This window comes from Micromys minutus (genome assembly GCF_963924665.1).
Source record: "Micromys minutus genome assembly, chromosome: 22".
Lineage (NCBI taxonomy): Eukaryota > Metazoa > Chordata > Mammalia > Rodentia > Muridae > Micromys > Micromys minutus.
In genome coordinates this window covers 17256604-17376243 of record NC_137957.1, presented here as the reverse complement: position 1 = coordinate 17376243, position 119640 = coordinate 17256604, and the positions used below count along the sequence as shown (strand labels likewise).

Below are 119640 nucleotides of genomic sequence, written 5' to 3'. Positions count from 1 at the left end.
GTCATTTAGATGACAAAAAGAATTCGGTTACCTGCAAATATGAACCATACAGGTCAACAAGCTGAAGGTAAATTTCATTTCAAAAGACTAAATAAATATCAGCAAATAATCTATCACGAAATTCCTGACCAGTTTCTCACAGAACAAACTTTCTGGCTGGGTCCCACCCCGGCCAGGTGCTAACTTGAAATGTAGCTACAACCTACCCAATGTTCCCTAGGTTAATGCTGAGGGCTCCTTCCTAAGTAAAGGGCCCAAGGTGGCCCCGTGAACAGCCCTGCTGACAGCTGAAGAAACAGAGAAGGACAACTGCAAATTAGTCACACCATGTATTCAGTGTATTTGTAAAGCTTGGGGTTTTTTGTGTTTTTCATGTTGAAGAAGAAATTTCACAATTTCAAATCAAAGTCAACACTGCAGTGAGGAGAGCTTTTCTACTTTATTACAAAGAGAAGAAGCCTTTATGTGGTCAGAAAATACAAGATTGATCTTTTTTCTCTTCCTATGAAACGCTGCTGTTCAAACAGCCAGAGTGAATTGTCTCAGTTCACGTCCTGAAGCCCCATCACATTCACTTGGGTATGGATGTCCTTGGCTGCTGAAAATCTGGCCCTTTAGTGCACAGGGCGACAAAGTCCCCTGACCAGCAGTTCCAGAATGTCCCATTTTCATATATTGCATCCATGCACACCTCCTAAAAATGAGGTACAGCAGGGCAAACATTTTCCAAAATAGATGTCATATATATAATATATACACATTCGTACATACATACCTTTATTCATGTGATGTCCAAAATTTAAAAAAAATGTACACATTTATTACAAAATCGTAACAAAGACTGGACAGTGTTTTGCTCATTCTGGAAAGATGAAGCTCAGTAACAACACAGCCCTGGAGCCACCAGAGACCGTGGTAACCTCTCTACACAGTCAGATTCTTGCAGTAAGCCTGGCGAAACTGCCTTTCAGAAACAGAAGGGGAAGTAAAATGAAAGAAGCAGACCTTGCTCATCTTTCCAAATGAAATACGAGAAGGATCTTCACATAAAAATGCACAAACATCTGTTCTTTTATTACCAATAGTGCTACAATGAACAATGCAAATTTTGTGGTCTAATTTTGTTGAGTCTTTGTGGGTTTTTTTTTTTTTTTTTACATTTAAGAAACTAAATGGTAACTTCTGTCAGTGTACTTGCTTGTCTTTATAGACCCAAGTCTGTCTGCTGGCAAAAAGAAAATAAATGAAAAAATTCAGACCCTGCTCAAACTAGAGAAAACAAATTACAAATTTAGTTGTTGGGCAGCACATAATTGGTAAGGCAGGACCTCAGATGGTGACCTTTACATAAGACAACTGCCAGATCCTCAAGGAGTTGAAACCAGGGTGCCTGAGCCACATCAGTTCTGCAGTGTGTCGAGTACTGTGCTGAGACAGCCATACCCCAAGAAAAGGGAAGTCTTTTTAGAAGGCTTGCTGAGCAGGGTTGTAGTTGAAGGTGGATGGCAGGTGAGGCCGCTCTTCTAATTTGTCATATTCCAGATGGAACTCCTACAAAAGAACATCAACATTGAGAACTTAAGTTACTTCATAGTTCTCTTTTTAAAAACATTTACTGCGAGTATGTATGTGCAGACAAGACAGACAGACCGACCGACCACATGTGCTCTGGGAATCAAACTTGGGTAGGTCATTAGTCTTCTTGGCAACATTAGCTGAGGCATCTCACTAGTCTAAGTACCTCTTTTAATGTGGGTTTTGTAACTTTTTTTTTTTTTGGTCCAAATATATTTTCTATATGAATAGTTAAAACAAGTCCACCTCAGAGTACACAGAGACACACATACTAGCTCTTCACCCTTTACATAAATGGTCCAGACAACAGCAGTGCCCTTTACCTATTATCTGGCAGACACACAGTAGACTTTCTGAATGTGAAGTCAGTAATTCAGAAACGTGTATTCATAAAAGTACTGTGCAAACTTTACTTAGAAACAAAACATGAAATTATTATACCTCTAAGGCAAAAGACTGAAGATTGCAGTATGTTTAAATACAGCATTTCAATAAAGTACACAAAACAAAAGTAAGAAACAACCCTGACATTTTGTTCATGTTTAAAATGAGGCACTTCCCAATATCCCTTAATGACATTGTTTTTTAAAGCCAAGTTATATTTTAACTTCACTCAAGTCTCAGGAAAATGAAGAGCAGAAAACACAAACATCTCAGGAACTCCCATTTCAAAACTAGCAGATAATTTAACAGTCATTTAAAACTAGATAGTGGTTTTGGTGTATAACTATCTGAAAGCTAACCGAATTACTGATCGTAATCAAACTTTTTAAAAAACTGGTTTGTTTGTATTGTAGATGCATGTTTGTAGGCGGGGCCACCTGACTTGGTGAACATCTGTGCCACAGAGCCAGCTTGCTGCCCCTCCCTACTCTCTGTAAGACAAGGTCTGCTGGGTAACTTAGCCTGGCTTTGAAACTTCCTACATAACCCAAACTGGCTCCAACTCATAATTCCGCCCACCCCAGGGTCCTGAATACCCGGGTTATAGGTTTGTGCCAGCCACCTGGCTTTAAGTTTTAAAATTTAAGAATACTAAGTTTTCTACAGATGCAAATGTAACTGCATACTTAAAAACAAATACCTCTGTAACCACAAAAAGGAGATACTCTAAAATTACTTACTCATTCTGTGACCTGAATCTAACTAGCACAAGCTATTCTAAAATATCACTTAAGTTTTTAGCCCTCAACATACATTATCTACTGAAGATTAAACAAGCATCATTTATTTTACTGTGTTTGGTATCAAACTGACTCCTCCATAATGGATGTTTCCACTGTTAAATTTCCTATTAAGAAAATTAGGCTCAGTGGCTAAGAGCATGGCTGCTCTTCCAGACAACTCAAGCTCAATTCTCAGCACCCACGTGGCACGTCACAACTGCCTGTAACTCCTGTTCCAGGGAACCCTACACCTCCACACAAACTTACAAGAAGGTGAAACACCAGTGTAAATCAAACTAATTAATTAAAATAATAGATACATGTTTTTTTTTTCTTTTCTCAAAAAGTTACTAAGTAGAAATGACTTTATGCACTGGGCTCAAAAGTTAGCATTTATAAAAGTAATGTTATTGTTGTTCTAAGTTTAGAAAATATCAGTTTTCTCCTAACTACAGTAAGTTCATACTTAAATCTTAGGAAGCCACAAAGTATGTTAATAGTTACTAGAAATATATGAAGAAATGTATATTAGGTTTATTAAGGCATGTAATGAAGTGTACCAGTAAAATTAATGAAAATATCATCTATATCAAGCATAGAATATATTATGCACCAGAAATCCTGCAATATCTAACAGTTTAAGTTGAGCCAAAAGAAGCCTACAATCTGAAATCTTTGAGAAAGTTATAGGTAGATAATAAGGAAGGTTCCATCACCTAAAACTTTTATTTAGTAATTACATATGCAATCTACATTAGCAAAATTACAGAGGATACCACATCTTGCTAATTATTTAGGGTCAATTTAAAAGAAAGGATGCCCCTTAACAGAGGAATAAATAAAAGAATGAGCATATGAAATGTCAATTATTATTACTTTTTTTTTTTTTTTAAAAGACAGGGTCTCACTATATAACCCTGAGTGGCCTAGAACTCACAGAGCTGCCTGGCTCTTAACTGGCACAGAATTACAGCCAGGCACCACTATGCCCTGCCACATTATTGACTAAACTTCCGGAAACAAACAATATACTACTTAGAACTGAAGGTTTTATGTCTTAGGGGATAAATATCTTAATTTCAATAATCTCTCTTACCAGTATGTATCGGTAAATACTTAAAAGTGATAACCCTCTATCACTTGCGAGTGCTGGCAGCCGCAGGGCCACACGGCACTGTGGGGCATCTTTATCTTAGTGGCTCCACACCACCTCTAAGTGCTCACAGACCCTGGCTTCTTCTGACCCAGGTGAGATCCACTCTGCCCTCCCTGGCTGCTTCTGTGGAGTGGTCCACAACCGCTTCAGTGTGTTGTTGTCACTCACTTTCCCCTGGTGTGTTGCCGCCAAGCCTTGCACACACATCCCAGCTCCATAGCGGGCTTTGTGCTTCCCGCCACTACATCCTGTTTGAACTCAATTAAGCCAGCACATCAAAGAACACACCAAAATAGTCTGATCCAATTGGTATGAGGTTAATTTGCCCTCCTAGGTAAATCGAATGGTCCTGTACAATTCCATCCCTTATAAAATATTCACTACTACACTTCTCCCACAATGTGGAGTGACTGAGAAGGCACACAGAACACAGCACTGTATCACTACCAATCACACTCATTCATACTGTATCTTCACAAACAAGATAGGTAATTAAAGTGCTAAGTGAAGAATACACTCTTTGAAACTAAGCTATAACCAATAATGACAGATACAGTCTAAAGACTGAGTACTAATCCCATTTACCATTGAGAAACCTGAAGACAAACACCTAAACCAAAACCCAAAACCAAAACAGTGTTTACCCTCTTCTGTATTTTCTATTAGACTCCTCTTTTTCCATTTCTCTAAGTTTTCTCAGGACTTCCAGAAAGACATCAACCTTTCCACTTTACACTGTCTCCTTATCACTTCAGTACACTGAAAAGATAACCTCAAAGCTACAACTGAAATTCGTGCAAATTTGCTTTTAAATTTGTTAGAAATACTTTTCTTCTGTTGAAATTTACTTTAAAAACTGCCTGGTACTTTGGTAATGCTAAAAATCACTCAGAGCAATGGAGTGGGAATTCTCTGAACCTGAATGTAGGTCGTATTTACATCACGGTCAAAGCATCAGCTACTATATGCAAATGCAAAGTTATCTACCGACACAGAAATCTATACAATTTAAAGGGGAAACTTTTCTTTGACAAGGCGGTTTTGTGAAAAAGCAAAGCTACAAACCAAAATGCAACTAAATAATCAACCTTCCTTCTGTACAGGCTCCTTTCCCTTCAATGTTTCGGGGCAGGAAGGTGAGCTTCACAACTCTCCTGCAGCCAGTGATCTCCAAACAGTCAGTGACCTTTCTGCTTTAAAAATATTCACCCGTGTACAAAAAAAAAAAAAGAAGAAAAAAAATAATATGAAAATGTCACTGGGTGAGACTGTAAGAGAGTAGCTTTGTTTAATAAATTGCCATTCATAAAATATTTCAAATATTAATAATTCTTACCCTAAGTCACAGAATTCGCTTACCAAATTTAGTAATTTTCCTATAATGAAATGAAATCTGACGTGTTATATAACAGACATACTGTTACAGATTGGTAAGCTAAGGACATTCTTTACAGTCTATATCCATACTCTCTGCACATGGGAAAACTATACCTTAGCTACTTTCCTCCAGTTGAGACAGTCAAAAAAGTAGTAGGTTCCCCGCTCATATGTGTTGGTTTTCATCGTTGGCTCCATGCCTGGTGCTCTGGTAATCCACACCCGCTCCTCCTTGTGGTATCTCCAATCACGGTTAAAACTTCAATGTTTAAAAAAAAGAAACAATTAATTTCTCCTGTGACCCACACAAAACCAGAAAAATTATATATAAAATATATGCATATGAAAGTTTCTTTATCTGGCTCTGCTATTAAATATAACCTTATTTATATATAGGTAATATCTTTTATAAAAAGATTTATTTACTTATTATTATATATAAGTACACTATAGCTGTCTTCAGAGACAATAGAAGAGGGCATCAGATCCTATTACAGATGGTTTGTAATCCACCATATGGTTGATGGGAAGTGAACTCAGGACCTCTGGACCTCTGGAAGTGCTTTTAACCACTGAGCCACCATTCCAGCCCAGTAAGATTTCTTTTGTTCCAAAAGCATATTCTTTAATACACATTAAAGTTGAATATTTTAAAAGGTATGTGAGTATTTTAAAGATATATAAACATTGGGCAGACCAAAGAAATATATAATATACTGAATAATAAAAGTTGAAAACAATCCATTGATTTTTATTGCTAGGTAAGTTATTAAGGAAAACACTGATTTGAATTGGCTAATTAAACTCAGACAACTTTATACCTATGATAATAGAATATCCATTTTGTAATGTTTAATTTTTAAATTTAAATAATAAATCATAAGAATCTAAGAGGATATCATCAGAAGCCAGGCCCATAATCTATAGAACTTATAAACTGAGGTAGCAATATCCAAAGGTACGATAACCCACAATGAACCTCCATGTAAATACAAATACATGCTTTCCTGCAAACAGTTTGGTAGTTCATAGATGTAGGTGACATGACAAAAAAAGCCAATTACAGATGAATGAGGCAATCGATACATTTATTATGACTACATTAAAAGAAAACAGATGTTAACCTCATTTCACAAAAATGAGAAAAAAGTGGGGAAAAATATTCTCAACTGAGAAATTTAAAAAACTGACAATTTAGTATCGCATAAAGGCACCAACATGAAGGGTCTTGTCTATATAGTAACCACTGGTGTATATCAAATAACAAGATTCTGTGTCTAGTCATCATAAATATCTGGTTCTACAAGAACCACAACCATGAGTCTTGGTTTATAACTCACATTCAAAAAACTCGATTCACTACACATTTCATTTCAGGTAGCTGACATCAAGTTAAAAATTCTTTGTATATTACAATAATTATAAAGCTAAAATATGCTGTCAAAGTAAACAAAATTCATTTTACTAAAAATGAAGATAATTCAAATTTGTTCCTTTGCTTTGTTGTTGTGATGATCTAGGACTGAAGTGGAGGTCTGGAGCTGCTAGCCAGGCACATTCGACCCACAACATCCCTGCTAACAACAATCTCCATTCGTGGAACGGAGAATTCTCAATAAAAAAAACCAAACCTACAACCATCATCATTTTTAAAACCTTCAGACTACCCAAGATCTGCTAGAGGAGACAGTGACATGACACAGTGACATACAGCTCTACTGCAGCTAAGAGTTGTAATACATCCCCTCCGTTCATGTAATAGAGATAGAAGAGAAGATCTTCTCCGTATCGGCCAAGTTTGATTGCAGCCAGCTACAAAAGACAAATTATGCTAAGTTGTAAAACAAACGTAAAAATTTGAAAAAACAACTGCTACCACTAAAATAAAAAATAAAAACTGGAAGGACAAACAGATTCTTTTAGCACACATAACTATCAGAGAGCCAGAGTTTTCAAGAGTTTCTCCACTTACATAAACAAGGCTATTTGTTGACTTCCCCTCCCAATGCTAACTTAAAGAATGAGTGTGTAAGAATTCCAGCTGCACAGGTCTAGAAGTGCTAGCTGAATCTACATGCAGAGTGCTTCAAACCAGTTCTTTCCAGAACATCAGAGGAGAAGCACAATAATTCAAGGCAGAGCTCACTTTGTTTAAATGAATGTCTAAAGATAACTTTTTCACATTTCCTTCCACAAGGTAGAAAAGAGTTTATAAAACTATAAACTCAGGATAGATGCGATCAAGTTCTCGTGTTCACATAAAGCCCTGAGGTTTTGTGAGGCCTACCTGACCCTACCTACAGCCAGCGCCTTGGCTTATCTGCATCACCCCAGTGAGGGCAGTTCTCTCGCCCAGTACTGTCCTCCTATTCTGGTGGCAGTTGTGAATCCAGGGCATTCTCCAGCACTTTCCACACTGGCCTAAGAAACGCTGTGGACACTTAGGCAACTATCCCTCAGTGAAAGACATGTCAATAAAAGGGTGTTTGTGGGCTGTCCTATTAAAAACATTTTATCTGAATAAAATCTCTTATGAATAAGGGCATAAAATAAGAATGTCAGGAGGAGAATCACCAAATTTTCCAAGTTCATTTATTCCATTCACTATGGTTAGTTTCAATTATTAGTTACAGGAAAATTTTATCATTCCTATCATTGTTTGGTTTTTAAAAATAAGACCTACAGCATTAATATTACTAAAAACAAATAAAACTATACACACACACACACACACACACATACATGTGTGTATGTATGAACGGCATATCCCTAAGATTACTAGTAGATCAGCATGCTGTCTGTCTGAACCAAAAGCAGTACCAAGATAGTAGATAAAATAAATACCTAAAACAGAAAAGCTATACTCACCTTATCCCTAATGTGAATGTTTGTTAAATATTCTGATGGAACATGGAAGTCTGCATAATAAAACAACAAACAAAAGTGTTATTAACTGATTCTTAGAAAATGTCTTTTAAACAATCTTGAGCACAAATAGATTCTCCTACCTATGTCTTGAGGTCGACAAGGTGAAGAAGCCCATGGTGATGCAAATTTGGGGTAGAGATTTCTGAACAAGTAAAAAAGAAGCCACTTTAAAGAACGAAGTAAAAAACCGTATTTCTAATTTAATTTCAGGAAAATGGGAGGAAGAATTGAAATAAAATGTAAGCATCCTTCCTGGTTCTCTTTCTTGAATTTACTACAACTTTATAGCAGAAAAATAACACAGGAGCGTTTCCTTTACTATCCTACCAACAGAAGATAAAGCACAGCAAATCAAAATATACTTAGGTACAAAATGTAAATGGCCTACTTTAAATTAGCTATAATTAACAATGCTTTAAGTTTATTTCTTCAATTCTATATTACTTTCCCTGTCCACCTCACTCAAGCCTGCAATGACAAGGAGCCAGATTTTGTACTCACTATACACACGTGAGTGCCTAGCATATATACCTGGAACTGTTCAAGGTGCTCTGAATGAATTAAATGGTCAAAACAAAAGCTGCTGATACTGGAAAACTCACTTTCTGTTTAAGTGTAAGGTGAATTGGACACTGGCAGATAATTAGCATAACAGGTAAATAATATTGGTTGTATAATTAAATAGGGTGGTCAGTTTAAGTCAGATTTGACAAGCTTAGGCAAACAAATATTAAAGGATATGAGAGATAATTAGCTAGTAGAACACTGTACTACTATCAAAGCAAATATTAGAACAACTGAGACAGAAACGGCCTGACATGAGAGGCAGAAGAAGGTAGCCAGAGAACAAAGAGAAAAGCTCTGAGGTGGAGTCAGAAGAAAGAGACAGGATGAGTGAACATTGCAGGGCTGCTATTCAGGGAGTTTTTAAATTAGAACAACAAATCTGTACTCGTACTGAGCACAGAAAGAATTATCTTCAGTGCTGCATAAAGCTGTACAAAAAGAGAAAGAAAACCAGCGATCCGCTGGCAGAGTATTCAGGCAACAAACCAGAGTTTGTTTAGAATATGACTGGACTCTGTATCTATTTGAGAGGATTGTGTCCGAGAGAAAAGGAAGAAGAGAACTAAGGATGATGTCAAGTTTGTGAAAGTATTAATGGAGACCAAGAAAGCTTAGACACAGTGTAGGTTTAAACCAAATCTTAAAGAGACGTTTAGCTAGTAACGGTATCTACAATGTCAAGTTCAAGGAAAAGATCTTCAGTGAAATTTGGTATTGGGATTGGAATTTTCAATCTATGTGGTCCTTAAAAAAGCACAAGTCTAGATAAGACTATCATGAGAACAAACAGAGAGAACTAATCCAAAGGTTAAGAAGTAGTGTGAGCAAGGGAAACTGAGGGATGAGCCAGTGTTACCAGGTAAGAATGAAATCTTCGATACCGAATGAAGGATGAGCACCAAGTAATTGTTTGGTAATGCTGATGAACAGTTTAGTGGAATCAAGGGAACAGAATCCTAGCAAAACTGGTTTTAATAGAATGAGAGAAGACAAATTAGAAAAATCATGATGATTCATTTGATACGATTAGCTTCAAAAAAATAAAATAAAAATGTGATAACTCAAAGATCATGTACTATGTATGATACGACTGAGAGAAAGGTTATCTTTATGTGACTAGAAATGACAAAACAGAAATGTTGTAAGTTGGAAGGAAATCATGGCATGTGCCTGTAATATCATCACTTAGACAGACAGAAGCACGAGTGCTTAGTTAAGGAGCCACCCTGGACTACACCAGCAAGACCATTTCCAAAGTCCTGGGGGCAGGGGGCAGGGGGCAGGGGTAGAGCGCCTGCTTTCTGTGCACAACACTGGTTTGGATGCCACCAGCAGGTAAAGAATAAAAAGTTAAGATCCACACTCGTGAGTTTTTACAATTCACACTTTTGAGTTTTTACAAAGTTTTAAGTAGAAAACATGGACCAAATATTTTGTGGCAAGGGCAAGTCAGATTTAGATTAGATTTGGTGGCAGGACGAGGTTAATGCTCTTTTATATTTGGATACACCCGTCTTTGCAAAGTAGAAATAGAAGCCAGGTCATTATCAGAGACATGAACGGGAAGAAACACTATCAATGGCTTGGTAAAATGTAGAACGATCACATAGGACAACAGCAGCAAAAAGCCACCCACCCACAGCCAAAAGCAAACAAAAGGTTCTGAAAGGTTTATGCCACGTAGGAAGGAGTATGCCTGCAAAATTTTGGACTCACTTTTAAGTTCCTGAGCACAAGTGCAGCAAGACCAGACAATGAAATTATGCTTTTCTGGACTCCAACCAGAAGATGGTCAAGAATGAAACAAACAGATACAACAATGAATAGAGACTCTAAGGTGCAAATACAATGAGAAGTGAGAAGGACAGACAGTCACGCTTGCCTAAGTGAACAATTATAATTGATCATAAAATTTAATGGTGAGAAGGAGTGAGCTCATCAAGGAGAAAGAGATAAGAACACCAAGGAAGACAAGCGCTAAAGACTGAGATGCTCCAATAGAATCAAATTATGTAGAAGTTGCGGCCATGAGAGACACATGGGAAACAGTGATAGTTAGAAAGCAGGCAACAAGTTAAATTTATGGTGAGCCTACAGTTCCGAATAATAACATTATAATGAAAGGAATGAATAAAGACGTGGCTTGGGGATGGATCCTTGGTATCTCTCTGTGACAGTGATCTATGGGCTAGCTAGAAGATCTATGGCCCAGGAGTAAACAGGCTGATGATAAAGATTAGCTAAGTCTAAGGCTCTCTGGGGTGGTACAGTAGACAGGGTACAGGATAATGCCTATAATCCTGCCTGGGTTACTCTGTCTTTGAAAGGAAAAGTTAACAGAATGAGACTCCATTATATGCTAGAAGATATGTATAAACGTGGAAGAAAAAAACTTACTCAGGTGAATTCAGATTGAGGCCTAATGTTGTTAAGTCACTTCCTAAAGCAAGATGTACCATTCCTGGGTCTGTCTCTGCTGCCCTGATAAATGTTAACAGGCCAATCATTCCAAATTGGTCCGTCACCATCCCTTGAGGAATGTTAGTAACTCGACCTGGTTAAGAAAAACACAATTATTTTTACTTTATATTAAGAAAAGTAGAGAAAAATGTACTTTAAAAATATCTGAAGTATTTATGGAGTCCCACCATCAGGTAACACCTGGATCCCCTTTTTCTGCTGATTATTGTTTTGTGTTGTTGAACTTTTATCTCCAGGGAATTTGGGTCCATCTGTACTTGAAGTCGTCTTCCCCGATGTACTCAAATTCTAGCATGGAAAAAGGAAAGCGGGACATCAGATGTGTTAAATATGTGAGTTTAAATTCATCAACATCTTGACAGTCATCCACTTCTGTAATTAAATCAGTAGTAATTACCTGTTTTCTACTTGAAAAGTGTGTCCCCATAACTGCCTCATGCAAAACACACAGATCCTGTGTCTACACCTGATTATTTAAAGGGCAGGAATCCTGAGAAAGTTGGTCTTTGTTGTTGTTTAAAGATCTCAGTCACAGATCACAGGAAGGAAAACATGAAAAATATCTTTCTCGGGGTTTTATGTTTTGTGGATGCACACTTCTATATAAAAGAGTAGTTACATACTACAGTACTAAAAATATTACAAAGCAACCTGAAAGATAAACTAGAAATGTATCAAATTTTAAAATTCACACTTATTTCCGTCCTTACCCAACAATCTTCTTTAAGACCATCATACATACAAAAACAAAAAACAGAAAACAAAACCAAAACCAAAAAAAAAAACCTCTTTGCCATGAATGTTGAAAGAAATAAACACACTTGTTAAATCAGAAGCTGAGTTGGCTGAATCAACACAGGTATAAAAATGTGCATAAAGATTCTTCAAGGAGAAAACTTACTCAAGAAAAACACAGCTCCTTAGAAGTCTATATTATCAAACTTCATGGGATCCAGCTGACAGGGACTACAATAAAAGTCTAAATTAACTGACAAGTTCAACAGAAATTTGCAAACCTATATGAAATAAGAAAAAATTGGCTATCTTCTAAGTTATAAAGCTTTCTACACCCTTCAGAAGTTAGAGTATTACAGTGCTCAAATAATTCTGAAGCAGCATCTAGTCAGTAGCTATTAGTATGAGGCAAGTCTAGGGGAGAAAACTATACCACTTGCATACATGGTTCTCAGCTACTTACAGATTTGCTGTCGTCATTACTTGACGTTGGATCTTTATAGCTGGAACCAGGTAATGCTGGAAAATCTTCGTTGTGTATTGAGAAGTCTTGGGATTGCTCATTTGCAGGTTTTGTTACCATTCCAACTATGGAATGAAAATAATCCAGATAACTGTCATTGAATCTATGATACTGTCTTAAAAACTATATAAGATGCTAACTTTGCTCATCACAATCTACCAAAAGCTCTTTTAAAAGCATGTGAACTGATAACTCAAAAACTGATATTCGGGATAGTGATAAAAAATGAAAATTTGATTTACTGATTTAAAAAAGCAACCTATAAAGCAACACAAGGAAAACAAGTGGTAATCCTGTAATTCTAATCTAATGCTATATAGGTGTTTTAAAATAATATCTGATATTTGTAATAATATTCAAAATGCTGGCTTACAGGCTAGCTTTAAGTATCTAACTAGATGCCGTAAACACCAGTTGGCTGTCAAATGGAAATGAGTAATAAGATTTAAAAGAACACGTCAGTACTCTACTTAAAAGTGACTTACAGAGTGAGCAAATTGCAACCAATTACAAAACAATTCCACTTTCTTTCTTTTCTTGGACTCCATGTTACAGATGTAAAACATGCAAGAACTGGGAAATACTCTTCCCACTATACTTGTCATTAGTCAGGCCCTTATTGGAGAACAAAATCCAGTTTGGGGCTCCACAATTCAAGAAGGAAATGGAGAAACTAGAGATCGTCCAAGGAGAGCAACTGGAATGTTTAAAGGGATGAAAGAAAAAACCTATGGGGAAAGGTTAACAACATTAGCGTCTCAACTGAGAAGCAAGCAGCCAGGCAAGCAACTTCAGGGCACGGCACATTCTTTTGGGAAAATAGATTTGGAAGGTTTAAGATATGACCAATAAAGCTTTTCCTCCACACATTTTATTTATATCCAGAAGTATGGAACTTGAAACCCTTGATTATGGAGAAAATATTAGCTCTATTTTAAAATAACTGATGAATAAACTCCTCTAATTATTAATCCCAGCCTCTACCAGATCTCACCCACAAGTAACAATAATCTAGCTATGTTGCTATCACAAAGTTTTTGTCTCAGTTGTTATATGGTTAACATTGTTATTTGGGCTCTACTACCCAGACTTCTTATAGAGACTGTAAAAAAAGAATAACTGGGGATATTAATCATAGCCAAGAATCTACCAAGATACAAAATCATAAGCACTGATTCTCACAGGCTTTTCAAAAGGGCATTTGCCCGTATGTAGAAATGTGTGCCACATGGCTGGCAGAATAGCTGGCACTGGCACACAAGAGTCAAAAGCTAAAAGTGTTGCTAAATGTTCTACCTAAATTAGTGCCCTCAGACTACCCTCCTGAAATGAATTTTCTAGGCCTCAATGTGAATCTAGAGAACTCTTCTCTTAGAGAGATAGCACAATGTAGTTGCTAATTACCAGGGATATAGTCTCCTAAAGGTGGGGCCAACTAACAAAAGCCAAGCCAAAAAATTAATCACATATAATAAACTAAAGCATGCAGAACAGAAAAAAAAAAAACTTCTGAATAGCAATGAAATAAGTATTTAGATTTCTGTACTAAAGTTTATTACTCAATTTTGTTATAGTGGATATATGGAAAGAAAAACCAATCTTTAAATTATGAATTCTGACAAAATAATGCTAATATGGTTTGACAACATAAATACATACAAACATGCACACACAGACATGTATGTGTGTAGGACACATGACTGTAATCTTTAATTGGACATCACTAAAAATATGAATTACCGTAAGGAGCTCTTCCAGCCAAGGGGTTTATTAATGGAGTTGGGTTGCCACTTCCTTCCCTTCTATTTCGGTCTGCTAATGCTGGGAAATCTGAAAGGTCCAATCCTGTCACATTTTCACTGCCATCTAAATGATAAGAATAACACTCGTTACTGATCCCACGAACGTCTTATTTGAAACAGCGGTGTCTTCTTTAATGGTGCAGAGTGGGTGACAGGCACACGACAGTGAGCTAGCTCTACTGTGGGTTCTGTGGACTGATTCTGTGTCATGGAATTAATTCCTTAACTGAAACACCCAAGTCTAGAGCTGTGAATAAAGAGAGGGTGTACATCACTCCCCTGCTGGAAGAGGGCAATAAGACTTGGAGCTTGCCAGGGAGCGTGCACTGGTTAGCTGTGACGGCTCCTCCCTTGAAAACTGGACAGCCAGTATCTACACTACTTGGAGCTTCAACTATAAGATACGATGATGACATTACCTCTTGCAAACGTCCAGAAAGACTTTGAAGCCAACAGACAGAGAAGCCCTAAGGACTTTTGCCGTGTGTACTTTGGTTTGAGCCAAAAATGTGTATACATGAATGTATCTGTTAGCTCCGTGCAAGGATAGGCTCCTCCTATGTATCAGGAGTAGGTGGGGAATGTAGAAATAATCAAAACCCAGAAGTTTATGTTGCCTGTTACACAGTAGGCGCTCAATAAATATACGAAATAAAGATATATTTATCTGTTTTAAATTATACTGCTAACATTAGATATAAACATTTAACCCAACTTCTCTATTTTGGCTATTTTATTTATTTTTCTCTCAACCTTTTGTGTTCTTAACCTGCACTCTAATTTTAAAAAGCTTAATTTTTTACCTATAATTTACCTACAATTATTTTTCTTTATGTTTCGCCTTGTTTTATAAGCATGTATAGTTTTAGGTCTGTTTTCCATTTAATTTTGATTTTTTTTCTGAAAAATTTCACAATTAAAAGTATCATCATTAAAACAAAAGGACTGTATTCATACACCAAGGAAGGTGATAATTTAAAATAACAAGTGAAAAGGTAAAGATAGGCCATTTCTTACAAATTATTTAAATTTACATTAAAATGCAATAGATGAAGCAAAAGAAATTAAAATCTTATTTACTGTTTTAATGTATAAGTTAGTATCTCTCAAATTATGATTAATTATAAGTTTCTTCAAGTAAAAATTAACTTTTTAATATATATCTTTAGATCTTTCCATGTCTATTAGGTGAGAATATATTTTAACCAACAATTTATAATTTTCCAACTATAAACTTATGTCTTGAAAATAATTTTTCCAGTCTAAAATCTATTTCTGAAACTTTATAGTAGCATATAAAAACATCATTCAGCTGAAATGAGAGGCAGCCAGACTTCACATACTAGGTATGAATAAGTATACTCTTTAAAGGCAATGAAGTTGACAGATTTTAATAAAGTCACACCCAAAAAACTGTAAAATTTAAATGCTTAACGTCTTCCATTTCTTTCAATGGTTTTGATCTTGGCTGGTCCACTTCAGTTGTTCAACAAACCATCAGAACACTCAGAAGCTAAAAGCCTAGGGCTACAAAAGGGCTTCCTTTAGGTCTTCTGCTGCATATGCGCGCTGTATTTCACAGCCCCTCCTTTCAGCACCACCGTCCACACATAGAGCCCAGGAGCACTAGTTCTGGTCCTACAACCATGGCAACATCCCTTACTTTCTCATCACCAAAGCACCTAGAGGCACAGCAAGCCAGCAATACCTACTACTCCCTGTTTATTTCCTGCTAAAGCAGTTGCTAAAAGAAAACAACAGACTTTAGTTTTTGCCAAAAATCAAGTTAGTTCCTAGGTAGCTCAATCTTATAGATAATACTGGATCAAAATTCTTAAGGATTAAGTGTGAAATTTTTCATTAAAGCTATTTTTAAAAATAGTTAGTGCTTCCCTACAGTTGACAGATTCTCTTCAATCTGAGTAGCTAAAATCAGAATGTCCTTCCACCCAACCTAGTCTATACTATTGTTCTCAGTGATAGGGCAAAGAACAGGAAATGTTTTGGAGAACAAAAACCCAAGATTCTGAGGCACAAATATAGTCCAAATTAGTATTTGCTCTCTTTAGATGTTACAAAATAATTCTGATGTTACAACACAAAATACTATATTGCAAGGCCAAGTCAGGGGAAAACATTTAAATTACTCTCTGCTGTTTTGTTAAACCCTATCCCTGAGTTTATCACTAAACTAAATTCTGTTTAAAACAGTAAAATCCTGCTACTATTCAGAGGTCTGAAAGTGGACTTGCCTGTATTTCAGAACTACTGTACTTTATTAGGGTACTAGCTCGAGAGTAAGCTTACCTGTTCCATTAAAAATGTTACTTGATAAGGAGTTATTCATTCCAAATGCCTGATTCCTGTTCATTCCAAATCCAGACATACTGGGTACATAGAAAATAATTTTAGATATACAGTAAGAACACTAACTTTGAGATGAAGAAAAATAAAAGTATATACTTTGGGTCTCCTCATATAAAACAATGTTTCAAAACCAGTGCTAATTTGAGAGTAAGATCTTTATTTTAATTTCAAAAATTTCTCTAAAATTCTTTAATAAACAAGAAAGAATCAAACAATTTAAACAAATTAATTTTAAAAACCAAAAAAGAAACTTAGTTATGAAGAGTAAGAGTACATCCAGTGTTGCTGGTGTGCTACCTTGCTAGGGAAATGCACCAACCTCAACAGTACGCAGGCAGGTACCTTCCTGAAGGCTTGCTTTTGTTCCTGACTTGTAAAGCTTGCTTTTCAGTGCAAGTCTTCTCTTTACAACTCATCTTTCCTAGCTATTCTTTCCCATGATGCTATGTCTTATTCATTATCTGCCCCCTGGTGTTAAGATTTCAAGGTATTCAATGTTGAATTGACCTGCATTAAACTGACCAGGTACTTAAAAAACTAAATTTAGTGTTCTAAAACTAATCATTCATCTTAAATAAACCTTAGTTTATCTACCTAACAAAAAAACTCCCTATTGTACCCCCAATTTTGAATTAATGCATATTTTGGTTTCTGCAAATAACTATAAATAACCCCCCCTTTTCATTTTGTACAAACCTAAGCAAAACAATAAAAAAAAACTGTATTCAAAAGAAGACCAGATAATTAAGGATGTCAATAAGGATTATTAACAAAGATTCTACAAAGAAACTTTATCATTAAATAGTCTTCTCATAGGTTAGTATGCCAGTGCAGAACAGGGCTAAGCATCTGAAGGTAACAATTTTAACTTTTCTGCCTAATTCAGTAGAACTATCCACCTTTTGTTAAGCTATGCAGCTAACAGACCAATATTCCAGAGCAAAGTTAAAGAATCAACAAACATTTTTTCCTATTGTACTAGGGCTGCTGGTTGTATAGGAACCCTCAAATACAAATTCAGTATTCGACTGAAGCCATTTCATAGTTAAAAACAATTTATAAGGAGTACACATAAAACAGACAGAGTTTTATTACAGTGACATCTCTGTGCAAAGTATTTTTGAATAATTAGAATGTGAAAAAATACAGGAAAGCAAAGAGAGCTGTGATAACATATTGCAAATAATTTCTTAAAAACTTAGATAAAAATTACAGAATACTGTAGAGCCCACATAAAATAACTGGAGTTTATAAGCTATAGGTTGAACAGGAAGTATGCTAAGCACCCACTGTAGTGCAGATTGACAAGAAAGTGAGGTGGACAGACAGGACAACAACAACTACATGAAGGGCCTTTCTTTCACGCCACAGTTTCCATGGAAACTTAGTATAAACATACATGACATGTGACTCAAACTTACATTGCTTTGCAAGAAAGCTTTACATTTCAGATGGAACTCTCATGGTACCCAAACAGCTTCAACATACTAGCAAAATGAATCACTGTTCTTGTTTGTACAGTACAAAATGGAAAGAAAAACACCAGCTTATTTTTTTTTGTTTTGTTTTGAATCTCTAGACATAAAATTTAAAAGAGCCCTGTTTTGGAATAGTCTACATATAATTGTGAAGTGTTTCCTTGTAAGTACCCAGAGTATTTTAGCTTGGCAGGCATCTAAACAATGCATAATGAAGGCATGGCAGTAATAATCCAAAATGTATTCCTCCAGTCATAGCCCTAAACCCAGAACTCTTAGCATACAATGGATAAACTTTACTTAATAGTAAAAAGATAAAACAATAAAAATTTGCCTGGTGATAACCCAAGAACATTCCCTTTCTAATACCAATCAATAAAAAGATTTAACATGTTATGTAAAATAAAACCATCTTTTCTAAGAGAATATATTCTGAGTCTGTGGAGTGTTAAAAATTATGATAGTTGATAACTTTGTTCACAAATATACAATTAAAACACCTATGAGACAGAAGCCACAACTCAAAAACAAAGCGTTGCACATGAAAAGGCAAGCCTGAGAATACCCCAAAAGACAATTATATGCAGTATCAATAAACATCTTACCTGTTCACAGTAAAAGGCTGTCGAGAAGGCTGTTGCTTTGGCATACATATTATGCTTGGCGAGCTTCTGTTGGGGCTACCTAACCCTGAACTGCTCATGCTATTTGTCCTGCTAGGAATTCCAATGCCCTGACCAACCTGGGAGTGGTTCATCATATTCCTAGGATTCATAGGCAAAATACCCCTGAAAAAGAAGTCCATTATACTAAATAAGCTCTCTACAATCACTCATTAAAATTCTCTATAATCAATCAATTGCTCTACCCCTAAAATTTCATATATACATTCCAGCTATAATCCTAACTTTATAGTGGAACTAAAACAGGTGCCATCATAGAAGAAAACTATTGGGACAACTATGATATAAATTATAAATGTTTTCCACATATATATTTAAAATAATCTCATTCAACGTTTGATTATTCTGCCCTCGTGATAGTAATAATATACATAATCTATGTTTTCTGTTTTCTTTTACTGTAACTAAACAAAAGATGTGTGGCGGGCAGCAAGGAATACAGTTATCTAGGAGTCATTTTAAATGGAACATCTTTTAAGGAAGTGGTATATAGCTTTTTGTAAAAGCTCCCCAGGAGTCGATTGAACCTTGATCCATTCAGATGACAACTAGCTTACCTCAAGATCAAAATGCTATCATTTTGCAATGAAATAAAATGAACATAGGTATTTTTTTCTGAGTGCAAAGCACTGAACCAGAAAATCAAGTAGCTAATGACCATATTAAAAAAATTAAAAGCTTGCTTACTCTACAAAAATACATTCTGAAAATATTCTGGTCCATTAATAAATACCTGCTTGGAGATGGAGGCGTGTGAAGTGACATTGTTGGTACCCCTGTTGTTGGCGTGACGTGGCTCGGTAACTGAGTGCCTTGTGATAAGCTGCGGTTTAACTGAGGGGTATTGTTGCTCATCCCCCTCATAGGAAGGCCTAGTGCACCTAATAAGAAAATTCAGAAGAAGGAAATTCATTGCCATCAGGAATGAAATTGGTATCCATCTTCTGGAGTTGGCAATTAAAAACATTTTAAAATGAGCTATCATTCAACTCACTGCAAATGGACTTCTTTTAAACAAAAGTTTTAGTCTGAAATTTAATATTTTGATTATCTTTTTATATTTTTCATATTTCTATTTTACAATATTATATTAAAATTATAACAAATAAAATGTTACATAATACAAATTAATCTTGCTTTCAAACTCATTAAGGGCACATTTGTGAAACTAGCAAATGCAAATATGCCATTAAGAAATTCTGCAATATTATGTGTCTTAATTTGCAATTAATGTACATAGAAAAGACAATCATTCCCATTTTGTCATAGTATCTTTAATATACTATCCTTTGTAAATGCATTTTAGAGAAATTTATTATAAATACATATTTTATAACATTACAGTTTTTACAAACCCAACATATAATATTAAGCAATTGTTAAAAAAGAAAACCCTAATCTGATATAGGTATAATTTTAAAAACTGGTATGATTTAAGTATAATGACCCTATATTTTTCAAGTACATCTGGAACCAGGTACAGGAATAGACATGTTCTATAGGTATACTTTTAAGACTACTGTGTTTTTTGCCACTTAGGTATAAAATTCAAAAATATTAATCAAACTGGACAAACTTATTTTTTAAATGTTTGGCATGTTCACTATTTTTATATGGTATAAAATGTGGATTATTTTTGAGATTCAGAATGGAGAGTTAATATTCTATACATGTTTAGCCGTTTCCTCTATCACAGGGGTTCAGCATCATTTGGGCTGCCATCCTATGTCTGTGAATGCCTCCTTCCCTCCATCTTTCTGAGCCATGTGTGTCAGTGCTTTTGTTTTCAGTGTGCTAACTATCTGATACACTAGTCAATCAAACTTATTTTAAACTAGAAGTTAAATTAAAAAGACATAACTCATCAGAAAATAATAACTTTAGTGCTGGGGATTTAAGATATTTTTTCTTATGGTTTCAGTTTTGGGTCTAAGCATTTCAAACACCTGAAGAGCCTGAATCTAAGCCTTTCACAGAAATAGAACACTACATACACTGTACCTTCTCTCGGTCTATGCCTTTCATGTAAACAGTGAGAAATATATTACGTTTGCCAAATATCTGCAGAATTTGTTTTCTGGCATCACAAAGTGCTCAGAGACTGCACTGAGAGCTGGCTGTCAACCTCACACTTTAAGGTACCTGGAACTGACACAGTGCCCATACGGTCTTGTCACTATTTTGTGTGTAGAGACACTCTACTGTTTGTGACTTTAGGAATGCTACTGCCTACTGTCATTTTCTCTAAATCTGGGACAAAAATGAGAAAGAACAGAGTTTAAAGACCATCCTATGCCCTCCTTCAAGCATCAGTTTTCCTAGAGGTGCTATGGGTACCTCCCATAATAAACCCATCAAAATGGTAATTTTCCTAACACACATTTCCTAGGTGCCCAGTACGTGGCAAACATCATACATGCTGCTAGAGAAATAGCAGTTAAACAGAAAAGGCTCCTAACGTCAGGTGCTTAATTAATCTCTATTTCTACATAGTATCCTAAAGTCAGCTCTAGATGAAAACTGCAAACAGGCATGTATTTGCCAGATGTTAAAGATCCCCTACTAGGTCCACATTTTACAGACAAGAAATCTGATCCCCAGATATATTAACTGACTTCTCTGAAGAGACACAAAGAACTAGAACTAGAATTTGTATCTCTTAACTCCTCCTGCTCTTGGGGGCAGTACTCTGAAGGCAGAACGAAGGCATTCACAGCATGAGTGCCTAATAAGACCTTTAGTCTACTTTCCCTCCAGCCTCCTTTTGGAAGTATCTGCTCTGTTGGCTATCTCCTCTCCCACTGCCCCCCCCCCACCAGCTTCATCCTTTCTTTCCTTTTCATTCTTCTTACTTTCATTACCCACTCTAAGTCATAACTTCAAATTTCACTCTTTTCTGCCCTTTAATTTCTTTAAAATTAGTAGTAGACCCCCACAAAAGACTTTCTTTGTCTACAGCAACTCTTCCTATATGTATTTTTCTGTCTGTTAGGTGTAAAAAAATGTCTAGTTTTATAACTACTTTAAATATTGTACATAATCTGAACATTGGCAAGCATTCTGGCCAAGAAAACAACAGGTAATGTGTTTTATTCAATTAAAGACTGGACAATTCAAATTAATTTATATTGATAAGTAGTGGAGGAGGACAATATGAAATAAATATGTTTGAATTTTAGCCTCCAAATTTATCTTGGTTAAACAAAAAATAAACTTAACACATTTCATTCATTTTGTTGAAATATCCATGAAAGTTGAAAATACACATTTTATAAACTGTATCACCAATTCTTAAATATTTAATAGGTTTAGCTAAAATTTGACTTAAAAACTGAAGATCATTAAAACAGTAACACTGAATGAAAGTACACAGAGAATTCATTTTAGAAGACAAAGTGTACTAAGTTATTACACTTGAGCTATTTGAGTTAAACTGGTTAGGTTCGGGGGGAAGAAAATTTAATCTTCTAATTATGAATAATGACAGAAAATCATCTCTAAGATATCAGGACAAGAACAGAGCATACCAGCTACAAAGAGAAAACCCTCACTGACTGTTGGTGGCTTATGTGAACAACAAAAGGTTGAGTGTGCACAGGAGCTTGTTGGTAAGTGCCTGGGAGAACACAGTGAAGCTCGGGACGGCCTAACCAAAATTATCTTTGCTTTTTTCCCCTACACAATTTTTATAAGAAAGACATTTAATCTTTTATCTCAGTTTTTACACATAAGAAAAGAGAAAGACAAAAATGAATGTAAAAGGTTGTAATTCTGAATCAACTTCTTTCAGGGGAACTAATGTACACATTCTGAATAGCTTCCTACCTTTTATTTGATAAGACGTTGAACAACAAATTAAATTCTTCATGGATCCTTTTTTCAGAAATCCAAAAAAAAATTGACTTAAGCATTCCAAGTGGTTGACAACATGCCCAGTGAGTAAAGCTGTCCCCAGGCCTGATCACCTGACCCAAATTCTATCCCTAGAATTCAAAGTTATACAAAGAAAGAACTGCCTTTTGCAAGCTGTTTTCCAATGTGCCCTGATACAAGAATATACACACACTAAGCTTTTGTATTTGATTAAAAAGTATGCCGTGATTTTTTTTGTTAAAAGAGCCACTTCACACTAGTATCTTAAATACTTATAGCAAGTTATACCATCTAAAGAAGTCCTTGCTAAAAATAAACTGTATTAATAACCTAAGGGGAAAGTTCAGTTACAGCATCAAATGCCTGAATACCTGGCACCTGTATGAGGCTTTTCTTTCCACTGTACCAATGATCTAGACTTGTGCAGAAACTCACTGTCATGCCCAAACTAACAAAAGACACCGTATGAAGCAGGGCCTGATCTCCTTGACTTTACCTATCGCTTTTCCTGCATTAAGTATGATTCCAGGTAAAATCATTTCATGCTGGTATTTCCGTCACAAAAATCCAAAAATAGAACAAAATAAAAAACTTCTGAGATACACCAAGTTATAAACTAAAAACTAAAGGAGCCATTAACCTGCTTAGCATCCCAGCAGAACTGGGGAGACACCTCAGGGTTGTTAGTATTGCCCTCAGCAGCCACAATCAGGTTACAACCATCTGTAACTCCAACAGACGACACCCTCTGGCTCTGCAGGCCACACATACATAAATGCACAGAAATTTACAGACACAAACAGATACATAAAAAAAACTAGTCTTTCAAAAACCAGATCGCAAGCAACAAAGCAGGAAGCCAGTTTCTGTTCTTCAAAGTACTTTCACAATTAACATTACTTGCCACATTTTTAGAGCAAGTTGCTAACTCTGCCTTCTTCTTTACAAACTGTAACTTACTCTGAGTTTGGGGAATTCATGGGTAGTAGAAGCTTTACCCTAAGACACTGGTTCCGAGCCTTCCTGGAGCTACAACCTTTAACAAAGCTCTTCAGCTCCCAACCATAAAATTATCCCTGTTTCTACTTCCTAATCGTAATTTTGTTACTGTTTGAATCATAATGTAAAACCTGATATGCAGGATATCTAATATGTGACCCCTGTAAAAAGGTCATTCAACCCATAAGGGGTCGTGACCCACAGGTTGAGAACTACTGCCCCTAAAGCATCCTGGTGGTTTTAAAAGGTGCAGAAAGGGTTTCGGGAGCCTCTACCCTACATTATTAAGTATACAACTTTAAGTCTTTACAACTTTGTAAGGACCCCCAAAGGAAAAAGTATTTCCAACTTAATTAACATTTCATTGCTCAGATACTTTATGTTTGATTCATAACCCTCCTTCATTGCCCTATCTTCTCAAATTTGTTCCTGTAACTTCACTATTTGCCATTCTCTATCTAAGAATGCCTTTCCTTCTTTACAACAGGGATCAAGATTGTTAAAGTACATACATAAATCTAAGGGTTAAGTAAGACTGTGTCTGAGGGCATGCACAATATTTCATAGGCTTGGGAGTAGAAACAGAGTCCGGGAAACTATGAATGTAATAATAACCATGATTTAAATAAATGGTGGTGGTAATGTTGCAGTATCAGGTGGCTAGAGATGGCATGACAGTTAAGTCCAAGAAGACGAGCTGTACAAACGCAGGCAGATGAGCAAGGTAAATGGTGCTGCCTGCAGTTCCTGATGGTCAGGAGGCCTTGAAAACAGGGGGAAGAAAAACAAGAGGATCAACTACAGACCTAAAGGAGAACATGCATTACCCAAACTAAGGATGTATCTGATGGGGGAAAAAGGATAAAGCAAACTGGTTTCAGAATTCAAGACTAGGAACAGAAAGAAGCTGTTGTGAACCAGAGACTGCCAGACAAAAGTAGCCCTGCAAGACCGATTCTCATGGCACAGTACCGAACATTTCCACAAGCAAACTTTGTTTACGTCCCCAACCTAAATGTCCAGTACAGATTATCAGTACCTGGTCACAAAATGATACAGGTCTCAAACCTTATAATATGCTAATTTTCTGTCCAAACTCTATATAATATGCTGTATAAACTGTATCTCCAAACTATCCCAAATCTGCCTAATTCTCAGTTAGTAGTGCAATTTCTATGTTCTTGATGAAACTAAGTCTGACTCTCATTCCTTCCCCATTCAGTCCACTTTCTACAAAGCAAAGAAATGCTTAAAAATGAGGTGGCACCATAAAACCTTTGCTATTCACACAGAACAGCGAATAAACAGTAATTAGAACATATTCAAATGACTGTTTTCTTTTACACGTGCTGACTTGCTGTGTGTAGGACTGTTCGTCCATCAAGTGCGCTCTAGTGGAGCGCGGGTATCAGGCTGGCACCAGTGGCCTTTACACAGAGCCAGCATACGGACTGAGGTCTTCTTTTAATTTATTTATGTGTACGAATGTTTTGCCTGTTCACCATATGTCTTTCTGGTTTCTGGAAGACAGAAGACAATGTCATATCCTCTGGAACCAGTTACTGATGATTGTAAACTGCAGAGTGGATGCAAGGAACAGAACCAGGAGGGTCCTCTGAAAACAACCTCTGAGCCATCTCTCCAGCCCAATCTGAATTCTTTACAAATGTTTACAAGGCTTCCTATGATCTGGACACCCATGAGATCATTCGCTGTTCTACTCTCATTCATTACATGGACCTGCCGACTGCCCCTTTATCAGTAAGTGACTTACTACATCTTCCTAGCTTTCCTGTACTCAAACACTCCTTCAAGACCATTCCAGGAACGATCAGCCTCATACTTAGGTTTCCACATTAAATTATAATTCCTGAGAGCCGGTACAGTCTTTTCATGTAAAGCACAAACTCCTCACACATCTCCTGAGCCTGACTGATAGTTCTGTCCTACTCATCACAAGAACTGCCGAATTTCCTCAGTTGTATTCATTCTGTTTCAGCCCATGATACGTAAGCTGTGAAAAACAGGAAGCTTGTTACTTGTCACACTGCTGATTAGGCCTTGGAACAGAACCGTATCCATGTCACAACGTCTTTAGTAGACAGTCGCTCAGCTTTTTGGCATCTGTAGATTCAACGCTATCACTGGGGTCATGACTTCAGTTCTTGGGTTTCAAACCCTGTTTTTTTAGCCATGTTCAGAGCACTGTTCTTACAAAGGAACGTCATTCTGGCTCCATCACCTTCCACCTACAAGAACTTACAAGTTCCTTAACACCTCATGGAGTTGTGAAGATTAATACACACTCACTACTGGGACACCAGCTTTCCCCCTTATTTTTAATGTATGCATGACAGTCGAAGGACCCGACAAATGATCTTAATAGCAAAGAAAAATGAGGCAGTTTAATTAACTGGATTTCCACAGAAAGACATTTTATGGGGTAAAATTGATGATACAACTTTGATCTCTAATCCACATGAAAGGGAAGATTATACTGTACTATTAGCTGAAACCAATTGACAATTAGGAAGTTCCCCCTTCCACAAACTGTTTCATCATTAAACTACCTAAAGGCATATACCAACGATATACGTGAGATCCTTATCTTCCTCATTATATAAAAGAAAGTATCTACAAAGTGCTTTTCATAAACAAAGTCCTAATGACACAAAGACAATCAAGACACAATAAAAAACAGCAGTGAGCTTATTACACAGTAAGCTCACACACCATCGAGGAGAAAGGTCGGTCCACATACAGCTCTCTGGTGTCTAGGATGGTGTGACATTTACAGTAGGCACACAACAAGCTCGTCAAACTCAATTTCTAAAGCAACTAGAAGTCACTTTCCCTGTGCTTCCCAATGTCAGGATCATCACTTTTAAATCACATCAGTTATGCTCTTTTGCTCTATACAGTCAACTGCAATCTGATGAGTGTCAGTCAGAATTAGGTGCTATGCCACCACTCGTCAGGACTCTAAATCCTAGGAAGACTTTCCCCCTCAACTAGCCTGGGACTTTTCAGAATCCTTCGGTCAGTCAGGACAGCTAATTGAGTAACTGCCTACACATAAGATACACATTAGATGACACTAGATAAAGTTTTCCTTTTGCACTTCCAAGATTGTAAATACTTAGCCGAGTAAGGAAAGGTTGCTCCAACTATACAACTACTTCATTTCAATGCAATGAAGATCTAAGGAAAATAAATTCCTGGTTCTTTGTCAATTTGAATCCAGTAATTTGAGAGCCTAGAAACATGTAAGGCTATAAGACTGACTCAAATCTTATTAATGCACTTAGAAAGCATCATGTAACTTGAACACAACATGCTGAGAAGTAGCTACAGACTCTTGGGTGAGGTCTCATGTTTACAATTGTGATACAACTGTATGACTCTAGGGCCTGAAATCATGCAAGCCTCTAATCCAGTATTTTCCGGATACCTCATATGCTTACTACATGATCACTTCTACTCCAATCTGCCAAAATGTAGTCCAAGCACTCCTAAGTCCATTCTAAGAAGGCTCCCACCCAGCTGGTGAATTTCACTAAGTTTTAGTTCTGGGAAGGATAGCTTTTTTTTTTTTTTTTTTTTTTTTTTTAAAACTTTCTCTGTTTTTTAACTTTAAAAAAATCAAGAATAAGTAAAAAATTGGGAGTATATAGTTAGGTGTTAAAGTGCCTGCCTAGCTGCCTAGCATGTGCAAGGCCTGAGCTCAATATACAGCATCCAAAACAAAAGCAAGCCACACTAATCCTAGCATACTGAAGGCACAGGCAGGAGGATCTGAGTTCCTGACTAGAATGTCTAATAAGACTCTGTTGCAAGAAGAAAACAAAACCACAAAGACAAACAGAAAACAACAAATACCCAGGCAGAGTGTACATTTGAATAGCATAATTCACTATTGAGTTTGTCAAACATAAATAGAGTTAACGGCAGCACTCAGTAAAACTGGGGTGAACAAGGTACTTTTAAGTTCTACAATTCTCCTGTGTAGTTATAACAAATTGCCCTAAGAATAGTTGTCCAATCCAGTCCTTTAATTCTTTCTATCCTTCACTAAAATTTGCTACTCACATTTTAACATATAAGCGAAACTTGTGTCTCAATATCGACAAAAATGTTCGTTATACATGGCTTCTTTTAAAACTAGTTAGTATCTTTAAGATTTTTTTCTAAGAAAAATAAATTGCTAACTCAACAATCTTTGTACGTCCTTCCCACATCAAACAAAGCAAATTAAAATTAGATGCCAGTCAATGTCTGTCATGCCAAGGACATTAACACCTTCCAAAACAAATCCATCCCCCAAAGCAGGATAACATTTGCAACTTAAAAAACTTAAAGGTCTGAACAGCCAGTTACAATCACCATCACAAAACAACCTCACTTTGTCAAATGTATGTTTTATCCATTTTCTACCTTCATTCTACTGTGATCAACTGTGGGCTTTAAAAAGAAAACCGGCTAATGTAGATGCTGTACTGAGACAGAAGAGAGCTTTAGACAGCTAGGTATTCCTATAGGAAGCTTCCCACAGGGGCAAAAGTCACATATACAAAAGACAACAAGAACATAATGTTGCCTAGGCAGTAGGAAAAAACATCTGTAGATAATTAAGGAACTCCACTTTTAATATTTACTAATTGTATATTAGAAAACTACCTCATAACAGAGAAAAACCATAAAAGACAAGGGGGAAAAAGATAAACAGTGTTTTTCTATACAAAATAAGGATCCCACACCCACTGCCCCAACCGTAAAATCAGTGCACAGGATGAAGTGGTAGGACACACTGCTTAGGCATACAAGGCAAGTTCACAGCTAAGGTAATTTTCACTTGAAACTGATGAGGTGATTAGATACTGTCCTCTACTGTGTGATGGTAAATACAACACTATCCCAGCTCCATTAACAACAGTAATGAGAAACCTGCACATTGTTTTACACTAAAAAGATGATAAAAACCTTAATTAACATGTAACATTTGGTAATTTAATTTGAAAAAAACATAAAAAATTTCTAATTTTACAAAACTTTAAGTGGTGGTATATACCTAACATTTATTGAGCACTTACTATGCACCAGGCACTGTGCTAAGCGCTTTAAAAGTTTTAAACTTTATAAAACAAAATCTTACATAAAGAAAAAAACTGAACTATAAGTAAAATTTAGGTGCTATAACCAGAAAGAACCAAAGCAAAATAAATAAATAAATATTTTTTCTATCACATGAAAGCTATTTCACAAACTGCTACTAAATAATGGGCTTACAGCAATAAAGTAAGTGAAGATCTAAACGATATATCAAACCAACCAAAGGAAACAATTTTTGACTTCCTCATACTAAAAGCACAAGAATGACTACTGTTAATTGTTTAGCAAATTTCTGAGAAACTATGAAAGAATGTTTAGATATACATAATGTCAAAATAAATTGTACCATATGCTATACTCAAGAGATAACAAATTGAGAATTAGTAAGTCCCAACATAATGAGGTTTACTACACAAATAAAATATAATTTTGAAAATTAACTATCTTATGTTAAGCATTTCTGTAAACCCAAAGGTAGAACTGGTTCTCCTTATTTTCCTTAAATATAAAGTATCCCAGAATAAGTACAAAATTCTTACTTTGTTGCCCGTATAAACTTGCCCCAAACTGAGACAGCTGACCTGATGTAGATGGTGATGCCAGCATCTAGAAACAAATTAATGACATTAGAGCATAAAGAAAGTCACAATACTGTAGTTACACTTACAAGTCAATACTTCATACCATAAATGTAGGACCCAACCCAAGTCTTGTCCGTCAAACATAAGCAGCGATGTAATATGTGCCACATTTCTTACAAAGACTACCACAGCAAGATGAAAGCAAACTGCTCAAATAGAAATCATAACACTGAGAGTTTTAGGTCCACGCTAAAGTGTGACAATACTATATTACCCCACTCGATATAAAGCTCAGCTCTCAAAGTCAGCTTAGTTTATGTGTGATGTTGACTTTAGTCCATGCATTTAAACAAATTCTAAATTTAGCCTGTTATAAAAATGAAGGTTTATATTTCGTAAAAATATTTGTTGATTTTTATACTGTTTCTTTTTGTAATTCTTTATAGACAGAGACACAGGGGTGCTACTTATAAAACAGATACTCAAGCTGAATACATAAGGACATGTAAGCAATATCTCATTATTTCATCTCATACAACCATCAAAACATTTCTATTAAGCAAAACATGGGCCATGGCATCAAGAGGTTTATAATCTGGTGTGGAAAGGAATATTATGCAATCATATTGCAAGTGTTACAGCAGAAGGGCAGCATCACTGGAAAAGACCGGTTCAATGATTAAGGCGTCAGACAATTTCTGTAGGTCTAACACTTGTAGCTACACAAGAAGCATCTTTTAGGCCAACAATACACAGCTAATTGTTACGTTGATGTCATAATTAAAGCACATGGTAAGAAATAGGGGTGACTAGCTAGCAGTCATTAGGAAAGAAGAGAAAGCTCAGTCCTACTGAAGAATATTAAAAGTGGGAAATAAAAGAATGTTGGGAACAAGATTCCAAAAGGTCTTCTTTAATGTCAAACAAAAATTCCTTCTTATATCCAGAGTGTGTATCCTAGACAATTATATTAACATTTAAACTATATAACCTTGAATCAATCAAATAGGTTAAAACATGACCAATTAAATTATTTGGTTTGGGCAATAGTCGCTACTGTTACCATATTAACTATAAATATTTTATACACATATTAAAAGTTCATTTCCAAGCTGTGCAAAAACAATTAAATGAATGATGAACAATTTTAATAACCCTGTAGCTGGCGACAAAAGGTCTATATATAACAGTTAAAAACCGTGAATTTGTTACCATGACTAGCTAAAAAACAAACAGGTGCTTCCAGAGGTTTCACATAAGACATTGGCCAATATGAACACATAACTTAATAATGAATAAAAATCTTCAAATGGACATCTAAAAATATATACTTACTAAATAATAATGAAATGCCAAGGAACAGACACTATAGTGTACTTTCTCACGAAGACTAGAAATACATAAATAAATGACCTGTGTGCTGAGCCTGAGCCCTGGGGAAGTATGAGAAGAGCACAGTATAAAGTAGAGGATGCTGTGGGGTGAACACTCACCACACTGCGTGACAGTGAACACCACCTTCTACGCTGATACTACAGAAGTCATTAAAAAGTGCATCTCATGGACATAACAGCTTAATGAAAATTAGAAATGAATCCTGGCAAAATGTCAATACTAAAAGACCTCAAAAAAGTTACATACTGAAATGGTAAAAGTTAATCATAAAACCAATTTCTTAGAAGAACATAAAATCTTAGACCAAGAAAGACATTACAGTGAGAATGCAGTGTAAGTAGACACCCCAGCTTTACCATCTTAAAAAGGGTAAAGAATGGAAAAAGATTGTTACACTACCTATAGAATGATGAAACTATCATGTCCCCAGTTTAAAATTATACTATGCAATGTTTACATCTCAAGGACTATACAGTGCAGCCAAACAACAGCAAAAACTTAAAAGCAGCAGCTAAAATAGTGGCTCTGGTCATTTATCTTCCTGAGTTGTTAAACGGCCCCTTTCCCCAACAGCATGGATCTTTGGATGTTATTTAATGAGACAGGATGCCACTGTGCAGTGCGGGCCGACCTCAAACTCATGGTCCTCCTTCATCTCTCCCTCGATGCAGGCTTCAAAACTCTAGCTTAAAAGTACTTAACTTACAAAACACTGAATACTGGAGATGGAATTAAAGTTTTAAAATAAAACTTCTCTAACAAATATAAAAAAATTAAAAATTATTCTCTAAAGTCTGATCTAACTTACCTAAAGGGATGGTGAGAGTTTCACTACTTAGAAAGCACGCTTGTTCATGCATTTGTGGACAAGCATACATAAACATAGAGGAATAAAAATCTGAAGAAAATTTAAGATTAAAAAGCAATGGTTTAAAAAAACGAAACCAAATAAATCTAATAAGCAGAAGCAAAAGAACAAGGAGGAGGAACAACACAAAAATAAACAAGGAGGAGGGAATGGGACAGCAGAAAACTCAAAAATAAAATGGGATAGTAAGTTACAAAAGCTGACAATTTTGAATCAGATACAGTAATATGTTTACATAAATAACTTCTAAAATGTTTAATAATGAATTCCTCGATAACAGAAAACTAAGATTAAAATGTTCTTACTAAAAAGAAAAAAGGATGCCAGTGGAGGTTTCTATATACGCTGTCTGAGGATTGGTTCTAGCAATGGCTACAATCAGAAGGTGCTTCGAGTGCATTCAGACCCAGCCTGTAGCAAGGACACTTCCACAGTCACTCGCATTACCTCTCAGAACACTGTTGTCCAACTTACACTTTCAAAGCCACACAGACACAAACACATTCACACCCACACAGACACCCCTTTGCTACTATGAATTACTCATCTTTCAGTAATCCAAGAGCCCTCCCCAATACAAACAACCCAAATGGTGTGTTAAAAGTTTAGAATCGTGCGGGCATTTGGGGATTTAGTGCTTCTTGTTTTGGATTGAGAAATACTTAATACTAATTGATGATTAAACATTTTATAACTATTTGTCTAGATAATGAAACTGGATGCTTCACAGATCTATCATTTTCTCTCCATCTTACACTTTAATTTTAAAATACGGTTTGTGAAGAGGAGATTGCTCACAAATTCTAGAAACGACTTGACCTTTAATTCCGATATTCTTACATAGTATGTGTAAGATACTATGTAAGCTAGCCGGAGGCACACAATGACCCGGTCTCTTAAACTAACCTGACATGTACACCCAGACCATATAGTTTATAAGATGATTAAAAAAATTTTAACATTCAATCTTTCAATAATTTTCAACAGTATTATTTTTCTCTCTAGCCCCTCCTCTAAAGTTTCATTAAGACAGACTAAACTGTCGTCAACACTCACTCAACCACTAACCAGCTTTCCTGTATTACAAATTATTACTTAAAAATTATGTCCTCACTTATTACATTCTCATTAAATTTTTGTATCTGAAATTTTTTCCAGAAATGACACAAGATAGCCATTATTTGCAAGGATATACATAATTACCTGAAAATCCAGAGAATCAAGTGGAATAATACTAATAATCATATTTAGAGCACCTGAAGGACATTTGTTATTTTTCTTTAAAGTTTTAATTATTCAATCAATTTTTACACTACCACAAACTGGTTATATACTACTGTTCCTATGTTTCAGACGAGGTACACACATACAAGCTGCTTACTTTGCCCTAGGCCACAGCTTGTAAATCATGGAGCTGAAATTTAAATTCATATTAGGGTATCTACAGCCCATATTCAGTCACCAAAGCAATAAAAACACTTTGCAAAAAAAAAAAAAAAAAAGAAGAAGCAGGGATTATACATAAATTCACAAAAGAACAATTCATCACTGGATGAAAACATCAATGACAAAGCCTTCCTTGATGTCAAGAGATGTCAGGTGATAAAAGTATTTGCTGCACAAAGATGCCAGCAAGCACATGAAAAGCAAGGCATGATGGGCACTGTTATCCCAGTGTGTGGTGTGTAGTGGAACAGAGTGGCTGCTGGCCAGTCAGCCTACCCTGAGCTGCATGCCCAGGTCCCAGTAAGAGACACTCAGAAAACAAGGAGATGGCACCTGAGGAAGAATAACCGAGGTTGACCTCTGACCTCTGGCCTCCCCAAGTAAACACATGAATTCAATCCCACCAGGAACACTCCCCTGACTCTGCACACACATACAAGACCCTCCTTAAGACTAGAATGAAAAGAGCAAAATTCTGCTACTGAGCTACACTCCTAGTCAAGAAAGATCCTTCTGCAATTAGTGCTAATGACAAAATTTCACATAAAGGGATATAGGAGACTTTATGCAAGTTTTTAAAATGGTCTATAGAGCCAAAGCAATTCAAACTACTGCAGCCTAGATACATACTCAGTATGATTTTAAAAACATGCCCAAGAGCATTGGAAACTTTGATATACCAAAGGGGACCATTTCACTCAGCCATTTAGTAAATATTCGAAAACTCAAAAATGAGCAAGTCATTCATTCTCTATGGTCAGAATCTAGCCCACTGCCTGTTTTGTAAGTTGCACAGCTAAGAGTGTTTTTATATTATAGTTATGTAGCATCCTTTATTCTGCCTCGTAGCCTACAAGAGTCAAGTTACTACCTGGCTTTTAAAGAATAATCTAAAATATAAATGGTATAAAGACATTTGGACAATACCACAAAAAACAAGTATCTGCCACCTTACTGTTCACACCTTAAATCAGGATACATTTCTAATGGGCATAAGTTATAAATCAGGTTATAAAATAAAATAGAAAAATATAATAAAAATTCTAAAATTTTGGCTTCTTTAAAAAACACAGAAATATCATAAGAATATGTTTTCATTTTAATGACACATGAGGGATATGGTGTTGCTTTAAACACTGTCCACAGCCACTAGCTGGGGTTTGTCTCCTGACACAGCAGGGATGGTCCCATTGTGTGACACTGGAATTCTGGGGACTTCTCAGAGAGTAGATAAATGCTAGGGCCACAAAAGGCTCTTGGTTGGTTGCTGTTAGCCACAGTTTAAGTAGTCGTACCCAAAGAAACAACAAGAAAAACTTAGATATCTTGACAAAGATCTAACATGCCCTAATCAGCAGGAAGTAGTTCTGAAGATGCCCCCTTTCTTTCTATCCTGTTCTCTCTTATATAGTGTTGGAAGGTTGAAAGATGGAAAAGGTTGGAGACAAGTGGAAGAACCCACAAGCCAACAGAAGACTGGCTTATCTAATAAAATATTAGGATTATCTAAACCAGAAAACATTTTTTAAAAATCCCTTGGCTAGGGATGCGGCCTAGTGCTAAGTTCTTGTCTAGTACCTTCCAGGCTCCATGTTCAATCCTCAGCATACATGAAAACAACAGGAAGCCAGAAAATAACAAAAGCTGTTGGCAGAAACAACTTAAGCTGATTTAACCATTACGAAATGGAAATATTATATGGTGCTCCCTTAATATGTACAACTTTTGTTTTGTGTATTAACCATGTTATTTTAAAGAGAAAATATCAAGGGATAGTTTTTAATAAAATGATTAATATTTATATAATATAAAAGAATAAACTAAAGAGGAAGTCTTGTGAAAATACTTACAATAAAAGAAGAGGTCAAGAGAAATACAAGGCACAAACATGAGTTCTACAAGAACTACATATGGCCACTAACCATTTGGGAAAGATGTCACTCACTGTATATTAGATCTGTACATTTGGAGAAACTTTAATATATGTACAATGTTTTAATGCACTGAATGTATATTGTCTGACATAGGCTCATGTATTTGGGCACTTGGTCCTTCTCAACTGATGGGGCTGTTTGGAAAGGTTGGAGAACAAAATGAAGCCTTGCTAGAAGTGACTCACTGGGAGCAGAAGGTTTTACAGCCGGGTCCCACTTTCTGTTGGTTACACTCTGCTTCCTGACTGTGGGTGTGCTGTGATCAGCTGCCAACCTCTACCCTCACACCACTGGCTCCTGATGCTACTCCTTCCCTGCCATGATAGAGTGCATCTCCTTCCACTGTGGGTCAAAGTCCTTCCTTCCTTACATTACTCCTCTTTGGTATTCTCTAACTGACACATTAAAACAATGAACTACTTTGGTCTATATATGTTATACCAAGAATTACAAGCTGGTATTCTTAAAGACACAGGGAATGTTAATGGGAGTAAAATTATTACACAGATTCTGATTAAAGATGGCACCATGTTCCAGGAATCTTCATTGTAAGAATTCTGATGGAAATGTTTGAAGTATAAAATTATAATTTTAATGTATAATTAGTCCTACCTAGATTTGAGGTCTTTTGATCTATGTATCTGTACTTTTAAAAGTTAAAGTCTGTCTGTATTGTTTTTAATTTTAAAAAGGTAACAGCAATCACAACAATCTCTGCAAAGAAACAAAGGTTTTGAGAAATCCTTGCTTTCAGGCAATGTCAGAACACAAGCATTACTTGTATTGCTTTAGAGTTCACTCTTCATCTACTTCTTAATTTAGTACCAAAATTTCCTGAGGGAAAATATTCTGTCACTTCTGTGACTGTCAACTATATTGGAATAGTATTAATTTATGTGAGCCTCTGGGTAAAATAGATATACTAATTCTGATTTTAAAATCATAATAGTCCTTGAAGCCAGACACTTTTTATTTTCTAAATATTTATTTTTACGAGTATAGGTGTTTTGTTTGCATGTGTGTCTGTGTCCACAGGCATGCAGTGACAAGGAGGTCAAAAGAGGGCATTGGATTTCCTGAAACAAGAGTTATTGATTGCTGTGAGTTGCCATTTGACTGTCAGGAACAGGAGCCGGGTCCTCAAGAGTAGCCAGTGATCTTCACTGCTGAGACATCTCTCTAGCCCTGACAGACATGTTATTCTTTGTCCACATAAGCTCAATCCTGAGTTTCAGTTTAAATCTTTACCTGTTCTTAATTACACCCTTCATTAGCATATCCATTTCACTTTCTAGCAAACGTTTTTATTACATATCCACAGTAAAATGCACAAGTTTTATAGTTTCTGCAATGAAACTATCAAATATTATGCCCAAACGTTTTTGCAACACTAATAACTTGTTCTATGGCCGAACTACATATCTAACTTTTTAATCTTCAAAATCAACTCTTAAATCAGATATATGTAAATAATACTTCAATATAATACACATCAAATAGAAATGGCTAGACAGTCAGGGACCATTAAAAACTAGGCGACATTATTCCATGTGGTATTAAAGGGCACGCTATGGATAAGCAAAGCCAATGCATAAAAAATTTGGAGGGAAAACATGGTATCGATGATTTGTTTCTAAAACAACAATTTTTTCAAATAACAATAATGAAGAAAGGCTGGGCCTGGAGAAATGGGATAGGCTACTAATGTTAACTTAGGTTGAGCTAATCTGTGGCCTTCTAAAAATTGATGAGTGAATTAGTAATAATTAGCCTTAATTTAAAACGAGCATTTGTTACATATTTTCAACATTTAAAAACAGAACTGAGAACAATGCTAAAGAAATTAGGAAATAGCAAATTTATAAAGCACTGAAAGAAAAAAAAAAAGCAGCTGAACAGATATACAGCATCAGAATATAACTTGTTTGATTAAAAGACATAATGACTTAAGTTATTTTAAAATTTAACCTTTCATGTGGAAGGAATTATTGATCTACTAGTCTTCCAAAGCAAATGTCTATACTATTAATCCACACAGTACCGAAGACTTCTGACTGTAGTCTCTGTGGCTGTGGAGAAGGGTATTCCTTACTTGCAAAGTAGAGTTACAGCCAGGATGTACAAATGTGCTCGCTTAACTTTGTAAGTACACTTGCTTTATTATAAAACATACTTCTCAAAAACCCAGATTACCTCAAAGTTAGTCTTTAGTCTATGTCTTTGAGTACTTCCTATAACATTACTATTGCTTAAGAATCATAGGACACTAATGTTCCCCATGACAAACCAGATCTTTCTGTCCCCAGGACCTACACCTATGCTTAGCACAGACAACCCCCCAGAGTTCACATGCTCCTCTTTGGGGAACTAGACACAGGTACGTGCTGAGGAAACCCAGAGTGACTTACATCTTTCTCTGACCGATGTGGGAACACAGAAGACTGGCTGTAGTACATGTTTTCATCATGGTAGTCGCTGTCCACCCCCTCTACAAACTTCTTTCTTGAAGCACCAAACATGCTGTTTGTCACCTAAACAAAAACATTACTTTTATCAAGAGTAGTATTTTGGAAAAGTCTGGCTTTACTTTACTCCTATGGAAACAAAATGCCCACTGCTACGATCCTGAGATAGATTAACTGAGTGGCGGGACTCAGACACAGATGCAAACCTGACTATACAGTACAGTCTTACTGCCCACCCTGCTCCAAGAGAAGAAGCAAACAATCTTGCTGACCTTTACAGAACTAAATCACTAACTGCTGAATAATTATAGCTCCAAATACAATTTTTCCAAACACAGTTTTTTCTTTTTAAATTTCAAAGTCCTCGCATACATTACAAACACCGCTGCTGTATCTACTTTAGAACTGTTGAAGAACATGAAGATTTATGGTGGTACAGTATGTTTTTAATCACCATGGAAAGGCACTCTGAAATTTTATGTCAAGTCACAACTATCTAGACATAAAACAAAATTAACTTATGTTGGTATGAATTTATGATATTTTGTTTACTGCTTATTCTTTTGCATCTAAAGTTTTTATAAAAACAATTATAAGCTTACACCCAAACCTATGAAATATGCTAATTTTTAAGTTTCCAAAACTATCAGCTGACCAACATGAGCTTTCTGTTTCTGTGTCATTTCTATTGGCTCTCACTATACAGCCCAGACTGGCCTTCAATTCCCAATCTTCTCACCTCAGAGCTCTGAGATTACAAGAAGGTATCATTTAGTCTAACCACATGAGGAAATTGAGGCAAGTCTGTCTTCTCACTCCTGCCAATATATTCAAGTTTAGAGACTTGAATAACATAATTATATTTTCTGAGTATAGTCGAATCAAATTTAATGTCTTAGTTACTCACTATACCTAAGATTATTAAGAGCTCAATATTTTCAGAGAAGCACCCTACATGCCTGTGATGGTTTGGGTAGGCTTGGCCCAGGGAGTGGCACTATTAGGTATGGCCTTGTTGGAGTAGGTGTGTCACTGTGGGTGTGGGCTTTAATACCCTATCTTAGCTGCCTAGAAGCCAGTATTCCTCTAGCAGCCTTCAGATGAAGATTTAGAACTCTCAGCTTCTCCTGTACTATGCCACCCTGGATGCTGTCCTGCTCCCACCCTGATGATAATGGACTGAACCTCTGAATCTGTAAGTCAGTTCCAGTGAAATGTTGTCCTGTTAAGAGTTTCCTTGGTCATGGTGTCTGTTTACATCAGTAAAACCTTAACTAAGACAATGCCAATCCATCGAGCTTTCTAAGTGCTTTTTCTTATACTGAGGCAAAAAAAAAAAAGAGCCATCCTTTCCTGAGTTTAATTTCAGAAAATGAACAGTTACAAAAAATTTAGATCCAGTACATATGCTATTTTTAATTTGTTTTGCAAACATTACAAATATAGTTCAAATTTTCTTTATAGTATCTTTGCTAATGAGCTCTACTTCTAAAAAAGAACATGGATAAAAGCATGTAATATACATAGTACAATATCCAGGCATCCTCCAATAAGTTTACACACATGAATAAATTCAAAATAACACAAAGTAAACTTTTCTTTAAAAATTTTTTACATAGCAATATCATTAAGACCAGTTCTAAATTCCTAAAACCCCCAAACTGAAATTAATTATATAGAATAAATCAACCTAATACCACGTAAATAAAGTATGTCCCATAAAACACAGAAATGCGTATCCCCTACCAACACTGCCTGTTCTCAAATAGTACAGGGGTTGGGCATAAAGGGAGACAAGTGGGCGAGAGGGAAAAGAGAAGAGAAAATTGCATGCCACTGAGAATGCTGATCATTCTGACATGACTTCAATAACAGCAAAATACTAACAGTGTCCATGCCCCAAAGGCGAACCCTGACAAGTTAGGTACAAGAATGACATCCTTCCGACCTATGGCAGGGCAGAAATGGGGGAGGGGGTGTTACTACTTTTCTTAAAGCCAGATTAATTTTAAAGAGCCTTCATTCTACACATGAGGAACCAGGAGAGCAGGATGTTTTAGAATTAGTAAATAGTAAGGACAGAAAGAAAAAAGGGGGTGAGGGGATAAGAGCCACGGGGCAATGCTTATAGGAAGAGCCCTCAATACAGAGACAAATCCCTCCGGGATATGACTGATGTATTACAGACTGCACTCCACACTGTGTGGGGAGATTTAAGTAACATAACCAGTAAGGGCTACTATATATCAAATAGAACTTTGTGAGCCTGCGGGAGTTACCACACCTATAACTGATCCTGAGTCATGTGTGAAAATGGACCGTGTAAGGATGGAAACTCAGGAGGCGGGGTTCGGAAAGTGATGATACAGGATGACTGTAAAGGCTACAAAGGGGACAGATGTGGTGAGAGGTGACTGGATATGCTCTGAAGAAGAGGAGGTAAGGATGAGTGGTTGGTTATGTGTGGCATTAAAAAATATATATTTAATTTTCTTTCTGCAAAGAATAAAGGGAATTAGAAACCACATTCTATCAGTGAGAAAGTGTGTGCCAATGTTACAATGAAACGCCTCACTACATCATATAAATGACAGTAGATCTTGTAAATAATTTTTTGAAACGTAGTTTAAATTAAGTAACATTTCCTCTTTATATCAGAAACAAGGATTTCTACATTCTTTGATCAGGGGCTTACATTGTAAACTAACTCTTCTTGACTCTCAGACCAGACTATTTGAAGAAAGACAAACATTCCCCTAGGAATGCTGTTATATACCAAAATGTAACGTTTTCTTATATGGGAAACATTTAATCATAACATTTTCATCATTCCTTTGACTCAATAAGTTTTATTTATATGTGTGTGTGTGTGTGTGTGTGTGTGTATGTATATATATATTGAAGGCACAGATAGGTTAGCTTTTACTGATTTTCTCTACCAATCTCATTCAAAGAGAATTAGTTTTGTCTTAGAAAGTACAGAGAACTATGCTGGGACAGAATGGAAATGCTGAGCTGGCTTGGATACCAAACTGTACTATTTTATTACTTAGGAAGGCACAGGACCCATGTCAAATTCCTGGGATAGTCTTTTTTTTTAAAGATTAATTTCATTTATAAAAGTACACTGTTGCTGTCTTCAGACACACCAGAAGAGAGCATCAGATCCCATTACAGACAGTTGTGAGTCACCATGTGGTTGCTGGGATTTGAACTCAGTACCTCTGGAAGACCAGCAGCCAGTGCTCTTAACCTCCGAGCCATCTCTCCAGCCCCCTCCCTGTGGTATTCTTAGTATTTAACTGTACCGATTCAAAGCCAACTTCTGTAAGCCTGAATAATTAAAGAAAAAAAAAAAACTTCAAAACTCTCAAGTTTAGATAATCTAACCAGCAATTTCAGAAAGGACTAAGGAAGACCACAATGGAGAGGGGGTGGCGGCAAGGCTGTAAGTTGTTTAAGTGGTCAGGGAAATAAAGTGAGAGTGTTGTGAAATTTTAACTTGAAAATACATGAGTGGCTTTATACAAAATAATAAGCAAGAGCAGGGAAAAGAGAAAAGTAGGACAGACGACATGTATCTATATCCAAAGAACAGTAATACTTAACTATACCGTGCCCTCATAAACATCTCCAGAGAGCAATCTTCCCTGAAACCTGGACTGCTAGCACTGAACCCTGAAGAAAGATCCTTCTGTGACTCAGGGATTCTTTCCTGGTCACAAAGACACGATTTAAACCCTTTCTCAAATCTTAACTGAAAGGCCTAGCAGCACGTTCAAAGTGCCAAGCATTTGTATTCCCAATGCAGACACACTTAAAACAGATGCACCAACTCATGATCTTCCATTTTCTCTACACACCCAGCAAGTGCTACTTTTAGGGCGCCAGGACTTTTCTAACTGACTGCTTTTTTTCTTTCTTACATGTACCTTAGTTTATGTTCAAGAAGGTTCACTGCATGCATTGTGAAGAAACCGCACTGAATAATGAGAAAGCTTGACCTGCAGTCTTCAACAAGCTGACAATCTGGTTGACAGATTTGTGAATGAATTTAGAAATTCACTTACAAGGTCATGAGTGTGTCTAAGGAAAAGTGAGTGTGGTGTCTGAACAAGCCCTTAAACAATCAAACAAAGTGGGAAAAGAACAAATCCTGAAAGACAAAACACCTGAAAAGGGGCTCAGCAAGGAGAGAAACCTGGAAAAATGAACTTTCAATTGATCCAGGTGTTGCAGCACACAGAATCCCAGCACTTGGGAGATAGAAGCAGGAAGTTCTGGGGACTGCAACTAGGCCCACTTTGGTTACATGAAGCTTGACTAAAAAACAACAAACCCCCGCCCCCGCCAAAAAACAAATTCTATGCCAATCACAACCCTTTCTATATGGCAAGCACAACAGGTTCTAGAGGAAAGTGCTGGGTGAGAAAAGCAGGATCTTCAGTGCTGGGTCAACAGGGCAGAGTACACAGGCACTTCTGCCCACTTTCCAGTAGCCTATGTGATCTCAGCAATTAGTCCAAGCTACTCCAACTCCAAACACTTACTCCAAGTATCTACAGCTCTCTATCTATCTCTGCTGTAGTTTACGAGCACTCCAACAGAATCCAAACAGGTATTTATTGTTCTTCATTTTCCTTAAATCTACTTTCCTCCATCTAAGCAATTTAAGTGAAAATTTATGTTCACGGATCTGATCAAATTTTTTCAACAAATGAAAAGCTCGAAGGTCCTCTGTAATCAATCTCTCTGACCTCTCTTCAAAAAAGCTTCTCTCCCACCATTAAACTATGGGCAAACTTTCAGCTGCTCAAATTTCTTTCTACCCCAGAGCCTTTGTACCCTGGCTATCTCTAAAGTGTTCTTGCTCACTGCTCACTCTTCTTAGAAACTTTAATGCTAAATTACAAGGCCTGCTCTCCTTAATCAGTGAAAAGAAAGCACTTTATCATAACTAATTGATCAGCTCTGGTTCAGGCAAAGTCAAGTGGTGCCAGCATTTTAGAGACAGAGGCAGCTGGATCTCTGACTTTGAGCAGCCTGGGTCATATGGCAAGTTCCTGGACAACTGAGCTGGGGCTACATGGTGACCTGTCTCAAACAAGCGAAGCTTATTCGCACCATCATTACGATGGTGAAAAGCTAGCAAACAATTAGTATCCTCTATTTTGTATCTAGAAAAACTCTGGACCTGTTAAGTAACCTGCTGCAGGCTATGCATTCGATACGTACACTGACAGGCTTTGATCTAATCGATTAACCGTTTCCCCTTTAGCCACCATAGTAGACCCATAATCAAACATAAATACAACTTCTCCTTTATAGTGTCTTCATAAAATATGAATAGTGTTAAGAGTCAACATAATCATCAACAAAAAGGTCCTTATTTTGTGATGAGCAACAAAGACAGTAAGGTAGCAGCTACAATCACATATTACTACAAAAAAACCACTGTACAAAATGATGGGCTGATTATACACCAGAGACAACAGTCTATAAAACACCAATCATATCAATTTTTTAAAAATTCACATTAATTTTGGCATTAAAATTAAACAAACAGTACTACATTAATTTAAAATAACCGCTGCTGGGCATAGACTTCAGGAGGCAGAAAAAAGAGAGGCCTGAATTTGACCCCCCCAAAAAAAATTTTTTAAACTGAGTCTGATTCTCAGCACTGTGAGACTAAGGAGATGGGGAGGGGGTGGGGGAGAGAGACTGAGGGAGATGACAGAAGAGAGGATGGGGTGAGGATGTGAGGAAAAAGTAAGAGAAAATTACCCAAGGAGAACTTCAAGTAGAAATGAATACAAAAATTAACAAATACTGATTTTCTAAATTCCAAATAAACTATAGTATTACTTTCTAGAGTTGGTTGAATTTAATCCTTCAAGAAATTAAGATGACTGTAACTAAACACTAAATTTCAATATGAAGCTAATAATCCAAACAAGTAAGACATATCTAGAAAGTGGAGACGATCTACTATGGCTTCTTTTTGTTGTCATAAAACCAGTTGTCCTATCACAGTAATCAGAGACAGCTGAGTTCACTGTGTGGATGCTTCTGCAGCCCCTATCCTCAAGTTTTTGGCATGCCTAACAAAAAATGGCCTTGTCTCAAAACAGACAAAAACCCAGAAAAGAACAAAAACGTCTAGACAAACAGCACCACAGACAGACAGACATACCCACCAAGCCCAAATTTGCACTAGCATGTTTCTCTGTTTCCGGGGCACACATGTGTTTCTCCTGCTGTGGAATTTGCACTGGGAGTGCTCAGGGTGTGGAGAGAATGGCAAACCTCTCTCTTATGTTTATGGGGTACGTTGGCAAGTCAATCTGATTGCTGATACAGATTTTAACTTGCTTGGACAGCTCAATAGACTCCACAAACACACAGGTTCTCTCCTGTCTACCAACTAAGAAAAAGGTATACAAACAACAAATTTATCCAGCTTTACCAAGAAGAATAGCACTGGAAACTATTCATGAGGAGCCTGTCAGATTAAATCTTACTGCACAGGTGCCTAAATTCCAGGTCATTAAAACTATGTGAAATACTGTACTGTTGAGATTTTCAACCAGCTATCTTGATTCTCAACTATTACAAATAATTCTATTAATTTGAGAACCCCCTCCCAAATTTCAGCCAAAAACTAGTTCTAATTTCTGAGGCAAATTACTAGCCTAGAAATCACAGTAAACAATGTCATTGTTTTAGTAAATGTAAAACAGTCAATAAATAGGTAACAATGGGGAAAGAAATGCTGAAGGTGGGCTGGAGAGATGACTCAGTGGTTAAGAGCACTGGTTGTTCTTCCAGAGGTCCTGAGTTCAAGTCCCAACAACCACATGTAGCTCACAACCATCTGTAATGAGATCTGATGCGCTCTTCTGGTGTCTCTGGAGACAGCTACAGTGTACTTATATAAATAAGTAAATCTAAAAGAGAGAGAGACAGACAGACAGAGAGAGAGACAGAGAGAGATGCTGAAGATGGCAAGGGAGGAAATACAGGAAACTTCACGGAAAGGTGCTCTGCTGGAAACCTAGAACCTTGGCAAACACCAGTGCTTTATAATTTTAGAGAATGCATGTCTTAATAGTCTTTTCCAAGGGTTTCAGAAATAGCATGTATATTTTAGAATAAAAAATATAAATGGAAAATTTGTCCAAGGTCTGAAAGCAAAGGTAAAAAGAGACAATGTTCTGAATCTGAAACTTGGCATCTGGTGACTGGATGGCATTTCAAACAGATATGCCATAGAAGTTCGTGTACTCAGGAAAGCATTAACCAAAATGCCTCTTCCTAAAATCTGGTCATGATTCAAAGTAAATAAACTCACTTTGTGGGTTTTTTTTTTTAATGTTTCACATTTTCTTAATTTTTACTTATCAATAAGCCTTATACAGGTCCAAATCATAAACACATTGAAAGAAAAATGTAATAATGTTAATCTGTGGGAGAAAGGGTGTGGTCCGTCTATCCACTAAAGAATCAACTCTAACTACTATTGTAAGAAGCTGATTGGAAACCTTATAGGACAGCCTTACTTACTCAGTACTTTCTCCTTAAATACAGAGTATAAAACTAGAAAACAAAAATGAAAGGACAAGTAATCAGCAAAAAAGCTTCTAAATTTAGAATACAAAACAAGCCCTCTAAGCAACAAAAAGATACTGTTTCAAGTATTTTAAGGCATTTCTTAAAGGGAGTGGGGAAACTGTTCTGATACTTTGCTGAAGTGTTTCCACATGGCTCTCAGAAAAAGTAAAGCTTTAGAACTTAAAGGAGATAAACCATTAAAAAAATTGTGTTTTAAAGATCGTAACAGGAAGAAAATACTTCAACTATCCTAGGTCTTAGGAAAAATACAATTGTTTTCTTGGTTTTAATTTCAAATAAATGTCTTTGTGTGCTCAAGAATCTGCAGGTCACAAGATATGAAATACAGGAAACAAACACTCTTCCAAAGCATTTGCTGAACTGTGATGGCATGCCTTAACTGCACCCTTCTTACTTTTGTTACTGTTTCAAACCCAGAATGGCAGAATGGCCCAGGCCTCCTGTCATGATTGCAAAGGAAAACACATTTGGAATTTCTCTTGTGGGGAGTCAAACCACAACTACCTGTTCAACACCCCAGGAAAGACAGCACACACTTAAAGCTGGTAGAAGCTTTAAGAAACTTTAAGAGACGTGTCACCTCATGAGACTAGTAGGCCAAACTAGTGGCCTATGAATTTGTCTTTCCTGTTTTCTTAGCTTCTTTTCTGAACATGAAACTTTTATATAATAATTTACACAATAGCTTTATGAAGAAAACACACACACACAAAAGCCATTTCTAAACAAAATGACTCACTGACAAGACGGCCCCACCCACCCTCAAAATACCAATGAATAATATAACACTGTTAACCCCAGCTTTCCCCGCCACATACTTACCTGTGCAACTTCTTTCAACATTTGCTACTCTGGGGATGGGAAAGCTCAGAGCTGGAGGCTGAAGTGAAGAAGGAAAGGTTGGAGGGTGAGCCATGGCACCAGCCCCACACTAGGAGCTCCCCTGAGATATTACAGCAGGGTTGACACCATAGCTCTGAAGTTCAAACTCCAGCAAACGATAAGAAAGGAGTCCAACCAGAACATGATAAACGATGGGATTCTTCTGCTCTTTGAAAAATAAGGAAATCACGCTATAAAGATCTGAATGTCCAGTTTTAACATTATGACTCCCTGTTTATCTTTTTATATTACCCAACCCCAGAACCATCTTTCAGACTGCTTCAAAATACTAATTAAAACAATCAAAAAAGGGTAAAGCTCTGAACACTTTCCCAAAATATGAAGGATAGGGCTTACCTGGCCTTCGGGAAATCATGCTAGTAAAGTATGTTCAAGTATGCTGCCTAGCCGCTCCTTACATACTCCTGTTCTGAGCATTCAACATTAACTCTATGCTCTCATTATGTTAACAACATCAGTCAACACAATGAGAGGTGGGTTACATAGACAGAACCAGTGAACTCTTAAAAATGAGAGACCTTTTGGTTTAATTATATTCCCTGGGAAAAAATTAATTCCTTAAGTGTTTCTATGTTGACAGAAAAACAAATACGGACCTGTCCACCAGAGAGTCACTTTAATCAAATAATATTAAAATACTTTAAGCACTGCAGAGGCTGAGGTAGGAGGGTCACTGTAAATTTGACACCAGCATTTTAAAACAATCTGATGACAGAGATGAGATTTTTTTAAATAAAATATTAAATTTACTCACATTGGGGGAAAGAGTGCTAGAGACTGAACCCAGGGCTGTGCACATGCTAGGCAAGTGTTTCATCACTGAACTATATCCCACCCTAGTGAAAATTTACATTTTCCCCCACATGTGTTTAATAATATAGAAGCTAAATGATTAAGAAATAAATGCATTTTATTATACATGTGCTATTTCAAAATGAGAATCAATAACATGGCTATCACTGAAGATCAGGTTATTCAAAAATTTTTGTATTTAATCCTGAATTGGGTGTAGTGCAGTTAAAAATGCAGACTATTCCTTCAATGAAGGAAGACATTTTAAAACTCATCTAAATATTTGGTCACATAAATGAATTTAGCGAATGTTTATTCAGCATCTGCTATGTCAAGTTCTAGATGATGCATACCACACTTCAGAATGTTCTCTACAGAGCAGAGAGCACTGCAAATAAAGGCAGTAGAGACAATTTAAAGTGCCTGTCTGCACCAGTACAGGCTCCTCCCCTGTGGCCTACCCTCTGTTACCTCAATTCCCTTTGCTCTACTACTCCCCCCTCCTTTTCCTATGCTCCTGTTACACTGTCCTCCTCCTTTGGCAGCTCAGATACAGGACACCCCAGTGTAAAGACTTGGTACTTACTGACTCCCCCAGAAAGACCCAGCTTCACCTATTTCAGTTGTTCAATCCCTTGCCTGCCTACTTACATTAAGTCATACTACTTGGTTTTTGTTGCTGTTATTTTGTGTTTTACCTAGTTCTTATGTCTTTAATAACACCAATGTCATGTCACATACACTAGGGAATGTCTCCTGATTTTGGCTTGAATGTTTTCTATAACCAGACTGAAATACGCATTTGAATGCTTCATCATCACGAAAGTGTTATGCCATTCTTGTGTTTCCAATATGCTAATGTATATGATACAGGTGGTGTTAGCCTGACCTTGGTTAAGTTGGTACATTGACCGGTAAACTACTACAGCATAAAAAATAGTGTCTGCATATTGGAAGAGCCAGGGAAATTATTACACTGATAAGAGCTTTATTTGTATGTGATGCTGCTTTTACTAAAAGCAAACAAACCTTGAGGTGTAATTACAGGGTAAACTGCAATTTATTGCAATAAACAAGAAAAGAAGTACTTAATCTCCTGTAAGTTTTTACCTTTTACCTTTGAATTAGAACTTCAAAACATTTAAGGCATACAGGATAACACCATGGTGACAACCAACAGTGACTGGGGAAGGATGGCATCCACCATACATACTGCAACACTGCTACTTACTGCCCTCCCTGCTACAGCTGTTCATGCAAGTGCTTCTGTGGAGTAAACCAGTAGAAGCCCTCATGAATGGGAACAGTGTCAATGGCTGCACAACAGCCAGCGCACACCTGCAGAGATGAGAGCAATGTCTCACTTCTTATTCTGCTATCGCATTGTTAAAGAATTACCTCAGTGCTGTTAAACAGGCAGAAAGGATCTAAACCTCCCTATGCCAAATTCCAGACCTTAGCATTTCTTATCTTAATGGGAAGTAGGAAAATGCAAAGAAAATGGCTTGTTGGGTTTTTGTTTGTTTGTTTGTTTTGTTTTTTTTGTTTTTTTTTTTTGCTTTAAGTTAAAGAGACAGGACATGACAACTTGGATTTTATTTATCAATCTGTAGTATGTTTCTTTCCAAATAATATTTTTAAGTGCACAGATCTGGTGTGACAATTTTGAATTGTGTATTATATAGTGTCTTTTACAACAGAAAACATCTGAGCCAAAATCGTTAACACAAAATCTTATTCCTACTGTTCAGAAAGATTCATCTAGCTTCTCAACTAATTTGTCATGTCAAAGAATGAAATATTAAGACTTTCAGTCCAACCAGGATGGACTAACAGGAAAAATCTCTTCTCCCAAACAGTTTAAAAATGGACAAAATACAGAAGCAAAAAGATTGGTAGGTCTTACTCTCTTTAAAAAAGCAAAACAGAAAATATACTAGCGATAGTTCTCAGACATGGGGCAACAACTGACCTTCCTAGCTGACTCAATGATTTTTCAGACTGTTAATGAGAAGGAGGGAGCCTGGTGGGTAAAGTACCCAAACCAGAAAATTAGAGCTCAGTCAGTCAGGGTAGTCCAAGGCATTTGAAGTATGCAAGCTGAAACGCTACACAGGATGAGGAGCACAGAGACAGCTCAGAGAACTGAAGAAGGAAGATTCAAGTTTTCGGTGCAGGAGAGATCAGCAAGCATGGAAAGAAGCCACGCAAGCGGGAGAGCCACCAGAAAGAAAAAGAAGCCCATCCTAAAGGCTGCCACTGGAGTACACACTACGTCTGTTCCCAGAAGCCAGAGCAGAGAAGCACTAATTCAGGGGACAAAAAATACTAGCTTAGTAGTTGAAAAAAACCAGCCCTACCTAAAATCTGTTGTTTCTCTTTAATGATTTTTTAAAAGGGCAGAGGTAGAGAAAGAGAAGGGTCTCACAAGGATCAGATGTTCCTAAGTAATGTAACTCCATCCCTAGTAAGCCTCAAGAATTTTAACACAAATACTAAAAAATATATAAGACAACAAAACTCTGGGGAAGGCACAACTATGCTAAGGAGTAGTGATATCCGTCAGAGCGGAGAACAGGTAGGAAAACCTTCAAACACCGACAGAAACATTCTACGGATTCCAATGACTCAGATGTCACAATCCATGGACAGTGAATCAAATGCTATGTGCAAAAGAAGGCAGAAGACCGACTAGCACACTAAGTCAGAGCATGAAGGTGCAGGGCTCAAAGAGCCACTTAAGAAAACATGCAAGGGTAAGGAGTAGTGAACTGGGAAATGGAGGGAGACACAGAACAAAGCATAAAAAACATTCGAGGAAGGAACAAAATGAACGAACAAACAAAACAAAAAAACCAAAGAAACACACACAAAAAAAATCTTTGATAAAAACGATAAACAAAAGAAATTCCAAGCTTTGGAGTCATGAAGAAAATTATGTCAGAACCAAAACCATACATTAAAAAATTTTCATAATAAAACAGAATGTTCTTAATCCTTAACAGTATCCACAGAAAAAGATATATACCAACAACATTTTTTTCACTAGAAATAAGTCAGAAAGCAGTGCAGTGTCGTCTCGAATACTGTCTGGTTGGCAGACTGACTGGGTCCTACAGCACAGGCATGGCATCCCCATCTGCCTGCTTCAATCCCGAGTACTGGGGTTACAGGTCTGCACCGCCATGCCTGGTTGGCATCCGATTTTTAAGGTGTTAAAAGAGAAACTACCAATTTTCAATTTCTTACTGAGCAAAAATATTTTTTAAATGAGGGTAAAATAAATTTTGACACACAGGATGAATCCCAACATAATTCATCACTATCACAAGTGCATTTAAAAGAAAACTATTTTTAGTCTAAAAAAAGAAAAAAGGTTACCCAGGGGGCTGGAGAGATGGCTCAATGGTTAAGAGCACTGACTGCTCTTCCAGAGGTCCTGAGTTCAATTCCCAGCAATCACACAGTGGCTCACAATTATCTGTAATAAGATCTGATGCCCTCTTCTGGTGTCTGAAGATAGCTACAGTGTATATATAACATATACATATATAATATATATACATATATACATATACATATATAATAATTTTTTTCAGAAAGAAAAGGGTACCGCAAGCAAAACATTAAAAGGGTTAAGAAGAGAAAGAAATGGGGGAGAAAAAATAGGAAAGAAAAAGAATAGACAGGAAAGGTAGAAAATTAAGGGGAAAAAGAAGTTAAAGTATTAAATTATGGATATTGAAAAGCAGAAAACCAAAGTTACTCCTCAAGCAATAAATAATGAAAGTATGTAACAGAGATGTAATGGCAAAGTGTTTCCTTAAAAGTGAGCTTCTAGTCAGAGCCAGAATACAAACATATCCAATAGCATTCTCGGACGGAAATACATGAGTGAAGCAGTCAAAAGTAATAAGCATGAACATTTCCAGAATTAATGGACTGCTGAACACAGAAGGGAAAACAGGAAAATACAGAACCCCAAAACATTTTGAACACAAACAAATAACTGGCCTCATACTAACTATATGTTCTAGCCACAAAGAGATTACAGGAAAACTCAACAGAAAATAACATGAAAAGCTTGATGCATATCTGGGTCAGCTGGGTTATACAGTGATAACTTGTCTCAAAGTCAACTTATGATCAAGAAGTGGGAAACCAATGAAATACCCTTGCAACGATTCTTTGCCACATAAATATATGTCTATATAAATAAAGGACCACATCAACATCCCAAAAATAGTGACTACCTAAAGCTTTCCCTTAAGGTAAGTAACTAAAGATTCTCAACAATTTCTTTTCAATGATTTATCAGAAATACTGGTCAATTTAGAAATGCTAGTCATGGGCTGGAGAGATGGCTTTGAGGCTAAAAGCACTGGTTGCTCTTCCAGAGGACCTGAGTTCCATTCCCAGCAACCACACAGTGGCTCACAACCATCTGTAATACAATCCGATGCCCTCTTGTGGTGTGTCTGTAGACAGCAACAGTGTACTCACATACAATAAATAAATCCTTAAGAAAAAGAAATGCTAGTCACAAAATGAAACTATTTTTTTCCAAATGACTTCTACGAAAACACAAAACTACTGACAAATTTTAAGAACAAGCTTTGCAACAGTGATAGATATAAAGCCCAATTTTTAAAAACTAGCTATTTTGATTTAACAGTAGCATCTACACAATGTACTCTTTTGGTGTACCATTTACAACCACAAATCAAAGTATCTAACTGTAAATATGAATGAATTTAAAGGTATGTTTAAAAAGTAAGAATTTGAGAAAAATATAGATAGGAAGAAAAAGATCACCCTCTCCAGAGTCAAAACAATTTCATTCATAAACTTGAGGAATTTTTAGTTGAGAATGTCTTTAAAAATAGTCAAAATGTGTCACAGAGTGAATTATCAAAGTTAAGACTAAGACCAAGGTTAATGATATAAATACAACAATTTGAAAACAGTACCATTTACAAGCATTCACATAACCAAACCCAACATGTGCTTCTGACAGAAGGCAGGTAACAGTTACAGCAGGACTGACTGGATGGAAAGGATGCTGGATTCCTACCTCACACAGTCCATTTCAGATAGATTAAAGTTAACATGAAGGGGAGAATTTAACATGTGTAAAAGGCTATGTGAAAGTATGTCTATTCTCAACATAGGGAAACATGTCTCAGATCCTAGCTCAATGGACTTTGACATTCAGTGTCTGACAAACACTAATCATGTGGACGAACTCAAACTAGTATCCTCTCAAACATACTCTTAAAAGTCCTCTTGGGAATTGACTATTCGAGAAATTTGAAGTATTAACTTATCAGATAACTTCCCAGTTTCATAAAGTCTGTCTTTTATTATTTTCATTCAATGTCTGAAAACATAGCTTGTCTTCTGAGACACTGCTGGCTCTATTCACCCTCCCAGTTCTGAGAGCCTCTCTTCCCAAGCTGCTGTCCACATATTGCACTATTTGAATTCCAGTCTTTAAAGGTAGGGAGCACTTTTAGAGTCTTCTCACATTCGGTAACAGAGCTAGGCTGCACCATTTACTTTAACCTTCCCTGGATCTCTTAAGAGTTATGGAACAGATTTGACAAAAGAAACCTATTCTGATGTCACAGTATCTACTCACACTGAAGAGTGAGCATCTGTAGGCACTCTGTGTGCCTCTATCCTACCACTGACAATGAGTTGCATCTAGGGCAGCTTTTTTTTAAACTCCAAATAAATAAATGGATGGATGGATGGATGGATGGACGGACGGACGGACGGACAGATGCCCATGGGGAATTTTGTTTGTTTTCATCTAATTTCATCCTGGGGTTCCCAAAGATGCCATCACACCAATTTTATTTGAAACATTTTAATGGGATTTGGTATGGCTATTTAGCAAAGCCTAGGGTCTAAATTCCCAAAAGGAAGCCAATCACAAAATAAATACAATGTGTGCCATCCGATACTTTTTATCTTTGGAAACAAAATAGTATGATACCATTTACACTATCACTGTAAGACATTTGGCCTAAAGACATACTTAGCAGACTTTTTGATCCTGGGGAGCTATTACACATACACACATACCAAGACACTAAGGGTGGGCCACAAACCATGCATTTTATTACAAACAAACATGTTTTCTAGAAAATAAATGCCATGGGGCATTTGAGATGGCTCAGTGGGTAAAGACACTTGCCACAGAGCCTGAATTCAATAGCCAAGAGAATGTTAGTATTAAAGAATCAACTCTGGCAAGCTGTCGCCTGACCTCAACAACACATGCATTATGTTATGTGTAAGCACACATGCAGCAAGCATGCAGGATTAAGCAAATACGATAAAAATAATTTTAAAAAACACCCTTGATGTCATTTTATGATTTCAGAAGGAAACATGTTTGCATTGAATACAAAGAAAGGCTACCAAGAGAACCCTGAGGAACTTGGGAATTCATTTAACCTGCTGTTACATTTAGCCAGAGAAACATGGGAAAGGAGGTAGGTAGCCAAAAAATACCAAGGTGTACTTTGCAATCTAGGTTATAAATTCCAAGTGACTTCTGATATGGAAACAGTGTCTGTGGCAGGAACAGCAAACAGCCTTACACTACGCCACTACTATTACTATTATTCTGCACCACCCCATTAGCAGCTCAATAATTATGTGCAAAGGAACCAAATATAAAATTCTTCATTTTTATCCCACTCTATTGCTCTGTATCTCTGACCAGGGACAATACTTAGGGCCCACTGTTAGCAAGATTTACAAGAGCTAAGAGGAGAATACTATGAAGAAGTTCACTAGATTTAGTCTTGTGTGATTCATTTTTTTATCTCCTCACTCTTACTTACCTTCATTCTACACCAAACAGCAACAAGGACTAAAGCCTACCTCTATTATTATTCTAGGCACCAGTACTGTTAAGTACTCATTAAAAAAAAAAATGTGTACAGATTTTTTTTCTACCAAGTGGTCTCTGATATTTACTGCTTATCAATATCTTACATATTCAAAGATGCACAGATGTTCGTGTTTCTAAACACATTAAAAGTACCCAAAGGAAGCCCCAAAAACTAGTACAGCTAAGACTCTAAGACATCATCAACTAGCCAAAGTTGTATGTGGCCTGCAGACAGACTTCATGCTGACATAAAAATTAAACCACGCTTCCATGGCTTATACTTACATTTCATGCAGTATAAAATGTTAGTCTGTATACAGTAATGCTTAAAATTACCAAGTAGAAACACTCCTTCCTAACCACTTATGTGTTTACTAATTAGATTAATTTTTACTTCATAGTGCACTGTCAAGTGTTACGTGTTTACCTTGGGAAAGTGTCTGAAGGTTAAGTGGGCTAAAAGCTCGTTTTTCCTACTCAAAAGAGTAGAATGGAAGGGATAGCTTGTCAAAATACTGCCATAAAGCAGCATGTGTATATAAATACCAAAGCCTACATACACAATAAAAAACACATATAAAAAGGAGTGAAATGCCAACCTCAAATTAATGATTACTTCTGAAAAAGAAATGAGATATAACACTATCTCCATAATATAAGAAACTGAAGATACACAGTCAAGAAAAAAACAAAACACACAGGATCTGCATCTGCATTCCTCCTCGTCAGAAAAGATCACAAAGCCACCACCGCCGTGAACATTCATACTGGACTTAGTGGTTTTTTTCTTAAACATTTTTATGAGGAAAATTAATTTTTATTGCTAAAAGACAAATGAAAGGAAGGTTGCATTCAGTGAACAGTCTTGGAAATCTCACTAGGAGACAGCCAGCACATTTCCCTGTTTCCTCCTCAGTTTTTCTACTGTAATTTTATTCAAATAATATTCAGTGAACATCTACCTGTATAGCAGGTACCATGTTAGGTACTGGTGGTGCCAAAACAAACGGATGCGGCTGTGGCTTTCAACAGGCTGACTCCATCCACACAGAATCACTTGCTATCCTGCAGTTCTCTATGATGATGGAAAGGTCTAATGTGCACTGGTCAGCACAGCAGTCACTAGCAGAAGTATGCACTATGTATTTAAAATGTGCCTTGCATGGTTGGCAAACTAAAAATGTAACATCATTTAACTTAAATGAGTTTAAGTAGCCATTTGTAGTTCCTGTCTATGGAACAGAGCAGCAGTGTAAGTGTATAGGAAACTGAAAGAAAATAGATGGCTGTTAGGAGCTAAGGCCAACACTAATGTACAAGTATATAGGATTTGAGAGCAATAGGAAAAAAAGCCCTGAGTCCATTACAGGGAAGCTTCTGAAAAAATAAAAATCAAATTATTGAGTCATGAAGAAAGGATACTATTCCTTAAGAGATCCAAATTATTAAAAGCTTGGGGTACAAGGCACGTGAAACGTTAAAGCAGCTTTTAATTACTAAATAGTCAAACCCAGCAAAGGCAGTTAAAGAAGAAGTATTAAGGGCATAAATACAGATAAAAATCATGTGGAGGAATACAACCCAAAAAAATCAAATTAGGTGCCATGTTTCAAGCTCGAGTATCAGAGAAAACCACCACTGAGTCAAAGTGGTAATTAAGATGATTTAAATGTACACATGCTCATCACTGTGGCAGAATGTGTAAATTATAGAAAGAATAAATATAGAAAAAAGGTAAAACTGACATAATGTCCACTTTCTTATAGAAGCTTGATAACTATTCAAAAAGGACAGCTTTCCTACACTAGTTATCTACTTCGTTCAAATGCCTAAGTGAGCTTACTGACAGACAAGACATACAAAGTCAATACTGCCACAAAAAAAATCAGTATTTCAACTCCTGTGTAACTCAAAGTCTATGAGGTCTATATGCAAATGAGAATTGGAGAAATATTTTTTGTTAATCTCAAACAGTAGGCAATAATCAGGCTGCTTAAAGAAACAAATTCCAGAACCAAAAGCCCTCAAATAAATGAAGTTATATAGACACAAAGAAAGTCTGCTTTAACAATGAAAACAACAAAATTCCTAGAAAGTAAAAATTTATAAATTCCAAATTAATTTCATCTTAGAATATACAAGTTACTAAGAGTTACTAAAACATACATTTTTTTACTTTTGGTGATCAACATTATGTGACTACCCCATACACTCTCAATAAAATCATCTTAAGGCTAGATATGAAACCAGCCTTCTATGCATGTTCTTTTCAGAGGAGGCTTCACAAATGAAAGAATTTTACAATCCAGACCTATTTCCGAAGATGTTTAAATACACGTTGGATACCACTATATAACAGTAAAAGGCAAATGAAAAATATTTCAGCTAGCAAAAGTCTAATAAAAAATGCATCTTCATGCAAGCTCAAAAACTTGTATTATTTGCATATTGATACTAAAATAAAGCACTTTTAGAGTAGTATAAGCAGAAATAAGGAACTCTTTATTGGCAAAATATAACTGCTTTATTCCTTTTGTGAGTATAAATTGTAGAAATGTACATGAATATTGTTTCATGACACAAATTAGCTACAATGTATAAATCAAACAAAAGTTCTATACTCACACTCTGCAAATAGTTATGAAACTGAAATATCACATAACCCATAATCATAATATTCTTGTAGTGACTTAGCAAAACCTAACAAAGATGCAAAAGCCCAAAAAGTGTAACCAAAGTCTTACAAGTACAAGCTGTTGGAAATGGTTCTGAGGTAAAAAGAGCTATATAGCAAGCACAAACAATAATTAGCAGAGGCTAGTCCAGTTTGACAACAAATCGGGAGTTATAGGAACAGTTGATTCAGCACAATCCCATTTTACTCTGGCTTATTATTCATCCATCAAGTTAGGCAAAAGCTCTGGGAAGGTCAGATAGAGAAGCATCTTCTACTGGGGATGGTGCTCCAAGACAGAACCCAAGTCTTATAACCAAAGACTCTTTGCTGACACATAGCATAGAACTCACTTTCAGTCCTCTCCACTGTTTGTGCCTTAGTATGCAGAAAGAATGGATTAATTGCACTCCATCAAATGCTGAGTGTGTGAGTAGCTTACCAAAGCTGGTGTGTCACATTAGCTGTCTTAGTCTCAAAGGACAAACTCCTGGGGTGAGAGGGAGCCATGTCTGCATAGGAAGCCTAACAACTCACTTCTGTATGAATGTACTCAGTATTTAATAGTACCTCACAACTTCATACTGGTTTCACTACCAAATGAAATGAAGTAAGTTTCCATTTAAAACTTAACTTCAAATACTATCTGTTCTTTTCTTAAAAATCACTTCAATAACACTATCTTTAACGTTCACCTTCTTTTGAAAGCTCGGGAAGAAAGAGAAATGCTAACACTTCCAGTATCTTTTGAGCATCCCTACATAATTATATTTTTTTTTAAAAAATGGATAGTTATGTAAGTAATGAAACAGGAATCTGATGTTGTAAGGACAGCATATTAATGACAAATTAAACAGAATCTGGGTCATCATATAGCCTATCAAATGCTATCTATATTTCTCTAACACTCTATTATACAAACTATAATGCCAAACTTAACATTTCATTCTTTCAGGAATATGCATAAAATACTTTACAAACTGCCTTTGAAACCAGCCAAAAATCATATATGTCAGATAATCCTAAATTTTGGCATATATGTCAGAAAAGTGTTCTGGTACTAAAATTATACATCATAAACAGGTATCATTTTGTAAAACATTCACAATTATTTCAAGCTGTTAATTTTATTATGTAATATTTAAACTTATACCACAAACTTTCAGGAGATAATATTCATTGTAATCTGTTTGTTCCAATCTATATTACGTTAAAACGGTTCGATGTATTTATGATAAATGGAGAAAAGGGAAGGAAAAGGAATCTTACCTGGTAGTTTCTTTTCTCAGATAATGTATGTCCATCAGTCCTCACCATAGAGTCGTGTCCTTTCCTCACAGTACTGGAGGCAATCAAATAGAACTGTCACTCAAGGGTCGTGTCACAGGAAGGACCGCCCACCAGTTCTCCCTCTAGAGTGGAATTATCCAAAAGCCATCAAAATTACTAACATGTAAAAATATACATAACATTAACAAAAATATTCAACATAGCACACAAAATTCAAAGAGAACAAACCCAAAAAGCAATTGTCTTAGACTCTGTCCCATCCTCCCCACTAGGTATTGAGAGCAGGCAACTAGCCCTAGGCTTTGAGGGAGATATTATCTAATATGAAAACTGTCTGTCCACAACTGCTTCCACTAGGCACAGTGCCAGACATTACACAACAGGAAGAAACATAGAACAAAAACAAAGCTAACTGAAAAACAACAACAAAACACCTTACCCCAAACTTTTTTGTGTCTTAAATATTCTCTGGTTGTTTTCCAAATAAACAATTAATTCAGATTCAGTCATTTAACTAGCTGTCCCCGCCCCACTGCCTGTACTCACAGGAATGCAAGCTATCAATGTACCCATTGACAAAGCTTGTCCCCATGTTATAAGATGGTATTTTTAAAACAATTATTAGATTAAAAATCCAATTCAGAGTTCCATCAGCATAACTGCAACAAACTGCTTTTCAGCACAGGAACTTCATACACATTACAATGGGATTAACTTTTTGGCGGGGGTGGGGAGGTAAATGATGCTCATTTTTTAACCTAGGTAAATATGCACAAAGTAAAACTGTACTGTACATGTCAGGTTAAAAATGAAGCTGAGGTAAGAATTATCAAGCTTTTTCGAAACTATATAATAAAATTCAAAAAGTTCAGAGTTAAAGATAGTTCTACAAAGAATGTATCAGATACATTTCAGTACAAATAGCCTTAATAGTATAAAACATTGACTCTTAGAAAAGTAGTATATATAGCTACTAAATAATTTTGCTATCCATTATAATTTTGCATTCAAGTTTTTTAGATATATATTTTCTATCATATGAAATGTACATTAGGACGAGACACTAAAAACATCTCATTTATAATTCATAGGTTAGATAAGGACTATGGAGATTGTTCAGTAGTTCAGAGCCTGCCTTGCAAGCCTCAGGACCATGAAGGGGCATGAAGGAGCCTTGGGTGGAAGAGGGGCAGACAATCCCTGAAGCTTACTGACCTGCCAACCAGCACAGCCCAATCAATGACCTTCCAGTTCAGTGACAGCAACTCTAATTGAGGAAGCTTCATGTGGCTCCGAAAGACACCTTCCACATCCACACTAAATCACACATTAACCCCACACACAAACTCTTTATTTTCATGTATGTTTAAAATTATGTATAAGCATGTATGTATGTGAATAGGTTTGTGATCATGGGAACAGAATATCAGGTTCCCTAGGGCTGGAGTTACAGGTGATATGAGCCATGTGACAGGGGTGCCAGGAACCAAACCCAAGTCCTCTGCAAAAGTAGTTAAGTACTGGCAGGTAACCAGTAAGGCTGGCAATTTAAAACATACAATAAAAATCTCAAACCAGTATTACTAAAAAGGACAAATACAAAGGTTTACAAATACAAATATATATCTCATAACACACACACACACACACACACACACACAATCCACTAAGAAAATAATTTTTAAATGAAAAACTAACATGTGGAGAGCTTTTGTGCAGGAATTTGACATTGGGCCAGGACAGGGAAGTAAGCTCAGGCAGGAATCTGATTTTGGGTTAGAACAAAGTAGGCTTCAGGCAGACTGGGAAAAAAAATAAACCCTCCTCAGCCTGAGAACTGGCTGGGGTCAGGTTATACAGTGTTGTCTAATTGTCTTTTCTCTTTTTAATCCTTGTTTCTGCCCTGGAGACCTGCTGACTGACTGAACTGGCTTGGTCAGCAACATCAAGAGCAAAGTATTACAAAGAATCCATATAATAAAATTACCAAGTTGCTAAAGCGATGGTTTTACTCAGTTTGACCATGCATGGTACATATGGACTGAAATACTTCAAGATGCCCAACTCTAGAGCAAAACTGTAACTGCACATTAAAAAATGTTTATGTCTCTTAAAAATAAGGGTTTACTTAACCACTAGTATATTTACTACTATAAATGTCGTCATTTAAACCGTTTGCATTTATTATTTAGTTTATGCTGTGTTTCACAGCGAACACAGAACCTTGCAAATGCTGGTCTACCACAGACCTATATCCTTGAATCAGTAATTAGGGTATTTTAAAGACAAAATTATGAAATGAACTGCTTGTCCCATAACAATAGTATAATACATATTTGGCTCGGCTGTCACAATTTTTTTTTCATTATATAGCTCCTAACCAGTAATACTGTTTGTAATGTTAGTGTGTAATGGTATTTAAAAAGTTTTAAGAGAACTAGAGAGATGGCTCAGCCGTTAAGAGCACTGACTGCTCTTCCAGAGGTCCTGAGTTCAATTCCCAGCAACCACATGGTGGCTCATAACCACCTATAATGAGCATCCGATGTCCTATTCTGGTGTGACTGAAGACAGCGACATTGTACCCACATACATGAAATAAATAAATAAATCTTTTTTTAAAAACTGGGGGGTGGGGGGCAGTGGCTACTGCCTGTTCTTCCAGGGTTCTAAGTTCAATTCCCAGCAACCACACGGTGGCTCACAACCATCTATAATGGGATCTGATGCCCTCTTCTGGTGTGTCTGAAGACAGTGACAGTGTACTCATATACATAAAATAAATAAGTCTTAAAAAAAAAGTTTTAAGATGGGCTCTATCTTACTTTAATGCTAACTGAATCCAGTGGACAATAAAAGTTGAGTCACTGGTTACAGAATAAGAATGCTTTCTCCTTAAAAATACTTCGTTTGGGTAAAATTCCTTATAATAGGACACTCTTGTATTGCGCAAATTTTATCAAAAGATACATCTAAAATCTAAAATTAAGCAAGGTAACTTTTAATACCTTTGTGCTACACAACTTTAACAGCACATCTTAATTATGCAAAAAGGACAATTAGGAATAAAATGTGTTAAGTAATACTTTAATAATATTCTTAGCAAGTATAAAAAAGAAACAGTTGTCACCACTATCTTCATTGGATGTTGTACTGAATAATGTACTGTGACAACTGACATTCAGGGAATGAAGTGACTCACAATACACATTACACATATACCCTAAGACTGTCTGGAAAAAGGGACAACTGGAGCAAGAATGTCATTGCTCCCAAAGCAGGTGTATATACTGTTCTCCCACAATGTAAAAATAAAGTAATAAAAGTATGTGTTTGCCAAATCACAAAGAAATTTTCTATTAAGCAGAAATATCTTCCATAAAAGAAAAGAAAAACTAAAAGACTAGCTTTATTCATCTACTTTAACCGGACAAAATATATGAAACAGCCATTTTGACATGTAAGCACCAGCCATTTCAGGATATGAAGAGAGCAGAACCAATGAAGTGAGCTCTATCAATGCTCCCAGGTCATTGTAAGAAGGGCAGAGTGGAAGCCAACTAGAGTTCAAGGTTCTTAAGAGGCTACACAAGTTCCAAGTTAAGACAGAGGAAACAGGCCAACTAGAATCTGCAGGGTGAATATAGACCAAGGCTTCAGCAATAAAAAAAACCCAAGGACCTCAACAGAGAATTCCTTTAATAGGAATTTAATGGATTTAAACTGACTGATGATTTGTGTCTACATATGAAAAAGCCTCAGTCTAGAGAAAAGTCTTCTGAAAACATGAACAGTAGAAACCATCCTTGAAGCTCGTGGTTTCAAGTTCAGAATGTAATGAAGGAAAGACTCAACTATCAAATCAAGTAAGGCTTTAGAAAAAATACTCTGGAGGGACCCAATTCAAACAAGATTAGCCAGATTCTAAGTAAGATACCTGCATCCTCAAGCGGTTCATCAACAGTACACAAACGAATACCACAGACTATCATAAAAGAACCCAACAATAAGTATATAGCACTCAAGAATCAGGAACCTGTAACTCATAATAAGTTGAAATTTAACAAGTGAAAATAAATTTAGCAATTAAACAAATGATGAAATTACTAGACAGGTATCACTAAATATATTCTAGATTGTCAAATAAGCATGTCAGTGCAAAGTCCGTGTGGTACTGTGACAAAAATTCCTGACAGAAAGAAACGCCACCATCTCATCTGCTTCAGTGCGGGAGCACAGATGAGAACTGGAGCAAAGCCCAGGGCCAGAGTAGAACAGACTGGCCCCCACAGACTTAAAATGGCAGCATCTTAAGAACAGAAAAGAATTACCATCAAAGTTCTCTAAAATTCAACTAAGACACCTTTTAAAAACAAAAGTAGCCATTTTAGAAGATAGCTTTAGCAATAAAAAACTAAGCATTGGCTTACTATAACTATATAATTCAATCTCCTACTTATATATCAGTTTGCAATTTATGTTCACATCAAAACCAGTACATGAATGCTCATATTAATAAAGGTATATAATTCTTAGTAAATGACTAAAATGATTATTTCAATGGTAAAATGTTATTCAACAATAAAACAGAACTACTTAGTAATTTAGGCAACATGGACAAATCATCAATGCATCGTTCTACGAGAATGAATTCAGACTGAAACTCCTTGAGAACCCACAGGCCATGCTAACCAGAAAACTGGTAGAATCTCCTCAAATCTCATCTTCAGCTCTACAGAAAACACCTCCGCATCCTCCCTGCTAGAGTCCTAGACCCACAACCCCCATCCCAAGCCCATTTCCGGTGGATCACACAGGTCTTCTCTTAAGTTCCTTCGTCCTACTCATGGCTTTATCCCAGCCCCAAACTCCAATAGGCATTTCCTGGGAACCTGCAGGCTCTAAGCAGACACTTCTCACTCCACTCTCTACATCCAATCCCCATTCTCAGCCCAGCTCTGTAGCAGACCTTCTGTTGTGGCCTCTTCTCATTCTCTGCCCTCAATCCCAGGGGACTAAGTAGATCATGATGGAACACCCTGCTTTGCCCCCTCAACATCCCTCTCCACCTCCCAGTTGATTCCCATTCCTAAATGACAGTTCCCAACATCTAGAAATACATTTTACCTGGTGGCCACAACTAGCAGGATCCTATAAAAATATCTGGAAACATACAGTCTACACATTCTCCTAAGAACAAGTGGGTTGTGGGGAGGGAAACCAAAGAACAAAGCACCCAACTAACAAAGTTCGGATTAGCACCTAGTATTACAACCTCCAAGACCCCAGATGCCATCCTAAAAGCACAATCAACAGCCAAGACAGTAGGTCTCCACTACAGCCCAGCAAGCCTACCACAGCAGGCCCTGAATACCAACACAGATGCAGCACAAGACAAATACCTTAAAAGAGCCTTTATGAATATGATAGAGGTCCTGACAAAGGAAAATAATAAATCCCTTTTTAAAAAATCTGTGAAAGCACAAACAGTGGAAGGAAACGACTAAAACAGTCTAGGAACTGAAAATAGAAAACCAGGCACAAAATGTCCAGGATATATGGGACGCCACGAAAAAACCAAATCAAAAAACTGTAGGAATATAGGAAGAAACCCAGATCAAAAGCAGAGAAAATATTTTCAGAAAAATCATAGAAAAAAACTCCCCTAACTCAAAGGAGCTATATATCAAAATATGAGAAGCATGCGGAACACAAAGTAGAATGAACCAGAAAAGAAATTCTTAAAATTCAAAAACAAACAAACAAAACCCTAAACAAACAAAAAAAATAGTAAAAGCTGCAAGAAAAAAGGCCAAGTAAAATATAAAATTCTAATAGACAGACCTATTAGAATTAGCACCTGACATCTCAATAAAGACTCTAAAATCCAGAAGGGCCTGCCTAGACAGATGGTTTACAGACTCAAAGACCCAAAGCTTTTAATTTTTGATTACAGTAGATGAAGAAACATTCCAGGATAAAACCAAATTTAAGGAATATCTCTACACATTTGGCTTACAAAGGATGCTAGAAGGAAATTTACAACTGAAAGAACTTATCCACACACACACACACAAAAAAAGAATAGCCCCAAACAAAACTAAAGAGAAGAAACTCACACTTCATGAAGACATAATCACCAATCACTGCTTACTGATCTCTCAACACTGATGCTCTCAATTCTCCAGTAAAAGGACACAGACGAATCAAAAAGACATAAAAACATGATTCATTCCTCTGCTGCATTCAAGAAACATACTTTAACATCAAAAATAGACCTTACCTTGTTGCTAAGAATCTGACAAAAAGCAACCAAAAAGACAAAAGGTCATTTGGCTCACAATTCTAGGTTATTCTTCTCTGCAGGGAAGTCATCATAGCTTAAGAGAGTTGGTCACATTACATCCACAATCAACAGCAGATAACCCTGCTGGGGAAGGTGTCACCAGTGTGAGGGTTCACCTCAATTAACTTAATTAAAACATGAGTGTACTCAGAGGAAGCTGGAGAGACAGGCCTGTGGTTAAGTTCTTTCAGGACTCCAGTTTGATTCACACTACCCACATGGTGCTTCACAAATGCGCTATCTCCCAGGGTATGCTACATTTTGTCAAATGACAGCTGAAGCTAGCCATATACAGTTAACACGGGTATATGTCTAGAACTTTCTAGAGAAGTCAAGTTTCCTTGCTTTCTTATTGTCACAACTAATTTACAGTTTGATTACACAGATAAATATTTTCAAAATCCAAGCTGATGACTAAGTAGTACATACAAAAACATTAGACAAAAAGAAAAGCTGAATTCTAGTTGCAGCATATTGAGTCTAGCAAAACTGCCACATTGAAAATATTTTCTGAATATCTTAATAATTCAGATTCAAAGGCCAATTATTAATATGTAAAATGAAGGATTGTTTTTACTAATAAAGAAAAGCAAAAGTTAACCAACAGCAGTCCCTTTAAATCAAATTATTGTCTGGTTATCATAATTTAATATTTCATAAATTTAGTGTCTGTATTTCTGCAGTGGTACTTTTCTGATATCCTTTTAATCTGACTATATAGTTCTATCACAAATAATTTAAGAAATTTTGGTCAACTAACATTCAGATTTATGTATTTAACAGGTTCACCATTTCAAGATACTCAAATTGTGACTCAAATAAAATGAAGCACAACAAAGATGTCCTACTGAACTTAAATGACAAAATGCCAACACTTTCTGAACCTCATGCTTGCAAATGAATGCACTGGAATGTAAGGCTAGGGAGAAGTCCCTCTGGAGCCTCCCTACTTCTTAGAGCTGCTTTAAATTTAAACAACCTGCACAGCCTGGGTGTGATTTGTTTCCTCGTGTTATAGGACAAAACCCATGTGCTCTGGCTCCAGGCAACAATAAATAAAGACAGTTGTGTAGGCATTCTTAAAATTGAGGTAACCAGTTCAAAAAAAAGCAACTGTTTCAAAATTCTTCATTAAAAATAAGTAAAATCAGTATTAATCTATATATTTAACTGCACAGAAGTCATTTGATGGCCACTTCACAGCAACATTTTTGGTTGAACAATAGACCTAAAACAGCACTACAGAGCAGTTTCACAAGGAAGTAGGACCAGAGTAACCGGGGATAAAAGCAGAGACATCTCTTACACGGAGTCTTACAAGGAGCAAAAGGAATAAGGAATGGCTGAAGGAATAGCTAAAGTGGAGTTTGTAAGACACAAAAGTAGGCTCTAAATCTGATCAGTTGGTTCCCAGTTAGTGGCATTGTTTATGGAAATATCAAAGGTGTGGCCTTAGTGGAGGAAGTATGTCCCTGCAGCCAGGCTTTGAGAGTTTAAAGGTTCCTGTCATTTCCAATTCACTCTCTGCTTTGTGCCTATAATAAAGGATGTGAGCTCTGAGCATCCAGCTCTAGCCCCCACACCTGCTGTTTTTTGCCCTGCCTCCCTGACAACCGATAGACTCTTATCCCTTGGCCATGGTGTTTTATCACAGCAACAGTAAAATAACCATAAAAAAACCGATGGTGGGATAGAATCCAGACAATTTTTTGGAAATGTGGGTGGAATGTTTAAGAGACTAGACTTAGACACAGGGTATATTGCTACAAGAAAGTTAAGCAAGAGTAAATTTAAGTAAGTAGACATTATTGGAAGTATACTGATCTCTAGTCACTAAATTACCAAACAAAGCCATCAGCTCAAAGCACAGATATGAAAGATGTCAGAGGTTTAAGGCAGCAAAAGAGATAGAAAATGTCTTCAGAGTGAAGAGAGGCGAGGCAATAAATAGCAGAAATGTCATCAGTGGTAAGAAAGCACTGGAGGCTGGGATCCCTCAGACACAGCTCAGGGATTAAAGAACAGTGTAGACAGAGGTCTACTAAACCAAAGTAAGTGTAGTGGCACACGAGAGGACTAAGAGTGCAAGCAGAGATAATGATCTGTGGAAGAAAAGTGGGGAAAGAGTGAAGAAAAGAAGAGAAGGGAGAAGGGAAGGAGGAAGAGGGAGAGGAGCGTCAACTTCCTCTAAGGCATTTTTTAACTAAAGGTCTTTGTATTTGTTTCGGTTCTCCAAAGATCTTGGCTCAGTTTTTCAATGCCAAGCACCTTTCTTAACCTGCCCTTTTTCTTTAATTGTCTTCGAAGAAGCCTTCGCTGGCCATCCAATATCTGAGTTTTGTCCAGTTGTTTTGTCTGCACAACCCTTAGTATCTAAGTCCTTCACGACGGCTCTGTCTATTGCGCTTACTGCTCTTATCTCAGTACCTAAAACATCACACATTATAAACATACTTTACTAAATTAATGAGCCACAAAGTTACCCCGAATGCTTTACTGACTTCAACTGCATGAAACACTATTTTCCTTAAAAGGAATGCAACATTAACATTTTGTATGGCAAGAATACGAACAACAACAGTCAGAAGGTTAATTCTGAAAACTGGTTACTAAAAATCATTTTTTAAAAACTCTTTTTACTGCCCTTGATATATCTGACACAGGACCAGGCTTTTTACTGTCATTGATATCCTGATGTAGTGCCAGGCTTTCTGAGATGGCCAGATTTTCTATGACTGACATTCTTTTAAGTTTTCTAATTTTAATTCACTTAAAAGATTAAACACCAGACTCCACCTTTTTTCCTCCATATTTTAACAGCCGCCTGGCCATAACAGATTCTCCTGTTGACTCTCCCCAATCTCTTTGACCATGTGAATGCTATGGTTCCTTTTTCTACTTTTCCCATATCATTTAAGAATAAACAACCAATAAAATCCAAGAGTAATCCTACCTTCCTTGTTAGTAACTGACTTATTATAGAAGGGGCAAAGGAGAAATTCCACCTTTATTTTCCTAACACACTAACTGAACTGTGGTATTTACTGAACTGAAGCACAGGAAAGGAGCCCACAGTCCTAACGGCTGTCTCCACCTCTCATGTTCTCCACCACTGAAACTTAGATAGCTCCATTCAGTTCAGCTGCTTCAAATCTCGAACTATCACTTACACCAGTATTACTATAAGCACACTACAATGTTTCATTCGACTTTGTAGTAATAAGCACACCACTGAATATACAATCACTACTTTTAAATCAATATTCTAATATAACTTTCAGAAGCATATTTATCTTGCATATACGAAAAGAGTCTGTATGTTTTACCCAAGACCCATTCAAAAACCAAAAAGGTTTAAAATCTTTACAATAAGACAACTTGGGGAATAACTCTTAGAACACAATTAGTTTAAACATCCTGTTTTAAAGATCTAAAGAAATAATATATAACTAATTAGTGGCAGCAGGTAAAATAGAATCTGAGATTTCTGGCTCAAAATTCAGACCATAACATCTTTGATGTAACCTGGCTATAAGAAAGCAAAAAAGAAAATACTTTCCTGCTTAGGAGGAACAAGGTCTCTAGAAGCCAGAACTCGGGGGAGGCAGGCTAGAGCTAGGCTAGCTGACCAACTAGCAGCCCCAGAAATGCACTGAGATTACAAATCTGCAGCACTGCACCTAGCTTTAAAAAAAACAAATCATTGTGGGTTTTAGGAACCAAATTCAGGTCAAGACATACAATCTTCTATGTAACTAAGAGAGCTTCAAGCTAACTAAAATAGTAACCCTGAAAGTAGAAACTAACACAACTTTCTGATTGATTATCCAATACTTCTCACAGTTACAATAGGCCACACAAACAGAAATCAGAAATAGGAGAAAAAAGCCATACACCATCGTGCATGAGATAAATATTTAAAGTACAATATAAATTACAAAAAAGGGGGGGGGGTTGTCTGAGTGTGTGTCATGATTGTTTGCTTGCTGAGGATTTTATCAAGTGTTCTACCACCACTCTACTAAACTAAGAGCCAAGGTCATGTCAGGTGGCTAGTTAAACATTGGCTGGCGTGAAGGCTATAGGGGATAGGCCGTACCTCATAAGCATCATCTAGTAAAACCAAGGACTGAACTGCAAACTCTCAGTACTGCATAAGAGTGAAATCTGAGTCATACCTCTGACCCAGAAGTGACATTCTAAACTGCCCTTAAGGTCACTAGATATCAATCAAAACCTTAAAATTACTTACAGCCGGAGGCTTTCTGATAAATAACAAATCCAAATAAGACTGTCAACCATGTGGACTGAACAAAGTTCCTGGGGAAAGCTGCACTGGGGAAATGTATTCGAGCTACCACAATGAAGACGTGGGTCAGTGTCCACTCTCATGCTGTTCCGTGCAGGCTCCTCACTGGTCTAGGCAGCTATGTGTCATCTGCAATTCTTTCCACAATGATCACAATGACTAGAAAGCTGGGAGGAGGGGACACCAGAAATTCTGATCACATTAATCAATATTATTTTTAATGATACATTTTAAAGAACTGAAATAAATTGTACAAAGGATGTTTTCTGATGAATGCACAGCTGTAGTAAACTAACTTCTAAAAACAAAGTAATTCCTAGAGCAATCTCTAAAAACCAAAGAAATATACCTAGGACAGAAAGGACTGTCATAATGAAAGGCAGAAAAAAACATATCAATGATTAAAAACACACACAAAAAAAAGTGAAATGCAGGTAAACAAGTACTTTGTGGAAATGTACAACTTTAAGTGCTTATATTAAAAAGACAGATCAAGCCAACCATCAAAGATTACACCTCCCAAAACTACTACAACAGCAAAATGCATCCAAAGCAAGTAAAGAGAAAATGATGAAGATAAAGGGAAACATTAAATTATAACAAATTAGACTATGAAGAAAACAGCATCTAGAGCTTAGCTGTAAACAGACAAAAATGCACCTTAGGCAGACTAACAAATCAGAATTATCAATATCAGGAATGCAGAAAATGCATGACTCCTGAGCCCCCAGGCACCAAAACAAATTGACAATTAAAGTGAAATAACTGTCCTTTAAATTCATCGATAAGAGTCTGAACAGCCTTGCATCTGCTAGAATTATTTAACTGACTAAAAAACCAACCTCTACCATCCTAGACTCAAGTAGTTTCACTAGTGTATATAGTACATTTAAAGATATAATGTATTCCAGAAAACAAATCAGGAAGTAATACCTCATTTTTAATCACTCTTAACACTAAACACTAAATGATGAAAAATTCAAATACAAATAAATACGCCAAAAAAAGAAAACAAATAAATATACCTATAGAACATACACACAAAAAAGATCAATAAAATATCCGCATATAAAATTAAACAAAATGTCTAAGAGGCCTTCCGAGAAGATACTCATTTAATATTTAAATTTCAATTAATGAAAAATTATTATTCAAGCGTTTTTAAAGAAAAAAGGTTCCCTCAGGATCATTCTAATAAATATAGGAAAGAAACTAGACACATAACTACTGCACACCACCTACTAAATCTTTTATATGTTAAGACTCTTAGTTTGGACCACCACACCCCCACCACCCACCCCCTGTAGAAAGAGATATAGGGTTCTCTCCCCAGTCTACAAAGTACTTCCCCATAGGAGGTTGCTATGGTGCTGCTGTGTATTCAAATGCTAAAGCCGTACCCCAAGATCTAGTGGCTGCAAGACAAGCTTTTGTTGTGCAAACACAAGCTTTTGTTGTGCAAACCTTGCTTCCAACTTTAAAACTATAGGTTAAATAAAAAAGACTACAGCCAGATTACTGAGAATAGAGGTGGGTGGGTTTTCAGTTTCCAGGCTAGCGGGTCTCAAGTAGGGCCACAGGTGAGAAGGACAGAGAAGAGTGAAAGAAGCCAGTCTTGACTGTCCAATATCACGTGCCAGAGTGAAATTAGTCCCCAGAACACCAGACTGCTGGAGAAGAAATAACCTAAGATTCAAACACAAGTATTTGGGGAGCACAGTTGGGGAGGTAGCCAGACTAGTAGATTGGGATAATCCCCCAGTGACTGTGCAAAGCCTAATAAGTAAACCATAGTTTTGAGTCTCATTCATTTGGGATAAGCATAATAATTCTTCTATTTTACACTTCCCAGGAAAGGTGGACAGAATTTCTTATACCTGCTTCTCCACCATTTTTAATGGCTTTGACATGTATGAAGAAGCTTGTTTTTACATACACACCACCTGCCTTCAACCCAGCCCACTCACAACACAGAGGTTTCACATACATAAGCCAGATAGGCAGAAGCTTGTATAGTGATTCAGATTCTAGAAAGGCAGAGAGCTTTGAAACTCCCCTCAAAGGAATTAAACTCATCTGGAAAGAAGTGTGGGGAAGTCCAGCCTACAGCACACTCAAAAACAGAGCATGGTGGTAACTAAAAGGGCAGAACTCAAGGTCAGTTGGTTTACTATAAAGAAAATTGAGGGAAAAGAAAGAGCCTTGTTGGGTGCAGAATAAGCACCAAAGACTAGACAAGGGTATTTTAAAAAAATAAAATTAAAAAAAAAAAAAAAAAAAGCCCATCCCAGGGGCCAAATGTCAATCAGACAGACAGATACCTCCTGAGAACCTCAAAACCAACAGAATAATTAGCACAGCAGTGACAATAAATACATGGGTGTGGTACCAAGAAATTTAGCAGACCTACAATTGAAAGATAGAGATTACACAGTCATTTTAGGATATCTCCAAGGATTTATCCTCCAGAGTATGACATCAAATTCTTCCCAATGCAGAGTATATAAAATTTCATTGAAATAGCACAGCAAAGCCAATAAACCAGGAAGAATCCCAGAAAGAGGGAGGAGTAGTGTGTCCCACATACTAAATACCTGGCCCCCACAAAGCACAGCGAATATTACACAAAGTAAAAAGTAGCCCAGTGTCAGAGACTTCAAGTAACCATCATAAATATGGTCAGTAATTCAGGGGACTCACTGAAGACTTAGGAATGATGACAACACCCCAGCAAATAATCTTTCAAAAAGATCTTAAACCAGGCCTAGTGGTTGACTTTTAATCCCAGCTTTGCCTTACTTTGTTTTCTGGATAGAAAAAGAGTCCTTATTTTTCTTATTTTTGTCAAATTGTTAAACACACACACACACACACACACACACAGAGAGAGAGGGGGGCGGGGAGGGAGAAAGAAAGAGAGAGAGAGAGAGAGAGAGAGAGAGAGAGAGAGAGATGATAAAAAGATTGGACTTTCAGAAATCTAATTGCCATATCTATATGTGTATATGAATAAAATAAGCAAACCTAAAGTGAAACACCCCAAAATAAAGGAAATAAAACATGACTGGAAAAAAATAAGAAATAGCCAACAACAACAGCAGGACAATCTTAATAACCCATTTCAAATAATGGCTGTAGTAACTTGGACAACAGTATCACCTCATCAACAAGAGACTAACAATGATATGGAACATCCAGCGCTGACAAGCCTCTATAAAACAGCCAATAAACAGCAAAATATACATTCTTCAGAATAATTGCAGACAAGACATTAAATAAGTTTTAAACCAAAAAAGAAGGCAACACAAGTGCAGTAGTGCAGTAGAATAAAATTAAAATAACAAAAGGAAATTTGCAAAAATCCCCGAGTTTCTACAAGTTAAACACCACCATTCTAAATACTAGCCATTAAAGGATATGAGGACATAAAGCAAAATAGAGAATATTTTTGAAGAAATACAAAAGAAGCCACAAGATACCAAAATTTACATGATATAAAGTGGTACTTGTACAAAATTTTTGGGTTGCAAATACCTACGTTTTTAAAAAGATGTCCAAAGGCTTAAACTATATTTAGTTCAGTGGTAAAATACCAGGAGCATGAGGAGGGAAGAAAGGATAAGAGACAGAGAGGAAGAAAAGAAGGGGAGGAGGGAAAAAGAAAAGAGGAAGGATGAGTGCACTGATCTCCAATTAATTATTAAATTTCTATCCCAAGTAACTAGAAAAAGGAGAGCAAATTATACCAAACAGAAAAGAATAAAGCTAAGAGCAGAAATAAGAAAAAAAGAAAACAAGTAACTTTTAAGTTGGTTATTAGGGGGAAAATCAAAATTAACAAACTTTGAGCTAAACTAACCAAGAACAAGAAAGAACTGACAAAGAAATAAGACATAGTAACAGCATGATTACACACTAAGAGAAGGGTTAAGAAGGAGGCTCATACTAGCACATTAAGAAACCTGAGGAAATGGACAAATTCCTAAAACATTAGGCCATCAAAATTGACAGAAGAAATAAGACAGTCAAAACTAGACCCATCACAAGTAAAGAGACTGAATTAACAACAAAAAAATTTTCAACAAGGCACACACCCAGAAGGCTTGAGTGATAGAAGAAAAGAATTAGTATCACTTCACAAACTATACAAAACAAATGACTACCCAGATTTCTCACTAACATTAACTACCCAGGTAAAGACCAAGGCTAACATTAGGAAACTACAACTAAGAATATAAACAATAAACTAGATGGGGTTATCCCAGAAACAACTTGCTTAACATACAAATATTAAGCAATTTAATGTACATTTTTTTCAAAAGGACAAAACTCATACAATCAAAGGATATAGAACTGTAATCCTACCACTTGTGAAGCAAAGGCAGTAGGAGAGACAGGTAAAGGGACACCCTGGGTATATCCAGTTTTAAAATTGAAACCAGATCTAAAACCAACAACAAAAAAATTCCCATCCAAAAGGGACATCCTCAAATTAGTAAAAAGTATTTATGAAAGAAAGACATAGATGGGGGGGGGGGTGCTTAATGGATTCCTCCAAGTAATCCTCTAATCTGCACAAGAGTTTGAAGGCATAAATGTACCCACAAAAACATGCAAATGCAGTGCGCTTCTTTAGAGTTATGGCTTAAAAAAGCATAGTCAGAAGCATGATGAATGGTAAAATACTAAATGTTTTCCTTCTAAGAACAGAACTGAGAGAGAGGGATAAGGCTGTCCACTCTAGCCACTTACATTCAACCCTCTACTGAAGCGCCTAGACAGAATCATTAGGCAACAAAATGAAATAATAAGTTGCTTAGTCTGGAGGAGGTGATAGCCTCTAATTGCAGATGACAATATTGGATCTACCAAAAAAGAAAAAAAATCCTAAGGCACTCACTAGAATGAGTTTATAGTGGTTTCATAGCAGTGTGGATTTTCATAATCTTTAACTTATCAAATGGTTTAAATGAGGAAGTTCAATGGGGTACAAGGCATATAAATCTATACATAAGAATCACATTTTCATGAAGCAATAATGAACCCAAAAAAATTTAAAAAGCAATTCCATTTCCCAATCAGAAAGTAAAATACTGAAATTTAATGCACAAAAATTATACTCTGAAAGGTGCAAAAAAATAATGAAAAGAAATTGAAAAACTGTATGGACACAGTCATTTAAGTCTAGAGAAGAGAAGTAGCAATACACCCCAATGATCTACAAATTACACAACATCCTTCCAGCTGGCTTCTCAGCAAAAGTAGACATGTTAATCTTAAGAGTCAAATGAAGACTCAAAAGACATACACGGATCAAAACAATCTTGAAAAAGAATGAAGTTGGAGAATTTTCATTTTCAGTTTTCAAGCTTATAGCATGTAATTAAAACATACTAGCATAAGATTACGGTAAATTAAAATTGATGGTTAATATAAACCTTCACATTTATATTCATTTCAGAAGACTATGCCAAAAGAATCTAGTAGGAGGAAAAAATTATCTTTGCGTGAATAGACTATGCTCTAAACCTTGTACGTTTTTGACTAATGGATCCCCTTCTCATAACTTATCCATAACTACAAAGCTCAGGTAGTTTAACATACCGACTTTATTTTTAAAAAGAAGCTCAGCCATTAAAACTAGAGGGTATTTACTATTCCAAACAGAAACTCATTTGAGAGGCATTTCAGAGACCACTTAAAGCAGTGCTAACAAAATGCAATCCAACATTAAGTCAGTAAGTAAAACACAGAGTACTATTAATTTAAAAAAGGTTTGCTAAGCAAAAAGTCAGACTACATCAGCTACAATTTCATCTGTTTGAATCACTCATTTTTAAAAAAACTAATTCTCACCAACAGGAAGCAAATTAGTAATTTCCTAGGTTATAAATGAATACTGACTAGAATCACTCAAAAGGTCATAGAAATAAATGTTCAGTATTTGAGCCACAGTGATATAAATGTGTAAGAACACAGAAAAGATCATTTAAATAGTGTTTGATATATGTAAACTCCCTTAAGAAATTTAATATAAAACTAAAAACATCAGTTCCTATGGATTATGAGTTAGAAGCAATGACATCTTACTAAAATCCTTATATAACATTAACTTCCTTTTTGAAAAGCTTTAGAATGACAACTTTTACAGAAATCAGCACTCAATTGCTTTGTCTTAATTACTTGGTACTCTTAACCTAAATTTTAATTTAATCATTTAGTTTCTTTACTAACCTGTAATTTCTCGGTATGGGATTTAAGTCAGGTATGGACTCTGAAATGTTACACACACACACATACACACACACAAACACTACAATTTCTTAATCACATTGTATCTAGCTTCTCAACTTGAGCCATTTCTATTGTACAGGTATTTTTTTTTTTTTAACTTCACAATGGTCTAAAAGTGATACACATTAAAGCAAAAGACATGCTCCAAAATCTGAATTTTAATCTTTTCCCAGACAACATGTTGTGCTACAGTGTTCTCTGGCAGCAGCAGCCCACGGGCAGTTCTCAACCAGTCATGGCATCACAGTGCTAAAAGCTAATCTGTGGCAGAGAACCAGACTACAGTAAAGGATGCTCAGTAGATAAAGTGTCTAAAATACATTTTTGACTTAACATTTCCAAGTTAAATTTGCTGATACAAGACCCCATTAAAAGTTGAAGAATATTTCTGCTGGTTCCAGTAGAATCCTTAGCTAACTGTGAAAGTGAGATTCAGCTTTGTAAAGCAACTATAGGGAAGGAGGGTAAGATTATTTTACCCATAGAGAGAAGTTAAGGTTTTATGGTGGCTTACAGGTCTTCCACCTGCCAGTCCCCCAGTTTCCCAAGACTACCTAATCACTCTTCCTTCTTTACCAGACTTCAGTCAGTCTTGAGATTTTTTAAATCATATGTTCTTTGTTGCTGTCCCTTCCTAAAAAATCTTTCACTTGGATAAATACAGAACTACTTCTTCAGGCTTCCCCAGTCATCCTCTGTCTGAGAGAAAGACTCTGACTAGTCTTTCTAGTCATATATCCTCCATATACCTTTGATTTCTTTTGCTTCATAACTTGATCACCAACCACCAGTCTATGCTGGGCACACTTATATTCTGTTAAAATACCTGACACAGAAAATGAGCTAAAATATTTATCAAATGAATTAATGAACTAGTAACACAAAGTTAAGTCACTTGGCTTTGCCCTATCCCTACAAAGCAACCCATTCATTCCTAATACAAGCAGGTACCAAACTGGCTTTGAAGCCCTCCAAAAACCCTAAACTTAATAATGAAAATTGGATTCTGATTTTTAGCATCTAGTGTCTTCACTACATTTTGCATTAATAATTGATACAGAAAACTACTCAAAAATTTTCTCAAAACTTCTATAAAGTTTTCCCATTAAAACCACTTGACCAATGTTGGAATAGTCTGTATATTAACTTTACTACAGATCTGTGTGATATTAATTATTTAACTCCCTCTCCTGAAACATAATGGTCCTCAGTAGTAGCAGGGCTAGGATTATAGCTTAGTATCATTATTCTATATTCTTATTGGTGAGGCTGAAGAACACAAGCAGGAAAAAAACTATAATTTGTTTAACAGATTATAAAATTTTTTAAAAATTAAAAAAATTCAAAAATGTGAATTTAAAAATTATTTTTTATAATTTAGAATAAATTTATACAACCATATTCAGTAGACAATTCATACATAATTGATAAGATATGAATTGACAGAACTGATGTAAGAAAAAAAGTCATCGGGATATATTAAAAACTTTGTTGAAAAACCTTTCATACATTAAACTTTTAGGCCCTTACGAGGTTTCAAATATATACATTAAGTATACAGGAATGCTTTAGGGCTGTGGTATATGGCTCCACAGAAGAAAGTTCCTGCCTAGCATGTGGAAAGCCCTTGATTTGATCCACAGCACTGCAAATACCTATACTAAACAAACTGCTTGGTTCCTAAGCCTATGATCCAGTGGTATACTGAGAGGCAAAAACAAGGTAATGACTAACTTGCATGTTATGTTTTTCCAATAAAAGATGCTCAACTGCTCGAGTCTATGTCAGTATTCCAAAACATAAATCACAAGCACTTCAGAACCCCAGGCACTCTGGATAAGGGAAACTCACTACACAGGTGAGTGCTAAAGGGAAAGCTCTCTTGGGAAAATGTTAGCTATAGTTCTTAAGGTATAATACACACATGCACACTTCAGACTGTGTTCAATGCTACATACACATTATTTACTCCTCTTAACTAATCTTCAACTTGTCTATATCACCCTATATTAATTGATCAGGCAGGAAAATAAGACCACAGTACCCATACACACTTGGTAGCAAACAGTGCTTGCCCCACTAAATAGCTAACTATGTTGACACTTGGAGTGATTTTACTTCCCCTCTTTTCCTAATCCTTACCTCTACCTCCTGTATGAGAAACCCTGCCATTATTACTTTTTACTCTATGTCTTCTTCAGCACTGACCTCAGTTTATTTACAGCATGTAAACATTTTTAAAAAATTAATGCATAATAGCTATCAATTCATAATGAAGGAATAATACATCTCTCTGCCCACACCAAAAAGAAAAAAAACAACCCTCTAAAGTTATCAAACATTTAAATTACAAACTTCTCTTTAAAAGTAAATCATACAACTCCAAGAGAATATATATAAGAAAACTTCAAATTGTCAACTTGAAAGCTTGAAATTAGGAAATTTATTCTTTTCCTGACTCACCTAAAACAATTATCAGAAAAATACAATTTTTAAAATAGCATTTAAAGTTGTCAGAAAAGCAAAAATGTTCATATATTCACTACATTATTTAATGTCTTGACACTTTAACATAGAGATTATTTGTCCTAGACTGGCGTCCTGAACTGGCATATACAATTAAAAAAACTGAACATCATTAATATACTGTTGGTCTTAAACTATCCAAAGAATTAATTCCTAGTTGATATCCATAAATTAAACAAAAAGCCTATTAACCTTTTTTCTTTAATGTGTGCAATAATCCTTCCTTATACTAACTAGTATCTACATAAACAGATGACATTTGGGACACTGCTATGCCTGACAGTCATTAACAAAACTATCAAAATTATAAAAAGGTGCATCTTGACCAGGATTTACAGGTAAAATTATGCTAAGTTTTATAAATATCTTACAAATAAATTTAGATGTGTTCTCTTTTATATTCTCTCTCTCTAGGCAAAAAAAATTGATTTTTCAGTTTCTGATGTTTTAGTATTTCTTATAACACTGAAACAAATCAGAGATCCTAATGAGCATGTAAAACTAGTTTCTCACCGAGATGAGAGAAAGCAGTGCCTTTTTCTCTCAACTCACAGCCTCATTTTCCAGACCCTGGGATTCAGTTTCCTACTTTGCTACTACAGCTATTTGCTACTATTCTGTTTTCCTTATATGGTATTTATTTGTAATACTCCAAAACTCTCAGCACCCAAATGAAGTCTTCAAGATTTAAAAATAAAAGCCAGCATAAATTATTCATATATATTACATATACACGGAAAGAATGTACACAGTAGTTCCAAACCACTGCACTGAGAGGTTCAATGCTCTATTTGTAAAAGATGGCTTTTGTGAGGTGCGGTTTAAAAAAAAACAAGCACAAGGAAATTCGTGGCCAACAATAAGATACACAAATACAGTTACCAAAAAAAAAAAAAAAAAAAAAAAAAAAAAAATAGAAGAACCCAATAGTTAGGATGTGTATTCCTCAAGAAGGAAAGCTTATGTCAAATAACATTCAAATACAAAGTGCCAGCACTTTAGCATGCAAAACCACACAGTCAAGTGGCTTACTAAGATGAATACTTCTAAATAGCTTTGCCTCTCCAATAATCTCTAAACTTCCCTCTCCCAAAGTCCATCAGCTGGATATTTAAATAACAGAACTCTTGAACGGTAAACTAAATACAACAGCATCAGAGTGGTAACCCACTCACATGAGAAAATCAGTCTCAGTAAACTCACTCAGGAATCATCAACACATGTTTTAAGTTAACCAAATTCCCTTCCTTTCCCAGTAGCCATCAGCAATACCCAGCTGATACACTGGCTCTTCAATACTAACAGATCTGCTCTAATCCATAGCTAATGAAACTCAGAGCCAAAACTAGAAGTGTGGAATCTTTCCTAACAGTATTCCTTCATTTCAAATGGGAATATACAAACTCCTGACACACAAGATGCACTCAAGCCAACAACAATTAGAAACTTTTTTTACATTTTTTATGTGCCCTGAACTGTGCAAAATGTTTCAGAGTGAGCAATGCTAAAGATGTATTTCCTCAAATTCTACACATCTCCATCATCCAGAGTCATCTTAACAAAATTCCTAGCAGGAAAAAAATTATGTCCAGAGCATGAAAGTAAGACTGTATTCTTCTTGTTTACTACTGACTCCTCAATACAGTTTAGTTACAATCTGAAGTAATTGTAGCTAGATCTCATTTGTTTCAGAAGATTCTTCAATGTAACAAGTACTTCAAAAGAACCAGACAAACAGCACAGGAACTTTCAGTCCTTTTGTTCAACTCTATGAGGTTACTAACTACTGTTGCTTACCTTCATTTGAGAACTTAGAAAACTGAAATTCGGAGAGGCTAAGTCACACAATGATAGAGTCAGAATAGTGACTACTTCTAGACATTTTTGAAACCCCATTTAAAGTGTTATGTCAAATAACACTGCCCCCCAAACTTAAGTGTGCTCTTTCCATGTATATAAAAAGTTTGAGTTGTATCTTTGCTTTATATGTACCACAGTAAGTTCTCCGAAAGATAGCTACCAAATATAAAACTCAACAAAACCTTTACTAACATTAGCACAAAATGATTTGTCCAACAGAGATAATATAATCCTTCAAGTCTGACAAACATACTACAGATTTTGTAATTTTAATTATCAAATGTAGAAGCTAAAATTGCTTGAAACAGAGATTTAATCACTCCCACTGTTTAAGGAGGACTGTTTAAAAATTGGTGTGTTAGCCCAAAGCTCTTAGGTAAAGATTTTAAAAAGAAAAAGCTTCTAACATCATACCTTCAGCTAACTTGTATGTGATCCCAAAATTCCTTTAAGAACTACTAATGATAGGATTTACCCTATCATTCTCCCCCATGTTATGAAAGCCAACTCACCCTTCAGAACCCAGTCAAGCAATGGCCCTGAAACCAACTTAATAAACAAGGTTGTTCTCTCCATTCTACAGTGTTTCTAAAGCTTGCACCACAAAACCTGTAAATGCTGAGAAATTATTCAGTGCAAGCATAATAGTGTGGGGCCCACAGTAACAACTGAACTACTACACAAGGGGGTCTTATTAAACATGAAAACACCACTAAGTTCTAAGAAACACCAGTGACCTAATACCACAAAATTAAAACCCTATATATAATAATAAATGTTTTCATTACTCTTAGGAGTTGCAAATCAGGTCATTTTATATTTGTCCTCCAATATAATTTTTTCTAATATAGAATGATGCCAATTCTGTCAGATCTAGACATTTTTTTCAAGGCCTCTTCATGAAAAACATTACCCACGCCTCACACATCCTGCTAAAACGTATTAAAGTGTAAAAAGGATCTTACTCTTACATCTCTTAAGACAGGATCATGTGTTGGGCACTCTTTCCTGGTGAGAATTCACCTCATTTATGCAAAAAGCATGACTGTTCTTTAACTTTACTGTTCTCTTCAAAGCATGGGCAACTTAATGTCAAGGAGGGCACTCTACTCTTCCTTGAGCATCTTTCCCCTGTGTTTTAGATTGTTCTCTCCTTTTATACCTCTGTTTAAATGATCACACACAACACAGGCCAGGAGCCAGGTCCTCTTAGCACCGCTTAATCTAATTTCACTAACCCAGTCAAACACTGTTCCCTAGCCTCCTTTATTTTCAAAAGTTCTAACTTTCTGAAATTACTTGTTTTATTTTTTTCTTCTAATGCTAATCAGAACATTAGCTTAAAAGCAGATACTTATATAAGCCTCAAACTTCTAAGACAATACATATCAAAATGGTTATAGCTTAGTTTCTCACCATACATGCTTACTCATACAAAAATGATAAAAACTACATCCTCAAAGCACTACTTTGTGAATACAAAATTATGGCCAAGCTCAAGGCCTAGCTACCCAGTGTATCATCTCTCAGAACTGCACACTAGGGAAATGTGTAAAATGTGCCATCGAAGACTGATTACTGCCTAGTCTTATTGTAATATTATTACTTAATAAGTCTTCATGCATGTTTATAATTTTTTAAAACATAAGCAGCTGCTGAATATTATCAGGACATCCAACTGGAGACAGAAATTTGCTGCCACTCTCAAACTTCTTACCATAAATTTACAAGATGACCACATAAAACCTAAACTGTCTACTTATATGTACATAAATTGATAGGCCATACTTTTAAGTAATACTAAAAAGGGAAAAAATGAGATTTTTGAGTCCAAACTGATGAAAAAGACCTTTGTATTTCCTTATTTCTATACTAGTCTAAATAGCCTAACTGTTCTTTCTCTAAAAATTCCAATGTTAAAATTTAAACTACTTTTAATCTTAACACCAAGGTGACAACCATACAAAACTAAGATACTATAAAAAAAAAAAAAAGCTTTGCAAACTGTTATTTTTAAAATATGCTGTTTTATGATACTGATCCATGAAATGTAAACTTAAAAAAAACCTAAAATCTGTATGCAGGAGAATTAACATTTACAATGTAAAAGAAGAGATAAAAGCTCTTTCCTGGCAGACATGACACAAAACTAAATGTTCCCCTCCCAAGCACACCATTACATAATCACTTCATTTTGTCCAGATGCATATACACAATGGAGCTGTATTTCTAAATGGTATTTCAGAAATGGTATATGAGGAAAAGACAAGTCTATTCAATGCTACCCAAACTGCTGAAATACACAACAAAGCTTGCTTCATTCCTTGGCACAGCGAAAAATTGAGTAGAAACTTACTTTTTCTTTTCCCCTTTGAGACATGGTCTCAATCCTGGCTGGTCTGGAACTTGCTATGAAGACTAGACTGTCCTCAAACTTACAGAGATCTGCCTGCCTCAAAGGTGTTATGACCACACCCAGCTAAGTGGAGAACTATTTTTACATTATTATTCTTCAATCTAGCAAAAACAGAAAGAGCATCCTGAGTACTGGATTAATTTTTTTTCATGAATTCATCTATATAGACATATATATAAAGGAGATAAGATATATTTATCTTTAGTAACTCAAGTCTCTGAAAGACACTAAGCAAAAGAAGGATTTCTATAAGTTATTTCCACTAAATGCCTAAGGGTAAGCCTGGAATTTCTAAAATATAGATCAGAACAGTGATAGCTTATTTAGTTTCTCACCAGACATGCACACTTATACAAAAATCATAAAAACTACATCCTCAAAGCACTAGTTTGTGAATACAAAACTAAGGCAAAGTTCGGAGCCTATCTACCTAGCATATCATCTCTCAGAACTGCCCTGGAAACCATTTCTCCTGTTCTTGTTTTCTGAATCTCTAAAATAGACACAAAAACAGCTGGCTCACAAGCTTTAAGGGTCTCACTCAGACCCAGGAAGGCTAAATTAGTTCTCAAAATTTTAGCCTCTCAACAGTACATGGTGGTACATGCCTGTAATCCCAAAGTTACGAGACAACCAGGGTCACATAGTGAGACCTTGTATCAAAAATGAACAACATATGTTAATTTTTCTAACATCCAGGTATAAAAAAATTCCAGTGAGATGCTGTTTGGTCAAGAGAACAATTCTAGCTGAAATGTACCAGTTATATTTTTAAAACCAGATTAAAAATGTACTAAAGCATCTCACCTAACTTCCTAAGAACTATGATGTTCAAGATAGATGATTATATGATCAATGTAGCTCAGAAACAGAACCGGCCAAGGTCCTAGGTTTGATTCTCAGCATATCAAAAGCAAAACAAACACTAGAGAATTCCTCCTCTGTAGGTAGAAGAGAAATAAAAAGGATGTAATAATATCAAGTAGCTTAAATCTAGTAGGTCAGGGCTAAGTACTGTAAATACAATTACCTTCGGAGTACTGCAAGTGGCCTTCTACTAATGCCTGTGGCCATGTAAAATATGGCTAGAAATGCAGATCCAAATACCCATTCAAAAGCAAAACAGTATTAATACTGTATTACTAATTTTCTTCCTAAGGCTTCAGACTCTACAGACAGTTCTCAAATAGCTAGTTACCTTTTTCCAAAAGGTAAAGCAGTAAATTAAGAATAAAAAAGTAGGGCTGGAGAGATGGCTCAGTGGTTAAGAGCACTGGCTGTTCTTCCAGAGGTCCTTAGTTCAAATCCCAGCAACCACATGGTGACTCACAACCATCTGTAATGGGATTCGATGCCCTTTTCTGGAGTGTCTTAAGACCGTGACCGTATACGCACATACATTCAATAAATAAATAAATAAATAAATAAATAAATAAATAAATAAATATTTAACAAAAAGAATAAGAAAGTAAAACTCTAAAGAGGGATTCAAGAAATAAGCCAGCAACTGTTTTGCTTGAAGCATATTTCTTGAGAATATCTACTATACATTACAGAAAGTATGTAAATGTATCCAAGACAAGAGTCCTGTCTTGCTCATGCTAAACCTGTCATGGTGGAAGAGAGGTGAAATGTAAACTAAGATCCATGGCGACATGCTCAGTAATGATCAGGCAGAGGATTGAGGGAGTCAGGAAAGATTTCATATAGAAGATGACAAGAATCCAGTTCTGAATAAGTCTACACCCAGAGCCACACATGCATACACAGGCTTATGAGTGAAAAGACAAATGTTCAGAGTTAAGAAGCAAATGAATTCCAAACAGTTAACTCAATCTAAAGGGACTTAGACCCTGAATTTGATCATATATATAAAAATGTGTCTTGCAAAGGAAAACTTCGTAATTTTTCTACACAGTCAGTTTTTTTCATTTGCATGTTGTATAAGCCATGCACCCGTCCCAAAGGTCAGACGTGGGCCATTTTATCACTTCATAATGCAGCATTCCTCCCTGAAGCTATATACCAAGTGTCTACAGCTTCATTTCAGAGAAAACTGTCAGAAAACATAGTAAGAATTCTATTTCTAGAACATCCTTGATGATATTGATGAATAATCTACACCAACATGATTTGTCCTAAAAGTTAAATTTTTAAGTATAAATCAAAGGACACCACATAGAGTAACTACAGAAACAAGAAAAAAATAGTACTACTACTTAAGAGTTCTATAAAGTGATACAAGGTAAAGGCTTTAAAATAATTTTTAGAACATTAAGCCCAAATTTTCCTTATAGTTCCTTAAATGTAAATTTCCACAATAGATATCAACTTGAGCACAGCTTTTTTCCCATATTGAAAATGTTACAATGAAATTCAATTCCTTCAAATATCAAAGGTAGAAATCATTCTTGGTCAGGAAGAACAGTCACCTGAACCAACAAGAGCTACTTCTATCTTAACACTAGATCTTTTGATCCATCAGTATATGCAAATCCACTCAAATTACAGTACAACTCTGATTAATTCTGCCTCTAAAACTGCCCAACCTCTGTGTATTGTGTTACAAAATCCACTAGAAGGGCTGAGATGATGGCTCAGCAGTTAAGAGCACTTGCTGCTCTTCCAGGGGGCCTGAGTTCAGCTTCAAGCTTCCCCTAGCCTCCACTAGCCCCCACTAACCCCACGCCAGATGGCTCAGGACTGCAATGCCAGCTTCAGAGCCTCTGAACGAATGCTCAGAATTGTGAGCACACACCTACACATAATTTACACATAATTCTTAAAAATGCCACTAAAGTCCAGGTAAGAAAACAATGCTTAAAATAGAATCTCTTCCTAAAGCTCTACCATTCATATAACCTTTCCTCCAATGTCTGCTCAAGCAAACATATGGATCTACAGCCTGCTTTTAAATGTGTGATACCAAAATGAACTCTATAGTACATTTTTTTGTTATATGTGGCTATTTATTTGTGTGGATACCAACAGAAAACAATTCAGGGGAGTTGATTCTCTTGTTCCACCATGTGGGTCTCTCAGATCAAATTTCTGTCATCAGGCTTGGTGACAAATGCCTTTATCCAATCAGCTATGTCACTCAACTGACAGTTATAACTTTAATCAAAAGCTACTACTACTTAATATCACTTCAAAAGACCACAAAATTGTACACTGCTATTTTTACTGGTTAAATACTACCTACTCAAACTCTTATACAGAAATCAAACTTTCTTACCAAACATGTCCATTAAAAAAAAAAAAATACTATCCCATGAAATGTAAAAAAAAATTCTATAATGATTCATTAAAGTTTAAGTTTTGTTAATATTAGCACTTACTTAAGAAATAAACAGAACAAGATAACTAGTATTTCTAACTTAATAGCAGTATAAAATATTTATTTTTGAAATTTTAAATAAACCTAAGGCATCTCTGAAAAAACAAAAAGCACCCACATTTATATGGGGAAAATAAAGGTAATTATTATTTTAGAGAACATATCCTTTGGAGTTTGATTTCGTTTTCAAATCAAATAGTTCTCAGATGGCTAGGGTAAAAACCACTCAGACATCAATCGGCTTCATTTTCCACCATACACATTTATTTTTAAGCACTTTAGAAACAAATTTCCAAAGGCTGTATTTACTGGTATGTTAATGTGCAGATGACTCTCAGCCTGTAGCATTTGGTAAGGTTACAGGTGTCTCTAGACTGTAGCTTAGAAGCAAAGTGCTCTGCCAACACAAGCACTGCCTTGACTTCTGTGTATTCAAAAAGCATTAACAAGAATGCAAAAAAAAAAGTCAAAAAGTTTTTATTTCTGATCTAGAGTTAAAAACTACTTTTTAAAAACGTCACTTTTTAAAAAAATGAAAAGGTTCCACTTTGAAAAGAAGGATCTGGCAAAGTCAGCAATCGTAAAAAGTGGAAGAAATTATGCATTCTGAACTTGTCCTTTAGCTTTAAGATAACAACAGACTAAAAAGGAGAGCACAAGGGTCCTTATTAATGTCTTGAACCATTAAGAAAACATATCAAGGACACAAAACCTGAAGACAAGTATTTGAATGTAGACAGTTATTTCAGTATACTGGATTTTTAAACAACACTTCCAACTTGGAATAAAATTACCTTACAAAACTACAAAGTTGACTTTTGGGAAGGAACTGTTGTTGAATATACCAAGCATTTCCATACATAAACTGTTGTGAAAGTTTAAATTTCTATCCCACTCTCTCCATATAAATTACCCCCACTTGTTTGGAAAGGAAATCTATGGGAACACAATTCCATCCCCCTAAAATTTCTCACTATGGAGAATAGAAAATGTACTCAGTTTTGAACATTAAATGCCTCCCTTGTGAACAGATTTGGTTAACTCAGTATCATACTTTCTACCATTTGCCAAGAATCTACAGATCATGTTGTTGTATTTTACTAGGAACTGTCCAGATGATTAAAAAGAAATCTTTGACTAAGAATTTAATGAAAATGAAGCAAAACACTCTTTAACACTTGTTTTTCCACATGTTGAAAAGTGGAGATGTCCCCTAGGATTTCCAATAAAGTGGTATCCATATGTAAGATTTGGGGGGGGGGGGAATAAACGTACAAATGGAGCCTAAAGTAAATGCAAATAACAAAACCTTAGAAATAATTTTACAAAAAGAAAATTACAATTAGATTTCCCTAAGGACCTACAGATAACATTAATCTTTCTCCTAAGCAAACAGTACCTCAATTAAGAACTACCGGGTTTCTCTTAACCCAACTTATTTCTTCTATGTAACTTTGAAGTGAAGACCTAAAACAGCAAAAGGTAGAGAGGGCCCGGCGGAAGTAGAAACCAGGGCTTGCTTGCAACTTCAGAGTGTCTCGGGTTCCTCCTCCGCCGCCCCAGGACCATCCGAACGCAGTCTACACTAGAGAAGCTTCCCTCTCCGGGTACGGTGGCAGAAGCAGCATCTTAGTTGCTCTCCTCCCTCCACCTTGAAAGGGCCTTCGGTCTCTCAGAGCCTGGAGGCTCCTGAGGCCCGTTAGCCAGTGCGATATCCCCATCTTACACAAACAAAAACACACAAGTGGCGGAGGATGCGCGAGTATTGCCAGAATGGGAAGATTTAAGGACCAGCAGCTGCTGGGAACGTGGCAGAGCCGTCTAAGGCGCCCGGGGCTCCTCGGATGCTGCCGCTGCCGCCTTCTCTCCTACCCCAGGAAGCAGCACGACGGCAGTGGCTGCTCCGCGCTGGCGGGAGCCGGGGAAGCGGAGTGCGGGGAAAGCCCCGCCGCGGGCAGCCAGGACCGGGCCTAGGCTCCGGAGCTGCTGCTGCGGCGGCGGCGGCCCGAGCACGGCGACGCTTTACGTCTTGTCCACCCCGCCACACACCCCCTCCCTCCTCCAGCGCCGCCACCCCCCTCCCCGCCCGCTCCGCTCTCCCTCTCTCGATTGGAGCCCAGACAAAAGCAACGGGAAGCGGCGGGCCGGGACGCTACCCGCGGACCCCGGGCGCGACCGGACCAGCCCCGAGGCATTCCCCCGCCTTGAGGGGGCCCTCAATCCGCCTCCCCCGCCGCGCGCCCCGCTGCCAGACTTCCGAAAATTTGCCAAAAACTCACCGCATGAATTTTCTTGTCCCGCGGATCCAAGATGGCGACGTATCCACCGCGGAGGCTGCTGGGAGCAAGACCTTTACCCTCTGACCCCCGCCGTGACCCCCGTCGCTCCGGCTTCGCTCTAAGGCGGCGGCAGAAGGTGACGAGCGATATTCGCCGAATGGACAGAGTGCTTTTCCCCCCAAGCCGGTCGACGGTGAGAAGCGCGGCGCTCCTCTAGAGCCTTCCCGGGCTTCCGCCGCGCCTCCTGCGGCCTCCCGCGGAGGTGCGGCGCTGCCTTGTGGCTGTTCCGGAGAGCGGGGCCTCCGCGGCCTCGCCGGGCTTCCTAAGCCAGACCGCCACGCCGGGCGCTGAGGCCTGAGGTCCGAGCGCGGCCTCGGGGGCGGGGGCGGGGAAAGGCTGAGGCGGCGTGGGTCCGCCCACCTGGGGACGCACAGCGTGTTTGTGTTTGTGTTTTCGTCGGACACCCCGCCCCCGAGCACCTCCTGCAGTCTGTCCCCGGGCTGTTACTACTACTACCTGCCGGCGCGGTGACTGCGGTGCTCCGGTCCGCACGCCTGCGCTACCCGGGTGCGCACCCCCCAAGTCCCCGCCGCACGCCGCCCGCACCCCCTGAGCAGTGAGTTCCCCTCCGCTGAAACCTGGGCGATCGCTGCCTCCCCGCCTCCCCATCTAAACCTGGTGAAAGAAAGTAAGGGGCGCACGTTTTTAAAGCACTACCGGGAATACTTAATCAAACCGAACCTTGTTCGTGGCACTTGGTTTAGTTCCCGCCGGCGCGCCTTTTGTAAACCTTAGTGGTCAGTTGGCTCATCTACCAGACCTTTGAAAATACGGTGGCCTTGGTGAAAACTTCAGGGTTTTGCTCTCCAAAGCAGTACTGCCCCTGCAAGTGAAATTCGTTGAACATCCATAAACTTCAGGTTTTATGGTTACTTTTTAAATTTTGCTTTAAAAAAAAAATAAGTCTCTGTGTTTTGAAGTTACTAGTTTCATAACGTATTGTTATTCCTGTTTTTTATTAATGTGGATTACTACTGATTTGAAGTAAATAAAATGTCTTCCGTTTTGTTTTATAAAATTTTTTTCTTCCAGCCCTCCCTCCCCCAATCAATCAATATAGGTATCGCTTCGGTTTATCATAGAAAGCTAAAGGCAGGAAGTAGGAAAATATTTTTAAAAAATCTAAGGTGAAATAAAAAGTATCTTTGTCATGGTTTTGAAGGTATTTTGACTTCTCAGCAGATATGCATATCAGCAGATATGTAGATCTGTTTGAATGCCTACAGGAATTGGTGTAGCCCGTAAAAAAGTTTTATTTTACAGGGTTGTTCATTTCATTAAATACTCCATTTCACTTTTTTGTGTTTTGTTGTTTTTTTACTTCAGGGAAATTCAAGAAACAACTCACTCCTATATGGCCCCTCCCCCAACAGTGCCTTCCTGTCTCTTCTGCTTTCTCTTCCTCTCATGTTAACATCTACTGCCATAAGGTAGTGTGTTCAAAGACTGGATATAATCCTCTAGACGTATGCATTTCCTGTGTATGAATGCATGTAATACAGATCACCTTAATCTGGCTACTAATTATTTGGGACCCTTAATGTGTATATAGTAGCATTATCACATTAAGTAACATTAAATATTCTAATTCATTAGTCTTCTTACCTTTATTAACTTAAAAACACATTTTTGTCAAATTTTAAAAAAATTGTCTTCAGTGGGGAAGGCCTAGAGTTTTACTGTGCTTAGGTTTTACTAGGTGAGATAAAAACATTTCCTTAATGTGTGGAATGGGGATGCTAGGGAAATATCCAATGAATGACCTAGCATTTGCTAGGGGCTTGTATTGATGGCTCAACATGATGATGTATGCACTCAATAAAAAAATGTTAAATCGTCCTCTTGCATCAAAACTTCTCTTCAGGGCGTAATGTCCCAGGCCTTTCTATCTAGCACAAGGGAAGCTGAGGCAGGCTGATCTCTGTGTTCCAGGCCAGCTCAATCTGCATTGCTAGCTGCAGGTGAGGTGGGGCTATACAGTGAGACCTTGTCAAAACCAAAGCACTTCCTTCATCTCCAAAGCCAGGCCTGGTGACATTTGCCATACTCCTATTACTGTGGACACTGAGGCATGAGAGTCAACCAGAGTTTGAGGCTAGCCCGGGCAACATATTCTTTAGATCTGCCTTCATAACAGTTGTTGATAATGATCATGTGTAAACAATTTGCTTTTTTAATATTTTTGGTATTGAGCAGGTTTGATAATTTTGTTACTTTTGCTTAAAAGATAGATCATACTGATGAGTATATTTATGTGTTTTTGAAATATGTTAAATTTTTTTTTTTGTGTTCCTCACAGAAAATTTTCTCAATTGGATTGAGGGGGGAAGTGCTTAATAAGGGGGAAAAATTCGGATAAATACTAGCTAGCGTGTCTGCCATGACAAGGAGTAAAAGGACAAGCATCTCAAACGTAACTGCCTGAAAAGGAGCGGTGGCTTCTCCCTCACCCCTGATTTTCATCGATAGTAGCACCGTTGACCGACTTAGGCATAGCGTTAGAAAGCCACTGTGTCGTCTCTGTACCAGCAACTCTACAAATGTTCTGAACCCCGCCCCTTCTCAGCAGCTCACTCCTAGTCCTCTGAGTTACCACCTTCCCTCTCTAGAATGTAGTAATGCCTATGCTATATGTTCCCCAGAACTGACAACTGTTCCTGTGTACCAGCCAGAAGCATCATTTGGATACTGTTATTCAGTTACATTCCTTGGTGTTTTAAACCCTCCTCTGGCTTTCATATGTATATATGCAGTAAACCCAAATGGCCAGTCAAGCTGACATAATCTAGCTCTGCCTTCTCCGTACTGTTTCCATCCTTCATGCCTCCTTTCTGTCCTGTTGCACACTCTACAGTCTGTAGCACAGACTGTTAGTTCCCCCACCCCCTAGATTCCTCTCTTTCAGAGTAGTAAATGTGGGCAAATGGCTCCCTGGGGTAAAGAACTTTTCCCGCCCACTTCATAGCCACATAATAGCGCTCACTGGCTGCCCCGTTGATTGCAATCTCTCCATCTTTCTCCAATTCTCATCAGACCATACTCCTCCAGAACAACCCTAGAATGAAAGCAAGTGTCTCTCATCCCTTTGCTCCTGTTTTGTGCCCTGCCTGCCAGTTTAACATACACATAGAGGAATTGGGACTGTAGGTCCACACGTGGTATCTGCACCACATTCCTTTTAAGTTCCCATCTGAGGGAAAATTGGTTTGTTTTGTTTTTGTAAGTATCAAAACCACTATTTAGTGTTAATGTTGAACCACATGCCTCTAATCTCAACACCTGGGAAGCTGAATCAAAGGGATGACTACATGTTTAAGGGTGACCTAGACTATGGAAGAAAGGTCATCCTGGGTTCCATTGTCTCTGGCAGGCCTTCCTTGGCCAACTCCTTCAGATAGCTCCCTCCATGTTTATCCTCTACTAGTGTCTTCCATAGGAGTAATTGCAAAATGAATAAAATCCAAGCTAGGAAAAAATAGTGCTAAACTGATGAGATATCTGGAATGTACAGACCGACCTGGTAATGAAGACAGATCCCCCATTCCCAGGAAACCTTTAAGGTTACTGCAGAAAGGAAAGGGAACAAGATAAATGACACAGCATACTATAGTGAATCAAACCCCAGCACTGCTGTGCTTAGAGCAGAGATTGTCACTGAGGCCGGTTGATTGGAGAAATTACTGAACTTAAGTTGCTGCACTGAGTGTCCCGTACATTGGGTTAACAGTAAGCCTCAGTCTCAGTCTTTGGATGCTAACACATTACAGTAGTGCTGAAGACGATTGAGAGAAAGGGGCTTCTGGCTGCTGCGAGTATAAACTGGCATCACCTTTATAGAGGGGACTATTAAAGCCTTGAGCCCTTGATCAGTTCCTCTTCCAAAAGTGCATTGTAAGGGAATAAGAATGTGTCTCCAGAACGCTTGCTTGAGGATGTATTAGCAATGTCCATATAATCAACAGCACTCAGCCATCAAAAATGATGGTGACCTGTCCTCTTGGCTCATAAATGGTTGTTTCAAGTGTCTACACATGTTTTTCCCTCTCTGCTTAACTCCACTAACTCTTACAAAGACACCAGGTGCTTGGGATTATGATTCACCCTTGTGACCTCATTTGACCTGATTGCATCTTTACAAACTGATTTCCAATAGTCCCTTTCTGAGGTCATGGAGATTTGAGTGTTCAGGGGTAGCAAGGTTTGACCCATAATACACAGGAGGGCAGTAAAGACCAGTGACCGGAGTCGGACTAGTGAAAGTTTGGAGTGCTGCAAATGCCAAGCAAAATTTGATACAAATGTTTTAAGTCAGTCCTGCTCTCCCTTGGCTTAATTAGTAACAAAAGGGTGGAAAGGACAATGCAGTTAGATGAACCCTGATTCAATTTTGGCATTACCTGTTGCTGTAAATATTAAAATAATTCTGTTGCTATCAGCCCCATGGTCTCACTGCAGGAGCCGCTCTAATGTGGAGCCAAGCGCACGGACTCTGTCACGCGGTCCCACAAGCCACCCTCTCCATGTGTTTCCCTTCCTAGGCAGTTCCCATGTTGCTTCTGTCCTGGGTGGATATGACCACCCCATCGTGTTCCTTTCCTCTACCACCCAGATCAAACATGATTCCAAAGCCCAGTAGCTTATCAAGCAGGTTTATATATTAAATTCTCAATCCACAAACCCTCTACACAATAAGCTTTCATCCAATGGACAAAGATAAAAACTGCCCTTCTATATGAGATTAAAAAAAAGAACTATAGAAACCCTTAAAATATTCATATCTACCTATTGCCAGTTAAGACCACGTGGATCTAGATCCTCTTCCAGCTCCATCTTGATTCCTCTTGGAATCTCTCCTCTTCCATTTTCCTAGCCTTTTCTCCGCCTACCTCTCCACTGTCCAATCATATATCACCTCAACATCAACCCACAATTACCTACGTGGAGATAGCATCCAATCCCATGGGTCAGGACTTATTCTACAGACTGCTGCTCCTCACTTCAGATGCCAGTTGCAAGTTAGCAGTTGTCACCACCCTTTCTTACTGATACTCTATAAATCAAGAGTTCTTGGCTCCTCCCTCAGGTTCAATTAATTTACTCTAATTGATTGTAAAACTCAAGGAAACACTTAGCTTACATTCATTGATTTATTATAAAAAAAATACTAAAATGGATGTTGATGACTAGTCAGAAGTGATACGTAGGGTGAGATGCAGGGAGAGACCTGGAGATTTCATACCCTTTCCAGGTGTGCCACCCTCCTGGAACTTGATTATGTTTGGCGGGCTGGAAGCTCTCTGAACCCAGCCCTTACAGGTTTTTATGGAAGCTTCAAAATATGAACACGATAACATTGTTGAATAATAAACTCAACCTTTTGCCTGTCTACTTCCCAGAAGCAGCAGCATCCATTCTGAAGCTAATGAGAAACTCACCAAGAGTCACCTTAGAACAAAACATTGCACTGTCTCCCAGGAAATTATAAGGGATTTAGGAGCTTTTTGCCATGGACCAGAAACCCAGACCAAACTCTGTCCAAACTGTGTGTGTGTGTATATGTGTGTGTGTGTACATTACATATATATGTAATTACATCTGCTACATAGAAATATGTAAATAGTAGTGTGTGATTTATATGTATACAAATGGGTTTTTCTGAGATTCTGGTAGTAATGTACCACCACCGTTTGGTTTTCTGCAGAGACACCAAAAAATACACATTGGAGAAAAGATAGCTTCTTCAACAAATGGTACAGAAGACTGGATATTCATGTGCTGTAGAAGGAAACTAGATTCCTATTTGTGATGGTTTGGATAAGTTTGACCCCCATAGTCTGAATGCTTGACACATGGGAGTGGCACTGTTAGGTGCCTTGTTAGAGGAAGTGTGTCACTGTGGAGGTGAGCTTTGAGGCTAGCTACGCTTAAGCTGCTCAGTGAAACCAATCTAGGCTCCTGGCTGCCTTCATTTCAACATGGAGAACTTTAAGCCCCTCCAGTGCCATGTCTGCCTGCACAGTGCCGTGGTCCCAGCCATAATGTTAATAGACTAAACCTCTGGACTGTACATAAGCCAGTCCCAGTTAAATGTTTGCCTTATAAGAGTTGCCTTAGTCACATACAGTGTATCTTCACACCAATAAAACCCTAACACTGCTTCTCACCCTAACACAGAAATTAAAATGAATCAAATACCTTATAACTCCTAGAGGGAACACTTGAAAGTACAGGCCAGGGCTTTCTAAAAAGGACTGCAGTAGTATAGGACAGAAAAACAGCAAGAATCGACAAGGTCAGTTGTGGAAAATTAAGAGCTGCACAGCAAAGCAAACATTGGAGAGGCAGAAAATCCTGTGATAAGGTCATTCCTGTATAGTTAAGTCAGAATTAGACAAAGTTGAAGTGAAGGTGCTTTAAGCTCAAAGTGATTTCCATGATTTTTTAAACCTAAATGATTAGAAATTTTAAGAGCTGCTGTGTGTAGTGGCACAAAGGTTTAATCCCAACATGCAAATGGCAAAGGCAGGTGGGTCTCCGAGTCCCAGAACAACCAGGTCTTTAGTGATTTCCAAGACAGAGTTGAACAGAGAGACCCTGTCTCAAAGCGGGTGGGAGGGGTCTTTAAGGGCGGTGATTAGGTCTGAGGTTTACTTGAATCAGAATATCCATATTGCTGATTTCTCAGCTTTCCCACCAGGTTTATTATTATTCAGACTTTAATCCAGACACAAGCAGTGACAGTACCGCAACTGTCCGTTCAGCGTGTCATTGTATAGCTCTCCAGCTGATGAGACACAGAGCCATGAGTGTTCACATCGGCAGAAACACTAATTCACATACTGGTCTTCCTTGTGATTCGTAATTGATCTTTTTTTTTTTTAAGATACATCCATTATATATCAGTACACTGTAGCTGTCAGACACACCGGATTCGACATCAGATCTCACTACAGATGGCTGTGAGCCACCATGTGGTTGCTGGGAATTGAACTCAGGACCTCTGGAAGAGCAGCCAGTGCTCTTAACCACTGAGCCATCTCTCCAGCCCCGCATAATTGATCTTTTAATGACTTTTATTAAAAATTTTTGAAAAAAATCACAAATACTAAAGAATACCTTAGCATATCAGCAGAGCTGTGGAAACAAAGATGAAAACCTTAAGCTGAAACATGGGTGATGATCACCCCCCAGGGGCGGGGTTGCCTAGCCTCCAGAGCTTCCATTTTGCTATGTGAAGAGGTAAAATAAAAATAGTACTGTGGTTTTTGAGTTGTAAAAATGTTCCGTGGCTTATGTAGATTGGGAAGCAAAGTAAATATTCAACAAAGAATGGTTAAAATAGCAATATAATGTTTTAAAAGACTGCACATCATCTTAACTAAATAAAGGAACGACAGTAACTAATGAGACATCAGAAAAGGTAGTGCAATGAGGTAATACTCCTAAAATAGTCACTAAATAAACAACAGATGTAAAGGCTCTCATTCTACTTCCTGTGGGTACATAAACATCATTAGGAAAATGAAGTAAATGCTTGACTGACTGGGTCTGACTGTGTCAGTAGCGATCATGTAATATTGCTACTGTGATACCTTAATATATGTGTTAAGCCAGCTTTTCAGATTATGAGATGGTATCACATCTGCAGTTACTAGCAGGGTTTTAAAAGACCTAGCACTGTGGGGGTAAGGTGTACTTGTGTGGTGAATGCCATTTGTCCACATTCGTCTATGGGCTGTTGTGCCTGTGCGGATGTGGTGAAGCCAGAGAAGGATGTCAGATGTCCTGCTCTGCCACCCTCAGCCTTATTCTCTTGCGCTAGGGTTTTTTACTGAACCTGGAGCCATCATCTTTGTACGAGCTGGTCAGCAAACCGCATATAACTATTTGTCTGCCCTACCTCTAGTCCCCGGTCTGAGACTACAGGCATTCACGTGCACTCACGTGTGGCTTTGTATGCAGGTAGACAGTAGGGATTCGGAATTCTGTTCCTCAAGCTTGCTCGGCCAGCACTCTTGCTGGGTCAGTCCACCCCCACCACACACACCCGTAATCACTTAGACACTACAGCTAAAAGGATTTGCAGCAATATTTAAGTAACTTTATATTTTCAACGTGGTAGTTCATGTCAAATGAAGTAAACCTGTAGCTGCCCTGAACGTGTTTTAAAAGCACTGCCTACAAAATAATTAACTACCGTATTTCAAAGAGTAGATTTTAACCACACCCAAAAAAACGGAAAAGAAAAAAGAAAAGGATTTGGCAAACACTACATTGATAAAAGATTAGTTTCTATTAACTTCTGTGTACAGTTTTTGCTGAGCCTACCACACACTTTGATTGACAGGCAAAGATGGTCCTTAAGAAACATCCCAAGCCTTTTCTTTTCAATGAAGTAGCCTACAACTAGGAAATGGTTTTTTGTAAGCATCCATGTGCTGGTCTCTTTTCTGTTGCTATGACAAAAAAAAAGGTCCCTAAATCTGGGTAATACTAAAGAAAGGAACTTTATTCTGCCACAGTTCTGAAGTCCTCGGCATGGTTTTACAGCAGCTGGCATGGCAGTGAAGATAGCAGCGTAGTGGCCAGCATTCCTGTGACCTAACCCCCAGGATGCTCCACCTCCTAAACGTTCTGTCGCCTACCAACATCACCATGAGGACAGTGAATTTCCCAGCCCATGAACCCTTGACGGGACACACTCAGACCATATCCAAACAACCCCAGAGAGTGGTTAATCGGGCACAAGCCTGGCAAGTGCTCCAGGTGTTTGATAGACATAAGAACTCATAAAACAGAACTACTAAACGTGAGGACCTGATGTCCAGCCCCATGGTGAAATCTGTCTGCTGAAAGGAAAAACTCAACAGAAGTGCTTTCCTAGCTCTAATGCAGTGCAGCAGGAAGAGGCTGGTCCTGTTACAGTGGACAAGTAGCACACCTATTACACTAACTTGAAAAACTTGTGACTCTGAGGTTCCTTGTAGAACAGAGAGAGGTAACAGTAGATAACAGGGTTTAAACTGAATCCCTCAGACCCTCGGGACATTGGTTCATAAGCTACTGGCTAAGTCTCATTACAAAGCTATATAATATATTTAATATGTGTGTCCCTTAATGTGTTAATATTTTATTGAAAACCCAATTAATCATAAAGCCATAGGCTATCTTTATTTGTTGAAGATACTATACTTAAAAGGTTTAATTCTGGGTTCCTGTGCATCAAGATTGAGAATTTTCTACCATTAACTTTAGTATGAGGTGTGAATTATATCACAGAAGACACTTTGAACAGGATTAGATGAGGTGTTTGTCTATCCCTCGTGGAGTGAGAGGTTTTCTAATACCTCCAAAAAGATGGTATGCCAGCATTACCACCAGCCTGTAGGTACAGCTTCCTTCTCTGCATAAATGGCTACTGTAATGCTGGCTGCGAAATCTGGAAGTGTAAGTCTAATAAGCCCTTCCTGCCCACGTTCCTTTCGGGCAGTGTTTTTAAGCCATTCCTTCACTTATTCATTTAAGTATTTGGTGCATGGCCCGTACTGTTACAGACTGTCATCCATAATTTTTTTACATTTTTCTTAATTGGATATTCTTGTATTTACATTTTAGATGTTATCCCCCATGAAGGTGCTCCCTCTCCCAGCCACCCTCTCCCACCTCAGCGCCTTGGCATTCCTAAACACTGGGAAAATGAGCCTTCGCTGGACCAAAGGCCTCTCCTGGGCAGAGTGTTTTATCACAGCCATGGGTGAGACAACTTCACCACAGCCATGCTGTCTCCATCAAAGACGCATCCTCAGAGACACTCAGAAAATATCAGTGTGTACAGTTGGCAAATACGAGATCCTCATCTAGTTAAGGGCAAGTATTTGCCCTATTTTTTTCCTTATACCACAAACAAGAGAATTGGCATCTGAAAGCCAGATTTCTCCCACACGGCTTCCATATGACTGGAATGTCCCTTGCACTCAGTATGTAGAAAGAAAGGATCCCAAGAGCTTCCAGTTGAGCTGCAGACTTAAATCTTTTAGGTTAATGCTAATTTGATTCAATACAATAACATCCAACATATGAAGTCAAACCCACCTTATAGGACTATGAAAAGAAGCATGAAAACTGAATGAATAAAGCAAGTGATTGCTTTCCAACTTCAGATGGGGATATAGACAATTGGACCATCCTTTTATATGATGGACAACATGAATGTATACAAATTCCCAGTGCATTCAAGCTGACAGATTTGTACCATGTGCCTGGCACTCGTACAAGCACAGGAATAGGGAGGCAGATATGAGCCCTGTTTTGTGAAGAATGAAAACCGTAAACAGATATTTAACATTCAGCAAAAAGAAACAAGAAGTGAGCTGGGGAGCATCAAGAAGGAAAGTTGCTTTTGTAATGTTACAGTGTTAATGACAACCCTGAGGAGGTGCCGTGTGAGCTAAAGATCTGCAAAAATCAAGAACATGCTGATGTATATGAAGCTTAGGTGCAGGTGACTAATTCGATAAAGAATTAACACGGTTAATTTTGGCTTTACAAAAAATAGCATAGTGTATATTTAAATCTCCATAGAAGTTGTTTGGTTGTTTTTAATATCATTCAACAGATTCTGTATTTCAGGCTTTATTCTTGGCTGTTGCCATATAACACTGATTGAAATATACAAATTCTTGGCCGTGATATGATTAAACTCTAGCAGGTAAATAGAGTTGATGAAATATATACAGTGTTATGCTATTATTTGTTTTCAGGGACAGAGGTAGACAACCAAACTGTCCTGGTTGGGTTTCTATAGCTGTGGTAAATACCATAACCAAAAGCTACTTTGGGACAAAGGGCTTGTTTCAGGTTACAGTTGTAGTCCATCATAAAGGGAAGTCAGGGAGGCAAGAACAAAGACACAAAATGCTTTTTACTGGCCTGTTTCTCGTGGCATACTTAATCTGCTTTCTTCTATAGTCCAGGACCACCTGCCCAGGGTGGCATCATTCACAGTGGGCTGGAACCCCCACATCAGTCATCAACCAAAACAGTGCCCGACAGACTTGCCCACAGTCCAATGTGATGGAGGTATTTTCTCTATTGAGCGTCCTCTTTTAGCTCTTACCATATTGACATAAAAACTAGCCAGCACACAGACTTTAAAAAATGATAATTACTAAGAGCCTATACCTGAACAGGTATACTGAACCAGTGCTTTCTGTAAGGAAACAGGCTTTGTGCATATATGGTGCATACTTAAAAAAATATTTAAGTATGCTTGAAAATACTTGAAATAGCATATTTAAGCATACTTGAATGTTAAAGTGACACAGCAAATACACTACACTCTTACTAGAAAATAAAATAATTGGGATTTGGAAAGATACCTCAGTGGGTTTAGTGGGTTTAGTGGGTTTTCACTTTTGTAGAGGGCCTGGTTCTGGTCCCAGCACCCACACGGCAGTGTAGACTATGTCTATGATACCAGTTTCAACAGATCTGGTGTCCTCCTTTTGGCCTCTCCAGGTTTCTGCATGCAGCATAAACTCAAACGGGCACACACAAATGCACATGAATATAAGTCTGTGAAGGGGTGCTCCTTGTCATCATCACTGTTGCGTGAGACAAGATCTAGACTCACATAGGCTGCTTTGTCGGCCTCAGTCCCTGGCTGGCCTCAAACAACAGTCTTCTGCCTCAGCTTCCTAAGAGCTTGGTTACACTCAGGAGACACCATGGCAGACAGTAATGCTATTCTTCAACTTATGTTAAATAACAAATTAAGATGGGTTGGGAAAAACAGTGTATAGAGGAATATCTGATCCAGCGTCATATCTGCTCTGGCAAGAGATCACATCGGAAGACCTAGGGGCTATGATTTGTCTAAAGTACAGACACCACACACACCTTTGCTCTCTCTTGGTGGAATACAGACGCCTGTAGTACACATCTTTAAGGTAACGTTAGTTTGTAGAAGGAGGCAGCCATGTTTGAAGGTGATGTCTAACGGAGAGGCAGACCGTGATGAATCAGAGAGATTTGTCAGAATGGGTCAGATAGGAGAAGGATCAGGAAAGAGTCACTAAGTTGAGTGTCAAAGCAGTGAGTGCAGTGCAGTGGACAGTGTCCATCCCAGTTCTGCTAGGAACATAACCACACCATGAGCTCTGCGCAGAACTAAAACTTCATCGGAACTTTAGTTTCAAATTGTAGCTGTGGGGAGATGGAGCAGTTCATACTAATTTCCAGCTTCCCTAAACAATCTGCTGCCAAATTGCTTTTCATTCCCTACATACTCTTCATGAAAATGGTTCTGTACATGAGCTTCTTAAAGTCACGTCATCACTGTCTGAAAAATCATCAAATAGATCTGGTTCTGTGGTTGACGGGAGCACAGCGGCCGACCTCAGTACTGCACAGCATGTGCATTCATGGAAGGATCCACTGTCTGAGAAGAGTAAGGTTATAACCCCAGAGGTCTGTTACCTCCACTTCCACAGCTCCTCATTTTGTCTCTTTAAAGAGCTCTAACAGTGTTTACTGGGATTATAATGTTTATTATTATAAAACTACTTGCATGTCTTCTTAAAATTATATTGCTGTGTTAAAAATTCAGAGGTCACCATCTGTTGCATCCTAATAGTTGATAAACAATAGATCCAAATTCAGAATTCCCAAGGAGAAAAGGTCATTTCAGTTCTATTTAAGGACTGAGGGTCTAAGGGTTTATTTTCTGTAAGTCTGGCATTAGCTTGACTTTGTCATGCTTTCGATAGAACATTCTTTTGGCCTCATTAATAGAAAATTATGTTTTAGTGAAGGAACTCTAGTTCTATATCAAAGAATTGCTTTATTAGCCTTGTTAATACTCATTAGGTAACTAAAAATTTACATTTGTCATACAAGCTTATGACTTTAGAATTAATAAGTTCAGCAGTTAAATTGCAATGTGCTTAACCAAGCTTGTAGAGTTAACTTTATACTGTGGAAAGTGGGATTTAACCAGACCCTTTCAGTCCAATCTGTTATAGCAGATTAATAGTTTTTTCCTTCTTTAAAAAAGACTAAGAACATTTAGTAAAGCCAGACTCAGTTATTAGATCAGTAAACACTCTTATAAGGCTCAGGAGAAGAAGCAGGTGCAGAAGCTAGAGAAGCATTTCTCACAGTGGGTCCTGAGTAGTCAGTGTTAGGCTTTACATTTTGAAGCACAGATAAACTTTAAAACCTGGGGGTGGAGGAATGCCAAATTAACTTAGTTTTTAGACACCTTCCGGTTTAAATTTTTAGTCTGCTATCTAATGGGTAACATGAACAAATAGGTATTGCAAATATCTACATATTGTAAATATAGAACTTGTGGGAGAGGTGGTCGTTTGAATAGAAATGGCCCCCAGTGGCTAATATATCTGAATGCTTAGTCATCAAGGAGCAGAGCTGTTTGAAAGGATTACAAGTATTGGGAGGCATGGTGTTGTTGAAGGAAGTATGTCACTGGGTGTATTAGTCAGGGTTCACTAGAGTCACAGAACTTATGAATAGTCTCTATATAGCGAGGTATTTGTTGGTGACTTACAGTCTGTAGTCCAATCCCTTAATAGACGGCAGCAGCTGTGAAGTCCAAGGATCTAGCAGACGCTCAGTCCCACAGGGCAAGCAGGAAGGCAGGCAAAGTCCCAGAAGGCAGGCAGGCAGGTAAAGAGAGAGAAACAGAGAGGGAGGGAGGGAGGAAGGGATGGAGGGAGGGAAGGAGGAAAGGAGGGAGGGAAGAGGGGGAGAGAGAGAGCCTTCCTTGTTCCAATGTCCTTAAGTCTCCAATTGAAGGTGTGTCCCAGATTGTCCCAGGCGCCACCACACCTGGATCTGGGACTTGCTTGTCCAAGATGACCTTGAGCTCAGTGACCTCCTTGCCTTAGTTTCCTAAAATTCTTAGCCTCTATGCCTCAAGATCAAGATCAAATACGGGCCTCCCAATTCTGGATTGTGGTTCATTCCAGATATGGTCAAGTTGACAATCAGAAATAGCTACTACACTGGGGTGGCCTCTGAGGGTTTCAAAAGCCCATGCCAGGGCCACCCTCTACCCACCCTTCTCCCTTCCCCTCCCACATATGAAGATTATCTGCTCCAGCACTATGCATGCTGCCGTGCTCCTCTCCACGGTGACAGTGGACTGAGCCTCTGACATAGTAAGCACGCCCCCAATTAAGTAAGAACTGCCTTGGTCATGGTGTCTTCACAGCAATGGAACCGTGACTAAGACGGTTTCCAACACACCTAAATTGCTCTAGTGTATTTTACAACTCACTGCGGACCTAGAGAAACTGGATCACTGAATCAGATTTTATATGCTCCTCACTCTAGTAATATACTGTGAAACTGAGGAGCTGTGGGCTGAAAAGACCTTGCCTTGTGGACTTAAACTCTGCAGACACTAAGGCAGGCAAAAGCAAAGAAAAAAAGAGTAAGCAGAGTTCTGGTACATTAGATGTCCCTCATCACCAGCAAAAGGGTAAGGCAGAGAAGGGTATACAGAGTCCAAGTGGAAATGAGAGTGTGGCATGTTTAATACTAAAGACAAAGGAGAGCCTTCTGTGGCATGGTGATTAACTAGAGGCCCAAAGGAACAAAGAGTGTGAGTCACTGCGTATCTCTTGAGCATTCCAGGAAGCAAGAACCAGCCCTGTGTGCTTGGGACCTAGCACAAGAACATTATTTGGAAATCCCTGCCTATTTTGAGTTCTGAATTTGACCTCAAGAGAAGAAACTAGAGGACAGAACCAATACTGTAATCCAACATCTTAGAGTTGCTTTTCATCAGTAACTTTTCTTTTGTCAGTGCTGGGGATAAAACCTGTGCCTTGTGCAAGCTAGGCAAACATTCGCTGAGCTACAGCCACAGCCCCTTAGCTGCAGTATGAGGGGTGCTTCTCAGCCTGTGCATAGGGATTGGTTTTAAAAGATACCCAGACTGTTTGAACATAGAGATTTTATAAATCCCTGATGAAGACAGGTAAACACAGGTCTCAGGATTCGCTTTCTGTTTTTAATACACGTAATTGCTGGAGGAACAGATAACCCGTAGCGAGACCCCGCTACTGTAACATGCTACACCTCCTTGTCTTGGCCTCAGTTTAAACACCCATCTGTTTATCGGGCATTTGGCCCATTGTTTAGATCCATGCCAATTTCAAAAGGTCATATTTAAATCAAATGGGCAATAGATTCTTTGACATATAAACATATATTTATTGTAACTTTTTGGAATTATGTTTGTAGAAAGACCTCTCTTAACCTAGAATAACTCCTGTTAAGTGTGTTTAGAAAGCAAAATACCAACAGACTCCTTAAGTTTACTAAACAGTCAATTGGCTCAACCTGATGTTAAAATTTAATATGTTATTTGGGGGGAAGAATAGCATTTTGTACCTACTGTGAGTGAAATGCTTTTACACAGTTTGTATATGCAGTTCTCATAAGAGCATAAATATATCATCTTTTGTTAAGAGATACTAAGAAAAATAACTTAGCTAGTACCACATACACAATAACCAACAAGACCATACCACTTAAGTAGTTGGGGTCCAAACACTGGAGCAACATTGAGTTGAAGAGGTTTTCAGAAATATAAAACTAGGAATATAAATTTCAAAAGCCGAATGATTCCCATTCTGCAGTGGACAACACAAACTGGACTTAGAAGCTTATCAAGACATGAACTTTGGGGGGGGGGATGTGTTGGGGACATGGAGTTGGAGAGGGAAGCGGGAGGTGATTGATGTGACCGTGTTTCCCTGTATACCTGTATGAAATATTTACATTAAAAACCCGGATTTGTTTGCTTGTTTTTATGGTTTTCTTTTTCCCCAAACAAAACTACATAAATGAGGATGTTCAAAGTGAGGGATGTGGGTGGGAGACAGGTGGTTGTAATTCTCTCGCTTCCGGCCCAGTTCCATCCTGAATTGTCTGTTTAATCTTTGCAGAAATACCTACAAATCACAGGAGTCAAAATGGGATTTTAAGAGCCTGTATTGTAGCTGGATTAGTTGGTTGACAGTATACTTTTTAAATATTAAACTGTGTTTTGCTTATTTACTGGCGCTGTTTGGGGAGACTTAGGAGGTGTGGCCTTGCTAGAGGAAGTGTATCACCTGGGGGTGAGCTCTGAGAGCAAAATTTTCTTGCCACTTCCAGTTTGCTCTCCACTTTGTATTTGTGTTTCAAGATGTAAGCTCTTACTGGGTATGGTGGTGTGAGCCTTTAATCCCAGCACTCAGGAGGTGGAGACAGGTGAGTCCTTGTCAGTTCCAGGCCATCCAGAGCTATGCAGTGAGAGCTGTGTCTATACATAAATAAATAAGCTGTGAGCTTCCTAGCATCCCACCCCAGGTGGCATGCCTGTCTGATGTCTGGTCCTGCTATCAAGGACTCTGACCTCCAGAACTGTCAATCAAAGTAAACTCTGTCTTCTATAACTTGTTATCAACGAAACAGAGAAGTAGTTGTGAAAGTCATAATATTTTCTTTCTCCAAGCCCTTTGTAAAAACATAAATGAAGTAAACATTAGTATTTCCTCTTACCATATATAATTAAAAAAAACCTGGCCAGTGTCACATACTTAGTGTCAGACCCTATATTTAAATATAGACACTCTAAATTCAGGAACCTATACTTTTTTTTTTCCATTTTAAGACACTTTCACTCTGAAGCTCAGGCTGGCCTCCAAATCATGATCCTCCTGTCTCAGCCTCCCTAGGCCTGGCATTATGGGTGTGAGTCACCATTCCCCATAGTGAACATGTACTTCTAAGTACTACGTTATGAACAGTAAGGGTTCATTCTGCCCACAAACTTAGTGATATCCCACTGACGCCAGTCCTATCTGTAAAATACAGCTCTTCTTTTGTCCCCGTGTGTTCTCTTTTACAGCGACAGTAGCATGGGTAATGGTGATTGCTGTTGAACTTATCAAGTGCCAACCCATTGGAGTGGGCTAGAGTTCCAGTTACAATAATACTAAAGAGTGATTGTCACGGTTTGAATATGCTCCGCCCAGGGAGGGGCCCTATTTGAAAGTGTGGCCTTGTTGGAGTAGGTGTGTCACTGTGGGTGTGGGCTTTAAGACCCTCATCCTAGCTGCCTAGAAGCCAATATTCTGCTAGCAGCCTTCAGATGAAGATGTAGAGCTCTCAGCTCCTCCTGTACCATGTCTGCCTGGATACTGCCATGTTCCAGCCTTGATGATAATGGACTGAACCTCTGATCCTGTAAGCCAGCCCCAATTAAATGTTGTCCTTATAAGAGTTGCCTTGGTCATGGTGTCTCCTCATAGCAGTAAAACCCTAACTAACACAGTGATGGAATTTGAGTTAATCAGATATGTGTGGCTTGAAAATTTTCTGAGTCTGGCTGGTTTTAGTTAACATAATGACCTTCATCCATGTACCTGCAAAGGTCATGATTTTATTTTCCTTTACATCTGGAAAAAATTTGATTTTGTTTTTTACTCATCTGTTGATGAACATCCAGCTAGCTTCCATTTATTAGCTATTCCTAATAGATCATAAATGCACTGTGTTTAATATGTAGGTTAGGTTTATTCCTGGGTATTTTAATAAATATTTTGAGACTATTATGAGTAGAACCTTTTTTTACCTTTTTGTTCTCAAGTTTATTATTAGAATATACGAAGTCCTTTAGGTGCTGTGACAACTATTCTGGTTGTCAACTTGACTACATCTGAAATGAACTAAAACACCAACAGCTGGACAACTATGAGGGATTTTTTTTTTAATCATTTGAAGTGGAAAGAGCCAGTTCTAATCTGGTTCTTTGAGGTAGGAAGATCCCCCATTAATCTGGGCCACACCTTTTGCTGTCAGCCTATATAGAGGACACAGAAGGAGGAAGCTTGTTCTTTCTGCCTGCTTACTCTGGCTGGCAAATCCATTTCTTCACTGACATTAGATCCTAATCCTTCTGGATTCCAGTGTATAATGAAGACCAGCTGAGACCATGCAGCCTTGAGAACTGAACTACTCCAGATTTCTGGACCTTCTGTTGATGAGCAGCCATTGTTGGACCATCAAGACCACAGCCTGTATGCCAGTCTAATATCCAACAGATAGATACAGATTAAAGAGATAGATGCATGAGCTCTAAACATAACCAATCCATTGATTTTAGCAGCTTCCCTTATTTTTGAAGAAAAAATAAGTTTTGTTAACTATCATTTGTCCCTTTTCACTTTGCTAGCATAAATTTCTTTATGGCATTTTTTAAAATATGTCATTAATACTTTATTCTTACCCATCCCCCTCTGCTTCTCTCCCCTTACTCTCTGCCCCCCCCCCTTTAAAAATGGTATAGATTCATACTATAAGTTCTGTCCCTCAGAGAACCCTGACTAGTACAACTGGTTCATATACTAGCTGCTACTTCTGGCATTCAGGAAACCTTCATATATCAATATGGTTATCCATCGTAGCTTCATTAATTTATATCTCACTGGCAGTGTAGAAGAGATCCTCTTTCCCCACATTCATTTGCCCCCATAACATTTTTTAAGGTGGTGTCTCACTTTGTAGCCCTGGCTGGCCTGGTACTTACTCTGAGGACAGCTTCACAAAGGCTCTTCTGCCACTCTGTAATGAGATAGATGGACTCAGATTAATTTTAATTTGCATTCATAATGGCTAAGGATGTTAAACACTTTTTCAGAAATTGGTCATTGTTTCACTTTGTTTGAAAAACGTCTATTTAGTTTGTTAACTCATTAACTGCAATATTTATTTCTGTGTGCATTTCTATATTCTAGTTGTTAACCTCCCAATGTATAAAAAAAGACATTTTTACATTCTGTAGGATGACTTTTTACTCTGGTGATTGTTTCCTTGGGAACTTTTAATGTCATGTAATCCCATTTACCAAAGAAGTGTTAGTTCCTGTATAATCAAAGTTCTTTGTAGACAGTTCTTCTGTATGTCTATATCATGAAGTGAGCTGCTTTTCCCTTTGTTTTGTTTTTTTGTTTTGTTTGTTTTTGTTTTTTTAAACCAGTTTCAAAGTTTCAGGTCATGCATTAGAGTATTTGATCCATTTTAATTGAGTGTGGGGGGAGGGTGTTGGGAGAGGTGAATCCATTTTCATCCTCTACGTCTACATGTGATACCCAGTTTCCTCCATATCATTTGTTAAAATGCCTTTGTCCTATGATTCTTTCAGGTACCTTTCTCAAAAGTTATGTAACTGTGGTGGCAGTGTGTATTTATTTGGGGGTGTTTGCACTCCATTTCTCTTTCTGGGCCAGTGCCAGGAGATTTTTATCACCATGGCTCTGTGGTAGTTCAAAGTCATAGTGAAGCCTACAGCATTGATCTTCCTGATTAGAAATATTTCATTTACTTGGGGTCTTTCTGCTCCAATGTCATCTTTAAAGTTGTGTTTTTCTAGTTCTATAAATAATGTCATTGCACTTTTGATGAGAGGTTGCATTGAATCTGTAGATCAAAAATGACCCTTTGGGGCGAGAGAGATGGCTCGGCAGTTAAGAACACTGACTGTTCTTACAGAGTTTCTGAGTTCAATTCCTAGCAACTACATGGTGGCTCACAACCGTCTGTAATGGGATCTGATGACCTCTTCTGGTGTGTCTGAAGACAGCGACAATGTACTCACATACATAAAATAAATAAATCTTAAAAAAAAAAAAAAAGACCCTTTGCTTTTTAAAGTTGTATTTTCTATTAACTATGACTTGTTTGGGGGAATGCACATGCCACTGTGCATATGTAGAGGTCAGATAAGAACTCTGTAGAGTCAGTTTTCTCTATTTCTTCCTCTATTTTTTTCTAGATCTAATCTTTTTCAATATAAAAATTCAAATATTTGCTAATTATATTTTAGGTTTCTTTGGAATATAATGGAACAACCCATCCCCAACCCAGCCCAAGGAGGGAGCAAGGATTTGATACAGTTTCTTTGTGTAGTTCTGTAGTAGTCCGGGCTGGTCTTGAACTCAGAGATCTGCCTGCCTCTCTACCATTCCCCCATACCAGCTCCCCACGCTGGGATTAAAGGAAGTGCCACCATGCTTGGCTGAACATCTCCCTAACCATCTGCAATTTTATTAACTTGGGCTAGGTCAAGGTGTACCTCCCTCCCCGTTGCAGGCCACCAATGACATACTCCTAATGAGCTACATTCCCTGCCTGTGCTACCTTTAGTAATGCTATCATAGCCTGCATCCGTTAAGGGATTAATCCAGTCCTTATGTCAGAGATGGAGTTGTCTCCAGAGATACCATCAGACACATCCATGGGTGTGCTTTTCTAATCTCAGGTGTTGCTTAATCCAACTAAAGAGTCAGAACTCTCCTTTCATAAGGGCCAATCCCTCAGGACTTAGTCATCTCTGTAATTCTCTGTCAAACTGTGGCACTGGGAATTCAGCTTCATCATGAGTTTTGAAGTAAACGCCACATTCAGACCAAAACATTGTGTGCTGTAAATATTGTGTCTATGCCGTAATTAAAATACAACACAGTAAGCGACGGTTGAGCAGTTTAAATGATCAGCACGGTGGAGAACCATGAGCATCGGGGGCGACTGTCTCAGCGATCTGCTAGCCAGCGACTGAGTGCCACCTAAACCACCCAAGCTTGTGGAGTCAACTTCTGTAGACTGGGAAATGTTTGACATGGTGACTGTCAAGATCAAATACAAGATAAGGCTATGTAGAGTTACAGAGGAGGCTAGAATAAGGTCTCGGGTCCCCTGTCACTAGAGTTACAGATGGTTGTGAGCTGCTATGTAGATGCTGGGAATCAAACCTGGGTCTTCTGGAAAAACAGCAAGTGCTCTAAACCACTGAATCATTTCTGGCTAACCTATAGCCCCTGGGGGAAGTGGGGTGAAGGTGGGTACTCATAATATGGTCGACTTAACTTTGGAGTGCCACCTGCTGGTAAATTAACTCAAATATTTGACAAATGAAATAAAAATTAAGTTGCTAGTTTAGAATATTTAAATTGTTGGAGACTGACATCAGCAAGTTGGTGCAGTAAGAGTTTACAGCTCATCTCCTCAAAGAACCATCCGTTCAAACAACTATCCGAACTCCAAACTGCTTTCACAAGGTCAAAATAAACCTGGGGGAGAATTCATGAATACAGCGCAGAAGTAAGAAGAGGTGCATTGGAAGGAATGGGAAGAACAATCTGTATCACAGGCGGACTATGATTTAAATGTGTCTATACAAAACTTCAGTGTGGCTAATGTAAAAATATTTAGATGTAGAGTGTAAAATGCAGAAATAACTTAGTTGGTAAAGTACTTTCTTTCTTACAAGCACATGGACCCAACTTGAGCCCCAGAACCCATATGAACCCCAAGTGTGGCGGTGTGCACCTGTAGTCCCAGCACTGGGGAGGCAGACACAGGTAGATGCCTAGGGGTCACTACCCTGCCAGCCGAAGATGCTTAGTGAGTTCCAAGCCAGTGAGAGACTCTCTCAAACAAAAGGTAGGTGGTACCTGAAAAATGTAACTAAGTTTTTCAAAACCTATCTTAAACACTTTAGCCTCCCATTTAGCCCACCACAGGTAGTAAGAAAGAAAGGATATGGGGAAGTGGAACTATTTAGAAAGGCTCTTTGGAGCAACTCCTGTCTGTGTTGCCTGGAAATCTGCAGTTCAGTTCATAGGTCAGCAGCTCAATCCATTCGCACACCTTCATGGATACACCAGCAGTCCAGTTCAGTAGAGTTGGGGTAGCAGACAGGAGTCAGCAACAGTGGTACTACGTAGCAGACACAGCTAGGCCTTAGCCTCAGCACGAGTCAGCAGGAGGGACCAGGAGGAGAAGTTCTCAGCTGGGCCTCTCTAAGGGAGGCAAAGATCAGTGAAGATGTGAGAGCCACACGCGTTGCACAGCTAACTTTATAAACGAGCCAAACTCAGCCCCTGCCACTGTCCATGGAGTCCTTTTATACTCTCTGCAAACATCAGACGTCCTCCACAGGGCTTGTCTCAGTACGTGCATCTGTCTCAGCTGACATCATCTCGAGTCTGCTGAAGCAGCAAGAAATTGCAGCACACCACCAGAAGTTTTTTGGTGCGTTTCTCTCTATGGAGTCCTGACAAATGGAGCTCAACTACTTAGTGTAAGGCGAACCAATACATGGGTGTTGTTAGCAAAAAGTCCTTCATCACTTATACTTTCAAGAGCTTGCATTATCGGAACATCCTTTCACCTGTGTCTGCTTCAGCTAAACATTCTTCACACATTTGCTCCAGCAAAACACCCCAACCGACTTTCCAAAGATCCCTTAACTTTCCACTTCAGAGAAATGACATTTAAGGTTGTCGCCTGACTTTCACATGCATGCGTGCACAATATGCATGTGCACCCACACATGTGCACACAAACACAAAGAGGCATTTAGGAGGTGGGTAGGTCTCAAGAGCTCTCCATTTGATAGCAGGGCTCCTAGAGGTCCCGTGCAGGGATCATCTGCTTCCTTCCATCCCTCCCTGGCTCCAGAAAGTGCAGTCGTAACATGCTACCTTGGAAGCAAAGGACAACACTCAACATTACCAGACTACTGGTGCTACACTCATCTTGGACTTATCAACCACCAGAGATGTAAGAAAATAAATATTTGTTCTTCATAAAATACTCAGGCTGGGACATTTCATTATCCTTTCCACGCGTCAAGCCTGCCCTAATGCAAGCTGGAGCCTGCAAACTTAGGATGCAGCAACTTAGACCACATACCAGCCCCAGTAGACCTAGTATTGAACCAATTCATATACATCTAGACTTCAGGTTATACCCCAAATCCCCAAGGCTAAGTAAGACCTTCCTCTGATGATTCAGACAACCCTGCTCCCACAGAATTGGGACCAGTTTTATCCCATGAACTTAAATGTGCTGACTAGCTTTATGTCAATTTGACAAAAACTAGAGTCATCAAAGAGGAGGATTCCTCAGTTGAGAAATTTTCTCCCTAAGATCAAGCTGTATTCAAGCCTAGAGGAAATTTTCTGAAGTAATGATCAATTTGGGAGGGCCTAAGCTCCCTCATTTCGGGAGGGTCCAAGTCTGGGCTGGTGGTCCTAGATTCTACAAGGGAACAAGTTGAGCATGCTGTGAGAAGCAGGCCAGTAAGCAGCGCCCCTCCATGGCTACTGCATCAGCTCCTGCCTCCAGGTTCCTGCCCTGCTTGAGTTCTTGCCTTTCCAGTTTGATGATGAACTGTTACATGGAATTATGAGTGAAATAAACCCTCCCTCCCTACGTTGCTTTTGGTTGTGTGTTCATCACAGCAATAGTAACCCTCATTAACACTCTAAACAACAGTCCTTCCAGGATTTGTCTTAACAGACAAGCTTCATGCTGGTTCCTTTGTCTGTAAGTCCCAGGCATCCTTAAGAAGTGTCTATGACTAGGGTCATCTCAGTGGACTTCTGGACCAAGCTGTTATGCCTGCTCCGATGGTGTCATGCCAGATCCATCCAAGCCAACCTGGTCACTTGGGTCAGTCCTGAGGATTCTAAAACCATAATTGCTAGCAGTTTTTTGTTTGTTTGTTTGTTTGTTTTTTTTGGACAATCTTAGTTTCTGGGCAGTCTAACTGGCAAGAGATTTGCCCTCCCAAAGTCACTCTTAATGTTGTGAGGGTAGTTCCTAATGCAAGGTCACAAGGACCACAAATAATCAGGGAAATGTAACTCCATCAAAGGAACCAAGGAAGTTGCCAGTGACAAACCATGTTAAAATGGACACCGATAAAGTTGCTGCTAAAAGAAATCAGAACCAGCCATCTTTGAGATCAATGAGGTTCAAGAGCAAACAGAAAACTAAAAAGTACCAGAAAAACAGTACGTGAACAAAAAGAAATCAATATGCTAGAAACCATGTAATTTTTTTCTGTAGCTGAATAACACATGCAAAAAAAAAAAAAAAATCCATACATCGATTCAATAGCATACTTGATCAAGCACCACAAAGGATCATTGAGATTGAAGGCCAGCTGTGTGAAATTACTCAAAAGAGAATCAAAATGCAAAGAATGAAGAAAGCCAGTAACAAATGACAAAAAAGGTTCCGAAGTCTGCAGAAGAAAACAAATGCCCAGATCAATAAATCTTAGAGGACCCTGAGTCGAATGCAGAAACATCCTCAACACAATGTCTTGTAATCAAACTCTCAGAAGCCAAAGCAACTAAAAAGACTTGTTATATACAGCGAAATCCACAAAGATGGCCAATGGATGACTCAACAGGGATGCAGGCTGGGCACAGTGGATGATGTATTCAAAGTACTGGACTACATAGTGAGATCTTCAAAAGGAAACAAGAAATAAACAAACCAAAACTGTAGCCATGGCAATTTATTGATAGATACAAAATATGCAAAAGATATAAATTATGATATGGATACGGCAAAGGGATAGGGATATTGTTTGGTTTGGCTTCTTTATCTTTGGATTTTTAAGCATACGTCCAAATAAGCTTACTTTTTTTTAAGCATATGGCAAATGAAGATAAAATTAAAAAAAAAAAGGAAGTAGCAGATAAATAACATTATCTTATGCATTTACAAGATCAAGTAGAAATAACTGGAAAAGCCCTAGTAAGCCAGACAGCTAGAGTTCCTGATTGACAATCCAGGGCAGAACAGAGCATCTCCCCTGGGGTGGGGCTCTGAACGACCAGAACAAATGGCAAGCAGCAGATAGAAAACAATCAGAAGAGGCTTTTACAACATCCAACTGGAACAACTGGGCTTCCCAGCTAAAAACAGCCCAGCTGGACCCTCTCTAGTTGGGAGCTCCAAACAGAGAGCTTGCTCTCCACGGAGAAGCGTCTGGCCTCCCTTTCCCACCACAGGTACCTATGTGGTGGGACAAACAGTAATGGCCTCTGCTGGAAATGGTTTACAATCGAGCTATTCTTCAAGGGCACAGGGTTTAAATACATTAGCTGTTGTTCTTCCTCCCAGTTAAGGAGCCCAGCCTGCAGCAGGGAGAGTCTTGGAAGACACTTGAGACAAACATGCTCCAATCTGAGACAAGGGACCCATTGATTATTGTCTAAATCAGTTCTCAATAACTGCACATGACAATTTAACAATACAAATTGTCTACAAACAGAATTTGATTGTATTCTTTCAGTGCATGTGTGTGTGTGTGTATGTATGTGTGTGTATGTGTGTGTGTGTGTGTGACTGGGGGGGAGGCTAGAGAGCAGGATGTAAAGTAAATAAGTAAAAAATACAAATAAAAAAAGATGGAATTTAATATTTTTAAATATTCGGGACATTAACAACCAGCTTTTAAAATTATATAACTTGTATCAGATAAAGTGTTCATTCAGATAAGAATGTTTTTAATTACAGGAAAATTACAGTTAGTACATGTATGCTGTGTGACATAGGTAGGACATGTGACCATGAAGTCAGAAAGCCCTGAATTCTTATTCAGTTTTCCAGTTACTGTGACCTGAACACTGACTTCACTGCAACTGTTTCCTGCTGTAACATATGGAAAACAATATCAGACATATGTCTGTGTGTGAAATAAATTTATAAGGTTGCTTAGAATATAGTAAATTCTCAATAAGCATTATTATTATTATTATTATTATTATTATTATTATTATTATTATTATTATTACAAAAAGTGCACAGTGTCTATGATGAGCCTAGACTAATACTATAGAAAATTTTATCTTGACTATATGTAAAAGACAATTTGCATCCTCAGTGTTCAGACAAATTTCTTCACTAGAGCTGAGAAATAATACCTTCTTGTGGCCATATTTGGGGTTGTTGCTTGTGAATCTGTAGTTCATTTTATTGGAAAACTAAGTTGTGCATTATCTTAATTTAAATAAATTGTGAAAAAAAAACTCTTTAAGCCATAAAAATGTATTTTTTAAAAAGGAGGGAAATGATAAAAATCTGACTGAATTGAAAAGGAAAAAAACATGAAAAAGATCAACAGATGTAAAACTTGGCTTTTTAAAATATAAACAAAATAAGCAAACTCAGCTAAAGTAAGGGGAAAAGACTGAAAACATTTACAACTCAAAAAGAAGACATTGTAACTGCTACCGCATATGTAAGGAGGAGAAGTGGGTGAGACTATAGTTAGTTCTCCCAAAAAGTTGTATAATCTAGAAGAAATTAATTCCAAGAAATATTCAGTTTATCAAGACTAAATTATGATTACATTTAAATCCGACAGTCTTGATAATGGCCTCGCCTATTCCACCCCACCAAAAGAGAAAAATATAAGATCTGATGGTTTTACAGGAGAGTTTTATCTAATATTTAATGAAGAACCCATGCTAATTGTTTTTAACTATTCCAAAAATTAGAGGACTTTAAAAGCTAATTTTATGAGGCCATTAGTACCCAATACCTAAAAGTAGACTGTTGAGTAGGAAGATACTTATAATGAACACTTTTTATGTTTAATAATGCTAACAGATTTAATTCAAACATTCATTAAAAGGACCAACCACCATGATCCACTAGGATTTGTCTATGGAACACAACACCATATTTTTTCTACTAATTTTGTAGTGTTCAATCCTACAGTCCAGTATTTAATTCCTTTTGACTTGATGTTTTATACAGTGTGTTTCAAGGGGCCATTTTCAGTCATCTACATAGGGATATAAAGATTTAAAAACCTCTGTTCCTTGAAGAGACTGTCTTGTCTCCATTTACTTCAACTGTACAAATCAATAAATGTGGTACACAGCATTTCCATCTCAGCAGATGCAGAGCAGACATTTGACAAAACCCATCATTCTTTTGATGAGAACTCCTGACGTAACTAGGTATAAGGGTGCACCTCGGCAGAACCAGGACCACATGTCACAAGCCTACAGCTAACAACACACTACATGGAGGGAACATAACAGTGTCTCCTCAAGAATAGAAACATGTTGGTGTTTGTGACTTGTAATCACATAATGCTGAAAATAGCCACAGTCGTCTAGCTAGAAAAATCCATATAATCTAGACTGGAAAGGATGAAGTAAAACCCATTTTGGCTGTAGATTACATGACATTATCTGTACAAAGCCCTGAAGATTCTTGCATTAGATAATTTTCTCATCAGTGTAACAAAATGCTTAAAGAACAAGGCAAGGTAAGAGAGGAAAAATTTACTTTGGCTCACAGTTTCTGGGATCTCAGTCTGACCAAGCCAGCTCTGTCAGTCAACCAGGTCTCAAGGGCGGGAGCAAGGATTGCAAAGAAAAAGACAGACAAAACTATAACATGACTCCAGTCAGTGCTGAGGCTGAAGTAGGTTCATTTTCCTCCAGCCTGCTTTTATTCCATTTTAAGTACATGCAAAGAACAAGGTCAGTTTTAGGTCAAGGAACAAACAAGGCAATAAACAAAGTCCCAGGATCACAGATTGTAGGGGCTTGTCAGGTCTTCCAGGATAAAAGGAATTCACATTCCTCAGCTGAGTTTACTTGTGCTTTGTGTTAACACAAATGTAAACATTCTTATCTGAGCCTACTTCCTTATCCTAGCCCAAAGTCAGATTTCTGCCTGAGCCTGAGCCATGTCCTGGCCCAATGTCAAATTCCTGCCAAGTTTCTAGAAGTGGCCCCCAAAGCTCTCCATCAGTCCATCAGGACAGGGAAAGCCTGGCTGCAGGAGCAGCCTAGTCTCATAGGCAGGAGTCTGTGGTAGTGAGCACTCACATAACGCTGATAGAAAGTAGCTAAACTGGATCAGGTCTGGGCTATCAAGTCAAAGGTGAAACCCACAGTCCTCCTAAACAAAGCCACCAGCTAGCCAAAAAGCACAGAAAACATCAACCCGTGAGGGACATCCCTGACTCAAATCATAAGGACTCTCAAACAAAAACTGTCAGAACCAATAAACTCAATAAAGTTGCATTTTGATACAAAAGTGGGTTGTGTTTCTGAATAGTATCAAAGAACTGTTGCTGAAGGAATTTAAGGAAACAATCTTATTTATAACAGCCTAAATGGCATCAAAACAAATCTCAGCAGAAGACAGATGTGTACTTTAAAAACACCAATGGAAGGATTTTTAAAAAGGCACACAAATAAAAAGGTACTCTATGTTCAATGACTGGGAGAATGAATAATGTTAAGTTGCCCACATTATTTAAGTCACACATTCAGTACAAGCTCTGTTACAGTCACAATGATATTTTTCTCAGAGACAAAGACAAATTCTAAAATTTAGAAGGAACCACCAACATCAGACAACCAAAGAAATCTTGAACAAGTACAAAATTGGAAATACCATGCTACCTTCTCTCAAAAAACAAGACAAAACAATAATAATAACAAATCATGGCTCAGCCCAGATATGCTGAACAGTGGAGTAGAAGAGACCCCAAAGATGAATACATACATTAACAGCTTTTTTCCCTTTGGCAAAGTTCCCAAGAGTCACGTAATGGAAAAAAAGACTTTCTCTTAAAAGACAAGAAAGTTTATTCCAAACTTCACATCTGTATAAATAAAACTAGACCTTTCTATCACACTCTATATGACATTAACTCAAATGGATTAAAGACTCATTTGTGTGCACTGACACTATAGAAATACTAGAAAAATGGTGAAAACTTTGGAGAATATTGACATAGGTTGTGAGTTTTTACTGTGATCACAAGACTACTCCAGTAAAAACATTGGAAACAAACGAAAAGAGGCAAATGGGAGTTCCGTAAGCTAAAAAGGTTGTGTGTACCAAAGGAAGTAAGAAGACAATTTGTCAAATAGGAAAAATACTTGCAAACTATGCATCTGATAAATGGTTGATATCTAATTTACATCAGAATGTCCAACAATAGCAGTAGTAATTATAATAATTTTAAAATGGGGGCAGGTCAGATCAAAGGTATTTACCACACAAGTTCAATGACTTAAATTTTATACATAGAATATACATAAATGTGAAAGGAGAAAACCAGCTTTACAAAGTTGTCTTCTGACCTCTGCACATGTTCCATAGCATGTGTATGCTCACAGATATGCACAACACACACATGTGCACGGGCACACACACACCACATGCAGATGATTTTTTTTTTTTTTTTTTTTTTTTGGTGGTCAAGGCTGGGGAGGTGACTTGGGTAATAAAGTGAATTCAGTCTCCAGCGTTTATGTAATAAAAGCCATGCTCACTAACCAGCTACCCTACCTTACCTGATGAGTTTAAGTCTATTGAGGGATCATCTCTTTTATAACAAAGGAGTGGGGGTGGTGACTAACAGCCCATAACTGATGAGCCTAGAGAACCCAACACCATCACGTTCCTAAAACAGTATCATTTCTAACTGCAGTCCAAGCACTTACCCTTCTGTTCCCAGCGACTATCCTGATGCTCCCAGCTCTCCATCAAAGAAACGTCTTTTTCCAGATTACAGAAACCCACAACTAGTCCAAATGCAGAGAACTTCCGACTGAGCCATGCCCAGCTCCAAATAACACACCTACAACATAATCCCTACACCTTAGGCTCCAGGAAGCCCATAGAAGAGGGGGCCGGAAGACTGTAAGATCCAGAGTATAAGGAGACCTGCTGAGAGTCTGTTATTATGTGGAAGATATGAATATTTGAGGTGTTGGCTTAGAGACCCATCCATATGGTAACACCTAGAGCCAGACAGTCAGCTAAGATTTCTTCTGCACTCCTGTGAGCACATTTGGTATCCCAGTAGCCCAGAACCATCATGGTTCAAATTGTCTCACCTTTTTGTAATTCCAAGGTTGTTCTTCCTTTTGTAAGTAATGACATGATGAAGTTGGGCAACTATGTTAGAAATTGCACATTACTGGGTGAGACTGACCCCCATCTGTCTCAAGTGGATAGAGTGATTGAGATGCCCCCGCAGCAGACATTACAATTTCATAGTAACCCACTAAGAATTTCAAGTCACTTAAACTGAAGGCTGCTTAATATGGAAAGCTCCAAATGCACAGGCTCCAACCAGATCAAAGGTAGGTTGTGTTTACTAAATGTTTGGCAGCATATAGCAGAAAAAAAAAAAAAAATGCAACGGATGCTAAGTGGAAGGAAACCAAAACGGTAGGAGAAAAAAAAAACACTTCAGTATGGCTTTTAGCAAACATCCTCCTTACTGTAAGCCACTTTTCAGGGATGCTTTGCCGTGCAACAAAGCAGTGCTTGTCAGGTGCTTTCCTGAAAGCCTTAGTGCAACATCGTTAGATGGTATCCCAGGAGAGGCTTTAGGAATGACCTGGATACAGATTTTTTTTTTCTTCCTCCCTTCTAAAATGTCTGACTGTTTAAAAATCAAGTGGTACGGCCATCTGGACTCTGCACTGTTCCCTCCGTCACATATGCTGCCTGTGACCGTTTTAGTCAGGCAGCAGGCTGTTGTGACAGAGGGCACCATGTCAGCATTCATTTACTTCACTCTGTCCTTTTATGAACCAAACCAGGGACATCTCGAACCACATCTTCTTCCTTCTGCCCACTGAATTCCGTGCATCTGAAGGATTTAACTTAAAAGGAAACCCAACGGAGCACTAGGCTGTTGAGATTTATGAAATAAGATCACATGTAGTGTCAGGGGACCAAGGTCCTTGGAAGCACACTGTGATCACAAAGAGTTCATTGAGTGCAGATATACGGTCATCATAGCAGGGTGGGCTTTATATTGAAAGACCTTCGTAGGAGTAGTTACAGTTGGTAGAAACCTATTTCTGATTCAGTTAGGATTTTGGGGGTTTACTTATTGTAGTTGTTGGAATATGTTTGGCCCAGGGAGTGGCACTATTTGGAGGTGTAGGCTTGGAGTGGGTGTGTCACTATGGGCGTTAGCTTTAAGACCCTCTTCCTAGCTACCTGGAAGCTAGTCTTTTTTCCTGTTTGTCTTAGGTTGAAAATGTTGAACTCTCAGCTCCTGCTAAACCATACATGCTTGCTTGCTGCCATGCTCCCACATTGATGATACTGGACTGAACCTCTGAACCTGTAAGCCAGCCCCAATTAAATGTTGTCCTTATAAGAGTTGCCTTGGCCATGGTGTCTGTTCACAGCAGTAAAACCCTAAGACACTTATGACATCTGCTATGTGTACCAAGCACTCTAAAAGTCCTCACTAAAAGCCCAGTATATCTTCCAGAGGTCATAAGTCCAATTTCCAGCAACCACATGGTGGCTCACAACCATCTGTATTGGGATCTGATGCCCTGGTGTTTCTGAAGACAGTGACTGTGGTATGTCTGAAGACAATGACAGTGTACTCATGTGCATAAGATGAACAAATAAATCGTTTTCTAAAAAAGTAAAGAAACTTTTTAAACCTATATTTCTAATAATGCTGCTTGTTCTTTTCCCTTTTCAAATGTTTTGTTTACTTTTTCAAAGGACACTCTCTTCCTTAGGGTTTTATTGATGTGAAGAAGCACCATGACCATGCCAACTCTTAGAAAAGAAAACATTTCATTGGAGATGGCTTCTAGTTGAGAGGTTTAGTCCATTATTATCATGGCAAGAAGCAAGGCAACATGCAGACAGATATGGTGCCAGAGAGGTAGCTGAGAGTTCTGCATCTGGATCAGCAGGCAACAGGAACGGAAAATCACACTGGCTATGGCTTGAGCATCTGAGACCTCACAGTCCTCCCCCATAGTGACACACTTCCTCCAACAAGGCCACACCTCCTTCTAGTGCCACCTCCTATTGTGGCGCCATTTTTATTCAAACCATCAAACACACTCATTTCACTGCAACAGCATTTCTTTCTCAATCACTATGTGCATGACATCACTTCAAAGTTGCTCCTGCCTGTGCTGGTTCACTGAGCTAAGAGGTTCACCCAGGTCTAAGAGTCAAATACAAAGCTACATACTCTATCCTTTGTGTTTCTGGAGCATCTGATGCTGATTTTCCTCTCTCTCTCTCTTTTGAAGTTCTCTGTTCCCTTTTAATCTGTGTCACCTCATGCTCCTGTGTTGATTTGAAGTTCCTTTGTTCTATTTTCTTAGTAGAAAAGGCAGTAACTTAGGTTACTATCATGGTTTGAATATGCCCAGGGAGTAGCACTACTAGAAGTTGTGGCCCTGTTGGAGTAGGTGTGTCACTGTGGGTGTGGACTTTAAGACCCGCATTTTAACTGTCTGGAAGTGAGTCTTCTCCTAGCATCCTTCAGATGAAGATGTAGAACTCTCAGCTCCTCTTATACCATGCCTGCCTGGATGCTGTCCTGCTCCCACCTGATGATAATAGACTGAACCTCTGAACCTGTAAGCCAGCCCCAATTAAATGTTGTCCTTATAAGAGTTGTCTTGGTCATGGTGTCTGTTCACAGCAGTAAAACCCTAAGACACTTATAACATCTGCTCTGTGTACCAAGCACTCTAAAAGTCCTCACTAAAAGCCCAATATATCTCAGCTTTAGTCCATTTAGGCTACCACAACAAAAATATTATAGAATGAGAAAATCAGAAACAGCAGAAATTCACTAA

The 119640-nt window shown here is 37.8% G+C and overlaps 1 protein-coding gene across 7 annotated transcripts; it reads right to left on the bottom strand.

The window, feature by feature from the left end:
- Positions 1 to 420: 420 nt before the first annotated feature.
- On the bottom strand, positions 421 to 87187 carry CNOT2 (CCR4-NOT transcription complex subunit 2). Of its 7 annotated transcripts, none has more exons than XM_080935331.1 (17): positions 87080 to 87093; positions 57689 to 57761; positions 45966 to 46023; positions 37452 to 37574; positions 29359 to 29425; positions 19572 to 19719; positions 18761 to 18943; positions 16618 to 16697; positions 14249 to 14374; positions 12449 to 12573; positions 11418 to 11538; positions 11167 to 11323; positions 8283 to 8344; positions 8143 to 8192; positions 6986 to 7086; positions 5389 to 5533; positions 421 to 1551 (listed from the first exon to the last, which is right to left on the bottom strand). In XM_080935331.1, the coding sequence occupies exons 3-17, from the start codon at positions 45984 to 45986 to the stop codon at positions 1465 to 1467; spliced, it is 1596 nt and encodes a 531-aa protein (XP_080791457.1). In that variant the 5' UTR covers positions 45987 to 46023; positions 57689 to 57761; positions 87080 to 87093; the 3' UTR covers positions 421 to 1464. The 7 variants fall into 7 exon arrangements, with proteins under 7 accessions (XP_080791457.1, XP_080791456.1, XP_080791453.1 ...); XM_080935330.1 differs by lacking the exon at positions 87080 to 87093 and adding an exon at positions 86200 to 86364 and having other exon boundaries at positions 57689 to 57831; XM_080935327.1 differs by lacking the exon at positions 45966 to 46023 and having other exon boundaries at positions 57689 to 57831; positions 87080 to 87187.
- Between the last annotated feature and the right edge of the window lie 32453 nt (positions 87188 to 119640).

Coding starts and splice junctions, on each gene's coding strand:
- CNOT2 (XM_080935326.1), bottom strand. Junction 12,574..14,248: donor GGCTGGAAGAGCTCCTTACG/GTAATTCATATT, acceptor TTCATTCCATAG/TTGGAATGGTAACAAAACCT. Junction 11,539..12,448: donor GTAATGACGACAGCAAATCT/GTAAGTAGCTGA, acceptor TTTCCATGCTAG/AATTTGAGTACATCGGGGAA.